Source organism: Notechis scutatus, chromosome 2 (assembly GCF_049901735.1).
Source record: "Notechis scutatus isolate UNSWTSFEM ecotype Mainland chromosome 2, rNotScu1.2, whole genome shotgun sequence".
NCBI classification, from domain to species: domain Eukaryota; kingdom Metazoa; phylum Chordata; class Lepidosauria; order Squamata; family Elapidae; genus Notechis; species Notechis scutatus.
The window spans coordinates 105,761,399-105,905,577 of NC_142010.1; the positions used below are offsets into that span (position 1 = coordinate 105,761,399).

At 37.9% G+C, this 144,179-nt stretch overlaps 1 protein-coding gene and 1 long non-coding RNA gene across 2 annotated transcripts; one reads left to right on the plus strand and one right to left on the minus strand.

The window, feature by feature from the left end:
* Window positions 1-50,911: 50,911 nt before the first annotated feature.
* LOC148132158 (uncharacterized) lies at window positions 50,912-83,982 on the plus strand. Its single transcript, XR_015747643.1, has 3 exons — window positions 50,912-51,116; window positions 63,514-63,592; window positions 83,871-83,982. It is a non-coding gene; the product is annotated as an uncharacterized LOC148132158 (long non-coding RNA).
* Window positions 76,682-102,646, minus strand: TRIM16 (tripartite motif containing 16). The gene is made up of 6 exons (XM_026667609.2): window positions 101,855-102,646; window positions 91,002-91,097; window positions 83,730-83,963; window positions 82,968-83,139; window positions 82,729-82,824; window positions 76,682-79,368 (listed from the first exon to the last, which is right to left on the minus strand). Exons 1-6 carry the CDS (start codon window positions 102,419-102,421, stop codon window positions 78,752-78,754), a joined length of 1,782 nt encoding a protein of 593 aa, XP_026523394.1. The 5' UTR covers window positions 102,422-102,646; the 3' UTR covers window positions 76,682-78,751.
* Between the last annotated feature and the right edge of the window lie 41,533 nt (window positions 102,647-144,179).

Genomic DNA, 144,179 nt, shown 5'->3' on the forward strand with positions numbered 1-144,179 from the left:
ATTCAAAAGACAAAAAAGGAAAAGGATATATTTCAGTTGGGATAATAAGGAGCCCCAAAGCTTCAACTCTGGCCCATTCATACAAAGAAACCCTAGCCAGATTAGGAAGAGTCTTCCCTGAAAAAATATCTCTTTTCATAAGACTTGACATCCAATTTGTTCCACAATCCTCTTTGCATTTTCTTCCCACCTTAATTGAGGAAAATGGGCACACTTGGTTTTCATCTCTTGGGGGAAAGGATTTTATAGTACATTAGTGTGTCATTTTGTGAGGTTTGGTGGAAAACTCCACACCAACGAATAATGGGAAACATTGCCTGTTTGAAAATTCAGGCTTTCTCTTAAAGGGCATGGAAATGTTTAAGGCTTCTCACAGAAAATAATTTAAAGTTTCAAAACTCTCCCAGCATGGTGGGAAAATGTGACCCATAACCCAAGTGGCCTTACACAAAATAAAATTTAGAATTGCCCAGTATATGTCAATGTTCAGGATAACTTCAATACCCAGCCACATCTTTTAGACAAAGTAGGAAACTTAGGTCCTAAATAGATACCTTGTGTGGAAAAATAGCTTTGAAGTGAAAGAGGGCAAGGATGGCCTGTCCATTTCTTTGTGGCGGGAATTAGCACTCTAACATGCTTCCCCTGACTGCTGTCTTATTAAGCATATTCACCTAGGGATTTCATGAGGGAGAAGGACAAGAAGTGTTTCTGGCTCTCAGTTAAATCCTTTCAAATGAAGAGAGAGAGAGAGAGAGAGAGAGAGAGAGAGAGAGAGAGAGAGAGAGAGAGAGAGAGAGAGAGAGAGAGAGAGAGAGAAGATACTTGACACCTTCCTGTGCATAAGCTATTATTGAACAAATGAGTAGGCATCATCCAGTTTTGTGAATGGGAAGGGAATAGTTACAGCAGATGTCAGGAAAGGAAATTCAACCCAATGGAAATAAGGTGTTTAGAGGCCACTGTGGAGGAGGGAGAGCATCCGGGCAGGAAATGGGATTGTAAGCTTGTGACTGTGAAGTAACACGATGCTTGTGAATCCAGAGATGATACGATTGTAATTTTGCAAAAAGCATAAAGGTGTCAGAATAGTCTGGCATCTTACTGAAGAAAGGGAAAGAGTGTCTGGAGAAATTTTGCTTGATAAGGTATCACTGTGCTTCATTATTTGCACATCTCTAAGATCCAAGAGTCATTTAAAAATACAATGCAAAGACTATGAAACCAGATGAGAGAGAGAGGTGATAGTTAGGTAAGTAGGTAGGTAGGTGGACAGAGGGAGATAGATGATAGATGATAGATAGATAGATAGATAGATAGATAGATAGATAGATAGATAGATAGATAGATAGATATAAAGAGAGAGAGAGAGACAGAGACAGAGAGACAGAGACAGAGAGACAGAGACAGAGAGACAGAGACAGAAACAGAAACAGAGAGAACTTCACAGTCTTTGCATTTTATCATATGTATCTTATTAAATATTTTTAAAATACAAAGAACTAGCTTCCAGTCTTCCTTACACCACTTATAGGTATAATTACAAATGTTTCCACTTGTTCTATGGCTATATCATAAATCTCTTCTTTCTATAAAGTTATCCTATCTAATGCCAAAACCATAAATCTTAGTTCATTTTTTCTGTAAAAGAAATCCATAAGGGATTTGCAGTCAGCTATCAATGTAGACATTGTCTTTTCTCTGATCAAAGGAGTCAACTTAGCCATCTAAGCAAGTTCAATCATTTTCACAAACCATTCCTCCATTGTGGGTAGTCATGAATCTTTCTGCATACAATAATCTTTCTGCAGATATCATGTATACCAACAAAGTTCCATAACTTTTTTCCAACTGCTTGTCCATCATTCCCAAAAGAATACCTAGTCTGAAATATATATTAATCTTTAGAAACCTGTGAATCAAATGTATTAATCCAGAATTTTCTAGCTTTTTTACATTACCAAACATAATAAAATGCCCTTCTTGTTCATTTTTCCTAAGTAAATTTGAAGTGCCTTTATTTATTCTAGACACTTTTTCTGGTGACATAAAGGTATGTCATTTTATTTTAAAAAAAACTTTTGTAATATAATATTATCCACATATTTTTCATTGTTCCATCTGTAGGTTACAATTTTAATATTAATGTTTATCATTTTTTAATGTGAGCCACCCAGAGTTGCTTGAGAGTGAGATGGGCAGCATATACATTTAATAATAATAATTTAATAAGTAAATGAAATAATTATCAAATATTTTAACAAACTATCATTCATTCTTTTACTTGGTCTTCTTCTGTTTCAGATTTCAATAAATATCTATATATTTTAGCAATTACATGTTCACCATTTGTACACAATGTTGAACTCAACATCTCTTGAGGAGAAGGCAGCTTCTAGCCAATTCAAATATTTTAATAAACTTTATCATACATATTTTACTTGGTGGTCTTTTGTTTGAAATTTCAATAAACATTTATGTATTCAAAGGAATCTTTATTGTTTCCTTCTGTGACAGTCCCTATTAGGATTATCTATTAATTGCAGTTGAAGATGCTTCTAGCATAATATCTATCTAAACAATGGATCTATTCTAAATCTCAATTCAAAATGAATTAAATATAGTGTGTGTTGAGTGCATTGCTATATAATATTCATTAAAAGGTAAATTGACTCAACATCTGGTAATTTCATGGAAGGAGTCAAGATATTTTTGGCTATAGTACAGTAGCAATTTGCCACCATCATCTACTGAGAAATGTTTTCTCAGCTCCCTACTCCAGCCTACAGTCCTGGCATCCCATTAACTTTATTATTCATTTAAAAAAAAAACATTCAGAGATTTGTCGTTTTCAACAGTAGCAGAGAAGGGAGCCTTTCTACTGCCTCTTTCATTCCAAATCAAGTCCAAATCATCCACTGTACAGATGCAATTCCAGATCTTCATTTGTGAGATCAATTGTCAACCTAGAAACCCCCAAAGAATAGGGTGAAATGCCTGGTGGAAATATTTAAAGCAGAACAATGATAACTGGGTTGAGCTATGTATATGTGATCATCTTACACACTTTCCAGTCAAGCCTGGAGTGATTGTTCTAACTGAAAGTTTTAACCATTATAACACACTGGCTTTCAAAATAAATACTGTAATCATAATTAGTCAGGATTCAATCTGAGTCTGTCTCCAGGACCAAAGGTTTATGACCGACTTAGATTGAATCCAGCAAAATTATCCTGAGGCACATATGTTTACCTTCATTTACATAATTAGTCATTTCACAACAATCTTACAATGGGTGTGCTTTTGTAACGTTCACTACACCAGAGATATTCCAGATGTTGGGGAATTAAAGTTCCCAGTGTCCCTTAAAATTGACCATAGTGATTGACTGGGATTAAGGACAGTTGTACTATAGCAATATCTGGGGATCACAAATTCTAACCTCATCTCATCCCGGATCTACTTTTTTTCTTAACATTTTAGAATCGCTTGGTTGAGTTGGGTGATTATAGAAATTGAATATATTTTTTTCCTTTATTTTTCTTAAAAGTTGTATCATTTGAAATTTGTGACTTAATGTAATTGCAGGAATCAGTAATGGAGAAATGTGTATCTTCATTTAAATCCATCTGTTTCAGAGGATTTGCTGGAGCACAATGTAGCTTGTGTGTGAGACCAAAGCAAGACAGACATTTCTGGGACTATATTAGGTAGAGCATGTAGTGGTGTGGAATTCATATATTGGAAGGGTACCAAGATTGACATATATTTGAAGTTAATGCATCCCACAGACCTGGCCAAAATATCTTTCTCTGCTGAACAGAATAATGCCAGCTAAAGGTAAAGGGTTCTGAGGGCCTCACTATAGGTGCTTGGAAAAATTCATTTCTTAATTTAAGCAATGACTCTGATTGAAAATCCAGACTATTGGTGAACCCATATCCTCTTCACGGTGGCAAAGACACATTTTTCCATAGACTGAGTATCAAAACTATCCAAAGACAAATGCAGTCTTAATTTCAGTGTTTCTTTTTATGGGGTGTTTAGTATCCTGTAGAAATCATCTGTCTGCTCCAGATGTGGGCAGATTCAGGTGCTTGATCCCTCCAACAGATAATTCTTCCTGCAAGGCCTTCTCTTGCTGGAAATAAGCTTCCAAACAATTAATAATTCAGAAGAAAAGGAGGGGGAAATGTAAGTTTCGTATAAATGGACATTGTACTGAGATGAAATTCTCAACATTGCCCCAAATCCATATTATGCTGGTAAACTGTTAGCATATATGTAAGATACTCATCATCAATGGAAAATGTTAATGTGTGTTATATCAGTTGCAAGTTGAATAGAAGTCTGTAAAAAATAGGCAGGATGTGAATATTTTAAATCACAATACTTGATAAAGAAGGTCTTGCATATTTGCTATCAGCATACCAGACCTTAACCCCATTCTAAATCATTGCTAAAACAGAAATGACAAAGAAACTTCCCAAGGAAGTAAAAATTAAGAGTTTGCTTATCCATAATACATGCTCTCTCTTTTCCACTCTCTCTTTGTCTCTCTTGCAAAAGGGCAACTCAGGTGTAGACCTATTTGAACAAGTCTGTATTCATGTCTCCTAGCAACTAGGTGAAGTTTTCTGTGCTTGCTGTTTGCCTAGTGTAATGTTGTATAATGCATTTAGTTCATGGTTGTAACTTGTTGCTCTTAAAGCGTATTTATTTTCTGACTTGCCCTGAGGACTACATTCAACAATTGTTCTGCTGTTTTGGGCAGAAGAAGGATTGACAAGAAAAATCACAGTATGCAGGTCATAAAGGGGAAGATAGTGATAGACTAAGCTCTGCAAGAGATAAGATGTAACACGTTGTCCTATTCTGACTTTGAAAGCACAAAGATAAATCTTATTCCCCCATTACATTTCACTGGAAGTGGAAATCCATTTCAGCTTCCCTGAACACAGGCAATCACACATTCATTCTGGAGTTGTTTTTGGAAAGGATTTCAGAATCATAATGGATTTCAGGCCAAATATCAGCAGTGTGATATGGTTGCAAAAAAAAGGCAAGCAGTTTTAAGCTGCATCAATTAAAACATTTTTTCCAGAACCCAGAAATTAATATTCTATTTCTTTTACTCCGGTAGGACCCAATTAACACCCAGTTCTGGGCACCACACTAACTAAGAAACATTCAAAGTAGAACAGGTCAAGAAAAGGCAATAAAAAATTATTTCCCATATTTATAAGCCACCCCAATAAACTAGGTTATTAGGCGGTGAGCAGCACAATTTTATATATTGTCAAAATCATAACATCTAAACAAATTATAAGTAAATATGTAAGAGATACAGGACTGAACACTCATTGGAATAACATTAGGTTTAACAAGAAGAGAGGGAACCAGCCTCACTTCTTGTGGTGAGGTATTCCAAAAAGAAGGGACCACACTAAGAATGCCTGTCATCTGATCCATGCCCCACAGACCTCATAAGAGTGGGAGTTCTCCCTTTTCTGTCCCTGTTACAGAGGAGCAGAGACCGACAAAATAGAAAAAGTGTATACATCTGTTTGCAGAGCTTTGTGAGGGAGCTGGAGGCAAACATATGGCAAGGGTCAATGTGAAAGCAAGAAGGGTATAGGTGCTAAACACACATTTGCTTGCTGGACTTGAAAGGAGAAGTTGGAGTCAAAAACATATCTGTGTCTCCTTAAAACAGGCAAACCCACCAAACATAATGCCTCCCGGATACACAATCAAGGATACACTGTGACCCTCACTCAGGGCACTTGTGTTGAGGATTGTCAATTGAAAGTAGAGGAGCAAGTCACAGGAAGAGGGAATGCACAGGGAGGGCAGACGGGGAGAGAGACAAGCAGGAATCATGTCATAAGAAAGGATGATGTGTGGATGTATTTGAAAGGATGATTTTGGAATATTTATGTATACAACAAGTTCATTGAGAGAAGAGGGAGGGAAGTAAACAGAATCAAGGGCTCTATTAGTAAATAATGTACAGAATCTTAGAACTGCTATAGAAAAAAACCAGAGTCATAGGCAGGAATAAGCCAGAGTCAAGAACACCCAGAAACACAAGGCAAGAACAACAGAATAAGAGTACCAATCTACAGGTTGCCGCCATTTTATTGGTTAAGTCTCCCAATGGATAGCAACAACCACAACAACATCTGGAAAGCTGGCTTCAGTCAGGTGATAGTCAACCAACTGAAGCAAGGAAAGATGTATTGATTGCTAAAGAGGCACTCACAGTGACAGAGATATCATTCTGAGGCTGGGAATGGGTGCCTGCCTTACTTCCTAGTACCTATGCTGGTGAGGGCCTCTTCCAGGCTGTTGGGGGAATGGATGTTCTTCAGAGTTCTGCAATCAAGGATGAGGCTCTGAGATATTTCCCTAAAGGCTCAAAGCATTGGCAAGGCATTGCCTATCTTGTTAAGTCGTTACCTGATATAACTGATGCAATACCATGAAGAGCTTTAGAAATATAGCTAGCTCTTGAATTGGAAGCCAGCTAGCAACCAAGGCAGGGACTTCAGGATGGTATATTCCTACAGGATGGATTTGCCCATTATTGCATTTCCAAGCAACTGTAGCTTCCAACTCATCTACAGGGCAATACAGAGCACACTGTGGTAGTCTGTGTACTGATCAGGGCATGAGTTGCTGTCGCGTATGATTGAGATAGGTGCCTAACTGCTACAGCAACTGAAGTTGAGCAATTAGCCTCAGCTAATCAGCCAAGGATAATTGGCATTAGATATTAAATCCTTTGAAAAATATTTGAGAGAACCGGGCACTGAGCAGGGATTTCTAGAACTGATGCTTATATTTAAAAAATGCTACTGTAGTCCTTATGTTTAAAGATTCTGACAGATGGCTAGCAATAACCATCTGTCAAAACTCAGTTCCTCCTCTAGTTCAAATCCACATTAGGTAGAGCAATTGGTGGATTTTTTTTCCCCTCACTGGAAGGAAATCCACCAATCACGGCAACTTAATTTACCCTGTAATAAGCTGTTAAGAAAGTAGAACTCATTGACCTTGTTGTTACCAAGCCAAACAGAGTCCAAATATCTACCAGAGCAAATTACATAGCAATTCTGTATTTATAGACTGGAGGGGAAAACATTAAATGTACTCTCTAGATATACTCTGAATTGCCTTGTGTTCCTAGTTTCATTTCACTGAGGTATTTGTTGTTGTGTGCCCTCACAGCTTTGAAAGGAAATCTGCCTCAACCATCCATTCATTTTTATTTTCTCTTCTCAAAACTGATTCTCATCTCCTTCCATTCATACTGAATAACCCATCCCATCTTCATACTTCATACTGAATGAAGTCACAAAACCAAAACTCTGGGTGGAGTGCTCACTGAACCAGCCAGAGGAGCAGATACTATAGCTAAAAGCAAAGAAGAAGATAAAAGGTGCTTTTATTTCATTGCAAAAAAATTTCATCCTTTGGTGAAGAATTCCATCTGAAAAAACAGCTCTTATTCTTATGATAGCTGACATGCCATACCCTAATTTATGTTAGAAAATTGAATACCCTGGGAGAGATATCTGTGCCAATATGAAGTTCTTCTATTTTTCTATAGAGTATATAAAAAATAAAAAGGAGAATAAAACTGGTGCAGTCAGTAAACAAATACTGTTTGTACAAGGAAAATCCTCTCCCATATGTGAGAGAAGGAGAAATACTATAGCCAACCTGGCCCAGATTTTCATACCTGCAAGTCCACAATTGCAGGCAAACATTCTAGATGTATTAACCAAAGAAAGATAATTAGTATGATACAGTTTTCTACACAAGCTTAGTGTTCTATGCATTAGCATGATATATTATTCCAGGATACCCATATCCAAAATTCAGTAGGAAAAAAAAACCTATTATGCTGTATTCTAAGGATCCCAGCTTTCAATGAGGAAAAAGACTATTCAAGTTCTTGTGGTTTGCAGAAATGTATTTGTAAGTGTGTGAGGTAATTAATGCCAGAGAAAGAATAGTACTCCCCAAAGTCCAGAAAATAACCATTGTTCAGTACTCAGAAAAGGAGGTTTTTTTCAATATTTTTTAAGAACAGACTGATTGTATCTTGGGTCCAGGTTTGTCTAGAAATTGGGAAGTCTTCCCAATCCATCAACTATCCTTTGAAATCCAAACCCAAACCCAAACTTAATGGTGTTAAATTTAACATTTATTTATTAATTAAATTTATATGCCACCCATCTCACTGTCAAGCAACTCTAGGTGGCTTACATCATAAAAGCAGCAAAATGTTGAAATATTAAGACAATTGAACTTTAAAAGTTAACATAAACAAGGTAGGATAGGAACTAATCAGTTTGAATTTGGAATCTTTTGCATACAGGGCAGCAATTCTTCCTCCATGTGTATGAAGCTACAGTATACAAATATTTTTTTTTAATTTGAACAGGATTCATATGCTCAGTTTTCTTAATACTGAAACTGCAATGTATCTTTGCCTGTCTGTTCATCTAATTCTACATCTATTTGCTGACAGAATGTGCATTAAAAAGTTAATATTGAATTGTTTAATTGTCTAATTTTAGAAATTAAGCAGGGCTAATGGAAGAACTTTGTGATTGAGACTGTGTGCAATTAAATCACAGAACCTAACATTTCAGTTAAAAAAACAGAAAACCCGACATTAATAATATAGTATTTTAAATAGTTCACAATAATAGGGAGTTGGGTCCATATCCAATATATTCTTGTTTGTTGTGTAAGCCTGCTATAAGTTTAAAAAATTCCAGTATGACAAAACCTGCCTGGACTATAGATCAAATGTCAAATGTAAGACTCCTTCCTATTTTACTAATATTCTACTGCTCTTTTACATGCTTTGTCTCCCAATAGCTACATAAAAAATAGTAAAAAAAAAAAAAAAAAAAGCATAAAGAGGAGATATAGGTGAGTTATAGAAGGTGACTGCTAATAAACAAAATACTATGTATAATTATGTTTGGCAAGAGATCTATAGCATTATTTATAATGTATCAATAATTTCAATATCCAAATTATGGAGAGCCATTTTCAAATAATTTTGATGAAACAACTGGATCTCGAGCATGATTACCAAAGACAACATAATTTGTTTTAAAAACTGGAAGAATTTTCAAAACTCATGAGGGTTCTAGTTAAAACAAAAAATTCCATGAAAGTAAATTAAATTCAGCTATTCATAGAACACATACAGTACAAATGTCTGGTCCTGTAGAATGTAATTGCAGAAGAAATAGCTGCCTCTTAAGAGAAAACTACAGAATTACTCAAAGTTCTCTACTCCAGGTGTGAAAGGGCTAAGGAAACAGTAAGGAATTTTTGTCCCTTTGAGTAAAAGAAAGAGAGATTGGTTTGATAAACAGCACATTCCTGTTCTCATGCTGAAACTGTGGGTTGGTCTGCAGGCCACCTGTCCATAAGGAGCAACTACCACAACAAAGGTCTAATTATTGAGAGTAATTTGGCAGATTAATCATTCCAGCCACCTGTCTTTGTGCTCTAAAGGGAGGGGGGGTGTTAGACCTAGATATTTTAGAATTAACAGCTGAATAACATGAAACAATAGAAACTCCATTCATTCCTTGCCTATGGCTCCTTGTTCAGGTCTAACTTCTCCAAGAATTGGTAATAGTTGATTTCTATTTCTGTAGTTAGTGGGATGTAATTACATGTCAAGAAAAACAGAATTGATCTGTTAGGTTTACACCAAGGGGCAAAGTGTCTGACTTCTGGCTGCTTTTGTTTTTTGTTTTTAAGACATTCAAGTCTAAAGCTCTAAACATTGCAACACAGATTATCACAGTATCTTCTGAAAGCATTCTGGTGCCCATAGACAGGCTTCTAGCTGCTTTTGATTTTTTAAAGACATCATTAAACTCTAAAGCTATAAACATTGCAACACAGATTATCAGCATATCTTCTGAAAGCAGTCTGGTGCCCATAGACAGAGGAAAGTGAAACGTACCTTATTTTACAGCATACATGACTTTCCCCCTACATTTCCTGAGATATTTAATTTATTTTAATTAACATCAGCATCAGACTTAAGGAAGAGCTCAAAACAAAACTGAATAGAACCTAACAAAAAAACCACAACTTTTAATTATGCAAACCAAGGAATCTAAAATCAAACATATTAATTGAACACAAATCCTGAATTTTTGTTTTGTTTGGTTGTTAAAACCTAGAGCATAGGACAACATTATTATAATTACCTACATCTTTAGGGATAGTCATTTTCAGATCACTTCTATGAATGTCCCTGCACATTTCAAAAGTAAATAAAACAGAGAAAAGTAATTGAAACCTTGAAGTACCACCATGGTTTCCTGTAGATCAGGGCTGTCAAACTCGCAGCCTGCGGGCTGGATGCATCACGTGCTGGCCATACCCCCACCCGGTTTAGCAAAGGGGAAAAAATTCCCGATACATTACGTGATGCTGTCATGACGATGCAAGTTTGACACCCCTGCTGTAGATGATTTCTAAAACTCCCATTTCAAAGGCTACTGGCATTGAAACTGGAAAGTTCAGAATTTGGTGTTCCTTTTTAGAAAGCTTTTGTTAAGTGAATAGGCTTGCTTTACATTCATTCATAGCCTATGAGACTATGCCCAATTAAATTTTGTGGTAAGGTTGTAACATAATTATATGTACTCTTAGCCTTTCCTACCTTGTTTCTAATAGAGCCCCAAAAAGGATAAACTCCAATCACCATTCATTTGAATAGTTAGAATTGCAAAGCCCCTGAGACAACTAAAAATTATTTGGCCAAGCGTGTATTCAAGAAACAATAATTATCAGCCTTGTGAGTTTCTCTGATTTCTTGTTTGTGCATAGTTATAGCAGGGGCACTGTTATGAAAGTAATTTGAGCTCTCCTTTTAATAATACCAAATTTCAAGGAATTTTTTTTTTTTTTCCTTTGACCAAATTCAGGATCTCCATGAAATTATGGAAAATGCAAATCCTTTATCAACAGCTTGCAGTTGTTGACATGCAAGACCCTTTGTATGTAAATAAATCCGAATGCAAGCTTTGGGGGGGGATATAAAAATGCCAAAGCAGCATTTTCTGGCAGATAAACAGCAGCGACATGGTCTTTACCAGGCTCTCAGTAATTGGTTCATGCAGCTCAGAAGACTTCCTTTGATGTGTGCTTCTTTAAATTTAGTTGAGGAAGGAGAAAAGGACCAAGTCTCTATGACAGCAACAATACAAGTCAGCAGTAATCACCTGCCTTTTGACTAAATGATTTCCTTAAATTAGGAATTGACATTAAACACTAGGCCAACAAAGGAGCAAGGCCGGTGCCTTTTTTTTTCAAAAGGATAAAGAAACAGCCTTCATCTGAAGGGGCTGTACATACCAAAAATTGTTGTCAGACTCTGCATTTTGTCAAAAGAAAAAAAGGAAGGAAGGGAGCTAGTGATGAGAATGAAAAGGAAAAAATAAAGAAGTGAGAGAAGTCCTTGATCCCAAGAAATAGTCTTGTCTGCTGGTTCCTAGAGATAAGGAAGCGATATTTCACTGTTTGACGCTAATCATATTTGGGCATATTAAATAAGGATGATCTGGAAGCTTTTTGCAGGAGGCATATTCCAAGTTCAAAGCAGGCACTCGTTACTGTATTTTGAAGAATCCTCTTAACTCAGACTCTTAACTCAGACATATGAGACAAAGAAGAAAAGAAGAAAGACTTTGCAAAGAAGAGAAGGAAAGAGGAAAAAGTTCATTATCCTTGTTTTGTTCTCCCAATATAAGCTTATCAGTGACAGTAATAGTTTCCATTGCTAAAGAACAGTGGGGGTGGGTGGGTGGGAACTCATCCAAAACAAGATTTAGTTATTTTTCTAATGCAGAAATCTTAGAAAGTGCTCTGGTATTTTTTCAAATTATGATACCCTCTCCTTAAAGGACCCAGCAAGTGCAACCTTATTCTGGACAAACACTGTACTTTGGCAGCATGTCAGTCATGCCAAAGGCAAAGGAGGAGTCAAGAAAAAAATAAACTTAATGTCAATTTAATTAAAATGAACAGAAAATAGAATGGAAATTAAAATAATGACAAAGGTGATACAATAGCTCCCTGTGCATTAATTCCCTTCCTGGATTGTTTCCATGCACTTGAGAAAAGACTTGCATGCCCCAAGCTCCACCAGATAATTTTGTCACAGAAAAGGCCTGGAGCATTATGGAAAGCTGAAAAGTCCTGGCTTTTCTAGATGGCCTTTGGGAATTGATTCTAGAGCCATCAATGTCAAAATTCATTTTATTTCATTGATATTTTGTTTTCCTTTTTCCCATTATTATGTTGTTATTCTTGCATTTACTACATGTGTTAAATTTGAAGAAATGGAATTCCATTATTCTGCCAAACAACAAAGTAGACATTTACAACCACAAAAATACCAATATGATACCAGAAAATGAGTTCCACAAGTCAGAAGGTATCCAGTAAAGTGCCTATGATTAAAAAATACAATAAATAACCAGCTGCCAATGAGCCCAAAGGCAAAAAGAATGTTCAGAAATGCTATGTATATCACTGACAATATGAAGAGAAGAAATATCAAGACTGAACATTGTCATTTTTGAGAACCAATGAATTGAAATGGAGTGAAATAGGTTACTTTACCTCGGAGATTTATCAGGTATTCTGTGGACAAGAAAAATCACAGAAGAAATAGACTAGCCATCATTATTAACAAAAAGGTGTCAGTCACTGCTTATAACCCCCCAAATTGTAAAATGATTTCAATTAAAGTCCAAGGCAAGCCAATCAATATTACAGTGATCCAAATCTATGCTCCAACAAAGCTGAACAGCTGAAGAAAATTAAACAGCTTATGACAATTGGTAGCGCTTCATAAACATTCCCCATCTCCTCCACCCCAAAAGATGTTGTACAAATTGGAATAACTGGAAAAATACCAGCTGGAAAAGCTGGAAAATTTGGCTGGGATATAAAAACAAAGCAGGAAGCAGGCTAATATATTTCTGCCAAGAATATCCAATGTTTGTATCAAAAATCTTTTTCCAACAACCAAAAAGACATATCTACACATGGAGACTACCAGATGGACAACACTGAATTGAAATTCATTATATGTCCTATAGGACAAGATGGAGAAGCTCTATTCAGTCAGCAAAAACAAGGTTTGATAGTGACTACAGTTCAAACCATAAACACCTTTGTGCAAAATGTCTATGGAAATTCTGTTATCCAGGTCATGGTTGTCCCAAAGGTGCTTTTTCAAGAGGCAACTGGACTTTCTGTTTTTTTCTTTGAAGATGTTTTGCTTCTCATCCAACTGCTTCAACTCTGACTGGACGGTGGGGAATTTGAAAAGGCACTTTTGGGAGCTTTTGCAAAGTTACAATTCTAACTAAAAAAAAATCATAAAACCAAAAATATACAGTACATTAAACCACCCAGAATCCAATAAGTGGTAAATACTCAACATGTTGTATGTCATTAGTTTGAATGAAGCCCATTATTGTCCCAAATCCAGATTTTCCAAAGTTTTCTGAATTGAACTCTGTGAAGTTGCAGATTTACTACAAGTAATATGAATTATAACAGCAGATTAACTAAGGGAGTCAAAATGTTGAGATGCTGACCATGACTCACCATTGAAGTCCCAGGGATGGGCTTTGGCATCTCATAAAATGTATTGATTCATCCCAATAATGTAGGTGTCTCTAAAGTTGAAAGTGCTGCAATTCCAAATCAAGATGTCAATGTTTTAATTTTAAATCCTGCCAGCAGGTGGCAACTAATAACATTTCTCTTTTAACAAGAAATAAAATCTCATTATAAGCATCCACTAACTGATCGTGAAAAAAAGTAAATTGAAGGGAAAACTGGGGGGGAACCATCACTTAGGGTTGCTATTGACTCTGCAGCTTCTCCCTCTCAGCTAAATCAAGATTATATATTCTTAAGCAAAAAAGGGAAGCAAAAAGTAACCCCAAATAACCCCTCCCTACTCTGTGAAGGAAAAGGAGTGGGGCAGGGAGAAAAGAAGAAGAAAAATCTAGAAATGCATAACTTGGCAATATGTTCAGACAGTAGATAAGGTAGAGAGTAGTTCAGAGGTATCCGCTTTAAATCCTCTTAGGAAGTGCTTTATCTAAGAACTGATTCAGAGAAGGGATTTTTTTTAATGATGGCGATAATGATAAAGGCAGTGTTAACCAATCATTAGTCCAATACTTGAGACTAAAATCATTCATTTGACAGGACAAAAATATTGGGCTTAAGTCTCTTCAGAAATGTATTTAAAATGCTTTGACTTCTCAGATCATTGATGCAAAATATAGCAAGTACGCACATGAAATATTGCAGCTGAGCAGATGTAGCAAAATTCCATGCCTTGGAAAAGCTTCTCCTCTCATTTGTAATCTCCTTAGTAAAATCTGGGTAGATAGATATTTTAATTTTAAGACCCTACTCCAACAGAGATTTGGCTGCTTCCTGTCTAGATCCCACAAAAATCTCTTTTTTTTTGTAGTAAAATGCAGGAACGGAACAATAATATTTTACTTGTAGTTAGCCCCACATAAGAGAACGTTATTCACATTTAATTTCAGTTAAGAAATCAGCAGAGAGAAAAAAATCTCTTTAAAACTCCTCATAATTTCCGTGAAGTGAGTTAGATTAAGACCGTTCTACATGTTAATCATACTCAGATTCTTCATAACTAGCTGAGATTCCAGGAGACAAATGTGGAATTTCAGCTACTAATGAAAAATCTGAGTATGATTATCAAACCACCATGATTAGCATGCAGCTCTCCTGTTTGTAATTTGGTTTTCTAGGTTAGACTTTCTTTTGAACCTCTTTAAGAGTGCTATTTTTCTCTGTGGTCATTGTTTAAAGAGCCATGGTGATACAATGGTTAGAATGCCAGTATTGCAGGGTAATTCTGCTGACTGCCGGCAGTTTGATTCTCACTGGCTCAAGGTTGACTCAGCTTCCATCCTTCTGAGGTTGGTAAAATGAGGAACCAGATTGTTGGGAACAAGATGCTAATATTGTAAACCACTTAAAGAGGGCTGTAAAGCACTGTGAAGTGGTATAGACATCTAAGCGCTCTTGCTGTTAAAGAAAAAGGTAAACTTCTTCATTGGTTTCAAACTTCTTAATTAACAACGGATATTTTAAAAAATTGGCCAGAGTGCCACCCTTGTTTGATACCACAGGTGTGACAACACAACTGATACTGGGGTGGTAGCAGGAACCTTCTCAGTTCTAGTTAACATGTTTACAACTTAATGATCAGTGACTGTGAGATATAATATAAATACAGTAACCTCAATTTAACAATTACAATGGGGAGCAGAATTTCAGTCACTAAGCAATGTGTTGTTAAGCAAATCATCATGGGACTGGGCCCAATTTTATGAATACCCTTACCATGATCATTAAACGAATCACAGCAGTTGTTAAGCAAATTACATTAAGGAAATTACATGGCCATTAAGCAAATCCAGCTTTGCTGGTCAGAAACCAGCTGGGAAGGTCACCAATCATGATCTTGAGATCACAAAACACAACATCTGTTGTAAATGCAAGCTATTTGCCAACTGCCTTAATTGCAATCACAGGACTGCAGGCTAATGGAACAGATGTAACTTCAAGGAGTCATTTTTTTCCCAAGGCTGCCATAACTTTGACTGGACCATAAGTTGAGAACTACCAGTATCCTTACTTTATTGGTTTGATGAAATATTGTGCACAAAGAATGGGATTTTATATACTTTAAAGAGAAAAAAACAATAAGGACAGGAGAGAGAGAAGCCAGTTCATATTGCCATCTCCAGCTTTCAAGTGCACTTCCCCCCACTCTTTGCAGGGTTTTCAAAATATACCCATCTTGGTACATAATTTTTGAACCAATAAATATTTGAAAGCAAATATTAATAGATTCCCTAAGTTGTTTGATCATTTGTACTGAGATGGATTGTGTTTGGGGAAGCTCAGTCCGATTTCATGGTCTACAAATCCAGACTGTTACTTTTTTCATTCCCAATAGTAGGGCAGTCTGCAACTTATTATAGCTCTATGCATTCCAAGCAAACCTAAAACCATAAAAAAGCAAGAGTTTTGAATTAGATTCTGGTTTAATGGTTGTAATTTGGGCCATAGTAGCTATAATGAAAAGTGCCCCTTTTAAATAAGACTAAATGCTGCCTTCTAAAAACCAGTGGCAAAATTCTTGATGCAAGAGTTCTAATTTCAGGCCCAATTCTCATGTAATTTGCCACATGTGTATTAGCTAATGTAGCACTAATATCAACCCAGGGCTCATCTCAAGCAGAAAATGGGACTCAAGTCTTTAAATTTCCATTTGAATTAACCTTTCAATGGGTTGAGAAAAGTTTGAACAAAACCTTATTTTCAAAAAAATGTTCTTTCCTTCTCTTATTTGATTGTTCAGCACTTTGTTTGCTAAACTCCCTACATTTTTATTTTGTTATAGCTTGAAGTCTTCAGTATAAATTGGGTATCTTGCATTGTCTTTGATTGTCTTACAAGCCCACTATAGAATAGAAAATAGTTTTATCAAAGGTCCCACTTACAAGAAACTGGAAGTTTAGAATGGATTAAAGTGGATTATGTATTACATTCTTAATAAAGATTGATAGCAGACACAGGCACGATCTTAACATGTTTTTTCCTCTCTCTCTCCCCATACTGAGCTATTATGCAAAACTTTTATCATCTTGTCTTCCATTACCTTTTCAGAAATTACAATTCTGAGCTACTTGAAATCAGCATTTCTATGTCAATTTTTATTCTTATAATACAACCTGTCCTTTTGCAAGCTATACTTGTTTTCTAACTTTTTATGGAGGAGGCTCTTTAAGAAGCAAAACTAGAACTCAAGATTGCTTCAAGGGAAAGTGAGTGTACCTTATCTTTTAAATGATAAATTGATTTCATCATCATCAAGTAAATGTATATGCTGCCTGATTCCCAGTAATATGCATTGCTCTTCAAGAAGGTGCTATGCAAATGGGATTGCAAGGCAGTAAAGAGTCCAAAAAAAAAAAAAAAAAGAAGTCTAAATGTCAATTTTTGCTATAGGGGATAAAAAATATGGATCTCCAGATTGATAGTATTGCATTTCATGCCCTACTCAGTCACCACCTGAAGCTACTAAACCTGCACAGCTGGTGGAAATTCCAGGTTTAACAGCAAATGATAACTGCTGGTATTGTGATCCCCACTATCCAAAGGAGAACCAGGAAAGGATGATATGCCACATCAGACTTTCCCCTCCTATGCCTTTTATCCAAGCACAGTCATTGCTGTGAAAGAAAGGAGATGACAGGAAGCAAAGCTCAGAAAGATGAAAGAAAGATCCCAGGCAAGGACCAAGGCTCAAGTCATTGCAGCAAAAAACATCTGCAGTTTTGAGTCAGGGAATCTGAATCTTTTTTTCCCCTACAATCCCTGTAGCAAAATGACCATTGTATTCAAGATGAGGAAAATAGCAGAATCAGAGTAGATATTATGATGGAATGAAGAGTAAGAGTTGCCAGGAGGCAGGAGTTTCATTTACAAGAATAAGAGGCAACTCAGATATTATGTGTGAGAGAAAGAGGGTGAAGACAGCCCCTCCCTAACAGTTCATAGAATGTATTGTAGAGGCAGTTAGTAGAGTCCTCAGTCTGGCAAGGTTTTGTTTATATGTGTGAAACAATAAAGAACTTAGCTTGGAAGAATCACCATGTGTAATCCTTCATTTTGGGCCTGACATCAATGTTGCCAGACTATACTGCATCTCCAATATACAGTGCTCTGTGAACTATTAGGGGAGGGTTGTCTTCACCATCTCTCACACATAATATCTGGACTGAGTTGCCTCTTACTCCTCTGAAATACATTCAACATTTTTCCTAGAAATCCACCTTATACTTATACTTTTTTTCTGCTTTTCAACCACAGCTGTGCTGCGCAGAGCAGCTGAAGTTGAAAAAGCAGGAAATGCTTATACATTCTATCAGCAATGTGGGATTGGCACTGTCAAGTATGGGGAAAGCAGAAAATCCAGGCAGTTCAAATAAATATAAAGAATTATTGCAAGCTTAAACTCTTTACAAGAATCTGAACTACTAATGGTCATAGCACATTGGCAAATTGAACGTAGATAAGAGACAATGGAATTCAAGGTAGGCTGGTCGTAGATCTCTTGTGAGTGCAAAGGGATTCGAGACCAATGATGCATTTGACCACTCCCTTGTGTTCAGCCTGGTCATCTCCTACAGGCAAGAGGATATTAATTTAACAGGCCAATAAGAATGTGCCTTGAGATCAGGGGTGGGATGCTACTGGTTCTGCCTGGTTCTATAGAACCGGTAGCTCTGAAGAGTAGCAGACACCAAACTGGTTCTGTGTTTGCTGCTGTTTGGCTCACCCGCCCGCCTGGGCTCTTGTCCTTTATTTGTCCTCTTGTCCTTTATTTCCTGCTTTTTCAACTTCAGCTGCTCTGCGCAGCACCGCTGAGGTTGAAAAGCAGGAAAAAAGAGGCCTTTCAAATGCTGTGCACCTGCATGCAGTGCTTTTTAGCTGTTCGGGTGGCACAGCTTAAGGCTTTTTTACACGCATGCACACGCAAAACATAGTCACCAAACCAGTAGTAACACTGGTTGAATCCCACCCCTACTTGAGATTGTCTTATTCAGAATATTTCTAGTTTAGAAAACACTGCATTTTCCTGCCATACTATGGCTCTGAGAGAATTAAGTCTGGGGCTCTAATCAGTAGATGGGAGTAGGTGAGCCAAATTCCTGGAAGATCTTATTTTAAATAGTCTTTCTGCCTTTTTAATTTAAAAGTTATTTGATGCAGTGAAGAGAAGCATTGTGCCATATCTCCATTTTTCCTTTCTTCTTCCTAGCGTTTAGACAGATACAATTGGGAGTATGTAATTTATTTTGTTCCTTTACAGTATGTTACCTAATTACAAAGTTTTCAGAGAGGCCCAAGAAGACACAAAAACAAATATAATTTCCTGTTCCTGGATGCAAGTTTTTTATAATTCTCATTCCCAGTACAATTTTTTACTAGCAAATTACCATATTTTGTGACTAAGAACTTCACAGTAGATTAATTAACAATATGGGTTTTTTTTAATTAAAAACCCAAGTTAATGTCCTAATTCCCTGAAGAAGCCTTCTGGGCATTCTGTAATTTTTCTTTCATCTGAAAAACTGTATCTGTAACCTATGTATACACACACACACACACACACACACACACACACACACACACACCAAAACTTAATCAGCTACCTATGATTTAAAACTAAGAAACTCAGTTCTTTATAACTACAAAGATTAACAGTAAGTTTGAATTTTCAAATAGTTCAAAGAAAGGTTTCAGAATTTTACCTTATCAAGATACACGCAGAAACTATGAGATTTTTAAACCGTAAAATTGTTGAAGAGGGACCAAGCCAAAGTTAACAAATACTACAGATACCTGTTTGGAAGACTACTTCTAATAGCAATAGCACTTAGACTTATATACCATTTCACAGTGCTTTACAGCCCTCTTTAAGCAGTTTACAGAGTCAGCATATTGCCGCCAACAATCTGGGCCCTCATTTTACCAACCTCAGAAGGATGGAAGGATGGGTCAACCTTGGGGCTGGTCAGGATCAAACTTCCAAATTGCAGGCAGCCAACAGTCAACAGAAGTAGCCTGCAGTACTGCATTCTAACCACTGTGCCACCATGACTCTTTAATATCAGTTTTAAAGCAATAGCACTAGTTTTAAAAGGCACTTTGTTTATGCTGAGAAATACTTGGGAAACTAATCCATAGATTACATGATTTGGCTTAACATAAGAATATTTGGTTTCTAAATTATCATTCATCGTCTCATTTTCTCTTAAAAATCAGCCAAATAGAGACTGTTCACTAAATCATAGTTAAACTTATAAAGAGGCTCAATTTTACTCTTTAATTTACTGTAATCATTAAAACCGCTTTGCTAGCCAAAAGCACAAAGTATATTTGTCTTTGTCCAACCTCTTTTGCCTGTCAGTTTTGTTTGGGTATGACTGATTGATATTCACATATTACAATCTGTAAAAACAATATAAGTGCTTATGTTCTGGCACTATTTCTGAATCATATCTCATTGCAATGACTATCTCCTTCATTTTGAACCATTATCCCACTTTGCTGGCTATAAGCTCTAAGCAAAATATCATACCTACCATGATGTTACAATCCAGTCATTCAAGTAAACAGAACCAGGACAACCAGCAACATCTGGGAAAGGGAGAAAGTCAGCAAGCAGAAGGGAAGGAAAATGTTGTCACCCTGTCTAAAGAGGACAGAACTGTCCCTGGTTTGCACTTATATCATGGTGCTTTCTAGATGTCTGGACTTCTATTCTCAGACATTTTTCAGCCAGCCTGCCATTCTCTAGAATCCCAAGGATTGAAATGCACACAACTAGAGGATATCCAAGTTGGGGAAGGGTGCATGCACGTTGTATGAACCCAGTCATTGGGGTTTATTAACCAATTCCAGTGTAGTGTAACATATATATTGAGACATGGTGCTTGGGAAATGATTATATAACAGCAGAATTACATTCTCAGCCAGGTAAGCTTTCCAGTCCATTTCAGGCTGAGTAAAAAAAAAAACAACAACAGGATGCATCAGTAATAGAAGCGAGGAGGAAAGTTTATTAATCAGTTTATTAATAGATGAGAAATACAATTTATTGTAAAGAAGAGATGTAAGGGCAGTAATATAGAAAGAGTAAGAAGGATGCATCATAATGTATAGCAAATGAAACCCATGGCTCCAAATCCTGAGTTGGGAACACTTAATCAAGAAATAGAACAAAACTAGAAGTATTTATGGAGAACTTAAAAGGAACGTCTGTTTGCCTCGGCTTACATGTCATGGTCTAGAGATACACTGCTCAACTATCTGTTGGTTTCTAACTTGAGTCTAATAATAGTTTTAATACAGATGATTCCCTCATTATTTATATTGTGTTTAATTGAAATGGGTGCTAGTCAACATTGTATAAGGCTCCTTCTTGTAATCTCTGCAGCAATGCTGACATTGTACATTTCTCTCTACCATCACTATCACCCCGATTCCTGAAAAACATTAATCAGAGAACTGGACAGAGCACAACACTTGTCTTCATTTTCCCCAATGTTGACCTGCTCCTGCTCTACATTTTTAATTAACCTTGGAACAGCAAAGAAGGGTATTTTCTCCAAATTTAAATCATATTTTATGAGAAAGATGACAAGCTAATTAAGTGAATTCTTAAGACACCTCTTTGTGAGATGAGGCTAAGGTTGGCTTCTTCTTCAATGTGCAGTGATCAACTGATTAAAAAATAATTACTACTTTGCCAAGGACAAGAACATGAAGTTAATTAAAAGAATGAGGTGTAACCTTAATGAAGCTCAATAGATTGTATTTTGTAGTAAAACCCTTGCTTGAAAACTTACATTCAAATTGTGTCATTCTGAATACATGTTTAGGAACTACACGCACACAAGCAATGTCACTCATTACTTTCTCCTGTGATCAAAGAAGGGCGGGTTATGAACATTTTGGCATGTATGTAGGGCTGTTATTATTCACAAGAACTTCACTGAAATACAAATTGGCAGAAACACAGTATTCATATTTATGTGTTGCACTACATTCAAATTTTAATTAGAACTGTCTCCATTCTTTTGACCTTTTCAACTTTTGTCCTACAACTATTTTTGCTGTCACCTCCTGTTTAGATTTGCAATTCCCATAATATCTAAATTGCATAAAATAATTGAAATTGAACCATCGTCCAGTGGGGTCAGTAGAATTATTACACCATTTCAACAAGTAAGTTTGGTGTTATAACTGGATTCACATGTTGCACTAAGCCTTAAATCATGGTTAACCAACCACACAGTGACTTCACACAATGCAATATGTGAAAACCAAAAAATCCACATGATTTTGAATGAAGCCATTCTTTATAATCTTGCTACCTAGTTTAATAGAAGAATCTGAATACCATTTGGTTTCTTATCCAGCACTGTTAAATCAAACTTTGAGGGTTGATTAATGTAAGTGATCAAGAGTGACAGATAAGAATGATTTGCTTGCTTGCTTTGATAAAAATGTTGCTTTTTCCTAATTTTTCACAAGCAAGGCAGAAAAAAAAAACTAAACTAAGTCAACTTATGAGCACAATTGTGATCAGAACCTCCATTGCTAAGCAGAGTGGATGTTAAGTAAATAATACCTAATTTTACCATCTATTTTATGGTAGTTAAGCAAATCACCCCAGTCATTATTCAAATTGGAACTCTCCTATTGATTTTACTTATTGGAAGTTGGCTGAGAAGGTTGCAAATGTTGATCATGTGACCTGGGGTTGCTGCGACCATCATAAATATATACCAGTTGCAAAGCATCAAAATTTTGATCATGTGACCTTGAAGAGGTTGCAACAGTCAAAAGTATGAGAAACAGTAATAAGTGAAGTGACTTCAAAAGTTGTTAAATAAAAGGTTGTAAGTTGAAGACTACCTATAAACTCTGAATATAAGAGATAAACCAAATGATAGCATCTAAGCTATCACCAGAAATCTCACTAACAAAGCCTTTTGGTTTGCAGCTGTAATAAGAAAGCCATTGTAAGGCTCAACCTTGCTCAGAAAGTATAGAGGCAAGAAGGAATACAACTATTTCTGTCTTTCAGATTTAGTCCTTGTTGTGACTGGATTTCAAGTGTGTTCAACTCAAAGAACATTCTCCTCCCAGCAAGTATCAAACCCAAAGGAATAATCAAAGATTCCCCTCCTTTGCAATGATTGAGGCTAAAGGACAGTTGATGGGACCTGGGGAGTAGGCAGGGCTTTATGTAGGCTCCATCATATAGCTCTACCTTTGTTTATAGGGAGACAATAGGGAGATCAGACAGACTTCTAGCTGGAGTGGGGTCTGCAGCACTTGTCAGGCTGTCTAATCAGTTGACATCACAATGGGGAAGAATATCTTTTGACTCATTGTGGAATCTATTAGTTTATGATCACTGAGACTAAGATCATTCTGACAGGTCTGGGCAACAGCATGGATGAGACAGGCCAAACTTGTTCTCCTGCTAAAAGCAGCTCCTGATATTTCTCTGGCAGCATCCCTATTCCACTAAGCTTTTCCAGCCTTATCTGTAATGACACATTGAGAAGCTGTCCTCTCTCTGCTGGGCATAAGATCCAATCATTTCTGAGCATCTCTTCGTCATACATCAATGCATATAGCACCACACATGACCAGGTCCATCCATATCACAGTGTTCTAAATCCTGACTTCGGAATGGCAGAAATTTATTGTGATGCAGATTGTTTTAGGGTGAAGATGTCTTGCTTTTCTTTGTTAGGAAAACATAAGATCATACATCACTGCAAAAATAACTTTTAAAATAGAAAGATGCTACTAGATTGCTACTTCAGATTTTAAAATGACATAACTAGGGTTAGTTTTGCAAAAACTCTTACTCGGATGTTAAGATTTGCACAGTGAAATTCACAAATAATACATTTTTAGTCTGTTTTTGACAGTGTCATGATTACTAGCCCAGAATGTATCAAACTAGTGTTAATTTAACTGACAGATGATCGCAAACTGCCATAATATAATTCCCAAAACAGGAAATGTCATTGAACTTGCTAGATGGGGAATCTAACATGCCATGTTCATAAACATTCATTTCTGTACATCCTTTTTTTAATAAATTCCTTTCTAGGACATATATTCAACAGCCATTAAAATATTTTTTAGAGTACTTGTTGTTCACAGCCTGTTTTCAGGCCATGCCATTAGTATTTAAAATGAAAGGATGATGACATTTTGTGTACCCATGTGGGTTTTGATTTCAAGCTCTTGAAATACAACTCACACCAATGTATTCCTTTTGTTTTCTAGTCAATGTTGAATTCTTATCTAGTGAATTATTATGGATAGGACCTCCTTCATTTTAGACGGTGGGAAACATTTGATGGTGTAAAGGGACAGTCAGAGATTAATGCAGTCTGAAATAGGAACAGCTCAATGGACTGGCTAGCAGCCTCTGGCTTTAGCCAATAAGATTCAAATATACCAGAGGTAGTATTCAGCAGGGTCTGACCAGTTCTTGAGTACCAGTAGTGGAAATTTTGAGTAGTTTGGAGAACCAGAAAATACCACCTCTGATTGGAGATTTTACAGTATCCTTCCTTCCCTTGCCATGCCCACCAAGCCACATCCACAGAACCGGTAATAAAAAAATTGAATCCCACCACTGACGTTTACTCATCTGAAACAGATTCTTCTACAGATGTGCAGAAGATCATCATTATCAGAGTTATTAGCTAGACATTTACTAGATGACATATTGAATTGGAACACACCTTCATGGTTGCTTCTTTAACCTGCAAATTGGTATCTTCTTGATCTGATAGAGGTACTGATAGAGTAGCACTGATAATTTTGACAAGTACGTGTCTTCCAACTTTGAAAGATATACAGGTGAAACTCAAAAAATTAGAATATCATGCAAAAGTTCATTTATTTCAGTAATGCAACTTAAAAGGTGAAACAAATATATGACCTAGTCTCATTACATGCAAAGCAAGATAGTTCAAGCCATGATGTGTCATCATTGTGATGATTATGGCTTACAGCTCATGGAAAGCCCAAATCCACAATCTCAGAAAATTAGAATATTACATGTAATCAATAAAACAAGGATTGTACATAGAACAATATCGGACCTCTGAAAAGTATAAGCAGGCATATATACTCAGTACTTGGTTTGGGCCCCTTTTGCAGCAATTACTGCCTCAATGCAGCGTGGCATGGAAGCTATCAGCCTGTGGCACTGCTGAGGTGTTATGGAAGACCAGGATGCTTTGATAGTGGCCTTCAGTTCTTCTGCATTGTTCGGTCTCATGTCTCTCATCTTTCTCTTGGCAATGCCCCATAGATTCTCTATGGGGTTCAGGTCAAGCGAGTTTGCTGGCCAATCAAGCACAGTAATCCCACAGTCATTGAACCAGGTTTTGGTGTTTTTGGCAGTGTGGGCAGGTGCCAAGTCCTGTTGGAAAATGAAGTCAGCATCCCCATAAAGCTCGTCTGTGGAAGGAAGCATGAAGTGCTCCAAAATCTCCTGGTATACAGCTGTGTTGACCCTGGACTAATGAAGCACAATGGACCAACACCAGCAGATGACTTGACTCCCCAAATCAACACAGACTGTGGAAACTTCACACTGGACCTCAAGCATGCCTCCCCATTCTTCCTCCAGACCCTGGGTCCTTGGTTTCCAAATGAGATGGAAAAGTTGCTCTCATCAAAAAAGAGGACTCATCAGAAAATAGCAACAGACCAATTCTGTTTTTCTTTAGCCTAGGTAAGACACTTCTGACATTGTTTGTTGTTCAGGAGCGGCTTGACAAGAGGAATACGACATTTGAAGCTCATGTCCAGGATCCGTCTGTGTGTTGTGGCTCTTGATGCACTGACTCCAGCCTCAGTCCACTCCTTGTGAAAGTCCCCAACACTTCTGAATGGCCTTTTCCTAACAATCCTCTCTAGGCTGTGGTCGTCCCTGCTGCTTGTGCACCTTTTTCTTCCATGTTTTTCCCTTCCATATAACTTTCTATTAATGTGCTTTGATACAGCACATTACATTGATACAGCACATTGGGAACATCCAACTTCCTTTGCAATTACCTTTTATGGAGGGTGTCAATGATGGTTTTCTGCACAACTGTCAAGTCAGCAGTCTTTCCCATGATTGTGATTCCTACTGAACCTGACTGAGAGACCATTTAAAGGCTCAGGAACCCTTTGCAGGTGTTATGGCTTAATTGGCTGATTAGAGTGGGACACTTTGAGCTTAGAATATGGAACCTTTTCACAATATTCTAATTTTCTGAGATTGTGGATTTGGCGTTTTCATGAGCTGTAAGGCATAATCATCTCAATTATGACATCACAGCTTGACCTATCTTGCTTTGCATGTAATGAGTCTATCTCATATATTAGGTTCACCTTTTAAGTTGCATTACTGAAATAAATGAACTTTTGCACAATATTCTAATTTTTTGAGTTTCACCTGTAACTGTAGCTTCTCTACTTTCATCAGTATGCTGTTTAATTGCACATTTTGCTCAAACATTCCATTATTGCAAAGTGAGATTTTGATGTGGGATGTTCAGCTAAGCAATGTAGTTCTGATTTACCAGCCCAAAATAGCAATGGCTGATGAAATCCCAGCAGAGCAGCAAAGAATATTCCTATAACTTCTTAAAAATCAAACAGTTCCTACAGCAGGTTAGCACTTTCTACCATGGCAATTTGAAGAACATTTTTCAGTGACTGTATAAATCTCTCAAACTGCCTATTGGCCTGTGGCCAGGGAGGGATGATGCATTGATGCATGAAACCAAAATAACTGGCAAACCGAGCATGTACTTGACTCTGAAAAGACCAATCAATGTCACTTTTGAAAGTAGCCAATATAGCTTATGCATAGAAAATTTGCTTTATCTTTGAAATCACTGCCTTGGCATATACAGTGATGAATGTTTCTACTGCAGGTTACCAAGGGTAATCATCAATTACAAGTTAAAAGAAAGAAAGAAGGAAAGCCTGTTGTTAGCCAAAGCATAAAAATATACACTGATTTCAATCCATAGTGCTGATGGGAGAGGTAAAACACAAAGTGGAAGGGACATGTGAGTCTTCCATTTGGCATAGTGAACGAGCCTTGTCCCACCATTCAACAAGTATATTTATATCCAGACACCACACATTTTCTCACAGGAGCACTTCAGTCTCTACCTCTCCTTAGGTGGTCTTTATGAGTCAAATCAATAGCTCCTTGCCGGAAAGTTTAGGACTAGCTAAATGAGTATCATGAAGGAAGACATTTGCTATGGACAGCAGCCAGAGAAAAAACATTGGTTATGCTTCAAGAGTCATGTGGGCAGTATTGTTCGAAGGTTCATTTCCGATTAGCGGAAATGATTGTTATGATTGCCTGAAAGCATACATTCTGTTGTGTAGCAGTCTGTATCTCAGAAACAGATAAAGCTTTGGGAATTGTATGGAACCAAACAAAATTACCTTCTCCTCAACAAAATTTAAAGTGTGAATCTGAAATTAAATTAGAAACTGGACGCCTGAAGAAATAATCTGTTGAATTATTTGTGCTTCAACAGTAAAGTCATTTCCTTGCAATTTGAGTATACAGCATTCAATGAGAAGAGAGGTTGAAAAGATGACTTATAGAACATTGACACAATCAGTTACTATCATAAAGAAAGAGTTGTACATGTACAAGTGGAAGAAGAAACACATTCAGAATACTGTAAAAGCTGTTTAAATGTACTTTGATCTACAAATGAAAGAGCTTTGTCAACATATGCAATGGTGTAAACTGTACTATATGGTGAGATCTACAGGAGGACTATACCAAGCCCAACATATAACTGGTATCCATCATGAATTCAATTTGTTGTTTTTAAAGAAAATACAACATGACAGTATCATAGGTAGGAGCAACCCACAGTTCTTTAAACATAGTTTCATGGGCATCCAGCACTCCCAAGAAGATACCTTTTTGTGCAATTCCTGAAATAATGAGACAAACTTTCAAACTGAGGTATTAAAAAGTCACTTTGGTTCGCCAATCCTAGCAGATTATAGATTTCAGTGTGAGTATCAATTTCCTTACACAGTTATATATGCATCTTGCACAGATCATCTGAGAATGCATAGGCAAAGGACCCAAAAGCAATTTGTTAAATTCACTCTTGTTCTGAGAGTGTTAGTTAGATTAGTATCCCTCAGGCACTGAAAAAGTTCTGCATGGTAAGGATTAGGCTTGCATTTAATAGCATTAAACACCAAAATGCCATCACTAACATTAAGGACTTCTTGTAATTGAGCAGGTACCTCACAAATTACATTCCAGAATATTTCAGCAGACAACAAAGTTCCAAAAAAGAGGTTTTTGTAGCAGTAAAATCCAACATCTGTGGAAAAAAATATTAATGGAATTGCTGCTGGGATCCACATTAAGACCAAGTCTGGAGAAGAATTTGACACAATCTAGGCAGTAATAATGTAAGGTCCAATGTATTTTTCATGAGTAATAGCTATACTAGGAAGTGTCATATCCATACAGATATAAATTTGATCTGATTTATTCAGTTTATAGATGAAAACCATGATGGTGGCTTCAGAATGCTGTCTATGAACAGTTATGAATTTTTCTTTTCCTTTTTTTAACTATAATTTCATTAAAGATTTCTTAAGAAAGAAGATTAAAAACTAATGTAAAGTAAGAAAAAAAGAAAGAAAAGAAATCAAAAAGAAGGGTAAAGTGCAAGAACGGAAGAAAAGTTAAGAATAAAGATCTTCCTTAATGAAGGGGGTTTTCAGTCAGCAATGAATGTAAATATTGTATTTTCTCTGATCAAAGAAGAAATATGGCCATCTCAGCAAGTTCCATCATCTTCACTAACTATTCTTCCATTCCATCTTTATGTATGTAATGATTTTGCTGCAGTTGTCATGTACGTAAACAAATTTATATCATTTTTTTCCAACTTTGTCTATCAATCCCAAAAGAAAATCCTTTGGTCTTAATTGTATATTAATCTTTAAGATCCTCTGAATCAGTGTATGTATTTGAATGCAGAATTTTTCTAGTTTCAAACACTAACAAACATGATGATGTCCGTTCTTTTAACATTTCCAACATAAATTTAAAATGCCTTTATACAGACTCAGGTTACAACTTTTTCTATCAAATGAATACTGTTCCAACACTGAGGTTTTTAAGAAGAGATTGGACATTTGTCTGAAATAGTCTAGGATTTCCTGCCTGAGGGAGGGTTGGACTAGAAGACCCTCAAAGTCCCTTCCAACTCTGTTACTCTGTCATAGATTTTCTTGCTCTAACCTGGTGAGCAGAAGTCAGACAAATTGTCAATTTTTGTTTAAAATGTAGAGTGTGGAATATAGAACATCAAGTGTGGGAAAATCAAGAGGATACTCATAATTCCCTAAATCCATGATGGTGAACCTATGGCACGTGTGCCAGAAGTGGCATGCAGAGCCACTTCTGCTGGCATGCAAGAGGTCGCCCAGAAGACTCCCACTGCACGTGTGAGCCCACCGCCCACCTGCCAGCTGATTGTTGGATATCTGACAGTCATGCACAGGGGGCGGGGGGCTGCATGGGAGATGTGCGCGCATGCACAGAGATGCACAGTGTAGGTGGGGGGTCTTGCGTGCATGAGCAGAGATGCATGATGTACAGGGGGATCGCACGTGCATGCGCAGAGATGCGTGACGTGCAAGGGGTATGAGGGGGGGTGCACACATTGCCTTCTGGGTGCTGGCACGTGCGTACAATTTTCGGAATGGAAGCCAAAAAAGGTTAGCCACCACTGCCCTAAATGAATTGGCTGATAAATTCTCCTGTCAGAAAGATAGATATTTATATATCCTAATGCATAAAACATAGTGTTTGCTCAAGACAGCTTAGCATCCATATCTCTAGCTAGGTATGAAAATCCTTATTTAAAGTGAGTTGTATGATTTTACTACTATGGTAATAGAGTAGCTACAGATGTCAAGGTTTCTGTGGCTAAAGAACCCTATATATTCCTCACCAATTGGTCCATCATAATGAGCCATGGTGGCATAGTGGTTAGAAGGCAGTACTGCAGGTTACTTCTGCTGACTGCCAGCTGCCTGCAGTTCAGCAGTTCGATTCTCACAGGCTCAAGGTTGACTCAGCCTTCCATCCTTCTGAGGTTAGTAAAATGAGGACCCAGATTGTTTGGGGCAATATGCTGACTCTGTAAACCATGTTGAGAGTGCTGTAAAACACCGTAAAGCAGTATGACTCTCTAAACCTCTTAGGAGTGCTGTAAAGCAGGGTCTCAACCTTGGCACTTTAAGACTTGGACTTCAACTCCCAGAGTTCCTCAGCCAGCTTTGCTGGCTGAGGAACTCTGGGAGTTGAAGTCCACAAGTCTTAAAGTTGCCAAGGTTGAGACCCTGCTGTAAAGGACTATGAAACAGTATATAAGTCTAAGTGCTATTGCTATAATTGTCTTTAATTTAAGACAATAAAGAAATAATAATACATAAATAATAATTTAATGTATTGTCTTTAATTAATTTAAGTAAAATGAGGTCCCAGATTGTTAGGGGCAAAATGCTGACTCTGTAAACAGTTGAGAAAATGCTGTAAAGCACTATGAAGCAGTATATAAGTCTAAGTGCTGTTGCTATTGTCATTAATTTCTACATATTTTCCTTGCCAATCTTCATCTTCTTCTGTTCATTTTCTGAATTCAGTAGTAGTTGTGAGTATGCATTCAGTTTCTTTTTTAATTATAATTTTATTAAACATTACAATTAAAAAATAAAAAACAATACAAACTTAAAAAAGAAGAAAAAACAAACATGATTAAAAACAGGAAGAAGAAACAATAAAAATATAGTAAAGAAAAAAAGAAAAAGAGGTATATAAAGAAATAACTTCCCCCTTTATCACAAGTATAAGCAATTTTAGTAACTTGTCACCTTCTCTAAAAATACAACAAATGATCTTTTCTTCCCATATCCCATCTCTAATGCATAAATAAAGCCTTAAAGCCTTGTCGTTCAGCAAAAGTCCACTAAAGATTAACAAAGATAACAACAATCAGCATTAAAATGTTCTCCTGGAAGCACACTTTCTTCCTGATCAAACAGCCATTAGATGGGACTCTGCTTCTTGAAAATGAGAATGTGCATGTGATTTTTATAGATTTGTTGAAATGAAATAGTATCTTTGTAGATTAAATTTATTTGGTAGCCTTTTGAGTGAGTAGATTATTAAAATACCCATCTTACTTTATCTCAATTCAGTTAAAGGATTCCAAAATTCACAAATTAGCACATTGCAGATGAACATATGGATATTATTTCCTTTATTCAAAGAACCAGAAGCCTTTGAAGTTTTGGACTGGCGTTCCTGAAATTTTCCTTGGGTTTGGGAGTGAGCAATCATTTTTCTCTCTATTCTTACTCTATGAAATGAAGCCGCCCTCCATTTATCTTCCAGCTTCATATCTCAGTAACAGGCCAAGGACCATCTCAACTCTTTAAAACTCTGGTGTGGTTGTTAAAGTATAAATTATAGAGAAAACCAATTAAAACTTTTATTGAGTTAAGTTTTAATATGAGGTCAAATACCATCCAAAGTAGCTGGGAGATGTGTTTGTGTTTTAAAGTAACATTTTTGTAAAGCAACAATATTGATGAAGCTGCAGTCAAAATGAGAAAGCTTCTGCAACCACTTTATATCACAAGGAGGCAATTGATATTACTGTACAATTCTGAACCAATACAGCTAGGTGAATGTGATTTTCATTATCTTATTAAACTGGAGTTGTCATGACACAGACCATGCTATCAACAGATGTCTAGCTGCTGCAACAGCAGCTCAGTTGCTCCTGCCACTTCCCTTCTAATGAAGGTGAATTACCTCTGCTGACAAAGGCCATGCAATACCAAGCAGGAAACACTCCCTGGACCTTCAGCTTGTTCCTAATGGGCTCAGCTTTCAAAGGGGATGCAACCTCAGCAAAGCATTGCTACAGAATGGTTTCCAGATGGTTAATATGCACCTTTCTCTTTCTCCTCTGCAGTGGCATGAAGAATATAAAACAGGCAGGCAAGCAGGTAAGTCTAGTCCAGTGTTTCCCAACTGAGCAACTTTGAGATGTACAAACTTCAATTCCCAGAATTCTTAGCAACAATCCTATTGGCTGCAGAATACTGGGAATTAAAGACCACACATTGGGAAACATTGGCATAGTCCAAGGAAGGAGAAGAATACATCTCATAAGCAAATCAGGAGCATTCTACAGTTTTGATACTCCAGCACTGACTTGCCCAGAATGCTTTCAGGTGTTTATTATCATTCTTATTAGAATCAGAAGGAAGATAGTTTCACTTTGTTTGTGAGAAATAATTCTTGCCAACTAGGATTGATAGAAAAGGCTGCATCTCCTACACAGACTTGCCTGGGAGTAAGTCCCCCAAAATTCAGCAGGATGAACAGACACATTTAGGATTACACTGCTAGGAGCTTAAGATTAGAACTAAATTTACTGATCCAAAATGTCTTGTGTTATATAGACTGAAAGGCTTTGTTGGTCTGCCAGTAAAATAATTTGAAAGACATTGTCTTTCTAAAGTGGAAGAATCACCCTAAAATGTCTCCCTATCTCTAATATAGGTAGTCTTCAACATACAACCGCAATTGAGCCCAAAATTTCTGTTGTTAAGTGAGACATTTGGTAAGTGACTTTTGCCCCATTTTATAACCTTTCTTGACACAGTTGTTAAATGAATCATTGCTGTTAAGTCGGGTAGCACAACCACCGGTTTGGTGATCACGCACTTTGCTGCGCACACGTGTCCTAAAACTACAGTAAAACCCCTGAGCCTCTCAGCTGATTAGCAGGGCAATCCGCTCTGCTGTGCCGAACAGCTGAGAGGATAAAAAGGACCTAGGAGCACGGGCAGGTGAGAGGCCCCAACTGAAGATCCTCAGAGCGAGCAAGACCAAACCGATTCTATGACAGCTATTCTTCGGAGCTACCAGTACACCCAAACTGGTCCAAACCATAGCATCTCACCCCTGGGTTAAGTTAATACCCTGGTTGTTGTTCCCATTGACTATCCCAAGTTAGTACCCCTGGCTTCCCCGTTGATTTTGCTTGTTAAAAGGTCACAAAAGGTGACCCCAGGGCACAGCAATAGTCATAAATATGAACCAGTTGCCAAGCTTCTGAATTTTGATCACACAACCATGGGGATGCTGCAAATATTGTAACTGTGAAAAATGGTCACTTTTTCCATTGCTGTTGTAACTTTGAACGATCACCAAATGAACAATAAGTTGAGCACTACTTATACTTCTATGATCTGTGGTTTATAGAGTGAACATAGCATGCTCACAAGCAGTTCTGGGTTCCAAAGCAAAGAAACTCAAATTGGTTATTCCTGTCAGAATGAAATATAAAGCTGAGAGAAAACAATTGATGGGCAGATGAAATTATTCAGGTCAAAGAAAGTGTACACAAAGCTTTCTTATTCCATCATACTACCTATCTCCACAATTTTAGGAAGACCTGGAAACTTTGTGGGAAGGGCATCAATGATAGGAGAGAGATATATAATTTCAGTTCCCCCCCCCCCACTCCATTTCTCTTTTTCTTTATATCTCACCACATCATTTCCCAGCTTCTGTCAGCTTCCTTGGTTCTGCTCCACAACTCCTCCAGCCTGATTCTTGCTTTTTCCCAATCCCAATATATGCAGTCCATGTGACATTTTAGGAGGCCAGCACCATCACCAGCATCTCAAAGATAGGAGGAAAACACATGGATATTGCTATGAGATAGACTCCTTAATCATTCCATTATTCATTCACTTCCAACTTTTGTAGTCTGCAGGGCATCATTTTTGCTAGGATTGCCTTCTTCTTTAAATTCTTGTCAGCTAATTATTGATAGTAACTTGCCACCTTGATTTTTGTTGGCCTCATTTTTTATTCCCTACCAATTTTCCAAGCTTCAGGATCTTCTTTAATGATTCTTGCCTTCACATTAAGTGTCTAAAGATTAAAGGTTTACTTCATTATTTCTATGAACAGTTTGTTTCATTCTAGTACTGAATAATCTAGTACTGAATGATCTAGTACTGAATAATTAGTTCATATGGTCAAGGATATTCTCAACATTTTTCTCCAGCACTATTTTTATTTTTCTACATTCATCCTTTCTGATGGCCTAGCTTGTGCAACATATATTACAACTGGGAAAGCCATGGCCTTAGCAATAAATACCCTGACTCTCAGTTTGATTATGACATGGGTTAGAAACAAAGTAATGCACATATATTAGAGTGTTCATCTGCAAATATGCAGATGCTTTAGGCTGAAAGCCTGAATGTGGGGGACAAAGTCTCACCTTACAGTTTAAAAGGCAAATCACTTCACTGGATTATCCACTAAGGCTTGTGAGGAGAAAGGAACTTACAGAGGAATGCAGTGACATTAGTTATGCTTGCCAAGGGAGCTAAAAAAGAAAAGTGTCCATGCGGCTCACTTTAATGTGTTTCTTAATGCAAGGATTTTTTAAAATGTGAAGAAGGAACTTGCTCTGAATTCTCTATCACATCTTGAGAATCACAGGCTGCTTTGGTCACAGTGTTGTGTATCTGACCTTTATACTTTTGTCTAGATCCATTTCAGTCTTTCTCCCAAGTAGCAGACATCTTTTAATGTATAGCTACAGTCCTAATCCCTGTGAATTCTTGAGCCTAGGAAGGTAAAATCTGATACTACTACTACTAAGCTTTTTCTCTGCTTATATACCTCAGATGGATAAGGTTGTAACTCCAATCAACATGATCAACAGAGCTGTAGTGCGAGACATCCTGTCAACTCCTTAGGTGATTCCCTTCCCATAGCTATCCTGTTTTTATCCTCCCTGGAACACATCATTTCATCTAGATTATATCTTACATTTCTAAGTGTTTTAAGTTTGGCAACTCTTCAATATCCCAAATTCTCCCCCTTGCTTTAGAGCAATTCTTCTTTTAGTCAACTCAGCTCTTGCAGTTCATGATTCAATTGGCATTCATAATTTTATAGGACAGTTGGGGTTTAGCTGAATCAGTTGCAATAGAGTATATTCTAGCACAGTTCCTTTTTTAAAAATTAAATATATTGTATTACATTTAGTCCAGTCATTTCTTCTTTCTATAGCTTCAAGTTTGTTTTATTAGGCAGAAAAATGGAATGTGTGTATGTGTGTATAAAAGGTAAAACTAAAGGTTCTCTTGCACATACGTGCTCATTGTTTCCAGCTCTAGGGGGCAGTGCTCATCTCCGTTACAAAGCCAAAGAGCCAGTACTGTCCGAATACGTTTCCATGGTCATGTGGCCAGCATGACTAAATGCCAAAGGCTCACGGATTGCTGTTACTTTCCCACCAAGTGGTCCCTATTTTTCTACTTGCATTTTTACATGCTTTTGAACTGCTAGGTTGGCGGAAGCTGGGACAAGTAATGGGAGCTCACTCCGTTATGCAACACTAGGGATTTGAACCACCGAACTGCCGACCTTTCTGATTGACAAGCTCAGCATCTTACTCATATATGCATAATATGTATATATTATTACATGTACCTGCATCCCATTTATTCTAGCATCTTTGTATCCTACATTCTACTTGCACTCCATCTTTAAATTTTACTTCATATTTTGTTCCAATAAGTATCAGTCATGCTAAAATGCATGTATATCTTTGAAAGCATTTCTTCCTAATTGAATGCATACCCTTTCCTTGTTGTTCCCTGCTGTGATTTTCTGTCACACCCTGGAAGTTGCTATCAAGATTTCAGTGGCATTCATTTAGCAGCCACTATCAAAGTCTCATGTTCTGGTAGCTGAATTATTTGCTACATAAATCTGTCAACAATTTGCAGAAGCTTCAAGTAGCATCCCTTATTAATACATGTTGCACACTTTATACTATCCCTGCTCATCAATGGACAAGAAAGGACAAATTGTGAATTAAAAGCTCTTGTTGCTTTTTGGGCATTTTATTTATTTATTTTATTTTATTTGTCAATCGCTTACAAGATAATAGGTATAAGTATAAACATGAGTAAGAATACAGGAAATAGGTACAAATAAATGGGGACAATAGGACAGGGACGGTAGGCACGATGGTGCACTTATGCATGCCCCTTACAGATCTCTTAGAATGGGGTGAGGTCAATAGTGGATAGTTTGAGGTTAAAGGAGTGTGGGTTTGAGGATGTAACAACAGAGTCAGGAAATGCATTCCACTCTCTTGCTGAAGTCGTACTTTCTGCAATCAAGTATGGAGCGGTTAACATTGAGTTTGTATCTGTTGTGTGCTCTTGTATTGTTGTGGTTGAAGCTGAAGTAGTCATTGACTGGTAGGATATTGTAGCAGTTGAAGCTGAAGCTTGTATTGTTGCGGTTGAAGCTGAAGTAGTCATTGACTGGTAGGATATTGTAGCAGATAATTTTGTGTACAACGCTTAAGTCCAACCATTGTTTACTTATACAGTGATACTTTTGCTATATAGCATTGTCACTGAATGGAGTGATCTGATCCTCAGAGTAATTTTTCAGGTTAGAGTTAAACAGATCTAAATAGTGGCAATGCTCTTTTTGAATTTTCAAAATAACCTACAATGAAAAAAAATGTCTGAAGTTAGAGCATAAGTTTACCAACTGCTTTAGTCTCCTGATGCAAAATTAATGTAGACATCTTTTCAAGTACAAAAAATAAAATAAACATGGATGAGTAGAATGATAGTGTAAAAAATGCTACATTATTTGATTCAATATAAGGCAAATTATTGTGTCTAAGTCCAAAAGCTAGGATAAGAATATTAACCATTGGCAATTTTCAATGAACAGATCCTCTGGCATTCCTGGACTGGCCAAGTTTGACATGAAGTCTACCTTATGGGATTTTTTCACCCCAGAAGTTTGGTCTTTCCAGAAAACATTACTTTAGAGCAGAGGTGTCAAACTCACAGCCTGTGGGCCAGATGCATCACGTGATGGCCACCCCCACCCCCAACTTAACAAAGGGGGGAAAGTGCACATAATGACAACGTAAAGATGCGATTTTGACACCCCTGATGTAAAGAGAGCTTTTCTCCTTGAAGGCTCAATTGTTATTGTTGTTAAATTGGGATTATCTGTTTTTAACATTTATAAGATTTATTATTTGTATTTTACATTGTTTTATTTTAGCTGCATCAGAAACTACTAATAGGTGATATTTGTTGTTTGGTTACTTGTTTGTTTAAGGACAGAAATAAGTAAATATAATCTGCCCTGCTGTTTGTTGGTAGCATTTGAAACTCAAGGATAAACTCCATCACCTTCAGACCTAACATATCTTTCTCTCTCATCTGGAGGAAAGGCCAGATTGTGTCATGATATAATATAAATATGACTGATTTAATGATAATAATCATTTTTTAAAAAAATCTTCCTATTTTTATAGGAAGCATAGCATTTTGAAAGAATATTCTTTTTTAAAAATAAATTATATTGAGGCAGAACTGGTTTCTATTAAACCTTTTTGAGTATGTACCTATATTCAATTTCAAAATGTAGTACTCCCTGATCTACAAATATTTATTTCATATATTTCATTTATATATTGCCAACTTTAAATGATTTATATCCGTTTACACTCATAAAAGAAGATCAAAACAAAATAATTCAATAAAATCACCACATCAGTACAAATAATAACAAAACACACTAAATAATATGATGAATGATAGGCCAAATCATATGGCAATATGTTCCAACTGAGCTCAGTATGTTAATGCCAACAGGATAATCCTATGAAACTACCCATAAACACCCCTTTCAGTACTTGCCTAAATCTAGTCATGGCAGCATGTAAGGACATAGGAAACAATGGGAGTTACATTTGGAGGGTCCTTGGTGCTCTCTGGGCTCGGGTTGTTTTCTTGCTGGTATTTCATTACCAAATTAGATAACACTGTCAGTGTTGATGATGTTACCTAGTTTGGTAACAAAATCTCTACAACAAAACAATCAAGCTCAGAGAGCACCAAGGACCCCCATTTCACTTTTGAGCTATAAATATTTTTTTCTATCAGAGTTACATTTGCTACACTATTGAGTGGTCTTGGGAGCAGGATTCTATCCCTGACTGAAGAGAAGGTCTATCATGCTAGATGCTAGAGTCTTGTTTGTCTTATACGAGCAAGAAAAATGGCAAGAATTCATGTTGGGGAAATTAAACTCTATCTAGTTCTATCCAGAAACATACCCATCGCATCCAGCGACTAACTTCCAATTTTCAGGCTACTAGATCTAACAATGGAGAAAAAGAAATGGGGGTCTTTGGTGCTTTCTGAGCTTGGTGATCTTTGAGATTACCACTGATGATGTTACCTAGTTTAGGTAATGAAACATCTGCAAGAAAACAATCAAACTCAGAGAGCATCAAGGACCCTTCTTATCAACCCTGAGCTACAAATATTGTACTTTATTGGAAAAGAAATGAATTTTTAAGAGGTCAAACTTTTAGTGGATCTGTTCTTTTGTCATGTTCAACTCAGTAAGTATTACTGACAAGTTTCATAAGACATTAAAACTGACTCCAGAGATGTTAAGAATAAAACAAAATAGTTCACTTCTGAGATTATAGAGACATATATTCTGTTTGAGAGTTTTTAGAAATATATATTTAATTCAGACTTAGGATTGGTGGTTCTTGCAGAAGTGAACACAAGTTTGTAGCCAGGAGTTACTAACTCAGCTAAATGTAAGCATTTTAAGACCTACTGGTGAGAATTTTAAGGAATTTCAATTTATGCTTTCAGGTTTTATGTTTTGCCATTCAGATTTTCAATTTATGTCTTCAGATTTTCCCATTTAGGTTTCTAGCCTCTTATCTTTTGTTATGTATGTTGAATTGATTATTTGAGATGGTGGGGTTGTTTGCTTGTTCATTTGAAATTCAGTAAGAATTACATACACTAAATGTACTTTGTTAGATGGACACCCTCATGAAGTCTTTAAGCAGGATTTTATCTCTCTCTTTTCTTTTTCTTTTTTTGTATTTTTCAGAGCCATCTGGAGAGCAGGAGAAAATAAAAATATCAAGATGAAGGGTGCACCCATACAAAGTGCCACTCTTTTTTAACATGTGTCCTTGTCAAACTTCTTCTTTTCAGTTGAGTCACTGAAAATAGATTTGAAATGATAGAGGTCCCTGCTCTTCCAACCAATTTATACTGCATCCTCACCTCATGTGCTGTCCTTGCTGCTCATCTCATTCATATATTAAAAAAACAAACCATGGAGATACATCAGGTGTAGACTTTAACGCTGCACCCTAAACGAATGCAACATCACTCATTTAAAACCAACTGTACCAAGTCATTCCGTTCCTTGACCATAAACAGAGACTCAATCTTCCATAAAAGGGTCTGACATTTAAGGATTTTTGTATCCAGTCTTTTATTTCCCTTATCCTGTCCCCATCTAATTGATTTTGGATGGCTAGTGCAGCTGTGGCAATGCATAAAAGAAATGCAGAAGAAAATAAAATGCATATACCTCACTTTTTATGTGAAAATTTGCTGTTCCAACCCGTACTTCTGATCCCATTGGAGACGCTTTGATTTTATTTTTCCTGGCAAAGTAAGAAAGGAAGCTACTGTAAAAACCACTAAAAACCTCCCTCTCCCAGAGCATTGGCACCATTAAGCAGAGGATCTGCAGCTTTTTGTGCTGCCTGAAGACATTTTTCGAGTGATGGGAATGTTACTAATTCCCTGGTCAAAGAGTTATAAAGTCAATGTGTTCCTTTACTGACACCCAGTGGTAAATATAGAGAAGAAAAGCAAATGTTTATCTGTCTTTTCTTTTGGAATCAAGCAACCTTTTCATCCACTTAGAAAAACACATTAGATGATTAATTGCTGGTTAATATTTTTTGGATTGAATGAGCACAGTAAGTCTTGTATTCAGTATGATATCTACAGTATGCCTTCTTAGTATATTATGGCATTTTGTTTTGTTTTGTTTTGCCATTTTAAAGCTACCCAAAAGTGGTGGAAATGATGAGGTCATGAGGATAAATAGCTCACAAGTAAGTTGACTTAATGCATTGCAGGAGTTTCAACTTAGAAATGAACATAACAGCAGGAAGACACCCTCTTACGGCTGTTGCATTTATAAGCCAGTATTAAAACCAAAGTAATTTGGAGTGTTTCTTTTAAAAAAAAATCTCATTCAATTTGTTAATTTGTGCTTTGGAAACCCTACTCTGCAGTCTACCTCCATTTTCTATAACTGTGTCTCCTCCATCATATGTGTTATATAGTTTTTAAAACTATAAACTATGTTTCATGGAGTCCTACATTCAAATTTTAAACAGATTTGTATGTTATGTTTGCATAACAAAATTACTATAATACTTAACAATGTATGTTTTCAGCATACAAGATATGTTTGGCAATATTTCCAGTATTTATTTATTTATAAATATGTATGGTGACTCTGGGCAAAATGAGACAAATAATTTCAACTGAGTTCTGGAGAGACTGGTGTCTTATTTCTTGGAGTCCTGCAGCCTTAATCATCTTGTCTTCCCAAAGCTATGACTTTCACACAGATCAAAATTTGCTGATTTCAGTGGGACTCCCTCTTTGGTAGGTGTGGGATTGTTGTTTGGGCAACTGACCACAAGCTGGATCTGCTCACTACATTTGTTTGTCATGGATGGGCTACTTTGTGGTTCCATGTAACATGTGAACATAGCTTGGGCATTGTTTTAAACATGATGATATTGACCCCATTCTCTCAGTTAATAATAATTCTATTTCTTGCTGGGTTGTTGGACATGTCTTCTGTTTTGCTCAGGAAAATACCTCACATTGTCTTGAATATTGTAACAATTCATCTCTATCAGCATCTGCAAGTTCTTGCTGGTTTCATAAAAATGATGAAGGCAGTGTCACAATGCAAGTACAGAAAGGTACTTGTATGATGATGCCATGACAGGAGTTTCATCATACTGAACTCTCTCCTTCCCAGGTCCCAAAAGGTCCCAACTCTGGCTCATAGACTTAGTGATATTTCTCTACACAGTTTCAAATGTAGACACACCATAATCGCTTGGAGATGTTTTAATAACCTTGTTGTGGTTACCTTAAATGCATCACTATGCAAATGAAATCACTGGGTACTCCGACACTGGAGGTTTTTAAGAAGAGACTGGACAACCATTTTGTCTGAAATTTATAGGGTTTCCTGCCTTGAGCAGGGGGTTCGATTAGAAGATTAGGATCCCTTCCAATTTTGTTATTTTCTAGGATTTCTAACTACAACAAATTTGGATTCATGTGAATGGCTTTCTGTGATAGAATAGCCCATGTTACCAAACCCCAAAAGTTTTTGGTGCAAAATAAAATGGAGGACCTGGGAATTGAAGCCTGGCTTCTTTCCAGCAACTCTACTTCCGCTCAACCCAAACTGTACTGATCAATTACTTGATGCATTTATCTGACATTATTGTACTATAAACTTTTGCACTTGATATTAGCTCCCAACTCATCATCACCATCCAAGCTAGATGTTTCTGGTGAGAAAGAAATTGGTTAGAGAATTGGTCCTCTGGCTCTCACTAACTTGTAGATGGTTCTACCATTCTACTACAAGGCTAGCAGGACTGTCTCCTATTCTTTCTGATCAATTCCTTGCTATGTAAGGAAAGTATTTCTGACCACACTTCTTCCTGAACATATGAAAGAGGTTATCGAAGCATTTCCTAAAAATACCTTCTTCTTCTTTAAAGAATTGCACAGGCATTGCATTTTAGCAAGGCCCTTATTCTCCTTTGAAAGGAAGAATTTAATTACTGCTCCAAATTCTTTCTGCAGGAACAGCCACATAATACAGTTTAACACCACCATTTTCAAACATTGCAGAACATTATTATGTTTGCTGACATTTTTCTAAGGAATACTCAAAGAATACTCAAAGTATAGTATTTTTAGTGCATACAGATACTGCCTTTCAAGGATTTGCAGTCTCCAAGATGGCATTTATTCCTCTTAAATTCTTTAAATTCTCAGATGGATATGAGTATTTGGTGGGAACCTGTTCATGTAATAATAAACTGTGTGGTTTGAATCCTGCTTCCTTTTGCAGCCATACTTTTTTCTATTACATGAAACATGTTTCAGGGTTAAAACAGCTAAGAGAGGGATGGGGAGAAATAGCATTCAGTTTATAGTACAATCATTTTTTCTCTTTGCAGCTCCTTATCAATCTAGAGCATTGGAAAAACCCATTTTTACCCTTACATTGACAAATACATTTCATTTCACAAAGGCTTCTGAACATCAAATGGAGATAATTAAAGCAAGATGATCTCAAGTAGGGAAGAATGAAATTCAGTTACCATTTTCAAAGTGATTCATTAAACCTCCCGCTGGATGCAAATGTTTATTTCAAGGAGAGAAAGAAGCAAATGCTTATCAAATTCAAATGCTTCTCTTGTGTCTTATTTTGAATGCTACATTCAAAAGGACAATATTTGAATCCTGTGCCAGCTGATTAGCCTATGTAGTGTAGGTCATTCATTTTTCTTTAGCCGTCCTTTCAGAAGTTAATATCAGATGCCAGGTTAACATTGTTAGCCAAGCACAAATTCCTTGATAGTTTGATAAATTACCAACGTGTTGCTGTTGCTGTTGTGTTTCCTTGCACAAAAATAATAATTCACACTACATGTTTTACATTCTTTTTAAAAAAGAGTCTAATATTGTATACTTCAAGTTTACCCAGAAAAATTTGATGCTTAGTTGGTTTTGGATTGTCTTTGAGATTTTGAACACACACAGCAGTGCTCTTTAAATATTATCCTTCCTCTGTGGGTTCTGCTTTTCCCTGATCAGTGCTTTTCCTCTTGAAGAAAAGCAGATAAGTACCACAATGAACTTTATTAATTGCAAAAATGATGCTAGTTTGTGCATTTGTTGCTTTTGTTTGGAATCATTTTTTTTTTTTTTCTTAATACTGGTTCCTGGCTCCTTTTTCTGGTTAGTTCTAAAATCTGAATGGATTCACTTTTCTAACAATACTCCCTAAAATCTGCCTAAGATCAGGGAGTGAATTATAGAAAAATTCCACAATCAGTGTGTGCAAAGTGGGGCAATACTTTCATGGTCCCAACATATGGGGTTTAGCCATGGAGTCTGTCACCATCCAAGGCAAGTTGGACTGACATCAAAAAGCAATTCATATGTCAGTAGGACAATATTTGAGAATTGAGGCTATTTATATTGTGAATGTTTACTTCCTTTCATGCACAGAGAGAGGGAGATCAAAGTATAATTCAGCATTTGAAATTATTATATGGACTGACAGTTTTCATTCAAGGCAGTGGAATTGGCTTGTTAAAGTATAATCCCATGAGTTACTGCACTATTTGAGATTTCCTCACATATTCCCATTTACCAGGCCATTGTCCTCAATGGACCACAACGATTGGAGCAAGAAGTTTCATATACAGAGAAAGCAGTGTATATAGAGTGGTAGGGCTCCTTGTGGCTATAGATCTCTCAGAGGTTTAAACAGATCCTAGGTGTTGCCACTGTAAAGGGACTATGTGATTTTAATCCAATATTTAGAGCAGGGATGTCAAACTGGCAGCCTGCAGACTAGATGCGTCATGTGCAGGCCACATCCACCCCAGCTCTGCAAAGGCAAAAAAAAAAAAAAAAGTCATGATATGTCACAATACGTCATGTGACATGATCGAGTTTAACACCCATAATTTAGAGGGTTGGAAACTGACCTTAAAAGTGACACAAGGAAGGACTGAAATATGCTATGATCAAGACAAGACATAAGGGTAGTACAGGGAAAAAAGACACTCCAAACAAACTAATCAAAAATATGGGGAAAGATAGGAGTCTTGACCTTTTATTCATTCAAGGTTCCATCTTGACTTCTCAATTCTCTCCACTTTAAATTTTTCAGTGGCATCTAGCCTCATGTACAAAAAACAAAATGTTCTATTCGTTGAACAAAAAAGTAACTGTGCAACCAAGAGTACATTGTACACACTTCCCACCCACCCCCACAAATACCCCAGTTGTAAACAGTAGGATCTATCTCACATATTGTAGAAGGCATTAAAAAATCCTATCGGGTTTCCCAAGAACCCAGTGTAAACAAAAGACTAAGAATGGTAGTCAGTAAATCTTTGAATGAAGTCATCTTCCAATAGCTCTTGGCCAACCCCTAAGATATCTTAGCACTTGAGCAACAATCTGTTTATTCTAGTACTTCGTTATTAGTTGTGGAGATCTTTGATTCTTCTGAAATAAAAAGGAACATTTCTGTTCTGTTTTAGAATGGAAGAAATAATAAAAAGCTTCATAACTTGGGCAGGCCATCATCAGCAGGGTTGGATATATTTTGTTAAGGAGTAGAGTGGTGTCCAGATGTGAGAACACAACATATTATACCATCAATGTCTACAATGGCTGTTTGTTCAACTTTTCACATTTTCGTTTGGGCTTACCATAATGTAATTTGCAACTGCTGAATTGACAAAAACTCCAAGTCCAGGGAGTAAGACCTCTAAGATTTTGTGCCAAGTCGGAAAAGGTGGTTAGTAGGGATGGTTAACAGGTGCTTTTATTGCTAATTGAGTCTGTAACTTATTAGGCCTTTCGACTTTATGCAGATCCTGAGAAATGGTTCATTGTTATTTATTGAAGAGGCAGGAAATTTGACACTAACTGGAATGAATCCAACGTTGTAAGCATTTAGCAAGGTTGCAGTAAAAATAAAAGTAAAGTTTTAAAAGGAAATAGCTGCTACAGGTCTGATTTCAGGAAATTGTTTTTGTCATGGGGGTGCACAAAATATGAGCCAAGAAATGGGCTGTTCTTCAGCATGCTATGAAGTTTTGCTTCATTGATTTATTGAGTCACTACTATAGAGATCAACGTCCCTCTGTAAATATATACTAATATGAACTAAGTAGCCACTATATGGAAGATGTAATTAGACCTTTAGTTTACTTAAAAAGATGTTGAGACCCTAGAAAGAGGCAAAGAAAAGCAACAAAGATTATAAGGGAGGTAAACCATATGATGAATAATTGAAGAAGAAAAGAACTGATACGATAGCAGTCTTCTACTACTAAGGGGCTGTCACAGAGAAGAGTTCAACCTATTCTCCAAAGCACCTGAGGGCAGGACAAGTAGCGATGGGTAGAAGATCATTAAAGAGAGATCCAATCTAGGAGAAATTGTCAAGGAGAAATTTTCTGACAGTGAGAACAATTAATCAATGGAATGTCTTACTTTTCAAGGTTGTGAGTCTTCCATTACTGGATGTTTTCAAGGAAAGACTGGACAGCCATTGGTCTAGAATGAGGGAAAAAAACATAATCTGAATAGAGAGTCCATAAACCAATATCACACAATAACTTGAAAAGTACCAAGGGACTTGGTCATTAAATAACAAAACAAAACAGGAGTCAAGAACAGGAATTCATGATTCACAAAGCCATATGCCAAAGTTCTTTCTAGCAATGGAAGGCAGTCCTGAGCAGTTTAAATCCTCTCCCCATTGATTGTGCACAGATGAGGCTTCCCTGCTCAGTGGTTGCCAGTAATGAGGTACTGGGCTTGCTTGTAGAGTCAGTATCTGTCCACTTGCTCATGAGGCACATATTTTGCCAGGATGCAGGATTCTCAGAGTGGGGAAATTTCCCCTGCTTCTTGGAGCCTGTCTCTGAGGCCCTGGCAGACACATGAGTCCTGGTTTATAATGATTCACAATTCTTTTAATAGTCAGTTAGGGTACAATCAGGCTATTCAAGATGAAGGTGGCCCATCAACCTTACAGCAAATAGTCCTGCTGTTTGCCTCACAAAATAGGAAAAAATGGTATTAATAGGCTGAGCATTACAAACCCCTAAAACAAGGTGTGATGACCTGGGGCACAGCACAGAGAGCTGGCAGTTCAGACTGCCCCTTTATTGATCCAAATTTCCCCAAACGCTCCCATATTTCTGGCAAGTCCTAAAGCAAAGTGATGAAAAACACACACATATACCTCAAGCAGCCTCTGGCTGCAAACAGTCCAGCCCAACACTGTGAAAACAATGGCTACACAGCAACAAATCCAGCAGGGCAAGTTGAAGAGTCCAGAAAGAAAGGGAGCATGGCAAGTAACCCATAAATGTAGAAAGAGTTCAAGGAATCCAGGAAAGTTCAAACATCGGCACTCAACACTCCAGGAATTCAGTGTTTCTTCCCAACAAAGACCCCTCCCCACAGTGTCTCCTTAAGTCTTGTGAAGAGGGATGGGGCACTCTCCTCTTGAGCAGCAGACTCAGTCTGCACTCTTCTTGCCTTATCTCAACTCTCTATGCTCACGGATCCTTGCTCATCGCATGAGCTCTGTCTCTCATGTTCATTGATTAGCCGCTCTTGGTCATCCAGCACCTGTTCCTCCCTGCCTACAAACCATCCTAATCCTGAAAAGCCCTGGCCTGACTGGCCCCGCTCCTCCCCATTTTCCTCTAAAGCCAACAAAACTGCCCCCTCGATCTCTCTTGGCTTCAGTTCCAGCTCATTTTCCCCCGCAGATTCAGGCTCCAACAGGGGCATGACACAAGGACAGGCAAGTACCAGGGTTTACTTCACTTGTTTAACAAAATACAATAATGGACAGCCAAACGGACAGTCACTAGTATTTAAAAAGGCTTATTTCTGACCACAAATTTATTTCTTTTCCCAGCTCTAATTTCATAGACTTTCCATATTAGAATAAAGGAGGGGAAAAATACCGCTTAAGGAAGAGAACTTTTATTATTGCTGTGGTGAAGTCATTGTAAATTAAAAAAACACATTATTGGCCTACTTTATTGTGAATCCCCTAAAGGTCAAATCAATAAAGTCCGTGAATCTTTTAACCTTTTCTAACCTAGGATTATTCACAAATAATAGTGGAGTCAAACTCAACATTCCCCTCTGGTTAGATTTACTAAGAGATACATTTGTCCAAAGATTAAGTGTTCCATTATTAAATGTCCTATGAATAATATAGGTGTTCAAATCAGCAAACATCAAATTTAAATTTGTGATTCATTTTGAGGAGTAAGTCTGTTTGATTCAAATGTCTAACTCAATTGATTAGAATTGATCTGTTCAATTTGATACAATTTTGGTGTGTGTGTGTGTGTGTGTGTATGAATGGCACTTGCACTCATATATATACCAAAGTCCATAAAAAAATTAAAAATCCTAATCTACTCAAAGGCACCTTGATTAAATTCAACACAGTGAATCAATTTGGCAATCTGATTAAAAAGGTGATTCTATTTAATCAACTTCATATCTAAATTTCAAATCAATTTTATACAACTCTAATTAATATGGTTGGATTATCTTCTTTCTAATTTCTTGGATATTGAATTGTAATTTTAATCTAAACAGGCTATCCAAAGATATATACAGAAACCATTTACATTTTTTCAGATCAGTCCTAGTTTGTATAATGCCACTTTAATTACAAGAAAAAGAACAAAACCATTTTGATGCTTCAACAAAATTTCTAACTAGGAACAATAAAAAGGGAGACTATTCAGTTTAGATAACGATAGATTTGTCTTCAGATTGTAAACCATTTGACCTAATGGTAAAATCATCATTCACTGATCACCCAACCTGCACTTCAAGATTTCTGAAAGGTCATCCTAATGTCCTGCTTAAAAGAGACCATGATCTCATTTAAAGAGGAAACAAAAATGACATCAAGATAGATCCCCTTTCCTCCTTATACAAATGATTGGCCTGCACCAAGTCTTTAGAAATTTAAAGTAAGTTCTGTCCAATCATGAAAGTGGCTTGTCATCTTAGGCTGAATCAATCTGTATAGATCTTTCTAGAGAAGTTCAGCTGCCCTAGGAATAGAAAATAAAAGTGGTTTTAGTTGTATGACATTTGTTGGGTTATAAATGCTTTATTAAAGAACAGAAGAAACAAACATGCAATCTTCTCAGCAAGACTGGAGCTCATTTTCATTCCGAATCATGCTACAATAACAGCAGAATGGATTACATTCAGACAAATATGGAACTGGTTAGAATATTTCGAGTTTTGGACCCAGCCAATACAGTGAAAGACATAGTCTCTTCAACAGCTCTAATTGAATATTGAATGTAATTAAAACCTCTCACTATAACAATGACTTTTGGTAGCCTATCACTTCAACCCTAAAAGTCCTCCAGAACAATTCTGCCTACCAAAAAGCTACTACAGATGGCACCAATCTCACCTTCCAAGGGAAGCTGTTCCTAAAAACTGCCACCATCAATATGAAACACTACTTCCTGGCCATAGTCTGCTTCATTCTCAAAAATAAATTACTATTTAAAAAATTCTCTTGGAATAAGCATCTCTGATAACTCAATTATAGTTGGAGAAGGCAGTCTTGAAGTACATAGTTACCAAGTCATAAAGAGCTTTATAGGTTAAAATGCTCTATTTTCCTTCCCCAAAGCTATAGTCCTAATCTAGATTAGGAAATCTTTAAAAGTAGAGGAGAATCACAAAACCAGGGTTAAAGATGTATTTAATCTTACTACTAGTTTGACATCAAGATTACTTTTTGTCAGAAATAGTCAAAAACCCTAGTTTTACTTCCAAAAACTGAGGGCAACACTTTTAAAAGCTATTTTGGCTGATTAACATAATATTCATGTTCAATCTATAAAAAATAAAATTGTCCATGTGGATGATGACCAAGATAAATGGATCTCACATGTTACTCTCTCTGCCCTTCTTTCTTACATGTATTCTGAGCAGAAAATAACTTCTTTCCTAGGATTGCAATGTTCATTCCATTCATGTGTTTCAAATCCAGGGTTACATTTTAAATGCACATCTAAATCAGCTTTCTCAACTTGGAACCAGATGTGAAAAAAATTCCAGATGTATTAGTCTCCTCTGGAATGTTCCACCAGATTTCCAAACCATACTGAAGGGAATCTTAGACATTGCACATATGGAAGGCACCTGGTCAGGAAAGAATAATCTAAATATACAATAATCTAAATATATCATCCTTGTTTTTATAGGACATAAATTATGTCCCAAGTTTCATCTCTTCACCACTAGCTTTCTAGAATGACAAATAGTTATTGGTTTTTAAAAATTTGTGGATATTGATTGTGTATATATTATGATGCTGAATTCCTCAACAAAAATTATAATCTATATGGATTTTTAGTGAAAACATGAATACAAGTAAAATTAATAAATAAAAGCATCATTTCTAGCTATGTGCATTTTCTGTCAAGTAATCTGGTTACTAAAAATAATATAAGAGGCAAACATGAATTAGGAAGGTCACTATCCAACTATGATTGTGTTACCCTATTAATTATATGAATATTCTCCAATGAAATAACCAGGATTGTCTTAAACTTCTAAATATAAGTTTTTAAAAAATAATTGATAACAAAACTTGCAGAATGGGTATACTTTTTTTCCACACTACTAAAACAACAATCAGATTAAATACACACATCTTTGATTAGGATTTTTTTTTCTGTTGAAAAAATATTTGTGGGAATAGCACATTGTAGAACCATCTAAAGTGATTTGATGTACAATACTACTACCCTCCAAAAAGACCTTGACTATGTATCAGAATGGTCAATCAAATGGCAACTTGAACTCTCAACAAATAAATGCTCTGTCTTACATATTGGCAGAAAAAAATCAGAAAATAAGATACAAGCTAAATAGTCAAGGATCTATTGGATCTTGTTGAGGATCCAAACTTTGTCAAGGACCTTGGAGTACTCATCTCAAATGATCTAAGTGCTGGAGCCCACTGTAACTACATAGCCAAAAAGGCATTAAGAGTTGTTAATCTAATCCTACATAGCTTCTTCTCTGGTAATATCACACTACTAACTACAGCATACAAAACATTTGCTAGACCTATACTTGAATACAGCTTATCAGTCTGGAACCCATATCATGTATCTGATATTAACAAAATTGAAAAAGTCCAGAAATATTTCACAAGAAGAGTTCTCCACTACTCTACTCATTGCAGAATACCTTATGCCACTAGACTTGAAACTCTAGACCTAGAAAACCTAGAACTAGGTTTGATCTAAATATAGTATATAAAATCATACATTGCAATGTCCAACCTGCAAATGAATACTTCAGCTTCAATCATAACAATACAAGAGCACACAATAGATACAAAGTCAAGGTTAACCACACCAAACTTGACTGCAGAAAATATGACTTCAGCAACAAAGTGGCCAATGTTTGGAATATTCTACCTGACTCTGTGGTTTCTTCCCCAAACCCCAAAAACTTTAACCTTAGACTGTCTACTATTGACTTCACCCCCTTCCTAAGAGGCCTGTAGGGGGCGTGCATAAACGCACCAATCATGCCTACTATCCCTATTGGGTCCTATTGGGTTTTTTAATTTTTCTTATAAGTATCTATCTCATGTATTCAAAACTATATTTATTCTTATACCTGTATCTTGTAAGCGATTGACAAATCAAATCAAATGTAAATGTAACAATTATTATGATTGGTAGGAAAAGGAATGGCAAAAACTGGGGGCAGAGTTAAAAGAGGGATTAGCTTAGAATCTCTCAGTAGTCACAAGCAGTTAAAGTCCAAGCCCTCCCTTGAATTCCATGAATCTTTATCTAACTCCAAGCAGGTACCAGCCTATTAATTGAGAGATTCCTGTGCATAGGTTTAACAATTGGATCTTCATGTGTGGACCTTCACATTTTTATATCTAAATGGGTTGGCTTCAATTATGTTGTGTCTTTTTTCAGCTTATAATTTTTTTTACATTGGTTTTAATTGATTTTAATCTCAACTGGCAGATTGAGTGGTCAAATAAATAAATAAATAAATAAATAAATAAATAAATAAACAAACTCCATCTGAATCTCTTTGTGAAGACTAAACTCCTACAAGGCACTGCCCCTTTATAACTGTGTTAAAGCATTTTTCATTTACTCCAATTGCCAGCGCATTATTTGTTGAATTAAGAGATATTTTTTGTCATCAGTTTTGCTCAGAGAAGGTAGTAGTTTCTTTTTATTAACTTATATATGTGCACACTGAGAGAGACAGAGACAGAGACAGAGGGAAAGAAAGAGAAATTTACTTTGCACCATTCCAGAATTGCAGGACAGAATTGAGACTTTAAGAAGATCATTATCACTATTAATGAGTAACTAGTACTGCAAGCTACTTCTGCAGCCAGCTGCCTACAATTTGGCAGTTCAAATCCCACCAAGCTCAAGGTTGACTCAGCCTTCCATCCTTCCAAGGTAGGTAAAATGAGGACCCAAATTGTTGAGGGCAATATGCTGACTCTGTAAACCACTTAGAGAGGCTGTAAAGCACTATAAAACAGTATATAAGTCTAAATTCTATTGCTATTAATGTAACTAGGGGTCAGCTTTGCGTCATGGAGTTCATTATCTCATTCAGAATTATTGAAATATTAGATGAATTATACTTTGTAACTGAGCCAAATTTCTATATAGAAGGAAGTAAAAGGTAAAATAATTATGAGATACATCCTGATGTGATGCAGTAAAAAATTAAGTGCCTTGTCCACTCTGTTTCATTGTGTGTTACTTTTTAAAGTTTAGAAATCGATGAATTTAAAATGTGTGTGATTTAAAGGTATTGAAACATGGAATAGACTTAATAAAAGAGAGCACCCAAACCATTTTGCTACATGTGTGGGAATGCCGTGGTTCAGCTACCCTTGACAGCTGTCATGGGATATGGGAAACTTTTGGAAAAGAAATGTTAAAGAGGAGCCTGGTGCTGTCTGTAAATGAAGAGTTTGCTCTTGATTTCAAAAACTGGAAATTCTTGAAACGTACTACGTTATGAGGACATCAGATTGGGAATTTATTCATTATCCATATTTGCCTGCCTTCCTGTCAGTTACTCTTACCAATAGCATACAAGCAACTGATTGACAGCATAGTATTGTAATACCATTCTAGATCTTCATGATCTTGATTGGATGGAGATTGTTTTTATAGCACATCTTATAAAGCAGAAACAAGAACGAGCAGAGAAATACTGATATGAGGAGAAGCAGTAGGAATATTGTGAACAAGATTTGTGGAAGATTAACTTGGAGAGACGATTTCTACCACACCAAAATGAACAGTATCTACACCTAACCTAAAACTGTAAAACTGATCTGAATACTGCTTTGCATCACAATTCAGTATGGAATGTCTAATTCACATACCCTTGTGGAAGCTTCATCATCAGCTTGGATTTCTGCATCACAGACTATCGGCAGCAATTATTTTCCATCATTTTATTTATTTGTTTGTTTGTTTGTAAAATTTATAGGCCTCCCATGTTACTTTACTTTACAATTTTTCCACTATGGCCTTGCGTTAGGTCACAGCACATTTTAACATCTTCAGAATGCAGCTAAGGACCTCAGAGCCAATACAAAAGTGGTATGCACTTCATTAAAGAGGTGTCTTTGGATGACGACGTGCAAATATTTATAAATCCTAACCAACACATATATCTATTTCATATCTTGGATAGATGAGATCAGTCATGGAGTGAAAACAATTTTACTCTGGGTGGCTGTAGGAATTGGCCTCTGAGCTTCTTGCCCACTCAAGCTAGGTATACATCACACGCATTGCCATGTTGTACTTTGACATATTCCATTGTACAAATGGGATGTCAGCGAGTGCTGGGCAGGTCTAAAAGAGAGGTGGGGTGAACATTACTAATGAAGTGTGAACTCCCTCAGAAAGTCTTCCACTGGTTTCTGAAGCTTTCTGATAATTAGGTGAGATATGCTGGCATGAAATTCTTCTATCAGTAAAGCCAAGGAAATGTAAATATTTATAACCCTCCTTTGGTGGCTGCTTATTTGTTGTCCTGGAAGATGTCAAAACTTTGGAAGAGCCACACAGAAATTATGTTGGGGATAGGATTTACATGAAAGAGAGATATTCAGCTACCTCAGCTCTTTCCTGACCTTGTATCATAAGCAGCACCCTGTGAATCCACATACCATACAAATTTAATGAAGTGCCATTCAAATTTCCCTTGCTTCCTTGCTGGAGAACAGTAGAGGAAGCTTCAGGGATCTTTCTGACCTCTTCAGTTAATCCATTATAAATCAACTGGTTGACAGGAAGTGTAAGGTGTTAAGAGCCAGGATTAAATAAAAAATAATATTCACATAGCATATCTGTCCCTTCTAGGCACACCTCTTCTATCCAGCAGAACTCTCCTCTTCCATTACCTTCTTTGATGAGAGGGTACCTTTGTTGATGTTACAACTGACTACAGTTTATTGATTAGCTGTTTAATGGTAACATATTTATAGACCGCTTCATCAAAATGCTGGTTATAAGAATCCCAAAAAGTCATATAAAGCATAAAAGATACTGCCTCCAAACTTCCACAACTCCACAGTCAATGACTCTTTAAAAGCTGTTTAGCCAAACCAAAAAAGATACCTTGCAAACAACTTAATAACACTAGTAACACACAAAAGCTTCCAAGAACTATTTTCAAAGCCAATTCAAAAACTAATGTGTTAGGGACAAACCAAATGTTATAAAACAAGCCACTCCACAATGCCAGGGCCCTCAGTAACAATGATTCCATATGGGTCCTTTCTTTTTAACTTTTAATAAATTGGGGATCTAGACAGTGGCGGGATTCAAAAAAAATTACTACCGGTTCTGTGGGCGTGGCTTGGTAGGCATGGCAGGGGAAGGTTACTGTAAAATCTCCAGTCAGAAGTGGTATTTGCCGGTTCTCTGAACTACTCAAAATTCCCTCTACTGGTTCTCCAGAACTGGTCAGAACCTGCTGAATACCACCTCTGGATCTAGACCAGCCCTCCTTAGGAAAACTTCTCAAGATTTGCTGAAACTGGTTAGAAGCATGCAGGGGTGGGATCCGACTGGTGTAACTACCAGTTTGGTCATTTTACATTTGAAAACTTTTCATTCTGACCCTTTTGTAATCTGCAGTGAAATACATGAGAAAATTCCATTCACAATGAATATGAAACTAGAGATAGGGATAGGGTTGGATCTGTTTGGAGTCAGGGTTGAAAAATGGTGTTAGGGTTAGAATCTTGGAGGTTATCAAAGGAGAGAAAACAGGACAGCTTTATGTTTGGAATCTTAGGTGGGCCACAGTGAAATATATGGCAAAATCTCATTGACAATTAAAATGAAACTAGAGTTAGGGCTAAGGTTCCGTCTGTTTGGAGTTCAGGGCTGAAAAATGGTGTTAGCCTAAGATTCATGGAGGTTCTCAAAGGAAAGACAACATGACAACTCTTCATTTGGACTCTTGTGAGCCACAGTGAAATACATGGGAAAATCCCATTGACAATGAAAATGAAACTAGGGTTAGGGTTAGGTCTCCTTGGAGTCAGGCCTGAAAAACAGTATTAGTGTGTGATCAGATGTACAGCTGAATTTTGCTTCATCATGACATAGCTATATCAGGTGGAAAAGAACTAGTCCAAGCAGATACCAATCAAAAATCGAACAGTGTAAAATGCTTGTAGTAAATTGATTGAATATACTATGAAAATATGATCCAGTATAGGATATTGGTTTGTGCTGGACCATATGAGGTGAAATTCAGGTTCCATTCTTTCCTTGGGCTTGGAAGTTTCCTGAATGACTTTATATTAGTCAGCATCTCTCAGTTCTAGGTGGAAAATTAATAAAACATCTGTCTACCATCTATCTGGCTGATGGTCCATAATCTTCAGTGAAGAGATACTCATACACGCTTGACAAACTAAATAAATAAAATAAAATAAATAAATAAGAGGCTGTTACGGCCAATTCCTGTCTCACTTAAAGCAGCCAAATCACTTTTACATAAATTTATCAGCATGCATGCAACATTGTGTAAACTAAATTCCCAGCAAAACAGTTTGCTGAGCAGCCCTGAACAAAGGCAGAACTATAGGTCATAGTTCTTTGGCCCACCTACATTTCAAAAAAAAAAAAAAAACAAGACAAAGAAAAGGCAGGCATAGTGTACATTACAGCATGGCAATGAAATGTTTTTTATAAACCCACATGGATGACCTTATTATTTTTCTCTTTCTACAAGGTTGGCTAACTATACCATTTCTGAGATATGGTCAGTTAATATACACACTATGTTTCACTTGGGTCACAGATTCCAGATTTGAGTCTTTCCAGTGTCACCACTCTGGGTCAATTTATCTTGCTGTGAACATTTCCTTACAAGGTTACTTTAAACAGACCACTTATATTGGTAGTGAATGCAACCAGTGGTGGGATTCAAAAAAATTTACTACCGGTTCTGTGGGCATGGCTTGGTAGGCATGGCAGGGGAAGGATACTGCAAAATCTATCTTCCCTCCCCACTCCTGGGGGAAGGTTACTGCAAAATCCCATTCCCTCCCCACCCCACTAACTTGCTTTCTGGCTCCGTTCTCCTGTGCAGGGCAACAAAAGAAGACCCAGCCAATCAGCTGGGTCTCAGGAGGCAGAAAATAGATGGGGGTGGGGCCAGTCAGAGGTGGTATTTGCTGGTTCTCCAAACTACTCAAATTTCTCACTACTGGTTCTCCAGAAATGGCCAGAATCTGCTGAATACCACCTCTGAATGCAACTCACATGTGTATAGAGGGTACCATAAGATCTTCATCCTGAAATGGTTTGATTCAAGATGATGATATTGATGTTGATGACAATGATAATGATTTTTCACATACATACATACTTTCATAAGGACCTCTTACTGGAAAGGCAGAGCGTATTTAAGGATAAGACTTATTGCATCTTCTTATATTGGAATAGGTGTGTTCAGATAATACAATAATAAAACATTGATATTTCACAGTGAAAATGTCATTTAAAATGAACAAAACAAATGAATACAGATAACTTTTTGCATATATGATTACTTTTAATTGCTAAAATGCATTCATTTTTGAAACTGCAGTAAAATTATTGTCTATCTGCAATACACACTGGCTTTTGAAGCCAATCTACTTTTCAAAAATGTCATTTCATTATGTTTGTGAAAGCTTTACAAATGAAGTGGAAGGGTCAACTTTTTCCAGAAATATTGTTCTTTTTATTCTCCAGGCTTTGTATCCCTGAGAAAAAACACAGAGGCTTCAGCCATTTTGGCAATTCCTCTTTATATTATTGGGACATCCTCCACAACAGTGGGGCCTGTGACTGTCATAATGAAAGTCTAAAATGGCAGCTATAGTTAAACAAGAAAAGACTTGGCTGTGAGCCAGATGGGCTGAGCAGTAATGACAACAATATATGGGTGCTGCAGTCATCCTTGAAAGTTCAAGCTTCAGCAGCGTGATTCAGCTCACAAGCCCATAAGACCTGCAAAGCTTGAATTTAAGCTTTCATACCCATGTGGTTTCCCTTTTCTGTTATTTCTTGTCATTTGCCCAGTTTTCATAAATCCATATCTTTATACTAATCAATGACTCAGCTGAAAAATCTTCTTATGCTTGTTTATCAGTTCATAACTATTTGTCTCCTTTTTTGTTAAAAGTTTTTTGTTAAATGCTAATGTTAAAGGAAGGCATTGGGCTTTGGGACCAGCAAGGACATTCTCAATTTTGAGAGTCAATTATAAACATGGTAAACATGTAAGTATTTCCCAGAAGGCAAACTGACTTGACTAAAATAAATAGGTGTTCTCCAAAAAGAAAGACCTGGGAGAAAGAAAGAAATCCTAGAACCAATGGTTCTAAGGTGGAGATGTCAACCAATTCAAGAGCCAGCACTTGGCATCAAGTCCAAAAAGAGCCTATGAAGTCTATGGAAAGATAGGAAAGGCCATGAAGAAAGAATGACCATTTTAAACTGCTGTCATAAGGAATGATGTCATAAAGAAACTGCATCCTCATATGGGCAGGGAACCACCAGCATGGCTTCACTCAAGTTTACAATAAAGATTCTTCTTAACTACAGAGTAGCATGCATTTGAGAAGGTTCTGACTAATAGCCAAGTTAAGTGTGTGAAGTCCCAGGGGTGAATTTTACTCTTGGCTCCTGGTCTGGAAAGCCTGGCAAGAGAAGAGTCAGCTGTGCTTTCTTTACCAAAGTTAGCTGGTCAATGACCCCATTCCTTTGTCACGTTCAATCAAATTCCAAATCTGACTCTCATTTCTCCAGTGATTTTGCAGTCTGTTGTTGTTGTCTCCCCAGGAACATAGAATAACAGAGTTGGAAGGGGCCTTGGAGGTCATCTAGTCTAACCCTCTGCTCAAGCAGGAGAGTCTATTCCAAATATTAGCCTCTACCTAGGCTCGAACTCACCGCCTCCTGATTGTGAGGCGAGAGCTCCACCTCTAGGCCACTGCACTGACCTAAAAATGCCATTTGAAAGTGAGTAAATGTCTCACTCTTCCTTCTTAAAATACCTTCATTCTCCCTGACACATGTCTGAATCCAAAAAAACCAAACTGAAAAGTATATAGTATATATACTTTATAAGTATATAGTATATATACTTTATAAGTATATAGTATATATACTTTATAAGTATATAGTATATATACTTTATAAGTATATAGTATATATACTTTATAAGTATGTATGTATATATATATATGTATGTATTTATGTAAGTTGGTTTATGTGCTTCAGTGTACACATGCACACATTAACAAAACTCCCATCCTTAAATAAAAGTACCTATCTGAAAAAAGTGACTTGTGGTCGTTTGTCACACTTGCAATCATTGCAGCAGCCTCATGATCATGTGATCAAAATTAAAATACTTGGCAACTAACTCATATTTACGATTGTCACGGTGTCCAGGAGTCGTATGATTCCCTTTCATTACAAGCAAATTCAATGGGGAAGCCAGATTCACTTTAAAAAACATGTTACTAACTTAACTGTTGTGAGTCACTCAACAAGAAAGGTCATAAAATGGAGCAAAACTAATTTAACAGATGTTTCACTTAGCAACAGAAATTTTGGGCCCAATCATAATCATAAGTCAAGGACAACCTGTAGTCCTCACTCCACAGAGTGAGGCTAACAGGTATGGTCAGCACATTAAAAATTGGTGAAGCTTCTACTGCAGCATTGTGGATACCATCTTGACTGTTTTGGCCATACCTTGTCAACACCCCTGATCCTTACAATTCCCCCCACCTCCATGCACACACACACAAAATATCCCCTAGGGATTCTTTTTCACTCTTTCTGAGTGCCTGGGTACATCAGTCAACTCTTTGATGTGTTACACATATTAGTGTCCCAGGTGAAAAACAGGGGGAGGGGGGATAGGTAGGACAAGCAGCATGGCCATGGTTCTTCCAAGGTATATTTTGTTTTTTTTTGTACAAGAAGTTTGAGAAGGCATGCTTTTTCAGTTAATCTGCTTTGTTGTGAGGTTTTGTTTTCTTTGAACATTTTAGCCAGGTGAGCATTTTGCCTGAGTGCATTTGTTTCCTGCAGGTGGATTTTTGGGTTGGCTGGGTGTGTTCTTTCTCTGCATTTTTTTGGATATCCCCGGTTTCTCTTTGTGAAGTTAGCATTTTGCTTTTCTTTGTGGGAGTAAACACTCAAAGTGTATCACTCTAATCAGCTAATTAAGCCATAACACCTGCAAAGGGTTCCTGAGCCTTTAAATGGTCTCTCAGTCTGGTTCAGTAGGAATCACAATCATGGGAAAGACCGTTAACCTGACAGTTGTGCAGAAAACCATCATTGACACCCTCCATAAGGAGGGAAAGCTTCAAAAGGTAATTGCAAACGAAGTTGGATGTTCCCAAAGTGCTGTATCAAAGCACATTAATAAAAAGTTATGTGGAAGGGAAAAGCGTGGAAGAAAAAGGTGCACAAGCAGCAGGAATGACTCAGCCTGGAGAGGATTGTCAGGAAAAGGCCATTCAAAAGTGTTGGGGACTTTCACAAGGAGTGGACTGAGGCTGGAGTCAGTGCATCAAGAACCACCACACACAGATGGATCCTGGACATGGGCTTCAAATGTCGTATTCCTCTTGTCAAGCCACTCCTGAACAACAAACAATGTCAGAAGCGTCTTACCTGGGCTAAAGAAAAACAGAACTGGTCTGTTGCTCAGTGGTCCAAACTCCTCTTTTATGATGAGAGCAACTTTTGCATCTCATTTGGAAACCAAGGACCCAGAGTCTGGAGGAAGAATGGAGAGACACACACTGCAAGATCCTTGAAGTCCAGTGGAAGTTTCCACAGTCTGTGTTGAATTGGGGAGCCATGCCATCTGCTGGTGTTGGTCCACTGTGCTTCATTAAGTCAACGCAGCCGTCTACCAGGAGATTTTGGTGCACTTCATGCTTCCTTCCACAGACAATGCTGGCTTCATTTTCCAGCAGAACTTGGCACCTGCCCACACTGCCAAAAGCACAAAAACCTGGTTCAATGACCGTGAGATTACTGTGCTTGATTGGCCAGCAAACTCGCCTGACCTGAACACCATAGAGAATCTATGGGGCATTGCCAAGAGAAAGATGAGAGACATGAGACCGAACAATGCAGAAGAGCTGAAGGCCACTATTATTATTTTTTGAACAAATTTTATTAATTTTTAAAGACATACAAAACATAAATACACAAAAACACAAAACATAAAAGCATAAAAAATCTCTCTTCTGAAAGTTGCTTAGTCCCGGGTTAAAGCTCTTGGTACAGACACAAATTCAAATTCATATTCATTTTACATACCATTCCATATCTTATTAGCATTTTTAATTTTCTATATAACTTCACCTCTCTTTTAAATTTTCTCAATTTTATTTTATTTATCTCCTCTCGATTCAAATCATAATATTTATTATTCTTTGTCTGTTCTATTTCCAGCTATCCATTTATCTTTCTTCTTTGAAGAAAACTTCTCCTGTACACTAATTGGAGTATGATGCCTTTATCTCTTTCCCCTATATTTATAATACTTAATATAGAATACATAGCTTACATTGGGATTCTGTCTGGTACGTTCTAAAATTATACAGTATTATCAAAACCAATACAAATCTATTCATTAATATTGATATTCATTTATATCTTAAACATTTAGCACATTACTTTTCAGTTAAATCACATACTTTTATGAGAGCACCTATTTTCCATAGTTATTCCACCCCCACATCACATATTATAGATCATTATTTCATTACGATGTTCCCCCTCTCCTACTTCAAATCTCTCATTTCACAAAAAGTTTCACTAGGCTAACATAGTCTAATCATTAATATTAACAATCATTTATATCTTAAACATTTTACCCATTTCAGTTAAATATAATGCCTTTGTGGGAACACTTATGCTTTCCAAAATTATTCCCCCCCACCCCCACATCACATATCTTAAATCATTGTTTCATTGAAGTACTCCCCTTTTCTTAACAAAAATTTCACTAAATTATACTAAATATTTTATCACATTTTAAATTGCATATTATTTCCAATTTTCTATGGTTATTTCTAAGTACAAATGTAGAGATACAATCTTATGTACCTTTCTAGAATCCCTTTTTCAATAAAATTTATCCATTATCTCTAAAAAACTTTTGCTTCTTTGCATCTTGCTCCCCACCATTAAGGCTTCTCATCCCTTCCTTTCTCCCTTGCTTCTTCTTCTCCTTGTCCTCTTTACCCCCTTGTCTCTCCACCCCACTTTTATTCTGCTTTCCTCCTTCCTGTTGTTTCCTAACATAATATCCCCTTTTCACCTTATTCTTCTCTTTTTGGATTGTTTTTCCAGGTCTTAAAGTCTTCTTCTCCTTTTTCTCTTTCTTTTTTCCTTCCCTGACCAAAGTCACTTGTTCATCAAAGATGGCTTCTTCTTTGTCCCAGTCATCCTGTTGCTCATTCAGCTTTACATAAGTACAAACTGCCATTTCTAAAAATTGAAAAAGAGTGCCAAGGACATCTTTCCCTTCTTGCTTTTCTTTTTCATATTTTTGGTATACAAGTTTCAGTCCATCCACTATTGATGCCATTGTATAGAGAAAAAGTTTTTCCAAACAACCACCCAAGTGCTTTTAATCAGAAATAATTCTCAGAAGTTCCAACATCACCAAACAATCCAAACAAGCTGTTTCTTTTAAATACTTTCTCCTTCTTCACTTTCGCTTTCTGGGGTTAAAGTTTAGTCACAAAGTTCCCTTTAAAATATATCTTTTAGAAGTCATATTGATGTTTAGTAACTCTTTAGAATTCTAGGCAATCTTCTCCTTATTTTCAAATTTTGCTCCAATTTTTTTCCCTCTCCCTTCCCACTCACAGCCAAAAAGATTTTTTTTCCCTTTAAATGTTCAGAAATCCTTATCCCTTCAGCATTCAATTACCTCCAATGCAGATTTTTGGATTTCTCTTATGATTCCTCCGCTGTCACGTTAGGAAGGAGAGTGAAACAAAAAAAAAACTTTCCCTTTTAGGATATTCGCCGCTTGTAATTCTCTCTGGAAACAATGTATCCTTAGCAGCCTTCAAGATTCCAGGGCACTTTCTCTTGCCTTGTCCCGGTCGAAAGCCACTTTCATAATTCTTCCAACTTTCTCCCTCCTGCACCAGCTTGTCCGGCTGCAGGTTTCTTCGTGGTGGCCATTGCTGACCGCCGCTCCTCCGCCTTGGGAAAAGGGGTTCTGCCGGCTGGGGAGGGGGTCTGTGACACCCCCAAGCCCCTGTCCGGATCCCCCTATCTTCAGCTGCCTCTACGGGGCAGCTATATCCCCCAGATCCAAACGGATCGGGGGAACCTTGGCGGCGAACGCAGCAGGGATCACGCAGTATCGTGAATCCCTGCCACTGCCGAAACCTTGCAAACCGGAAGTCTGAAGGCCACTATTGAAGCATCCTGGTCTTCCATAACACCTCAGCAGTGCCACATGCTGATAGCTTCCATGCCAGGCCGCATTGAGGCAGTAATTGCTGCAAAAGGGGCCCAAACCAAGTACTGAGTACATATGCATGCTTATACTTTTCAGAGGTCCGATATTGTTCTATGTACAATCCTTGTTTTATTGATTGCATGTAATATTCTAATTTTCTGAGATTGTGGATTTGGGGTTTTCATGAGCTGTAAGCCATAATCATCACAATTATGACAAATCATGGCTTGAACTATCTTGCTTTGCATGTAATGAGTCTATCTCATACATTAGTTTCAGCTTTTAAGTTGCATTACTGAAATAAATGAACTTTTGCACAATATTCTAATTTTTCGAGTTTCACCTGTAATCCAAAATCCTTACTTTAGACATAATGATTGCTTTGTTGAAACAAGCTGGAATTTGCAAGCTAACTATTAACAGTGTTTTCTAGTTGTGATTTGTTGCCAAAAGTATACTGTGATTTTAACTCAGATATGGGTTTGAATATTCAAATAAATCCCTAATCCTGGTTTGACAGTACAAGCAAAACTGTTACTTCTCTCATTTGCTACACATATTCATCAAAGGCAGCTTTCATGAGAATTAAATTGGATGAAACCAAATGTTCACTAAACTAAAATTCAGCTTCCTATGATGGCCAATCAATTATTGTTTAAAATTAGATCCAATAGTACACTGCCAATGGTATTCAAAAAGACATTATTCCTTTTAATCTCTTGTGCTCCACTGATCATTGTCTAAAACACATTTGCATTTTCTCCATTTTTCTGCTTGCTTTTTTAATGAAATTTTGGCATGTGGGAAAACAAGGTAGCCTACACTTCTCAGAAGGATTCAGAGATGGCAAAAATATGTTTCTGAGTAACTGTAAAAGGAGAAAAGTCTGAAGAGGTATAATTCATTGCTTGACATTCATTATTTTTTGAGGGAAATGAATTGTGCAGTCAAAAGATGTTTAAACAAATACTGTCAAAGGAAGTAAAAAGATTGTTCAGGTTACCATTAACTGGTGATTTACAAGATAACGTAGTCATCAGTTTCAGATAAATTCAGATAATAAGGCAAGTGTGCCTTAGTAACAGAGATGTTAATTTGATGGTGACTCTATTCAGGTCTAACTTGGGAAATATTTTCCAAAAGAATAGTTATCTTGAAGGCAAAGAGCTTTCAGAGTAGGCATCCAATTAAAGACAAGGGAGATTCCATGTTTCATCATTTCAAATACTGGAATAGTCACAATATGTTCATGGATTCAGGGTAAGATCCCTAATGACATTTTTCTAAGCTGTCCAGTGGATACAGTTATTGTTAAAGTGATAGTGTTTGAAATGATAATAGCACACTCCACTAATTTGTTTCTGGTATTCCATTTGGCCTTGTTTGGACTTGCTACAGCTGTGTGAAAAAGTCCTACATAGTTTACTGTTTATGACATTTTTTGGATAGGCCATTGATTTTATGATATTTTATGCTAACTGCTATGCAAATATTGTTATATTTAAATAAACACTGGTGGTTTTTAAGTAAAAAGCATAAGCTTTTTGCAATTTGGTGCTGTTTGGATGGGGATTGTGAATTTTCTTGCATGCTTATAATGACTATGAAAACAGATTAACTGATACATATCCAGTGGCATACGTGTTGCAATTACTAAGGCCGATGCTAGTGTTTTGTTAACATTTTTATTGTTTGAGCCCTGAAAAGGACCGTTTAGGTCCTTTTGGTTACTAATATGAAATTGGCCAGCCCTTATTGCTTATCACCAGCAACCTTCCCTTTTTTTTCCCCTCATAGTTCTTCATGGCAGTCTATGTGTTGGTATTGGAGACAGATAGAGACCAATGCAAATTATATCTGGAGCTCATATCCACAGGTAAGAAACCATCCCTGAGATATGGGGAGGGGAAATCACCTTCCTTAATCTTATCTTCTCCCATATTTACTTGTTCCCTCTTTTTTTTTTTTTAATTTCCTGATCCCATGCTTTCCGATAGCCTCAGACAGTAGCACCGTGAAGCTGTGAGGACATTTTCAAGCCCTTGCACTGCAAAGCTGATATCTGTGGGTGGGCAGAACTGTCAGTCCAGAGATGTTGATGGTGTGTTGCAGATGTAGTGCAGAAAGCAAGTTGTCACCCTCCTCCATGGTTTGTACAAAGCTATATATTTAATGCATGTTCTTTCTTATCTCTGGTTTTCAGCACCACATATTGTAAGCATTCAGTCTGCCTGTATTTCATCCATCACCAGAAACCCTAGTGGCAGACCCAGTCTACTTCTTATTATTTATCAGCTGTAATGCAGTATCCAAAGCATGGCCTTCTCCCAAACAGATCAGTGGAGGGGTGGGGTTTGTCTGCAGAGTAAATGCATGTTGAATGTGTATGAATTGTACTTCCTTGGTACTGAAGGATCTGGCTTGCAAAATGGGCACAGTGCAATTTTGAAAGCAGTGTTCAAGACTTATTATCATGTGTAACACCATACGTTGCCTGTTCTGCTGCTACTTCAGGAAAATGTCAGTGTGCAAAATGGAAACCCTTCCAAGCATGAAAACTTATTTATTTGAAAAATGAATTAAACCCTACAAACCCCAATTTAAAAGAGAAGGCCCCCTTTTTTTCAGGAGCAATGACGTCTTATGACTAAGGGGACCATTAAACAGTTTGGTCTGAAAATGGATCTCTAATACTGTGGTCTGTAGTTAAAATGAATATTAAAGTAGGGAAAAATTAACCCTCTTGCATTTTTCTCTTTCTTTCTTTTTTGTTCCTCAAGCATCTGACTCTTTATTCCTTATTTATTTAATTGGATAAAAGGATCAAAACATCCTATATAGAGGATAATGGAAGTCTATGATTCTTCCATCCTTTGCACCTTCCAATAAAGCAGAATCTCTATGGGCATGTTGACATTCCCAAATGCTATATTGGGAAGCTAAACTCTAAACTATAAGCAATTTGTGAGCAAATACTTCTGTTTTGGTTAGTAGGTCTATGAAACCTCCTTCTTGCTTTGACAGAAGAAAATCATTTCAAGGTCCATCAAAAGATTCTGATAATTCATAAAACTGACCTCATGTTCAGAAATATTCAGACAGAATACCATCCTTGCACATTGACCTCTGACTCAGAGAATAAACCTCAATCTTGTTGGAAGAAATGTCCATCTGAGTTCAGTTCCAGGTGGGGGAAAAGACACTGGATGCAAAGGCACAATAGGCCTATCCTTCACATCATCATTGTAAGAAAAGAGCTGTGTTAGTTCTTAGTAGCCAAAAAAGGAATCAGATAGCATAACTCATAGCTCAACCTACTTAAATAACTTAAGCTACTGCTCATACTGTACAACGGCACTGCATTTTCTTGGACACTGGATTGCAAGCCCTACTTGAACAGGGATAGCCACTCAGCTGGAAGCAGATTCTCACAAGCAGTGAGAAACAACAGAATAATGATGTTACCATGAGACTCAGACCCAGATATTAGTTTGCCTTCACCGTGTACAGTACATCAATAGTATCATCATAGGCCCCAACAAATAGACACACAGGTTTAGAGGCATCTCCACATGTACTTCCTCTAATGCAATATATGTCATCTTCTATCAGCAGTGCCCTTCTGGATTCTATGCAGAACAAACTTTGTACAAAATGGACGTGAGTTTAATATCAGGAATCCTGAACAAGGTTAAAGTAATATCAGGACACTTTCATCTCCCTAAACATTCTATTACAGATCTCAAACTAACCCATTCGGAGAAAAAAAAAAACTTTAGGAGGACAATTGAGCAAAAGATTCCTGAACTCATATGCATCCAAAAGTTTCAGGTCTCAGCAAATACAGTGGCTTTTTAAAACATTACAGTCGTATTTGTTAAGATATGTAACCTGCCTCACATGCAATCCACATCACCTTGCCTCTTCCCCCTCCTTCTCCCTTCCACCTAACCACAATTTAAATCCTACATCAGTTTAGCCACTCCATGTTATGGCTCATAAAAACTCTTGCCTTTTAATAGGGTCTTAGTTTAAACCAGACTTTTTTCTATTTTTGCATTATCAATTACTTTTCGATTTCAGATTTATTAATGAATGGAATATCAATTGCAATTTCAGATCTAAAATCTAACTGTGGTTAAGGAATGCATATCTTATTAGTTGATGGCAACATATTTCTGTTTATGAACAGCGTCATGTTGATTATCCCAGATATGTAAGATTTTGAAAAAAATCCCTTCACACCTTGATCTTTCCCCTAAAGCATAACACCAACAGTGGAGCTCACAGGACCAAAAGCAGAATTTTTTCAGATGTATCAGATTCAAGGTAGTATGTCTTTTTCAGCATATTGGATCTCAGTGTCCTTCTGCACTTGTACCTACCCACAGGACAAAATATTTCTTAGCAATCTCATTTCTCTGTTGGGTCTCCAGGTATTGCTTTCATCTCATCTCCTACCAAAGAGTTGATCATGTCTTAAGACAGTCCTGGTGATACCATTTTTGATGTAGTAATTTCATCTTTAATCTAACACTCTTCAAAAGTAGCCTCAAGGTATATATAATCAACTAGCTCTATACCCATGCTTCGCTACGAAACTATGTGATTGGGCTTAGTTTTGGGGGAGGAAAATAAGGGGGAAAAATCTGCCTCTGCCTACCAGCATCCATTGGTATTCATCTGGCTAGCGTCCTGTCAGTGTGTGAGAATGGAGGGCTATTTGGAAACTGAAACAGTATTTGCTATGTGAGAAAGAAGGAGACAGCAAGGAGCCTGGGTATGGCTTAGCTCAACTGTTCTATATTAAAGCTGCTTTGCTGCTGTGAAACTAAAACTGAAACTGAAACTCCTCTCCTCTGCTTGTGCTTTGCATTTGGAACAGATTTCTTTTCAGGTGAGGAGGGGAGTAGAACTCCTTAGCATCAGAGCATGTAATAATAATATATGAAATACTAATGCTCTGATGGTCATTTCAAAAAATCCTTTCCTAGTGAGCACCTAGAAGCCAAGAGAAACATGCATGCCAAATTTCAAGTTTTTAGGCTTTACGGTTCTGGAGATTTTCTGATGATGCTTGAGTGGTGTTTTGCTTTTATATGTATACATATAGATTACCTTGGGGTGGATGGGTGGGGATGGATTGATAGTAACTTGGAAGAGGGACAAGAAAGGAAAGAGGGGATTCACCCTGAGGTCAGCAGATTTTGTGCCACTATTATTTTCGACTGACTCGGGGATAGGTGAGGAGCCAGAATAAATATTCACAATCTGAGATCAAACAACCTGAGGTCAAATGACAGAGCTCACATTTCACAGCAAAATATCACAAAATTCTCAGGGGTTTAGGTTGCTGGCCAAAGTTGACACCTCTCCACTTGCTAAAAGTGAACATCAAACCAAAAGACTTGTGTTTTTCAATTTTGCTATGCAGTAATATGTGCATGTATATGTACTCTGTGGCATTGTTGTCTTTGATTCTGAATGTTAACCAAATTTTAAAAATATGGTTTGTATTTATTGCTCTAAGGTTTTATAATGCATTTTAATTATATGACTATAAATTGCCTAGAGTTACATTGGTGAAATAAGTGGCATAGAAGTTTAATAATAAATATTTTTTAAAAAATTAAAAATTCCAAAAATCTCCCCCAGCTAATTAATATATCATGTGGTTGAGCCTCTTGCTACATTAGGAAAGCCTTTCTTTCATTTTCTTTTCAACAAAAGGCACATTTTGGTACATGTGTAGTGTAGTGCGATTAGTCATACATAAATACACTTTCTAATTGTGACTGGGGCAATCAACCAGAGGAAGCAACTGATGAGCTGATCGAGATTCCAGTGATAGTCACAGGGAGGGAACATAATGCAGAAAGCCTGGAAGGCAGATTCATTTAGGGACCTACAACATGAAACAAGAATATGAATGGAAATATTTTTAAATCAACTGAAGGAAAGGATAGACACTGGGGAGGGAGCAAAGTTAATTGTAAGCAGTCTGTCTATACTAGGGGTGTCAAACTCACATCGTCACCAGTGGTGGGATTCAAAAATCTTTACTACTGGTTCTGTGGGTGTGGCTTGGTGGGTGTGGGTTGGTGGGCGTGGCTTGGTGGGCGTGGCTTGGTGGGCGTAGCAGGGTAAGGTTACTGCAAAATCCTATTCCCTCCCCACCCCACTAACCTGCTTTTCAGCTCCATTCTCCTATACAGGGAAACAAAAGAAGACCCATTCAACTCTTATTTAAACTTCAATTTATGCCTTTAAAATTATAACATTCAATATAGTACATAACTTCCAATCGAATTCTGCTTGGTATATTCTTAAAATACACACTAAGTTTATATATATATATATATATATATATATATATGTATGTATGTATGGATGGATGGATGGATGGATGGATGGATGGATGGATGGATGGATGGATGGATGGATGGATGGATAGTATTCAGCTTTGTTCGGGTATTTTCCCACGTCATTATAGTTGTGCATTTAAAGTTGTAGCAACATTTCGGCAGAATCTCATCTGCCATCATCAGGCTTCTGTATTGTGTTTGTCTGTGAGTCAGACTTTCACAATGGCTGTTTAATTTGAAACAGCTGTTGAATTTTCACCCATTATCTCTAAATAGGCTTATACTTTCAATCTTTATACATTTTCCCTGTTTCTCTATATCTTGTTCTGTCTTTTAGAACTTCTTTTCCTTTCCTTCTTCCCCCTCTTCTTCTCCCTCCCGTCTCTCTACTTCTAATTCTCTCTTCTGTAATCCTCTCTTCTGCTGCTTCCTAATATTGTAATTATTTTTCAAACTATTCTTTTTTTGTTGTTGTTTTTTGAAATCTTAAACTTTTCACTCTCTTTCCCCCCTTTCCTTTTTTCCCCCCACATAAAATTACTTGATCATTAAAGATGGCTTCTTCTTTGTCCCAACCTTCTTGTTCTACAAGCGTTTCTTGTTGTTTCTCATAGTTCCAGATCTCCATTTCTAAAAATTGAAATACGAAGCCAAAAGAACCTCTTCTTTCTTCTGCATCTTCTTTCTGTTTTTTAAGTTCCATTTTCAGTTCTTCTAAAAGTGATGCCATTTTAAGTACTTTTAAACAACCACCCGATTGATTTTAGTCATTTAAATCCAATAGCCAAAAATCCAAAAATCACCATGTAATCCAAATAATCCAAAGCTGTTTCTTCTTGCTTCTTTTTTCCACTTTCTCTTCCTGGGGTTCTATTATTTTGTTACAAAGTTTCAGTTAGAATGTATCTTTTAGGAATCTTGTTAAGGTTTCACTATAAGTTCCTTTTAGTTCCAGGCAGTCTCCTCCATTTTTCCAGATCCCACCCTTTTATTCTTTCCTTTTCTCTCCTTTCCTGCTTTTAAAGATTTTTGAGTATCCAAAAGTTTTTATTATCCCTTTGACATTTTATTTTCAGCTTAAATGCCTATTGATGTCAAAGTGGATTTTTGTCAATTTCTTACTTAAATCTCTTAGCTGTCAGTATAAGGAAGGGAAGAAAAAAAAAGCCAAATCCTTTCCCTTCCCTCTCTCCTTCACTACTTCAAAGTCTTCTTTGGGAACAATGTTATTTTTTATAGTTCAAATTCCAGGGTACCTTATGTTGCTGCTTTTTCAGTTCAACCCAGTCAACCAAAACTTTCTCTTCTTATCTTCCTCCTGCACATTCTTCTCCGGTCGAGTTCTTCTTTGAGGTGGCCATTTCTGACCATCACTGCAACCGCCTTCAGGAAAGGGAATAATGGCCAGCTGAGGAGGAGAGGTGTGGCTCTTCTCGACCCTGCTGGCAGTCTCCCCCCTCTTCACCACCTCTACGGGATGGCTTAGCCCCAAATCCAGCTGGCTCAGGGCACTCCAGCTGGCTCAGAGCACGGATTGAAACCACACATGATCGCGGATTTCGGTCTGTCGCCAAAGAAGCTCAAACCTGAAGTCCAATAGGATGCTTTCCTAAAGGTCACTTGTGCACAGTCCTGATTGGAACAATGTCCATGGAATACCATGTCTACCCAAAAAAAACCTTAAATTTAAAGGTTTTCCCAATCCAGTCATGACAGATTCAAGATAGTGGAGCTCATCTCTGATACTCAGCCATGGGAGCCTGTATTATCTGAGAGATATTTCTGTCACCCTGTGGCCAATATTAAAATACAGAATACTGCAACCTTCTCACCAAAGTGATACTTATTTATCTACTTTATTTGCATGTTTTCGAACTGCTATAGGTTGATAGGAGTGAGTAACCGGAGTTAACTTGACACTCAGGTCTTGAACCCAAGTTGTTGATTTTTCAGCTGACAAACTCATTGTCTTAACCACTGAAGCATTGTGCCCCTCCAAGAAAAAACTATGTGAGCCCAATTTAAGTACCAGGATTACAGAGCAAGTTAGGACTGGGGGTTAAGGTATCAGGTTGAGAAACAAGAGATGATGAATTCTAGTTCCATTTTAGGCATGAAAGCCAGCTGGGCGATTTTAGGCCAGTCACATTCTCTGAGCCCAACACATCTGACAAGGTTGTCATTGTGGGGAAAATTGGAGGAGGGAAAGAGTATTAGGTATGTTTGCTGCCTTGAGATATTTATATAAATAATAAAGGCAGGATAAAAAAAGAGCAGAAACTTGAACCTTAATTAAAATAGGGAGCTAGTAACAAGCTTGCTTATATTGAAAAAAATACATTTAAGGTCCAGGTTTATTATTCAGGTTTTCACATTATATATACCAATAGACATGTAAAGAAACAAACCCACCATATCATCCAATAATACACTCCAAACCACAAACCACTAACAGCATCCACTAATTTCTCTAGGGATCTTCTAGGTTCATGCTGCTAATGGTATGGAAACAGAGTGGGTGGGATCAAGATCCAGTATGGAAATAAGGAGAAATTAGGCTCTTGGGAAGATTTCATCTTATCTAAGCAAAGCACAAAATCCGCCTCCAAGGTTATTTTGTTGCTTCTGCAATAAAAAGCCATTTCAATTAAATTGGTAAATTGGGATGGTAAATGTCACTTTAAATTAAATAACCTAGTTTACCAATGATGAAAATTATTCAGGACAAAACTCCTAACTGGGACAAGTTGCTCTTTAGAGCAGAGCAAAGCTTTGGTTGATAGGATAAAAAGCAGCTGTCTTCATAAAAGCTAATAAAATACTCTGGGGATAATTAAAATTTTAATTAAAAATGTAAAATCCAAATAGCATTTTATGACAGCAAGGAAACTTGTTTTGACATCCAGAATTGCTGCCTAAGCTGGATATCCCTTACATTTTCTCCAGGCTATTGAGAAGCTGGCATGTTCTGCTCGAAACCTTCTTCCACTCCATCCAAAAATGTCAGTTCTTAGTGAGTTTTAAAGGGTAATGGGGGCATTTGCTTTAAAGCTACATTCAAATTATTAACCAAGTGTGACAGCGGGCTTGTTTGCATGCCAATTTTTGCAGGTTGTTTCCCCTAAATATATAGAAAAGAAATAAATCACCTTGAAGGAGTATAGTATGGTCAGGCTAATGCATATACCGGGAGCAAAAGTAGACATGTATTCTATTTAAGCCAATGCTGGGTGCCTGGGATTGGCATGTTGCCATGACAGGAATTAAAGCTGCTGAATAGTCAAATAAGCTTGTGTTACATTTCCCTAATAGTTTGTCCCTATGTGACAAAACTTGCCTCTCTCATAAGCAAAATTGCCCTTTGCCACTTTCAAGGTTTTTTTCCCCCTCCAAAGTCCCCACTCAAAGAAAGATGGGTAACAGGGCCCTCGCTTGCTGAACCCTTAAACTATCCGTCATCTGTGGCATTTTGAAAGGTATGCCTAGATAGATGGGCTTCAACCAGTTTAAGAAGCCTAGTGAATCTGCCACTGAGCTCTTCAAAATTGCCTTCTTGGTAGCCCAGTTAGAACAGAGAAAGAGACAGAAAACAGCAACCAAATAGAAATTTGAAAAAAACTGACTCTTCTGATTCGTACACTTATTCTTCAAAGCTGTAACTAGTACCTCAGAGGTAACTTCCAGTGATACCAATGGAAGCAATCACTTAAAGTGGACTTAGATATTTGACAAGTTCCTATGAGGGAAGAATGACTCAAATCTGCCGTCAAGCATCTCTAAACAGTTAAATTTCTACAGCAGGGGTATCCAACCTTGGCAACTTTAAGACTTGTGGACTTCAACTCCCAGAATTCCCCAGCCAGCATGAGGAATTCTGAGAATTGAAGTCTACAAGTCTTCAATTGCCAGGGTAGGGCATCCCTGTTCTACACTCTATTTTACCAAACTCTATCTGGATTCTTGGACCTTGCAATCCAAACATTCATCTGGCAAGTCTCATAAGGAGAGGAGTTCACATTTTCCAAACTGCTAGGGAGCATCCCAGATTCTGGATGGATTTAATAGTTTCTGCTGTTCATGTAAGGTGGAGGCACACACTTCTTAATTAGCTAATGAAGGAAAAGTGATCCTGACACACTGTGTGATATAAGGGGAGGGAACATGGTCCAGGGATTTGTAGTAGAATGGCTTGAAGAATAAAAAGCACAGCCTTATCATGTTAAGGCACTATCATTTGTTTACATTTTTGTATTAACTGAATGGCTTACATAACTGAGAATAGAATAGAATAGAATAGAATAGAATAGAATAGAATAGAATAGAATAGAATAGAATAGAATAGAATAGAATAGAATAGAATAGAATTCTTTATTGGCCAAGTGTGATTGGACACACAAGGAATTTGTCTTGGTACAAATGCTCTCAGTGTACATAAAAAGAAAAGACACATTCGTCAAGAATCATAAGGTACAACACTTAAGGATAGTCATAGGGTACAATAAGCAATCAAATCATACTAGGAAACAGTCAATAAAAATTGTTAGGATACAAGCAACAAAGTTACAGTCATACAGTCATAAATGGGAGAGGATGGGTGATAGGAACGATGAGAAGATTAATAGTAATAGTAATAGTAATGCAGTCTTTGTAAATAGTTGGACAATGTTGAGGGAATGATTTGTTTAGCAGAGTGATGGCATTCAGGAAAAAAATGTCCTTGTGTTTAATTGTTCTGGTGTGCAGTGCTCCATAGCAGGGGTCGCCAACCTTTTGGACCTCAGGGACCACCAAACTAATAATTTTAGATCCCAGGGACCACTAACTGGTTCTGTGGGCATGGCCTAATTTGTGGGTTTGGCTTGGTGGTCATGTGACTGGCTGGGCATGGCTTGTATGTAAATATTATAAATATTTATATAAATATTGAATTTTTTTTATTAAAAAAGAGCAACTTTTATCCAAAATCAGGCAAAGCAGGCAGGCAGATTGAGTTGGTCACAGAATCACAGATTCATTCAGAGATCTATCTATCTGCCATCAGCTAGCTCAGTCTGTTACATAAAATTTGCTCGCAAGCAAACTCACAAAATTAACTCACAACACACCATGCATGTAAATATTGAATTTTTTATTTTAAAAAAGCAATTTTTATTGAAAATCAGGCAAAGCAGGCAGATTGAGTTGCTCACAGAATCATTCAATGATCTACCTGTCTGTCTGTCTGTCTATCTGTCTGTCTGTCTATCTGTCTGTCTATCTATCTATCTATCTATCTATCTATCTATCTATCTATCTATCTATCTAACTATCTATCTATCTATCTATCTGCCATCCAACCATTTCCTGCTTCCTAGCTAATCTAAATCTCCTGGTACAGCAGAATAGATGATGGTCGGAAAAAGGAAAAATAGCAACTTAGCAGGCAAGTTTACCGGGTAAGGTGTGAGTCGGCAGGGGTGTCCCGGGGGCCATGTGGGCTGAGCAGCCTTGTGTTTCTGCACAGCCTGGATTAATTGCTTTGGGGGTGCTCTGGGGTGAGATTTCTCTGCAGCTCACCAAAATTTTCTCGCGGCCCACCGGTTGCCGACTGCTGCTCCATAGCATCATTTTGAGGGTACGAGTTGAAACAGTTTATATCCAGAATGTGAGGGGTCTGAAATATTTTCACAGTCCTCTTTTTGACTTGTGTAGTACACAGGTTCTTTGATTGAAGGCAGGTTGGTAGTAATCGTTTTTTCTGCAGTCCTAATTACTCTCTGAAGTCTGTGTCTGTCTTGTTGGGTTGCAGAACCAAGCCAGACAGTTATAGAGGTGCAAATGATAGACTCAATAATTCCTCTGTAGAACTGTATCAGCAGTTCCTTGGGCAGTTTGAGCTTTCTGAGTTGGCGCAGAAAGAACATTCTTTGTTGTGTGTTTTTTATGATGTTTTTGATGTTAGGTGTCCATTTTAGGTCTTGTGATATGGTAGAACCTAGAAATTTGAAGGTCTCTACTGTTGTTACTGTGTTGTCTAGTATTGTAAGAGGTGGTAGTATGGGAGCTATCACAATCACTACAATATTTGGCCACAGCAATGTGGTTATAAACTAATGGATTCTGGGTAGCATAAAACAACCATATAAACAATTTTAAAAGCATTCAAGAGTACAAAAATGTAATATTATAAAAGATGTGAGAGAAAATCAGATTATAAACAGACAGATCTAATCAAATTACTATTCCTTTGCAGTCCCCATGCCTGGTGACACAACTAAGCTTGAAGGGATTTCTGGAAACTCAGGAGATATGAGGCTAACCTCACTTGAGGATGAGTGATGTTCCACAGGGCAGGTGCCACAGCAGAAAAGGTTCATTTCCTGGGTCCTGTCCTATGTAACTTCTTCATAGATGGGACCTGCAATTTACCTCATCTGCAAGACCTATGGGAAGTGCACTTACAATCAGGAAGAGGAAGTCACTCAAGTAACCTAGCTCCATGTCATGAAGTACTTCAAGGATTAAAATAGCACCCTGAATTGGAGCCAGAATAACCTCAGCTCTCTCTGAAGTCACCTAGAAGAGTTGGTCTCCTGAGTCCTACCTCCCTGTAATAGATAGTGACACCCGAGAAGTCTATGGTAATCAGTGTAGGAGTTCTCTCAACTCTAGATCACTTGCCATTGTTCAAACAGGAAAACCAGATCAGGTGTGAGCCATTGTCCCATGTCAGGCTCTGGATAAACTGAGATAGGCCCTGAACTCCTAAACGGTCATTGTAGCCATCAACTCCTGAACGGTCTCTGACTTTAACATCAGAGAAAGCAGACTGGAGTCTTCCAGAACCATATGTCTGGAAACTCTACCACAGGCCAAGCCGCAGACTCCAGCAGCTCAGGCAGGGAGGTTGCTACACAGCAGGGAAGCTGGTGTAGCAGCAAAAATTCCAACTGCTCCTTAGAGCTGAACAGGGTCTCACATCTGGCAACCTGTGAAGCAGTGTCCCTCAAAGCTTTAAGAAACTTCAGTTTGACAGTCGACAAATGTTCACCCCTACCCTGGACTCTTGCCTGAAACCAATTTAATTTAAAACCATTTTACAGTAGAATAACCACTTAAGATGAAATGTACCCAAGGGACTCAATTGATTGGAGGTGGACATTGGAGAACCACATATTGGATAACTGTGCAGAAAAATAAAAATATCCACTACAGTGCTTTTGAAGTTCCATAACCTTTTAAATATATAACAAAATGCAATCTAATCAATCAAAGTGGGAACCTAAATGGAATTTAGAACAGGGTTTTAGCTTTTAGGGCTTTCAGAAGGGGCCTGGAAGCCACTGCTGCTTTTCTGAAACAGCTATTTCCTCTCAAACTAGCACCTGGATTTTGACCCAATTAATATTTCCAGAGGCATTCAAAGAAAACATCACAAAATATGGGCAGATGTAGCCTAGTTCAATTATAAACTGAGATTGGTGTTCTTACAGCCACACTTGATCTATCCTAAAATAGATGCAGTTTCTGAAAAGGTTGCCCCCTAAGCATTCTGGGCTCAAGAGAAATCCAGGTGCCCTTTTCTGGTATAAGCCAGATATTTTAAAAAGGGAGGTGTCAATCCATACCATATCATTTGAATTCCAGTTCTTTTCTTGAGCAAGAATATTTAGAATAAACTTGAAAAAGTACATGCCTGGAAAAAAAAGTGATCCATTCAAAAGCATTAAGATACATTTGAACATACATAATTTGCGTTCTAAGGCACTGAAATACAAATTTCTCTCATTTATGTTTGCCATTAAAGCAAGCGTATCACATTATTATGGCACAACACTGCCCCCTTGTGGGAAAGAACTGAGTTATTAGGCCTTCCTAAATCTTCCTAAAATGCTACTTTGGCTGAAAAAGAATGAGCTAATGGTAAAATTATATTTATTTATGATCAGTTTTCAATTCATTTAGCAATATATTAAACAAATATCTTCTGAGCATTTATAAAAATGTTAGTTTGAACCCAACTTTTTGATTATTCTTTATTGGAGGGTTTACTGAGGTCATTTGTTTTTTATCACTTTTTAAACACATTCTTCATTGTTACTCCTTATCAACAATCCTGCCAACACAAATGTACCCATTACAAGACTATCTTGGAAATGAATAACTGCATTTATAAAAGCTAATCAGTTCACCAATCCGAAACTTTGCAGAATCTGATTAAGTCGGAATAGAAACAAATAGTAATTGAAACCAAACATTCTGACTTAAGAGATTTTTTAAAATAGAGAGTGTCAACTTCTCGTTCCAACATTAAGAGACCCCTTAAAATATCTGAAATGGTAATATGGAATTACAATTACATATCAGTAACAGATTTCTATAACCAGACAAAATAGATATTCTAAATAGAACCTCCTTTATGGTCTCTAGATTGATTGTACATCTTTGCAGCATGTACACATCAAAATGTCATCTGATTATTGGAGAATTTAACTGTGCTCCCAATATCAGGCAATTTTCTTCTGGCACCTCCTCAAAGCTTGTGTCATAGCTGTAGACATTTAGATAGATCTACCTGTGATAACCCAGAATGTCCCACAAATGTAACAAACACCAAAACATAAATAAATGTTCTTTAATGCCTTCAACTTGGCTTCACTGTTCAATTGTTCACAGTTGGAGATTAAACTCTTTCCAAATTAACATTCCAAACAAAAGAAATACAGTCCAAACTCCAAGAGCAGATAACGAAGCAATAAAAAACCAAAAACAAACTGTTCCACGACAGACCAGGATAATTAATTACAAACTTCAAGAAGATAACCAGGTATAGTCCATTGGAAGAACGCCAACCAAAATAAACCTCATCCAGGAATAAAACACTCTTTTTTTCCAGCGTTTGCATGCAGATCCAAACTCTTATGTAGTTCTCACACGTGCATCCCATGAAGAGGATCAAGGCCCTCTCCATCAGAGTAGACCATGTCTTTCCCTTATCCTCTCCTCCCTGAGTGCTCTAGGATGGATAGGGGATGGGCCTGGGTCCTCCTCTGCCTGCTCAGCCGGCTCTGCCCTTCCCCAGGCTCCTCCACAACCTCTGGAGCCACCCTTCCACTCCCTGTTGGCTATTCCTCCTCTCCCTCAGAGTCAGTCTCCACCAGGGGCATGACACTACCATAGACGTATGTTCCAGAATCGTGAACCCTAATTGTTGCAAACATCATATGTGTCACAATACTGATTGGCAATGCTAGAAGTTTCAGGCTCATACAGCAAGATAGCATGAAGACAGATAATATGTGGGGCTTTATAAACAATCATGAAAGATCAAGCACCCAATATCAGAATAACAAAACTCATCTGAGCTAGTGTGCCTAGAGACATCATTGAGATTAATTCCGTAAACATTCAAGGAAAACTTAATTCCTTAAACTTCCAAGGAGAAGTTGTTTATTGCTGGTATGGTAGGCATTGTTAATTTTCATAGGCAGTTGTAATTCTCATTGACTAGTTCAGATAATAAAAGAGCTAGTTTTATGGATGGACTGTACTGTTAACTGTTCCTTAAATATGCACATTGAATCCTCTCTCTTTCACTGTAGGTACAATATGGGATATAATATACTTGTGTATCCACTGAGATACAATATGCTTATTGAGCAGAGGAAACATAAACACAAAACAGATTCAAAGAAGTGGTTTCTGATCTTCTTTACAGTAGTTATAAGTACAATTATAAATTTATTTCATATACTATTGACCCTCTTCTTTCCATAACTTATCCCATCTAATCATAAAAGATTTCCAATCCATAATAAATATAGATAACTATCTTTTCTTTGATCAAAGACATTAATTTAGCAATCTCAGCCATCTTCTATCATCTTTACCAAATATTTCTCCATTGTAGCTCATGCTGATTCTTTTTTATCTTTATGCATTCAATTATTTCCCTACAGTCAAAAGTGATTTGAGGACACCAATTGTTCTAAAATCTGATATGATCAATACATGTGACTTGTACTTTCTATAGCATAGGCCCGTGATGGTGAACTTATGGCACATGTGCCAGAGGTGGCACGCAAAGCCATCTCTCTGGGCACATGAGCCATCGCCTCAGATCAGCTCTGCCACACATGCTCACCTCCTGCCGCCAGCTGGTCTTTGGATTTCTGCCGCGCATGCACCGGGGTGGGGCAGCTGTGGGACCTCATGTGCACCTGTGCAGGGATTGCATGTGTTGCATTTCAGGGATGCACACACATGCACATGCTTTGGGCACTTGATGCTGAAAAGGTTAGCCATCACTGGCATAGGCAGTAGAGGGGGATTGGGCAAAGAGTGACTGTATATATAGATATATTTTCCTTATTCTTTCAATACATAGCAGTGGTATGCTAACAGCCATTTAGTTCTTATTTTGAATGCACCTGTTAGCAGTTTACAATCAGAAAGCAGTTGATTTTTCAAATAAGTATTTTCAATACTTTCACTTGAAAACAGGAGAATCTTTATAATTTACTGTTTTCTCCCCTAGAGGTAATATTCATAGAGGTAATAAGCAACCTGAAGTATAAAAAACACAATTTTTCAATAGGATTCTTCTACAAAGAGTCCATAACTACGTAGATTGTATAACAAAGACAATGAATGACTCAGTTCTGAGTTAACAGTTTCTACTGTACATTGCTTTAGACATGTGTCTCTAAACTACTGGAAGCCAATTCTCCTGTGGAAGGAAGAGAAGCTTCTGGATTCTGCTCAGCTTCTTCTCGCAACCTAACAATCTGAATGCTGTTTTCCTTCTTTGATAGCCAGAAGGCCGGATATAAAGGCTCATTAAACTTGCATTCAAAAGTATGCAAGAGAGTCATTGAGTCAGTAGCGATGCCATAAAAGGAGAGTGTCTCTCTGGGGTAATCTAGATAGACCCCTATTCTGCTGAATTCCTGAGATTTCAAAGGTGTCTCCACATCAACATGCCAAGCTGAGAAATCCTTGCCGTTCCATTTAATACACCAGGAGAAGTTATTCCCTGAGATGCAACTGTTGCTCTCTGAACCTTTCCTGTCAATGCTCTTATTTGTCATGCCAATGTAAATACCAGCTCCAAATATCTCCACTTCAAAGTAATAACGACCCATATATAAGCTTTGATTGGACAAGACTTGGCGCCAGTGTGCAAATCTTTCTGGATGATCTGGGTACGGGTGCTCCCAGGGCGTGGTGTTGGAGATCTTGTGATTGTCATCCAAAAGTCTCAAATAGCAATGAGCAGTAACTGGGTCAAATGTTAACAGGCAAGCATCTGCACAAAAAATAGATACATTATTTTAAAAGCTAGACATAATTAATTGAGCACTAAATATGATAGAATACTGCACCTAAAAGGCCTCATTAGACTTTATAACAGGAGTAAGGCCAGGATATATTTTGTCTACAATGTATAGAACTTGTAAGAATCTTTTTTTTAACCTTTGTCAGACAATATTTAGGTTGCTGGTTAAAAATATTAAAATACACATGTAGATTTTTCCACTGTTCTCATTCATGTATTGGAAAGAGATGGAGACTTAGAGAATATTTTGGCTTGATATGTAAAATCACTATGGTTTTTGCATACTTGCTTGGAATAAATAAATTGCTTACTTAAGTAATAGCTCCCTATATATTCCAGTACTAGAAAAAGCAATGTTCAATAACTAATACTGGATTAATGTCAGATCAAATATTTTTTAAAACATTTTTTAAAAACATTCTTGACATAATTTTGTTAACCATTTTAGAAAGCAAAAGAAAATGTTTTTTCCTCCAAAACATTTTCCTAGGATTTTTGTTCTAATACTGATTCTAACAAATGCATGCATAAAATGAACCGTCTGGCTCCCCTGAGCCATACATTGAGGAAAATTCAATATTGTCCTAGTAGAATAGAATTGTAGTAGAAGAATGGGAGTTTTTCTTCCTCTATTCCCTGTGGTTCTCCACAGTCTCTCAAACTCTCTTCTGAAGAACTGTGAGAATTCACAAAACCTGTTGTGGAACAGGTTCTGAGGCTGCTAGAAAAAGAATGAATTGTTCCTTTCCTGTTTTTAGCAAAATCTAAACAGCATATAATTACATTTCATCCACAGATTATGCCAGAATGCATAACATACAGTTGAAACCAGATACTTTTCTTTTGGCATTAATAGACAATCTTTAAAATCTGAATCACTGAGTGTATTTGAATCTAGAATTATCTAGCTTATTTACACATCATCCAAGTATTACAAAATGTCATTCTTGTTGTCATTTGAAGTTACTCTATATATTCTAGATCAGGGGTCACCAACCTTTTGGACCTCAGGGACCACCAAACTAATAATTTTAGATCCCAGGGACCACTAACTGGTTCTGTGGGTGTGGACTAATTTATGGGTGTGGCTTGGTGGTCATGTGACTGGCTGGGCATGACTTGGATGTAAATATTATAAATATTTATATAAATATTGAATTTTTTTTTTATTAAAAAAGAGCAACTTTTACTCAAAATCAGGCAAAGCAGGCAGGCAGATTGAGTTGCTCACAGAATCACAGATTCATTCAGAGATCTATCTATCTATCTATCTATCTATCTATCTATCTATCTATCTATCTATCTATCTATCTATCTAAAGCTAGCTCAGTCTGTCACATAAAATTTGCTCGCAAGCAAACTCACAAAATTAATTCACAACACATCATGCATGTAAATATTGATTTTTTTTATTTTTAAAAAAGAGCAACTTTTACCCAAAATCAGGCAAAGCAGGCAGATTGGGTTGCTCACAGAATCATTCAATGATCTACCTGTCTGTCTGTCTGTCTGTCTGCCTATCTATCTATCTATCTATCTATCTATCTATCTATCTATCTATCTATCTATCTATCTGCCATCGGCTAGCTCAGTCTCTCAAATTTGCTTGCCGTGAGTCTACACTGAATTTGCTTGCAAGCAAACCTTCAGTCCTAAGGGAGGTTCGGCTGTACTTAAAAGCAGAGCTGAAGATCTAAAGACTAGCTGGAAAGCAAGAAATCCAACCATTTTCTGCTTCCTAGCTAATCTAAACCTCCCGGCACAGAGAACAGATGATGGTCGGAAAAAGGAAAAATAGAAATTTAGCAGGCAAGTTTACTGAGTAAGGGGTGAGTGGGTGGGGAGGGTTCCCGCGGGCCACGTGGACACTTGTGTTTCTGCAAAGCCTGGATTAATTGCTTTGGGGGGGGTGATCTTTGCGTGAGATTTCTCTGCAGCCCACCAAAATTTTCTCACGGCCCACCAGTGGGCTGTGGCTCACCGGTTGGTGACCGCTGTTCTAGATAACCAATGAAAAATCATTATGTAAAAATTTCTCTTTAAAGATTTCCATTCTTTCACCCACATATTTTCCCATTGTTCTCTCTGTATATTATAACCAAATATAGCCCATTTTATCATATATTCTTTCACTTGTTCTTATGTTCCAAATTTCAATATACATTTATATATTTTAACAATTATTTATGTTTATAATATAGTACATATTTTATAATATAAAAATACATATAACAATTAATGTTTATATATCCCCTTTATCTTACATCCACTCCTTGTTATGTTTTTTGCTAAGTTGTTATTTTTTTCCTTTTTAGTCCAGAAAGAATGTTGACTCATCAGATGGAATTCTCTTATCCTGCCAGTTAGAAAATTTCTCTTTAGCTGTATATTGTTTATATCTAAAACTATTTAAGAAAGTAAGCCTTGTGTGAACCTTGTGTCTATATAGACTGCATCATAGCAGAGAACTTGATTGGAATCCTTTGACTCTCAACCATTCAACTCATGAGTCAAGCACAAAAAATCTCAGTTCCTGCAGTCTACTTGCAAGAAGAGTACAAGTAGGCAATCTCATATCTCCTTTATCCAGAAAGGCAGCACCTGCCAGAATTCACTACTGCATTGCTGATCCTATTTCTTCAGGGATATATAGTCTGCCACAGATCCTCAAATGGAAGCCCCATTAATACATGAAATATCAAGGATAAGTATATCCTCAAACTAGCCATCAGGGTGAAGAAACATAGACCGTTCCTGAACATTTTTAATCACCAAGCAAAATTTTAACTGAATCTTGTCTACATATCCATGTATCAGTTAGGGTAGTCCTTCAAGGCTATCTTCAATACTCACTTCAATAACTGGATATATACTAGCAAGGAAAGGCTGTAGGGAAGCCTTGGAAGAAACTGTGTCAAGATTTCAGAGGTTACGGCTGCTTTAACTCTTTGGGGAGGAATGTTTTGTTTGCATCAATATATTTTGAGAAATATTCCTTTCAAATGCTTCACCCAGTCTTATTAACTTGTGTTTACTGCTTATTATAATGATTATGTTTGATATATCAATGTGAGGTAACATAACAATAAATGATAGCAGTAAATAAAACAAAAAAGGGAATTGATCAGAAAGAATCAGTGGCTGCTCTTATAAAAACTATATATTATGTTCAGTGTTCAGTGTGCCCCTGAATTTCCTGAGCAGACATAATTGTACATATCTCCTATTTGTTAGTTTCCCACAAACATCTTCAAATAAGTCAATGTTGTTGATCTGAATTTCTTTCTTAATTCTTTCAAATTTTGCACCAAAAATTGGCCGATAACTTACACTTTAAGAAGTCATTCCTACTTTGAGGTTCTGGAGCTGACAGCCGATGTTTGGATGGAACAATTGCAGCCACTGTTGTTTTTATCCCAGCATCTTCTATATAGATAGAAGGAAGGAAAGAATTTTTTGGTATGACTAAGAATTAATTAATTGTCAGGATCAGAACTGTTGATAAGTGAGCAGCTTTAAAATTAATCGAAATGAATAAACATGTAAATTAAAGATGGAAGGGTACTCACCATCATTGGCAAACCCCTGCAATTTTTCTTTATAGGAACTTTGTAGTAATTGTAAAAGCTGTTCAGTGGATTCAGAGATCACCTTTCTGATTCCTGATAATTTGTCTCTCAGGCCAATATACACACTGGGCAATGTATCATCTCCCTGGTGCTTCTTGAATTCACAGTATTCCTAAATATGCACAACGATATAGAAGAGATAAGAACATTCCTTGGACAGTGGCTGGGCGGAAGAATCCTGTGCATTGTGTTATCATTATGTAAACCCCGCCTTCACATTTGCAATTCAACATCAAATGAAAATATTCAAATCAAGATGTTTGGTTCATGACATCACAGCATCTTGTATCACTCTTCTACTCTCCTACCCACACCTTGCAGAATACTATTAAGCTGAACTGTGGAAATTTTTTAAAAAATCAGAAGATTTATTGCTCACTCAAATACACACTAGTATTCTCTACTTTCTCTTAAGACTGTACAACTGACATTAGCCAGTTATAGATTCAGACCAGCAGCAGCTGTGTTTTATGTGAACACCAATAACAGATCATATTGATACAATATGGTTAGTGAAAAGGCAAAAAATATGAATTAATCCAAAACAACCTTTCCAAATGATATACAAATCAGATGCATTGGGTTTCAGCTCCCATAACTTTCAGTGACAGAACTTTAATGGTTGAAACCCAAAATATTCAAGGAAGGCAAACGGTTGTTGGAGGCTGATCTAAACATTTTTACTATCATCGTTTAAGGTACCTTTAGGAAGATAATATCACTAGTGTGAGTGGCCATCTTCTCCAATCTTTTCTTCCATTCCTCCATTGTCACTTGTTGGCTCTGAAGGTGGATCTTTATTCCATTTGCATGATTCACTGCAGCACGTTCTTTCTCCTCCAGAAAAGTGAGCACAATGGCATGGGTTGCCTTGACAGCTTGGAGCAGCTCCTCAAACTTCTCTTCCACCAAGAGTTTTACTTCAGATACTGAATTCTGCAAGAACAGAAGCCACCATTGTTGCAAGCCTTAAAGCTGATCTGTTTGACATTTTATATTGACCGTGCAGTAAACCATACAGCTGTACCTATAACCATGCAGTCCTTCCTATCATGTTCCACTCAAAATGTTATTTAAATGCGTAAGATATTCTGACAGGGAAAAAATGAGTCACATTCAAGAATAAATTATTCTATGTATAACAGCATCTATTTCCCAAGTATTAACTTACTATTATGCATGCCATCATTACAGTATGTTTAACAGTCTATAATGATATAGAATATAGAATATGAGTTGAAACAGTTTATGTCTGGGATGTGAGGGGTCTGTAAATATTTTCACAGCCCTCTTTTTGACTCCTGCAGTATACAGGTCCTTGATTGAAGGCAGGTTGGTAGTAATTGTTTTTTCTGCAGTCCTAATTATCTTCTGAAGTCTGTGTCTGTCCTGTTGGATTGCAGAACCAAACCAGACAGTTATAGAGGTGCAGATGATAGACTCAATAATTCCTCTGTAGAACTGTATCAGCAGCTCCTTGGGCAGTTTGAGCTTTCTGAGTTGGCGCAGAAAGAACATTCTTTGTTATGCTTTTTTGATGACGTTTTTGGCTTAGCAGATAAAAGAATTTAGCCATTATCTACAGCCTTTAAAAGTGTTTTGTTGCTTCTAAGGTTTCGTAAAAGTCTTGATTCGCTTTTGTTCACACAGGGGAGAGAACCTTTCTTTGGCATGTAGAATTAAAATCACACAATTCATTTTGGGATTTGGTACGATCTAACACATGTCCCCAGTATATTGCATGGATGTCTCTCTGGCTGAATGTGTAAATTAATATTTTAAAATCCTTCAAATACTTCCAAATAGCCAGAGGCTTAAATGCTTGAAGTTCTTTCCAGAAGTTTCTAATGAATTCATTGGCCACTCTTAAATTAGCTTAACAAGAAATAGTCCAAAGGGAGTCTATGTAATAAAAGTAAGAATGACTAGATGAAAACTTCAAATGGTTTAACAATCCCCCTTCCAAAAAAAAATCTACCCAAAGTTTATATTCATTATTTTTATTACCCATTTAAAGGTTTGGGGAATTGCTAATCTTTAAGAATTAATTCAGATAATTCAGACAGTATGTTTAATCAGTTTGAATGCTTATCTTTAAATAGATTTGGCTTTCTTTGTTAGAAACTCTAAAAATGTTTCTTTGTTACAACTCTAAAAATGTCTGCATAGAAATAAGAGAATTATTGAAATGAAGGAACTGAAATGAAGAAAGTCCTTGAATTGACTATTCTCAACCAGCCAAGAGCTATATTTTGCACACATGGTCCTTGTTAGGGATAACATTGTTTACCTAACTTAGTTTGGGTAAAATAATATATATAAACTATGTTAGTGAGTTTAAGTGTATGTATCACTTTAAACTGTAAACCAAGTTTTTGAGTGCAGTTGTAAAATCACCATAAGAGGGAGCAAGAGAGCTCACTGTTTGCTTGGCTTTTACTGGAATGCTGACAATGAAGGATTGATGGTGATAAACTGCGTGTTTGCTGAGAAGAAAGGAGGTTTGATTTTTCTTCATATCTCTGACTGCAAAAGAGATATATCACTGGACTGATTGATTGTAAGTTTACTGACCTCTTTTTCGACACGGGACTTTGCAAACTGATTAACCCCGGATGGACTGAACTTAGTGTATGATATATGGACTGTTTTGACTATGCTATAACTCTTGCTGGAATAAAAACTATTTAACTTGCACAGTGTATCTGTCTTACTGAGTGTAAGCTACTACAACGTTTTGTCTCACATATCTGCCTGTCTGCTAGACTGCCGTTGCACGTTCTGCTAGGGTGTATATCCCTAACACTGGTTATGGGCCCAGGTGCACAGTCAGACTAACCAGGATATAATAGGCTTGTGAGTGAGAGTTTGTGTAGTTACACAATACTGTAAACAGACAGCTGTGTTTTATTAATTATAGTTTAATATCCAGATAAAGATGGCACAAGTCAATTTACAAAGTTTGTCTCTAATATCCAAACTGGATGGAACAAACTATGTTTCATGGTCTATGAAATGCAGCCTACTTCTATGAAGAGAAGGTTTGTGGAATATAATACAAAACCCACCAGAAGTAGATGCATGGGATCCGGAGGATGAGAATGATGCCCAGAAAATACAAGAATATAAAGTGAAGAATGAGCAAGCTCTCTGTATAATAGGACTGACTCTCTCTGACCAACAGCTTGTACATATTCATGGAGAAGAAACAGCTGCGAAATGTTGGGAGAATTTAAAGAAGATTTATGTTTGAGACAGTGTAGGAGCACATATAAATCCTACACGAAAAGTGTTCAGAACACATCTTCAAAAGAATGGAGACATGCTAAATCATATAAACTCAATGAAGAGAATTTTTCAAGAACTGCATGAAAAAGAACTTATCTTCACAGAGCTACATCAAGTTTATATCATTTTGTCTTCGTTAGATCAGAGCTACGATGACTACGTAACTTCACTTGAAGTGCTGCCAAAAGATAACCTTACATTAACTGACATTACTGGCAGATTAATTGAAGAAGCCAGGAGAAGGCTTGAAAGGGATCAACTCAGAAGGGAACAACCACAATGTGAAGAAGAAAAAATATCTTCGTCAGCGTATACAATTAGAAAATGTTTTAATTGTGGAGGAAAAAGACATTTGGCTAGATTCTGCAAGAAAGCAAAAAGCCAAAAAGCCAGCCAGAATGCTAAAATGCATCAAAGGGATAAGAAATGCATAGAGTTAGCCATGTATAGCAACGAAACTGTGAATAGTAATTTATGGGTGGTAGATAGTGGAGCATCGCACTGCATAACGAAAGATAAGAAAAGATTTGTTAAGATGTCCACAAGTTCATAGCAGATATCGTTAGCTAATGGATGGAAACTTAAGGCTAAAGGTGAAGGTATAGCATATTGTTCTTGCATAAAAGAAAATGTAAAAATGTTATATGTACCACAGCTTAAGTTTAATTTGCTTTCGGTTAGAGTTTTGGTTAAACTAGGTTATGTAATTACCTTTAGAGGAGACAATTGCATAATTGAAAAAGAAGGTAAAAAAGTTACTGCAACTTTAAAAGGTGAATTGTATGTGTTAAATGATAATTTAGAGGTGGCTAACACAGTTTATAATAATGTTAAACCTCATAATGAGTGCATACATTTGTTACACAGACGTTTGGGGCATATAAATTTTAAAATGCTTAAACAAACGGTAGGACTATCTAAAGGTATAAAACTGAAGCCTTGCAGTAAGTATTTGCACTGCAATTTATGTAGTCAAGAGAAAAGCAAGGTGATAGCAGCAAATAGAGTTAATGGATTTAAAACCAAAGAGCCTCTAGAGGTAGTATTTGCTGATATTATAGGTCCTAAAAAACCAAGTGTGGGAGGTGCTCGTTACATACTAAGTATAATGGACCATTATACCAGATATGGTTTCTGTTATCTAATGAAAAGCAAAACGGAAACATATCAAAATTTCTTTAATTGGCTTAAATTCGCTGAAAGAAAAACTAAAAGGAAATTAGTTACTCTTATCACTGATAATGGTACGGAATTTATAAACAATAAATTCCAAAATAAACTGAAGATGGCAGGTGTTGAACATGAAAAGTCTGCACCATATAGGCCACAATATAATGCCTTTATTGAGAGACGAGGCCAAACATTACAAGCAATGGCTCGTAGTATGCTGTCAGATTCAGGATTACCTGAAACTTTGTGGGGAGAAGCAATAATGTGTGGTAATCATATATTGAATAATGTTGTTAATTCAACAACAGGTGAATTACCATTCACACGGTGGCATGGCAGAAAACCTGACCTAAGCTACATGCACACATTTGGAGCACCAGCATGGGTGCATATCCCTACACAACTGAGAAAGAAAGGGCAACATAGGGCTAAAAGGTTATTTTTTGTAGGTTATGAATCTAATCACAAATCATACAGATTCTGGGAAAAAGGTACATCTAGAGTTTACTGTAGTGCTAGTGCACAATTCCTAGAACATGTAGGATGGGAAAAACTGGAGCAAGATTCAAATAAGGAAGTAATTATAGAAACCTACAAAAGAACAGAAAAAATCAGTAATAAGAAGAGTACAATTAAAGAGGAAGTACATGAAGAGCATATAGGACCAGAACAGGAAGAAATAGATAATCAGGAACAGGTAGAACATGAAAGTCCACCTGTAAGCCCTGTAATACCTAGACGTTCTACACGTGAAACCAGACCACCTGACAGGTACCAAGCAAGTGTAGTTTGCCAAGTTAGTAAAGTTCCAACTAGTGTTGAAGAACTTAGGATGTATCCTGCAAAGGATCAGGAGAATTGGCAAAAGGCAATGGAAAAGGAATTAAATTCATTAAAGGAAATGAAAGTTTATGAAAATGCCAAATTACCTCCAGGTGAAAAGTCCATTGGCTGCAAATGGATATTTAAGTTAAAAACTGGTAAAAATGGGACTGTTACCCATAAGGCTAGATTGGTAGCTCAAGGATTTAATCAAACTGCATGTGATTATGATGAAGTATTTGCACCAAATTTAAAGGCAACAACCTTGAGAGCAGCTTTAGTGTGGGCAGCTAAGAAAAAGTATATAATAAATCATTTAGATGTAGAACCTGCCTATCTGCATGCACCATTGCAGCACACTATATATTTAAGAAAAACAGTAGGTATTAAGGATAATAAAACTAATAATGACTGTTGGAAACTGAAAAAGAGTCTCTATGGATTGAAACAATCTGGTTATGAATGGAACCAATATATTGTAAAAGAGTTAAACAATATAGGGTTTAAAGCAGGTTTAGTTGATCCATGTTTATTCAAGAGAGAGACAAATGGCATAGTATCATTATTATTGTTGTTTACAGATGATATTGCTTTAATAACGAAGACTAATGATGAAGCTACTGAGATAATATCATTATTAAGTAAGAGGATAAAATTAAAGCATTTAGGAGAAATAAGACAGTATTTAGGATTGACAATAAACAAAACCAATAGTGGATTTAAGATATCACAAGAAGGTAAAATATACCAATTGCTAAAAATGTATAAAATGGAACTTTGTAAACCGGCAAAAACTCCAATGAGTCAGGAATTTTGTCGTACTGATGCTCAAAGTTCAAAATTTGATAAGACTATTTATCAGTCATTAATAGGTAGTTTATCATATATAAGTAATTGGTCAAGGCCAGATATTGCATATGGCGTTAATCAATTGGCGAGATTTAATGCTGAACCAAATGAACATCACTGGCAAGCGCTAAAGCGAATATTAAAGTATCTTAAAAAGACAATGCACTATGCATTGTATTTAGAGCCAAAAGATGATTTGATTTTAAGTGCATATGCTGATGCAAGTTTTGCAACAGATATAAAAACTATGAAATCAACTTCTGGTATGGCTATACTATTAGGTAAAACACTGATTGGTTGGAGGTCAATTAGACAGCAACATATAAGTATGTCCACAATGGAAGCAGAATTTTCATGTTTATCTTTATTATGTACTGATTTAATTCTGTATAAACAGTTGTTGTTAGATATGGGAGTAACTGTTAAAGATGCCATTGTAATTTATGAAGACAATCAAGCAGCCATAAGGTTGGCTACAAATATTGCTGTAAAGACTAGATCTAAGCACACTGACCCTAGATATTTGAATGTTAGACAATCTGTAAAAAATGGTCTGATAAGATTGGTCTATTGCATAACTGAAGAAAATTTTGCAGATGGATTTACAAAAGCCCAAGGTTCAGTAAAGCGCAAGGAAAATTGTGAAAACTATGGGTTGAAATTGTAAATAGATATATATATTATTATATAACCCAAAAGGGGAGAATGTTAGGGATAACATTGTTTACCTAACTTAGTTTGGGTAAAATAATATATATAAACTATGTTAGTGAGTTTAAGTGTATGTATCACTTTAAACTGTAAACCAAGTTTTTGAATGCGGTTGTAAAATCACCATAAGAGGGAGCAAGAGAGCTCACTGTTTGCTTGGCTTTTACTGGAATGCTGACAATGAAGGATTGATGGTGATAAACTGCGTGTTTGCTGAGAAGAAGAAAGGAGGTTTGATTTTTCTTCATATCTCTGACTGCAAAAGAGATATATCACTGGACTGATTGATTGTAAGTTTACTGACCTCTTTTTCGACACTGGACTTTGCAAACTGATTAACCCCGGATGGACTGAACTTAGTGTATGATATATGGACTGTTTTGACTATGCTTTAACTCTTGCTGGAATAAAAACTATTTAACTTGCACAGTGTATCTGTCTTACTGAGTGTAAGCTACTACAACGTTTTGTCTCACATATCTGCCTGTCTGCTAGACTGCCGTTGCACGTTCTGCTAGGGTGTATATCCCTAACAGTCCTGGTGTTCTCAACACTAATATAGTAACTTAAAAATTCCTGTTTTCTTTTTACAGTGTTCAAGAAATAACTGAGTAGTGCTTAAATATATATTTTTCTATAAGGAAATATGCAAATAATGGCCCATCCTCATCAGATTTTCTAGGGAAGACAACAGAGGTCTTTGAAGACCACCAGCTCTGATGTCTGATCCAAGGCTGTCACCTAAACCTGAATGCAAGCACTGTAATTTCCAAGAATGCCTTGGAGAGTATCATGCCCAGCTCAAGAATGACTTGGAACAATCCAGCTAAAGTTATTTCTTTATTTGCTTGCACCATATAGACAGAATTTTGCAAGACTAAACCTATACCACTCTAACCCTAATGGATATTCCCTGGAAGATTCTAGGGAATGACTATCCTAAATCTCTGGTGCAGCAACTATAAGCTTCAAACTAGTTCACATCCAACCTATTTGTGGGGAAACCACCTGTCTGCAAGCATATATTTTGCCAAGCAATGAATATATGGAAGACTTTTTAAAGCACACAAGTCATTTCTATCATTGCCAACAGCTGAATTCTAATCAACAGAGATGCTCTGTTTTAGTTCTTACCACTATAGACTCTGAGTTCTTCTCCAATTTAACAATTGCATTTTCAGCTGACTTCAATTTCCAATCATATTCTTCTTGATGATGAAGAAGTTCACACTGTTGACAGATAAACCAAGTATTACACATGGAGAGAAGTCATATAACAGCTGTTGAAATTTGTGAATGAGTTCATTTTTGTTCATAAACATTCAGACTGAAAACTGCTTCTGTATGGAGCCAGACAAGTTAGGTAAAGTGATGAGTGACAAACAAACCCTTGATTAGACAAGATTGGGGTGTGGTTGGTCTATAAGAAAAGTAATCCATTTTAGTCATTCTGAATGAGATTGTACTTCCTTAAAAACGGTCCAGAATCCAGTAGAATTGAGGTGGGGTATAAATGAATTCAATTAGAATTAATTTGATGCAATCCAAAACTTACAATTTGATAATACTTCCTGATCAAGCCTTGGTACCGGATTATCCTATTTAATGAACATATTATTGCAACCATATTATTTGATCAATACCATGAAGCATTTATAAAAATTAAAGGATTGTCATCCAAACCAGCAACTAGACACAGGAAGTAACATATGTGGGTGACTTAAATCTAAACCATCAACAGTAGGTGGAAAAATAAGCCGCTACAAGCAATTTTATATTAAAACAATTTATTTCCCTTGCAAGCAAGTATGATAGCTGATGTTTTTTTAATAGTACATTTTCATTGTGCAACTGCATTCGTCACTACTTGCTGCATTACAAAATGTTCTATGGCTGCTAAAAAAAGTACCTGGTATAAATTACAGCTTTGCTTCTTCAATAGAGAGTAAAAATGACTTTTAAGTACACATGTAGATGTACCACAAAATCATAAAGTCATTGGTACTTTCTGATATCTCTATCCAGACAAATTAATGGCATAAACTAGAAAGTGAGTTCTGTAAACTCTTGCCTTAAAGCTGGGATTTGAAACACAGTTAGACATTCCAATGGTCCAACAGAAATGAGTAATAATGTCCAAAGTAAACTATGAAAAATATCCAAGCAGTAATTAGAGTCTGGGAGAGGATTAAAAGGAGGGGATGAAACAGAGAATGAGCACAAGAATGAGAATGAGCACTTTATTCTTTTCTCTCTTTTTTTGCCTTTTAATTGTTTTTTCTCAATTCCTTTAAGTATAAGTGTGCATATTTTTTTTTCTTTTTGCCTTTTTTGCTTGTACATTTTACTTAAATGAATAAAAGAGACATTTTTTAAAAAATCCAACATTTCAACAGATTTTCAGATCATATTCTTTTAAATAAGAAACAGTATTGCAGAACAAGCATAATGATTTATGTTGTTGGCGATGCAGTGAATCGAATGCTTGATTTTGTTCCATTTTGTTCCAATGCTTGATATTGTTCCATTTCAGGAAGAAGCAATTACATGTATTAACTCAATCTTGAGATTTATCTCGAGAAGTGACTTTTGGACAGAGAAAATGAACACATAATCAAAAGATGTATTGTTTGATGCTGGAAACATAAACATATGGCTCCAACTATTTAGTGGCTTGCAGAATTCATTAACAAACATCAACCATGAATGTAATGAATCACAGTTTCTATTTATTACATCTTGTGTCCTTTTCCAGGTTTTTTTCTCTTTTTATAATTTTGTGTACTTTTGTTTTTGTTATTTTAAATTTATCTAATTAAAAAAAAGATTTCTCTGTGCAATATACTCAGACCAAACCATATAGAAAACTCTGAAGTAATGATTGCGTTGAACAAAATTGTTTTAAATCCTTTAAAAGCTTAAGACACCCAACCTCTTAAACTCCCCAAAATTCAACTTTAAAAAAATATCTGGAGAATGTCACAGACATATCTACTACCATTATTGCAAGCCAGTTAAAAAATAAACTGGTTAATTGTTCATTTATTTAGAAGGTAATGTCTATATCACATTAAATATCACATTTCGATTCTTACTATGTTACAGAGCACCTGATTATGACACCGAACATGTAAACAAGCTAAATACACTACTAACATGGGCAGCATCCTGCCCATACCCTTTTATCTTTCTTGGTGATTTCAATCTACCTCACATTAACTGGACTCTAAACGAATGTAAAACTGAACCCATACATGCAACCTTCTACAATGCTGTTACAAATCTGGGACTGGAACAACTAGTAACCAACAACACTAGACTAAACAACTGCCTCGATCTCATCTTCTGCAATAGTTTGAATTTAATTTACAGAATACAAACTAAAGAACCCTTTTCCAGCAGTGACCACAATATGATTGACTTTTGTCTCAACATACACCCACACAAAAATCACCACAATGACGTAATCCCCAATTATAACTTCAAAAAAGGCAACTATGATCTTATAGACTACGATCTCTCATCCCTTGATTGGCAATCTCTATTCACTGGATGCAATACTGTTGAAGACCATTACAACATATTTTTACTTGAAGTCAAAAGAGTCATCAAACTATATGTACCAACAACTCCCAAAACAAACAAACAAAAACAGATTACCCATAACAATAAGGAAACTTCAATCCAAAAAGAGATTACTCTGGCGGAAAAACAAATCTCAAATTTCAAAAGCCGATACAAAAATTTATGCCACCAGATAAAGACTGAATGCACTAATTATCACATTAAACAAGAGGAAAACCTTCTATGCACCAATTCCACCCACGCTTTTTACAATTTTGTAAACAACAAACTAAAAGACTCAAGGTCCATCCCACCCCTGATAGGACCTAATGGTAAAGACTGCAACAACGACACCATTAAAGCCAACATCTTTAACACGTTCTTCGGCTCAGTATTTGTAAACAGTAATGGATCATGCCCAGTATTTCCTAGCCGAAACCACAGATAACTACAATGATCTAATACATATCGATTTTACAGAAGACAATGTTGAAAAAGCACTACGCAATCTAAAACCATCTCTATCTATTGGACCGGATGGAATATGTGCCTACTTCTTCAAAAAGCTATCCACTGCCGGGAACTTCTGGTTTGTCGGCTTCGCGAGTGGCAGGGATTCGCGATACAGCGCGATCCCTGTTGCGCTAGCCGCTTTTGGTGCTCCGATCCAGACGGGTTCGGAGCTAAGGCTACCCTGCAGAGGTAGCTGAAGATAGGGGGATCCGGAGAGGGGTTTGGGGGTGTTGCAGACCCCCTCCCCGGCCAGCAGAACCCCCTTTTCCCAAGACGGTGCAGCGGCGGTCTGTAATGGCCGCCACAAAGAAGCCGGCAGCCGGGTAAGAATGCGCAGGAGGAAGAGGAGAAAGCCATTGAGAGTGAAAGTTTTCTTGGTTGACCCAGGACTCTAAGACACATTTAATACAATTCCTGGAAATTATGGCTTTCTGAATGATTCTTTCCACAAGAGAAAATAAGCGGCAATTTTGAGGTGCTGAAAGGAAAGTTTACTCTCCTTCCCTACGGAATTAATAAGTGGATATTGAGAAGCCTGTCTTTTTCAGCTAAAAACTAACTTTATGTGATAAGTGGGAAGGGAGAGGACAGAAAATATATTCATATGTTAAGAGTTTGTTGGAGGAGATGCCTTAAGGATTTGAAGACTGGAATATAATTTTAATAAGACTTTAAGATACAGATTTGGACTTTCTTTTTTTGATTGATACTACCCCAGGAAGAGAAAGTGAGAACTTTGTCTTGACTTGGATTGATTGAGGACTTTGGGATTGTTCTATTTTTTTTTATTATTATTATTTTTTAAATATCTTGGTTGGTGCAGGAAGAAAGAGGGGGGGGAAAGAAAAGAAAAGATTTACAATGGCTTTTTGTGTTGAGGAGCTGAGAAAAGAATATGAGCAAGCAAAAACAGATGGTAAAGATGGTGTGAAAGAAGCCTTCCTTTTTTTAGAAATGGCGCTTGTTAACTATCAACAAACACTACAACAGATGGAGGCAGCAGAAGACGAAGATGAAGACGAAGAAGAAGAAGAAGAAGAAGAAGCCATCTTTAATGAAATTCAACATTTAACTAAGAAAGAAGGAAGGAAGGAAGAAAGGAAAATGAAGGACTTAAGACTTAAAAAAATACTTAAGAAAGAGAAAAATAAGGTGCAAAATCAATATAATGATAGTGAACAAAAGAAAAAAGGAACACAACAGAGAAGGGAAACCAGCAAGGCAAAGGCAGAGACTAGGAGAAGGGGGGTAGGAAGGTCTGGTGGGGGGAGAAAGAAAGAAAGGTGGAGAAAAGCCACAAAGTTTTGAAATTAGATGGGAAAAGAGGATTTTTTTTAGGGACAAAGGGTAAAGTACAATTTCTTTAAAAAAGTTTCTGCAAGGTACATAAGATGGTATTGTAGCATTTGTATTAGAAATAGAAAATTAGAACGGTTTAAGAGTTGATAAGAGATTAAAATGTTGAAATGTTTAGAAATGATTGATTTTAAAATTTAACAAAATATTAAAGGGAATGTTTAGAATACTGAGTTTTAATTAAAGAGTTTAATATGTTTATGGTATTGATGTTATTATAAAATTATTATAGTAGCATTTGTTTTTGGAAAAGGCAATGGGAATATTATAAGATTTAATATTTAGATCTACTATTTAACTATGTATTTAATCATTTTGGATTTATTATTATTATTATTTTTATTAAAAAACAAAAAAATTAAGAAGATAGAATGTGCCAAGCAGAATCAGATTGGGTATTAGGTGTTATTTTAAATGTTAATCTAATTAATTTAGGGGGAAGATAGAAAGGCATCATACTCTCATTAGTGATTTCAGGAGAAATTCTTTTTTTTTTATTATAAGGAATGAGACAGGGGGATAATAAAGAATGGACAAAAGATACAAATATAATGACTCAAATTAAGATGGATTAAATAAGATAGAACTAAGAAGATTGAAATGTGTGGAGAAGCTAATATAGAAGATATAGAATGGTAAATAAAATAGGTAATGATATGTAAGATAAGCATGAATATAATTGAAGTTCATGTAGAGAGAGGTACCTGGGGCCAAGTTACTTTCCTAAAAGATTTTTTATATGTTTGTGTGTTGTGTGTTTATGTTTTTGGGAGAATTAATAGAACCTTGCAGAAATATAGAATGACAATAATGGTAACCAAGTCAGAAAGAAATAGATGAAATAATAATAGCGAAATTGAATAAGATTGAATAAGAGTAAAGAGAAGTAAAGAGAAATTGGATAAGAGGTATTTGTATGCTCATATGGAAATGGTTTAAAATAGAATTATATTGTATAAAATAAGGTTTTATTTGACTTGTAAAATTTATAATGGAAAAAGGTTCAAGTATGTAATGGTCAATGATGATTTGTTTGTCTTTAAAATTAATAAAATTTGTTTGTTTTTTTTAAAAAAAATGCTATCCACTGCCATAGCCAAACCTCTAAGCATAATCTTTGAAAAATCTTTCAGGACCAGCTCCTTGCCTAACCTAAGGTCACAAGCCACGGTCATCCCCATCTTCAAAAAGGGAGACCCCAGCCTAGTTGAAAATTATAGACCAATCTCCTTATGCTGCGTCACCTGTAAAGTCATGGAATCAATTATTAACCAATCCATTATCCTCCACTTAGAGACAAACAACCTACTCTCCAATAAACAATTTGGTTTCAGAAAAAAACTATCCTGTAATCTGCAACTCTTACACTGCAAAAACATATGGACGACACAACTTGATCAGGGCAAAACAATAGATGCAATCTACATAGACTTCTGTAAAGCCTTTGATTCAGTGGTACACGACAAACTACTCCTAAAAATAAAATCCTATGGTATCTCTGGACAACTGCATAACTGGATAGAAGCATTCCTGGCAAACAGACAACAAATGGTCAAAATTGGGAGTGTCCTATCAAATTCTGTATCTGTCAATAGTGGTGTCCCCCAAGGCAATGTTCTAGGACCAACTCTCTTCATACTCTACATAAATGACCTCTGTGATCATATTAAGAGCAACTGCGTTCTTTTCGCTGATGATGTAAAGCTGTTCAATACCACAGACAATACTGCTACCCTTCAAAAAGATCTTGACTATGTATCAGAATGGTCAAACAAATGGCAACTTCAAATCTCAACAAATAAATGCTCTGTCTTACATATTGGCAAAAAAAATCAGAAAATAAAATACAAGCTGAATAGTCAAGATCTTGTTGATGATCCAAACTCTGTAAAGCAGGGGTCCCCAACCACTGGGCTGCGGACCGGTACTGGTCCGTGGAACATTTCCTACCGGGCCGCTGGTTTGCTGGGCGCCGCCATCTTGCTTGACGAGAAAGTGCTTCCAGGTGAGCTTTTCCGGTTGGAAAGCGGCGTTTGGGTCCTGAAGGAATCCTTGCGCCTTAGTTTCATCGAACGGGGGGCTTCGAACGAAACTAAGGTGCGAGGATTCTTTCAGCACCCAAGGCAAGGCGAGCCGAGTGACTGTCCTGAAGCTGTCCCGAAGTGAAGCCCATCGACAAAGGTACAAAGGAGGAGTTGAAGGTGGCGGGGAGAAGCGGGGGACGGCTGGCTGGCCGGTCGCTCGGCTCACCTTGCCTTGTCATGAGTGCTGATGCCGGTACCGGGCCGCGGATCATTTTGTGATGCCGGTACCGGGCCGTGGCACAAAAAGGTTGGGGGCCACTGCTGTAAAGGACCTTGGAATACTCATCTCTATTGATCTAAGTGCTAGAGCCCACTGTAACTACATAGCCAAAAAGGCATTAAGAGTTGTTAACCTAATCCTACGTAGCTTTTTCTCTGGTAATATCACACTACTAACTAGAGCATACAAAACATTTGCTAGACCAATACTCGAATACTGGAACCCACATTACATATTTGATATTAGCACAGTTGAGAAAGTCCAGAAATATTTCACAAGAAGAGTTCTCCACTCCTCTACTCGTTGTAGAATACCTTATGCCACCAGACTTGAAATTCTAGAACTAGAAAACCTTGAATTACGCCGTCTTCGGTCTGATCTAAGTATGGTATATAAAATCATACATTGCAATGTCCTACCTGTAAATGAATACTTCAGCTTCAACCATAACAACACAAGCGCACACAATAGATAGAAACTCAAGGTTAACCGCACCAAACTTGATTGCAGGAAATACGACTTCAGCAACAGAGTGGTCAATGTCTGGAATACTCTACCTGATTCTGTAGTTTCTTCCCCAAACCCCCAAAACTTTAACCTTAGACTGTCTACTATTGACCTCGCCCCTTTCCTAAGAGGTCTGTAGGGGGCGTGCATAAGCGCACCAATCGTGCCTACCATCCCTGTCCTGTTTCTTTTATTTTTCTTATATGTACCCATTTCATGTATTCATAACTATGTATATACTTATTATCTTGTAAACAATTGACAAATCAAATTAAATAAATAAATAAATATATTTTCTCTAATACTTTGCAGTCTCTTCATGTCTATTCCTCCCATTTTTTTCTTCCAGTTGATTTCACTATGATCCACTCAGTCTAATATGTTAAGTATGAGTAACTGTTCCTTTCCAGTTGCACAAAAGACACTCCTAAGAAGAATAGTACGTTGAAGGTCTTACTGATCATTATTCTGTGGCATCTTATAACCAACACAATGCAATGAAGCTACATTTTAGCTCTCTTAATTTTTTACATTTGGAACAGACTACACTTTTAAATAAGTATAATCAAAATGAAACAAAGTTCTGTCCCAAACAGGATTGAGATATTGTGAAAAGGGATTCCAATTTCCTGGCAGGTTTTACTCCCTCGAGGTAAAAAACAGCAAACAAGAGTGATTAAGGCATAAAGTAGACGAACAACAGTGAATATCACGCAACTCTGTTTAGTATGAAATAACTGGTACTAGTAATTTTATCCTGCAGAACAGGAAAATTAACAGAAAAAGTAGTAAAAAGTTTATACCAACAAAAGGTATTTATTTATGACAGCTATAAATGCCTGATTTCTCCATCTAAGATATGATTCATAACCATTTGGAACTGTTTTCATATTATTTATGCTTCAGGCACGAAATGTTTCACTATGGAAACTTGGCCATAAAAAGGAACACCCTATAGGAGAAGGAGACATGCTACCTGCTTGTTTGTTCAAAACTGAATTCAAGTTCAAACAAACATAGGGAAAAAAAACACCTTAGAGAAAAGTTATTTGAAACTATTGGCAAGACAGTGAAGAAATGTGTTCTCTGTTTGCTTTTGCAATGATGCAGAGATGCAAAGGTTTGTTAAGAAAAACATGCACTCAGTTGAAATGTATAGCCAGATGAGGGGGAAAAACATTTATTGAATGGCCTTTCAAAATGAGCTGAACTTCTCTAAGTTTGGAAACTAAGCAGGACCAGGAATCTCAGGTAGGGAAAAATGAACCATGTGAACAGCTATGACAAACCATTCCCATATCACTGCCAGGAAAATTGCACAATTGTGAAGTCACCAAGAGCTGTGCTCAATTTTGAGGACATTTTAGCTTCTCTGTACAAAAGAAGCATTTATAATGATGGGGCAAGAACCACCACATATGGATATAATTCCAGTGTTCTCCAACAGGAAATAAAATTGGCTGTAACCTTTGGTATTAGTCCCAAGAAGTATCATAAAATAGTTGAATTCCTCCACTGTGCCTGAGAATCAGTCAAATGCCTTAGTCAATAGGAAGTACCGTATTTGCCGGCGTATAAGACGACTGGGCGTATAAGACGACCCCCCAACATTTCCACTCAAAATATAGAGTTTGTTATATACTCGCCGTATAAGACTACCCCCTCTTCCGCACACCTTCCACATACCAAATAAAAGGTAAAAGAACATCAGATTTGATTTCAACATGTTAATTTATATTCAAATGCTTATGACATGCAGGAAAACTCACAAGGCTGTGAAAGTATGCCAAATAATAGAACATAAGTAATTTTCCGATTCAGAGCAGGTTATAGTTCATAGTTTTATAAAATGTGTGTGTGTGCCTAAATTTCAAATTACCCATTTACCATGACTTGTCATGGACAGGCAACTTTATTAAAAGAATTCTATTTCAGCTAAGCCGGAAAGACACAAATAGGGCCTGCAGAAGCATAATTTTCACTCTGATATTAATTGTGGCAATGTTGCATTTTAAACTAGCCATGATTAATTATATCCAAATTTTCACACCCACACTCCCCTTCCTTTAGCTTTCTGAAAACCCCACATTTGCAGATCCCATTTTAGCAATGCATCTAAGATTTGACTTGCCAGCCACTATCATTAAATTATGCTTGCTAAAATATGAACTGAAATATGAACTGAAATATGAACTACCCTGCAAAGCTGCCCATAATGAAGATAAGTTGATCTTGATGTCAATCCTCCTCAGCCTTTCACTTGTCTTTTACTTGATACCGCTGCCAAACCTGCTTTTCCATCGATACCAGAGTAAAAAGGTGACATTGCTCCCCGCAGCAAGAGAAGACAATGTGGGATGTGAGAAAGAGGAGAAATCGCAGTGAAATTAAGGAAATTAGGCGTTTGTGTTTTTTTTCCTTTCCCCCTTCGGGACTGGATCTAGAAAGTTGTCGTTTTAACATGATCGCTCCCCTTCTTCTCTTCCCACCCCCAACCTCTGTTTCGTCTTTAAAGAGAAAAAGACACCCATTCTGCTTTATTGTATCTGACATAGTGGGCTTTAGTTCAGCAGCTGATGTCACTCAACAGGCAAGTCCTTTCGGAAAACGCCAGGCCCTGCCTGGTCTTACCCAACGCTGCTTGCCAGGGATCTGGCAGGAAAGAAGGAGTTCCAGATCCTTTTTCTTTCTAGCCTCTCCACCTGCCTTTCCCGAGTCCATCCAAGGACGCGCCTGAAAACCAGGTTGATTCTGGGTAACGTCTAAGCCCCAGAGGCGGGGTCCGATCAGTCCCTTCGCCCAGCTCCACAAAAGGTGAAATCGCCAGCGAAGCAAAACAAACGGAAGGAAGAAACCGAGCAAGCCGGGTCAAGAGCTGCGCTACCTCTAGCTGAGCCTTAGCGGTAGTAGGGACCCACATCCCACCTCCGCCCCACCTCAGCGAGAGGGAGCCGGCCGGATTGCGGGGCGTAATCCCTCCCTGGCAGAGCTACGGGTAACCCGACGCTCAAGGCTACAACTGAATGCAAAGTCCCCGCTCTGAGATCTGCAGCTAATTTACGAGGAACCCTTTGCAATTCGCCAGCGCCTGCTATGACCTCAAGGAGAGGGAGAAGCGAGCCTCCTCACCAACAAGGCGAAGAATATACCCGTATTTGCCGGCGTATAAGACGACCCCCCCACTTGGAGGCATGTTTTTCAGGGCAAAAAAGTCGTCTTATACGCCGGCAAATACGGTAACCAAAATTCAGGTGTTTCATAAGTAGTCTGAATATACCAGATGTCATGCTTGGCATGACAGTCAGTTTCTCATAGAAAGTAGGAAGTCCTTTTGCTCATCAGGATTTCTCCCTATTGAAAACCCTCAATTCACTAGGAAGCTTTTATTTCATAATACCCCACTTGCAAATTTATGAAATCCCAGTATAACACAATTCTCTTATGTTCATTTAGGAACAAGCCTAAGTGCATGGTAATGGAATAAGCCACAGAGGTAGGATTTATACATAAAGCTGCATAAAATGCATAAATCAGTACTTAGATTCACATGTTCTGCTAAGCCACAGCCCAAGAAACAATAGGAAAATCCATTGTGACCTAGTCCCTAATATTCATGCAAATGACCTTACAAAAGGCTAGGTGTGAAAATAGGAACTCTCTGGCCTCTTATTTCCAAGCACTGAACAAGCTGTGACAATTCTCCTACACATCATATTAACAATAAACTTATATGCAATAATTACCTCTTTTTCTTTCCTGGCTACCGCACAGATTACAGCTTGATGGTTTTGATGTGCATCAGAAAGACACTCCTCACAGATACAGATTAGGTCACTGTGGCAGAACCAGCTGAGATGCCTTTTGTGGGTCTTGCAGCTCTGTATGTCAATGTCCTTTAGTGGATCCATAAGGTTATGGCTCTTTAGTTTGACATTCTCCAGGTGAGGCCTCAAGTGATTCTGGCAGTAATTTACCATGCAGGTCAAGCAGGATTTTACTGCCTGCACCTTCTCTGTTAGGCAGAAATCACAAAGCACTTCTTCATTCTTCTGCTTCTCTTCTGGGTGACTTTCTGTCAAGATACTGGGTGAGTGATCATTTGAAGATTCATTTTCAGACAGGTGGTCTCCCCAGCTTGGTTCACTGTGACATGGATCTTTGCTTTCAAGTTCCATACGAGGAGTTCCTTCATTGTTCAATTCTCCACTCCCACATTTTTCTTCCCAGATTGGTGAGCCATTTACTACAGGATCCGGAACTTCCAGGACTTCAAATAGCTCTTCAGGACAACTTGAATCGGAGGCCGCCATTATTTGTCTACTATTTCCTGAACAGAACCACCCCTGCAATACTAACAATAGCTCTAGCTTTCTAAGGTGCTTGCTGTGTAACCGCAGCTTAGGAAGAAATGAAGAAAAAAAAACCAGTCATACCTGAATGTTCCTGAGCAACTGTGTGCTTTAGGAGATTAACTCTTTCTTTCCATCTCCTAGAATGCATGGTCTGAAATTACGCAACAGGGGATCAGGTGATGTAAGCAACTGGCATATATTCAACCTCTTTCCTGTATGTGTTATTAACCAGCCAAATCTTGCTTTTATGTATCTGTGTTGTGACATATATCCAGGAAATGTATGAATCATGTAGAATGTGAATGTGAATGTGAGTGTGTGTGTGTGTGTGTGTGTGTGTGTGTGTGTGTGTTCTCAACATAATTTCATGTTGAGCTATCTTGATATATTTGTTTTTTCTCATGAATTTTTTAGAAAACAGTAGCAACCTCTGGGATCATCATAAGAACAGACTGAGGTTTCATCATTACCTATTTCCATAATTGCCATAACTTGTGCTTAGAAAATATTGTTCCTACTATATGTGTGTGTGTGTGTGTGTGTGTGTGTGTGTCTGATAGACTTACAATCTAATACCCATGTTCTCAAAGGAAAGAAGGATGAAAGAAGAATCAGGAAATATATTCATATCCATTTTTCATCAGTTGAACAAAACTAAATAGTATGTTTAATACTGCAGTGACTTAATGACAAATAATTGGATTAAGGATTTAATTAGTTCAAATTATTTCTACTCCATGGGACTTAAAATGTATTACTAGTGGGAGCTCTTTCTGCTATATATTGGGCCGAAAGATTGTAGTTTTATCAAGTGTACATCATAAACATGTTTTGACACATAGCAGATCTCTCACCTTGACAGCTGAATTGTCCAACTATCGTGGCACTTCCACATGGAAAGGAGGAAGACTTTGGCATGGCAATTATCAAAATAGGATGGACAACTTTTGGAGCAACACTGGGCCCTCAGCCTGTTCATATGATGAGCCGCAGAGGTTGCTGGCACTCCAATTTGTTTTCATTCTTATTCTTTCCATTTCCATTCTTGTGTTCCTTCGATTTCCATTCTTGTTTTTCTTCTTGCCAATCAGAGAGTCACCTTATAGGGGAGATAGATGGCATAAGAATTTATGTAATAAATAAGTATTTATTTCTAGGAATTATATACTCCTAGAAATTACACTTTGTAGGAATGATAGCTGCTTGAAATTATTATCATGATGGCTACACAGTCAGCTACATGTTTAGACTGGATTTAGCAGTTTTATCAATTAATCAAGTCTGTTGTATATAGACATTTGCATACTCGTAATACTACGTTCCGATTGGACAATCACTACCACCTAGTGATTGGTGGTTAACAACGGAATATGATTGGCCGCCTAAACGGCGGGAGGTTTAAAATGATACCATTGGTTGCGAGCCGCGAGCAGCCGCTATAAAAGAGGCTGCCGCTGCTCGAGTTTAGTTGAAGTTACTGACAGTTAAATAAAGAGCTGAACTCAACTCCGGTCTAGAGTCTATCTTGTTCTGGCGATAGAACACTGGCGACGAGGATGGGATTGAGAGGACAAAGACCGTAAGACCATGGCGAAGAGAGCCAAGAAGTCAAAGAAATGGCCGGAAATAATTCACCACCCACACCATTCAACCCAGCCGAAGAAGACTGGGAATCATATATCGACAGGTTCCTGATGTTCCTAGAGAGTAATGAACTACAAGGAATCACGGACCAAAGGAAGAGAACTGTATTCCTGACGCATTGCGGACCTACCATTTTTAAGATGGCCAAAGCATTGGCAAAACTGCATGATGTAAAACAGATGGCATGGCCGGACCTGAATCGGATGCTGAGAGCCCATTACGCGCCTGTTGTTTCCAATCTTATTTGAAGACACGAATTTTATAAACGGGATCAACGAGAAGGCAAAAGTATCAGGGATTTCATAGCAGCACTAAGGGACATTGGAGGAGCATGCGCATTTCTCAACATGGACGAAGCCATGAGAGACCGCGTAGTTCTCAGATTGAGAGACACTACCCTCCAGAGCAAACTACTAAATCGACCCAACATCACAGTAAATGAGGCCATCGCTGAGGCAACCGCAGCTGAGGCAGTGAAAAAATCTGCAGCAAAAATGAAGCAAATAAATACGGCCAACAGCCCAAGCCAGAGCAGAGAAAAGAAAGCGGAAGGTACCCAGAAACACACTACCGCAACCACCCACCATGAAGACATCGAGTCATCAACCGACTCTGAGGACGAAGACAAAGAGGTACATAGGCTCCAGTCAGAACGGAACCGGCGAGAAAAAAGAGGAAGGAAACCTGATTTTCAGTGTGCCGGATGCGGAGGAAATCACCCGCGTTCTGAGTGCCATTTTTTGGACGCCATCTGCAGTCACTGCGAAAAACGGGGGCACATTGCAAGGGTCTGCCGAAACAAAAAGAGCTATAGTTCTAAACGATGAGGCAGCACCCCCCCAGAACTAAGGAGAAGCAAACCGGAAGTTGTTGGAGCTGGGAAAATAGAAGTCAGTGGCTCAACGAGAAGGAAGAAACACACCAGACAATTATCATTGGGAATGCCAGAGCAACTGATGCTAAGAAGGTTCGAATAAACATCAAAATAGAGGGAGAGCCATGTGAAATGGAAGTGGACTCCGGCTCATATCTGTCAATGGTATCATGGAACACAATAAAAAGCTTGATACCAGACATATGACGAAAAGAACTCGAAGAGCAAAGCCTGACTTTAAAAGACTACCAAGGAAACAAGATTCCGGTAGTTGGACTGGGACATTTCAAGGTAAAATTCAAGAAACATACTGAAATTCTTCCATTGACCATCGTTGACCGAGACCGCCCCAGCCTGCTTGGTTTAGAATGGTTCGCACCTTTGGGGATTGAAGTGACAGGAATCAACAGCGTCACCGAGACAGGCTAGGAAGAAAGCCTGATGAAGGAGTTCCAGGACGTATTCGACGGGACGCTAGAAGGCAACAATAGCGGAACCACTGCATAGACTACTCAATAAAAAAGCCATCTGGAAATAGGGCCGACAAGAAGAAGCTGCATTCCAAAGAATTAAGGACTTAATAACATCCAAATCTGTATTAATCCAATACAGCGACACGCTACCACTGACTGTCACCTCTGACGCTTCACCATTCGACATAGGCACAATACTTAGCCACACACTACCTGATGGCAGAGTGGCACCAATCGCCTTTTATTCCAAAACGCTGTCAAAAGCTGAAAGAAACTACAGCCAACTGGACAGAGAAGACTTGGCTGCTATCTCGGGGGTAAAACATTTTCACGAATACCTTTATGGTAGGACATTTTCCTTAATTACCGACCACAAGCCACTGTTAGGAATCCTGGCAGGAGACAGGGCCACCCCCAACATCCTGTCTCCAAGGATGACAAGATGGTTGGAATTTCTGGCAGCCTACAATTACAAGCTCGTTTATCAACCAGGAAAAGCCATACCCCACACCGATGCACTGAGCCACTCACCCCTACCAGACCACAACAATGACCCAGCTCCCACCACACGCACCCTGCAAATTGAAACAATATCGAACCTGCCCATCAGCGCATCGGACATCGCAAGGGAAACCGCAAAAGACGCACTAATGGCCTGACTCCTGAACTGGGTGGGGAGGGGCTGGCCGAAAAATGACAAAAACGAGACTTTTAAACCATTCAGAACCCAGCAAACTGAGCTGTCAATTGAAAAAGGATGTATATTGTGGGGGGATAGGGTTGTTGTTCCAAGAAAATTACAAGAGGACATGCTGAACATGTTACATGAGGGACACCCGGGCATGGTAAAAATGAAGTCTCTGGCCAGAAGCTACATCTGGTGGCCAAGAATAGACAAAAACATTGAAACCTGGGTAAAAACATGTAATAAATGCCAGTCGTCCAGACCTACCCCCCCTTTTGCACCGGTCCTTGACTGGGAGACACCCAGAGGCCCCTGGTCAAGGATAGACTTCACATAGACTTCGCCGGACCCGCAAAGGGATATACATTTTTAATCATCGCCGATGCCTACTCGAACTGGTTGGAGGTCAGCATCATGAGTTCAACAACGACTGAAGCCGTCACTAAACAAATAAAGAAACTCTTCACCACTCATGGATTACCAGACGTGTTAGTCTCGGACAATGGCCCACAGATCACAGCTTTGGCTTTTGAACAATTCCTCGCAGAACAAGGCATACAACATGCCCTGACAGCACCACCTCATCCGGCGGCAAACGGACGGGTGGAACGCATGGTTCGATACACAAAAGAAGCATTAGGAAAACTTGAAGGGGGCAACATGCAAGACAAAATAAATACAATGCTCACAATTCAACATATAACGCCGTGCACATCAACAAACAAGAGTCCAGTTGAACTTTTAATGGGCAGAAAATTGCGAACATATTTGGACAGACTACACCCCACCTACAACCCTGAGAAGCCACCAGACTCCTCCAGTAAGTACCACACGTTTATACCAGGCGACCTAGTATACGCGAAAAATCTTACTGGAGAACCATTGTGGTTACTGGCCACGATAACACAAATAATAGGCCCCCGGTCGTACCGATTGGAAACGACAGACGGCAGAACCTGGAAAAGGCACATAGACCAACTACGATCTCGATACCTCGAACGCAACACCGACACACCCCAAAACATAGAGCAAACTCATACAAAACAGCCAATAAATAATAATAAAACCAGAGAGGGGGGGACCCTTAAATAATAAAGAAAAGGAAGACCCTCCTTTAACACAATAAAAAACAGGCCACCAACCAGCAACAGAAAGCCCAAGAACAAATAAAAACTACTTACCAACAGGCGAATGCGAAAGAAGGGAGCTGGAGGAGAACCAGAGAAGAAGCAGCCGAGCCGACTCTACCTGCCCGAGTATGCCAGAAGGGAGCGACAGCGCCCGCTCAACCAACCTAACAAAGCACGGCGGGAGCGGCATGGCTGGCTCACCCTTCCAGGAGGTTCCTGAGAGAAGGACAGGAGAAACATCGATCCTGTCCGAACCAATTGAAGACAGCACAGAGACTGAGCTGCGCAGGTCTAGTAGGACCCACAAAAGCCCCGCCTATTTGCGTGACTACGTCACATAAGGTTGGACCGTACCAAGAGGGGAGGGGTGTTGTATATAGACATTTGCATACTCGTAATACTATGTTCCGATTGGACAATCACTACCACCTAGCGATTGGTGGTTAACAACGGAATATGATTGGCCGCCTAAACAGCGGGAGGTTTAAAATGATACCATTGGTTGCGAGCCGTGAGCAGCCACTATAAAAAAGACTGCCGCGGCTCGAGTTTAGTTGAGGTTACTGACAGTTAAATAAAGAGCTGAACTCAACTCCGGTCTCGAGTCTATCTTGTTCTGGCGATAGAACAAAGTCCTTCCCAAGAACCTGGCATAGGCAGGTTCTTTGATGGTGTTAAAGCTATAATAACAGAATGTAAGCTGCTCCAAGTAAAGCTACATCTTGCAAATGACTGATAGTGATTTTTATCAATGCCAGTGATGTTCAAGAGGTGCTACAGATACCTTGGGATTGCATCCAAGATGCTTTCTATATGAATTTTAAAATCCAAGAGCTTTTTAGCTTCTTCATTTTCTATTATTTTGCTTATTTTGTGATCCCACCAGTTCTTGCTTGAAGGCAATTGGTATTTCTGGCAGGTATTCCAATGTACTGTTGTTGCCTCTTTGTCACAGGATTGTTTGTAGTTAATCTGTGCAATCTTCTTTCATCAGCTAACTAGGTCCTCTACTGTTTCTTCAGCTTATTTACAGAGATGCCATTTGTTGCTTGTTGCTATCTTCTCAATTTTTGTTTTGTATGCATTTGTTCTAAAGGGTTCGCCTTTTGATGTTATTACTATAAGGCATCTTGATTCCTTAATTTTCACTAATTTTCCCCTGTTAATGATAAAAGTGGCACATTTGTCCAATCCAAACTCCATTGTGATATTCTGGCTGTATATAAGGACAATGTTCAGCAACAATTCTATTTCAGACAGTGTTGTTCTAAACAGCTTCCAGTTGTCCATATAAAGGAGATGGGATAGACTGGCGGATGTTTTGATGTTTGATAGCCATGACCCAACTTGTTCAAGAAATATGTTCAAAATCAAGAGATATCAATACAAAGGTAAATACTAATGGTGATAGTGAGTTTCCTTGAAAGATTCTTCTCTTGATATTAATCTCTCTTAGTGTATCACTATTGACCAGCAACTGGTCTTCCATTGTTCTGATCTTTCTACAAAGCTTCTGATGTTTTTATTGACTCCTATTATTTCTAGGCACTTAATTATCCAGTCAAATGCCTCCTTGTAATCATTCCAAACTAAATTCAAATTGGTCTTTCCCCTGCAGGTTTTCAAAATCATCTTGTCAATTAGGAGATAATCTTTTCTGCCTCTGCAAAGTCCAGGAAAAGTGTAGCAGCCATCTTAAAAAAACAAAAAAAGAAACCCTTTTACTATACAATAGACAACAGTGTTTAGCTATGTCATGGTTTTCATTCAGTAACTAAGAGTAAATATAAGGACCAAAATACAGCACTCAGTTGTATCTGTGAGCAGTTGAAATTCATGGGCTTCAGCACAGTTGGCTCTGCACTGGGTTGTGGCCACTATACCCAGCCTATCACCGAATTTTTCATTTGAAAACTGTAAAGTACAAAATTTATGTTATTTATATATATGGAAATGCTTATTGATCATGGCTTTCAAGTGGAAAGAAAATGAAATACGGATTGCTAAGTACATTTTCTGAAACCACAATGGACTGAATATATATATATATATATATATATATATATATATATATATATATATATATATATATATATATATACACACACACATACACACACACACACACACACACACACACACACACACACATATATATATATATATATATATATATATATATATATATATATATATATATATATATATATATATATGGATCTTTGGTTATTCGGGTTTTCTCCTGCGTAAGATTGGAAGTATCTAGGCAACGTTTCGATGAAGTCTCATTCATCATCTTCAGGCTTCTGTCTTCAGCTCTGTGCTTCTCAGAGTGATGTGAGCTTGCAGCTGCTTCTTCCATTTAACTGCTAGTGGGGGTGTGACTTGATTGGGTGGGAGCTTGGCTGTGTTCTGATTGGGTGGGGGTGTGTTCTCATTGGTTGGGGGTTTGGCTGTGTTCTGATTGGTTGGCCATGTTCTGATTGGCTGGAGGTGTGTTCTGTTCAGGTGGGGGCTTGGTTGTGCTCAGGTTGTTCTTAGTTACTGGGGGATTTGAGCTGGTGAGCTGTGATCTTGCACAGATCAATTCCGTAGCTGAGACACTCATCTCCAGAACAAAATGCTTAGCTGATGAACAACACCTAAAAACTGAACTAAACACTCTCACCAACGTACTAACAGCCAATGGATTCCAAAAAAAGGAGATTACCCACCTAATCCAAAAAGAAACCCCAACCAAAATCCAAGACAGAGAACAAGAGAACGGCAAAGCCCTCCTCCCATATATAAAAGGCACTACAGACAAAATCAGCAAGATCCTCCAAAAACGCAACATTAAAACAGCATTCTGCACAAACAGAAAAATATCCACCATCTTAAGAAACCCTAAAGACAAAATCGAGTTAGAAAACCAAGGAGTATACGAAATCCCTTGCACCGCCTGCCCCACCACATACATTGGACAAACTAACAGATGAATGAGTGCACGCGTTGAAGAACATAAGAACTCAATCAAAAAAGAAAAACCGACCTCTTCCCTGGTCCAACACCTCAAAGCCACAGGACATGAGATTGGCTTTAAAAATACCAGAACTATCGCCAAAACTGAACACTTCAACAACAGAATAATCAGAGAAGCCATAGAGATAGAAAAACGCCCACACAGCATGAATAAAAGAGATGACACCTCCCGCTTACCAGCCATTTGGAAACCCGCCCTCATGAACAGACGAGTACCTAACATGATGAATGACACCAGACCCACACCCACACCCACGAGGGCCACACAAGATGCCACCACCACACTTCCATGTAAAAAGCAGACTCACACCCACACAGAAGATGAGACACGACCACAGACCAGAAGCCGCACTGCAGCTGCATCACTACCCACTTCCAACCCCTCTGAGCCATACATGAAGCGGACTGACCCCCACCATGAAGATGCAGCACGACCATGAACTCGAAGCCAAACCCCACCTGAACAGAACACACCTCCAGCCAATCAGAACATGGCCAACCCCCCAACCAATCAGAACACAGCCAAACCCCCAACCAATGAGAACACACCCCCACCCAATCAGAACACAGCCAAGCCCCCACCCAATCAAGTCACACCCCCACTAGCAGTTAAAAGGAAGAAGCAGCTGCAAGCTCACATCACTCTGAGAAGCACAGAGCTGAAGACAGAAGCCTGAAGATGATGAATGAGACTTCATCGAAACGTTGCCTAGATACTTCCAATCTTACGTGGGAAAAAACCCGAATAACCAAAGATCCACATACAAATACCCGCGAGAACCTCAGAATATATATATATATATATATATATATATATATATATATATATATATATATATATATATATATATATATATATATATATATATACCCACACACACACACACACACATACATACATACATACATACATATGGTATTCAGCTTTGTTCGGGTATTTTCCCACGTCATTATAGTTGTGCTTTTAAAGTTTTAGCAACGTTTCGGCAGAATCTCATCTGCCATCATCAGGCTTCTGTATTGTGTTCGTCTGTGAGTCAGACTTTCACAGCCGTTTCAGTTTTAAATTTGGGGCTAGCCTACTGCTGTGCCAGAATGGTTTTTTCTTCATCCTGATTGGTTGGGAGTCTTGGTCTGTGTTTATTGGTCTTGGAATTTGCTGTGTTCTGCTTGATTGGTGTTTCTAATATCTTCTGTCTGTTTTGTGGCTTTTTTTGTATTGATTGGCTGGCAACATTGTGTTCCTGTATTGGAGGCTTTTAGTGCTGCTTGGCTCCGAGTAAATGGATCGCTATCATTTATTAGGAAGCTAGGTTTCATCTGGGTGCCTGGTTGGGGTGTGTTTGAGCTGGAGGTATCAGGGGGGATCTGTTTGTGCCCAGGTGTTTGCCTGGCTTGTGGTGTGGAGATTTTTTTGTTTGTGAGTGCAGGCTTCCAAATAATTGACAGTCTGGTGGAATCATCTTTTCTATTCATGCTTTCAGGTCTTTTTTTCAATCTCAATGGCTTCTCTGATAATTCTGTGGCTGGGGTTTTCTATAGTGGCTAGGGTTTTGGTGCCATTGAACTCGATGCTATGACCTGTGGCTTTCATGTGTTGGACTAGTAGGCTAGCCCCAAATTTAAAACTGAAACGGCTGTGAAAGTCTGACTCACAGACGAACACAATACAGAAGCCTGATGATGGCAGATGAGATTCTGCCGAAACGTTGCTACAACTTTAAAAGCACAACTATAATGATGTGGGAAAATACCCGAACAAAGCTGAATACCATACATATAAATACCCGCAAAAACTTAAGAAAACACACACACACACATTCAAATCCATACTTCTCCCCTCATCCTAGTACTGTAATAATAATAGCTTTCCTTTCACTTTATAAACCATCCACTTCAGAAAGCAGAAATCTTATGCTAATAACAATAAAAAAAATATGGAAAGGTTTAGATGTTCTTAAAGAAAGCCATCCTTCCAACTTCCATTTCCTTCTAGATATAATAACTCCTCAGTTTAGCACACTTCAGGTACAGGAGGCAAAATGTTTTTCCAGATAGTATGTTGAAATAATTATTACAGTTATCTGGGGAAATTAAGTAAAGGAATTAAGCTAAAGAAAAAGAAGAAAGCCAGTGAGTTTCCATAATAAATAAACAAACAAACAAACAAGATCTTGATCATTTACCCACAATTTTCAAAGAGAAAATTAGCAATTACTTTGCAATCCTGAACCTCATTGATAGGGAACTGTAGAATGAACTCAAAGAAGCTGTTAAGGGTAAAATGAGAAAAGGGATTGCCAAAAATGAAGAAACAGAAGAAAGCAAACTGGATGTCAGAACAAATCGTGAAAATTGACAAAAAGAGAGAAGAGGCCAAAGCCAAGAAAGACAAAGATCTCAGAAAGGAACTTAACAATGATTTTCAGAGAGCTGTTAGAAAAGCCAAGAAGTAGTATTATAATAACATCTGTAAGCCTTTGAAGATGGAAACAGACATGGAAAAGCAAGGAAAGTCTTCCAAAAGATCTCTGAACAAAAAAATTACATTCCAATGTTGAATTGGTATGTGAAAGGATACCAATAGATAGATAGTAACTGATTCAAAGCAAATAAAATAAATATGGAAGGAGTATACTGAAATATTGTACAGCAGAGATGTCAACGTACAAAATATCTTTGAATATTGCCTGCTTACAAAATTTCTAACACTAGTACAGGGTTCTGCAACCTTAAACACTCAAAGAGCCATTTTAACTTGTTTCTTACAGAAAAGAAAACAACGGGGGCCTGAAAACCTGGGTGGGCATGGCCAATTCAACGTCACTCCTACCCAGTCACATGACACACACCCCGCCACACCTACCTGGGTTTTGTAATGCCCAAATGTTTTCTGTGGGAAATGGGTTCCTCTCTTCCTCCCTCCCTCCCTCCTTCTCATTTCTGTTTTTTTTGTGTTTTACCTTCTCAGGCCAGGCGAGGAGTGACTGGGAGGGGAGGGCGAAGGATGGGGCCAGCCAGTGGTGGGATTACCCAACAGGGAGCCACAGCAGAGGGCCCAAAGAGCCACATGCTGCTCCAGAGCCATGGGTTGCTGATACCACACTAGTAGGAAGGTTATATTAGATAAGTAGTGTGGTCCTTACCAACTTGGAAGGCTATAGGAACTGATAGAATATTCACATAAATATGGCAAGAAGCAGAAGAAAATCTGGAGAATGACACAGTGGCCAAAAGATTGGAAGAGGTCAATCTACATTCCAATACCGAAAAAGTCAACTTTTGTAAAATATCCTTAATTTTACAAGCTAACATGCTTAATGTAGATTTGAGTCCTATATAGAAAAAGAGGTTCCAGTTGTTCAAGGTGGCATTAAAAAAAGGCTGAGGAACATGAAACATTGTTGCTAATGTGCACTGGATAATTAAGAAAGCCAAGGAATATATTTAAAAAGAAGTTTATATGTACTTCATTGATTATAGAAAAATGTTTAATTGTGTCAATCATTTGAAATATGATTTGAAATATGCTTAGTAAATTAGGAATCCCAGAATATTTCATTGTTCTCATGGGGTAAGATATATATGCAGGCCAGGAAGCCTCTGTGTAGACACAACATGATGAAACAGACTGGCTCCAGGCTGACAAAGATGTGAGCCAAGATCTTTCCTCTTATTTATTCAACTTATATTCTGAATTAGGAAATGTTAGATTGGAAGAGGATGAGCACAGTTTTAAAATTGGAGGAAGAAACATTAATTACCTGTGCTATGTTGTTGATACTACTCAGATACCTGAAAATGCAAAGCAGGTGCAAACTCTAGTAATGAAAGTCAAGTTTGCTTTTAAGTTAATTTGCCTACCACGTATATTTCTCTATATAACTGTTGTATATAAACCACTGTTAAATGTCTAATTCTCTGTGTGCTATGTTTTGCTCCTGGGTTGTCTCATAATAGCAGTCATGCTGCAAACACTCTGACACACTGTATGGAAATAAAAACAGAATTTTGAAGAAGCAGAATACAGTGTGATGAAGCAGAAGAGTATTGATGTATTTGGTATTGAAGACTCCTGAGAACCCATGGACAGCCAAGAAAATAAATGATTTATTGAACAAATCAGTCTCGTGTCTTGAGGCACAAATACATGGGCTCAAATTATCCTACACATTAGTTGAAGACTTAGCTCTCTGGAAGAGACTCTAAAACTGAGAAAGGTAGAAGGAGGAGGAGGAGGAGGAGGAGGAGGAGGAGGAGGAGGAGGAGGAGGAGGAGGAGGAGGAGGAGGAGGAGGAGGAGGAGGAGGGAGGACCAGCTGCAAGGTAGATGAACCTAATTACAATGTCAAAAGCTGGTTTCATAAATGCTTGTTGTCAACTTCCAAAAGGAAAGAATAAAAAGAGACAACCTTAACAGACATTTAGATTTAACAGACATTCCTTCCCAAAAGTTCCATGATATCATGACAATGTTCATGTTATAGGAGTACATATGGTTCAGATATAAGCCAAACACTAAATGAAATTCAAGAAATTTGAAGTAACTCTGAAATAAGGTACTAGTGGTAACAGTGATATTACCTATAAGGAGGATGACAATGATGATAACAGTATGGAAATTTTTTAGTCCCTGAACTATTTTACACTTTCTCATGTTTCACACATTTCCTGGATTATCTATTACCCCAAATGCACTTTTATTACCTTGTCCTGCAAATTCTTCCTTTTGATTATCCTGCCGTTCCACAAAAGTGTATTCTAAAATTCCTTGCCACAAATACCTCAGGTTCTCTTTATTGCTTTTTCACAAATTCTGAGGTGTACATTTGGTTATATTTCTTCTCTTGGCAATCTTCCCCATCCATCTCATGCACAGATACTTGCCCTCAAGCCTGAATTTCTATAATTTTTTGTTACTCTTATTTTGAAATCTACTCTAAATCTGCTATTGGGTATATTTCTTTCATCCCCAAATCTGCAAAATGACCACTATAAACACTTATTTATTGATCCCACTATGATTTGTTTCTTCTTTACTTTCTCTACACTAGATTTTCATATTACCGTATTTTTCACTCCACAAGACGCACTTTTTTCTCCCCCGAAGTGGGTGGAAACGGTGCCGGTCCTTTGGTAAATAGCAGCCAGACCACGGCAGTGGGGTCCTTTTTACAGTGCTGAACCCCTCCTCTTCTGTCTGTTTTCTGCAATGCAGGAGTCAATAGGCAGAGTTGGCACATGAGAGGACACCTATATCTCAGGCTCTGCCTGATTTTTTTTTCTTGTTTTCCTCCTCTAAACCTAGGTGCGTCTTATGGTACGATGCATCTTATAGAGCGAAAAATATGGTAATCTAGTAATATAAACTCACAGAGAAACCCCATAATGCATATTCATGCTGTATTTTCCAACCATGTTTTATGTGGGCTGGCACTTGTCTTCCCCAAAAGACTAGCTATAATTTAATTGTTTTCAGATTTGTTCTTGCTAAGTATGATTACATCTCTGTTTGCTTGAAACTGATATATTTACTTTGGGGTGTGACAGGTACTTCTGCCTCCAGAACTCTACTTTAGTAGAATAAAAAGGTACACTCTTAACATTATTTCCTACTTAATGGATGGATTATATTATTGACTTTAAAGATCTGTGTTGTCTATTAACATTTGCTCAGTATCTCTTTTTTATTTTAATTTCCTAGATATATTATTTTCATCCCCTAGTAACAAACTAGAGGCCTACATGTAGAAAGCACCAAGCCCCACTTTGTGGTTTCCAGAATCCTCCCATATAATCCTACTGAAATTCACTAAGAAATAATTGATTATCTTTTTTTTCCAGTACAGTATTGTCTAGTCCCGTTATGGCGATCCTATGGCACACGTGCCACAGGTGGCATGCAGAGCCATTTGTGCCAGCACGCAGCTGCGGGCACTTACCTCACTGCGCATGTGTGCGCCTCACAGCTGATTTTTGGCTGGTTTGAGGTCTTTTTTGGCCTCCCAAAGGCTTGAGGAAGGCTTCTTCAGGCTTCTACAAGCTTTGTAGGCTGAAATCTAGCCCCGTTTCATCACGTCCAGTATTTTCGGTAAAACAGGAAGTGATGAAACGGGGCTAGATTTTGGCCTGCACAGCCTCAAGCCTTTGGAAGGGCGAAAATCAGCTGTGAGGCACAGTGCAGGTTAAGGGGGCTGTGGGGGGGTGAGGGGTGGAGTGGGATTGTGTGCGCATGTGTAAGGGGTGGGGGTGGGGCACACATTGCCTTCTGGCTGCTGGCACACGAACACAACCGTGCAAGCACGTGGACAATTTTTGGCACAGGAACCCAAAAAGATTAGCCACCACTGCTCTAGTCTCTTAAAAGAGAACTAATGGTCAAGGGATAAACTACATCTCATCTTCAAGTGTCAAGATTCAGTCTATTTTAGTTGGAAATCCAAATGTACAGTACAATGGGAAGGGGGAGAATCAAACCTGAAAAAAGGATTATTTTTATTTACCAAATTTATATCCCATTTTTTATCATTCAAGCATTCTATGTAGTTTATAGTATATTCAAAAATACATTTAATATAGATGTTTTAGAATTTATGAAGCCCACCCCGAAAAACAAATTGCACTTATGTTTTTAGACGCAGAGAAGGCCTTCAATAATTTAAATTGGCAATTTTTAATCCAAAAAAGTTATAATATGAATTTAGGCACCAAATTTGAAAATATTATAACAACCATTTATGATACACAACAGGCTAATATTATAATAAATGGGGAATATACCCGCCCAATAAAAATAGAAAAAGGAATCAGACAGGGCTGCCCACTCTCACCCCTGTTCTTCATATTATCACTAGAAGCATTATTAACACGAACTAGACAGAACCCAGACATAAAAGGATTAAAGGTTAAGAAAGAAGAATATAAGTTGCAAGCGTTTGTGGATGATATGTTTTTTTTCATTGAAGAACCAATAGAAAGAGGACAAAAATTGATGAATGAATTAGAACAGTTTGGAGCAGTAGCAGGACTAAAAATTAATAGGAAGAAAACAAAATTAATGACCAAAAATTTAACAGAAAAACAGAAATTAGAACTAGAAGTTATGGGAATACAAGTGATAAAGAAAGTTAAATACTTAGGAATATGATTGACAGCACATTGTAAGACACTTAAGGAAAATAATTATGATAAATTGATTCAACAGGTAAAGAAGGATTTGGAAACATGGGGCAAGCTGCAACTTTCATTATTAGGCAGGATCGCTGCTATTAAAATGAATATTCTTCCAAAATTCCTCTATATATTTCAGATGATCCCAATCAAAGTACACAATTTTTTTTTTTTGAAGAACTTAATAAAATAACTGTAAAATTCATCTGGCAAGGGAAAAAACCTAGAATAAACTTAAAAGGCAATGCAGGATATGAAGAGCAGGGGAGGGCTGGCACTTCCAAATTGGGAGTTGTATTATAGTGCAGCCTCTTTAGTATGGTTGAAGGAATGGGTGAATTTAACTAATAAGAGAATATTATTCTGAGAAGGCCATGATTTGCAGAGGGGGTGCATGCTTTTTTTTTATGGGATGTTGGGAAAACTAGCCAGAAATATTTTCACAGACACCTAATCAGAGATTCATTATTGACTAATTGGAAGAAAATACGGAAAAAACACTATTTAAAAATACCAATTTGGATCTCAACAATGGAGGCGATGATTCACCCAAATCATCTGGATATTACTAAAATGATTAAATATAAGGACCTATTGGATACGTAAGGAAATATGAAATCATGGCAAGAACTTCAAGATCGGGGATTAAAAATTGATCAGTGGGCATATCTTCCAATTCAAAGTAGATATAAACAGGACAAGAAAGAATTTGGAATTAACAATAAACTCCAGCAATTAGATAAAATTTTATTAGGATCAGGCAAAAAAACAACAACAGAATTTTATAATTATTTATTAGAAGTAGAATTAGAAGAAGAAATTGTAAAAGGGAATATGATAGTCTGGAGTAGGATTATAGGACGTAGTATCACCATAACAGAATGGGAAACGGTCTGGGGTAGAAATAATAAAATTACAAAATCGGTAGCATACAAAGAAAATGCCTATAAAATGTTTTATAGATGGCACCTTCCTCCTTCGAGATTAGCGAAGATGCACCCCAATATGAGTCCGAATTGCTGGAAATGCAAAAAAAAAAAAAAAAAAAAGAGGGAACTTTCTTCCATATGTGGTGGTCCTGTACAGAAGCTCAAAAATATTGGCAGAAAATTAGAAATTGGCTGGAAGAAATGACAAGAGAACAGATCGAATTCAAACCAGAGTCCTTTCTATTAGGGATCTTTGATAAACAAATACCAAAAAAAGTGAAATATATAATAATACATATTTTGACAGTGGCCAGATTGGCTTTTGCACAATGTTGGAAACAGCCTCATGTTCCATCAGAGGAGATGATTATTCAAAAAATTTCAAGTTGTGCAGAAATGGACAAATTAACCTTGGCATTAAAAAATAAAGACACTTCAATATACTACAACAGCTGGAACTGCTGGTACAAATGGATAGACCAAAGATAGATTTCACACTAAAAGGCAAAAGAGGATAGGATAGAACCATAGTAGTGATATACAGATATATGTAAGGATTAAGTGTGTATATGGCATAAAATAAGGATAAAAAGGGGGTCTCACAAACTGTTGAAGATGAAAATGTTTTTAATTGTTTTCTATCTTTTTCTTTCTATTTTCTTCTTCCTTTCTTCTTTTCTTTTTCTCTCTTACATTTATGTATGTGTTGTTGGTCTGTTTTAATTGTAAAATCAATAAAATTTATTTTTTAAAAAATACATTTAATATAACCATAAAATTAATACAATTAAAATAAAATAAAACATTAAAGTCACCACTAAAATTTTGTCCATTAAAAGTTCAGGGAGAAACACTTTTTTTGCCATTCTATTGTCTGGGAGTTATACTTTACAGCAGAAGGCCCTTTCCTCTGTGTTTCATAGCTGAGTTTCCAATATCAGAGTGATCTTCAAGGGGTCCCTTCCGCTGATCAGGTTCAGGGTGGGAAATATGGTTCCTCTGTTAGTTAGGTCTTAAGTCATTTAGGACTTCAAAGGTCAAAAAAAATTATTTCAAATTTATCTGGACCATTATTCTATTTGTAACTTTATAAAAAAAAAAATATTCAACCCCCTGCCATTTATTTCAAAAGATATTTTCCTTAATTTCATAAGTTTGTAGTTAACATTTTCTTTCATCAATGATTGAAGGCATACTCACCCGTGTTTTCAGATTTTGGATCCGAATGTTTCTAATAGCAAAAAACTAGTTAATAAGCAATTTCCAAATGTGATTAGAAAAGTAATTATTAAACTTAATCCTTTCAAAGGTTCCAACCACTGTTTGAGCAAGATTCCCTAATCTTCCAATCAGTGGTGGGATTCAAAAAAATTTTTACTACCGGTTCTGTGGGCGTGGCTTGGTGGGTGTGGTGTGGCTTGGTGGGTGTGGCTTGGTGGGCATGGCAGGGGAAGGATACTGTAAAATCTCCATTTCCATCCCACTCCAGGGAAAGGTTACTGCAAAATCCCCATTCCCTCCCATCTATGTGGTGAAATAAGGGTTGTATGATAAAGATCGGTTGTCATATAAAGGAATGAATGAAGATGAGATAGCAAACCAATATATGGAAGAAGAGTAAATATCTGGAAAATATCTAGAAGTCCTGAAAAGTTGCAGTTGAGTGTCATTCATGAGAAGCCAGATTGAAAGAGAAAAGAAAATTGAAAGAACAAAAGGCAATGTATGAATCAGTATATCGATAGAACGGAAGCAATGATGATTTGCAAAAACAGAAAAGTCTGGAGAAATGTAATGAATAATATTAATGTCATTTCTTACTCCAAAAGGTGGCTATCTATATATGAGCCTCAATTTATGCTGAAAATTTCTATCACAGATTACATTTTTAGTGTTCTTTGAAAGCAAACCACTAGATGTCACTTGAAGGCCAAGAAAAGAATATCGTTTCCATCCTACATTGTTTTAATCAGATCCCTGGAAGAAGGGAACAACAAGGATAATAATCAAAAGAAAAGTTTTTAAGACTCTTTCCACGTAGTTTTGTGTGTGTGTGTGTGTGTGTGTGTGTGTGTGTGTGTGTGTGTGTGTGACTGCACAAGCATTCCCTCTTTCTATCCTATTACTGCACGCACATCAAGTATTAAGTGTTATGCAGGGGCGGGGGGGGGGAGGTGGAATCTTGCATTTTTAAACAATTCTCAGACCATTCAAATTCAAGAGAATCTAAGAGATTTTCACGGATGATGATGGTGAAAGGTGGACATTATTGTCTTGTCTCTTGTTGTTCAAGTTCTCTGCTCTGTGCTCTGCAAGGAAGACATCTGAGAAAACTCCTGTTGTTGGGCTTTTTCAGAGTAGGAAGAGTTTTACAACCAGAAAGCCTTCAAATTGACAGGAAGATCCGTGCTTAGCACAAAAGCGCAGCAGCATTTGCATCTTCCAGCAGTCCAACAGATCCAAAAACACCCTAAAGAAATCTTCAAGTATTCAGAGCATAAAGGAGTCTCTTTCACAGAGAAAGAAAACTCAAGCAACTGCAAAATAAATTTTAACACGGCATTAAAAAATAGGTCTGTTTTCTCTACTGTATGTTACTGTCCAGCTTTATTAATGGCATGACTTTTTCCCCCTTGTTGCATTGATGATATCCACTACCTATATTGCTGTCTCAGTGTTGAGAAGACTTCCTGTATATAGGTAGTCCTCAACTTACAACAGTTCGTTTAGTGACCGAAGTTACAAGGGCACTGAAAAACGTGACTTAAGACCATTTTTCACACTTACAACCGTTGCAGCATCCCCACGGTCAGTTAAATCAAAATGTAGATGTTTGGCAACTGACTCATATCTACGACGGTTGCAGTGTCCCTTTTGCAACCTTCCCACAAGCAAAATCAATGGAAAGGCCAGATTCACTTAACAACTGTGGCAAGAAAAGTCATAAAATGGGGCAAAACTCTCATTAACAACGGTCTCTCAGAGCAACAGAAATTTTGGGCTCCATTGAGGTCAGAGGTTGAGGACTACCTGTAATTCAACTAGTTAATCTAACATATCTTGTTGGGGTGCTCAGACCATAAGAAGAAAACCACCCTTTACTTTTTAAATCGCCCCTTCCGACTGCTGATTTTAAAATGCTATGTAGGAGGACATAATATAATCAAATATGGGACAGCCAGGTGAATTTCACTGATAGCCCCACTTCTTCCCTCCCCAAATAATAATTCTGGCACTTTTGTTCAAGCAGCATTTGGCATCTCCAGGTGTGTTTCTGCAAACTCAGAAAGGAAAAGTGGTGAAATTGTAACTGTAAGCAATAAATAAATTACAACTTTTTATTTACTTGTTCCTTCCACTTCTTGGTTGAGTAGTCATGTATCCCCAAAGCTTCAGGCAAATGACTTTTGTACTCCGGCAGATATTTTTCTTTCTTTCTGATTAACAATCTTCAATGGAATGAATTCTCAGCTAGGTCACAGCTGAGGCATTTATCACAAGTTTTTATTTTTTATTTCTTTCTCTCCTGCCTGTTTGGTTTCTGTTTTCCTTTCTTTTCTTCCCCAGATAAAATTGTCTCCTGAACAAACTGACCTTTCGGGACACAGCTCAAAAGCTCAAACAGGATCAACAGGAAAAGCCACCCCCAATGCCCCCCCCCCCACTCCCACCCCAATCCCTGTCTCCGTTGACATAGTTTCGGTCTAGTTCTTGATGTCAAAGAAGTTATTCACCTCACCATCAATTTGCAAGCCTCGTGTGAGGGGCGGAAGGGGGGGTGGCGGCAAAGCTGAGGGTCTGCAGGAAGGAGTGCTTCAGTCTTGGAGGCCTTCATGTAAAACAAGCCTTCTCTGTGTTTTTCCTGAGAGTATGTACACATCCTGTCAGATGATATCCATGCCTGCCGAGCTGTGCAAAAAGGTGCCAGGAAAAGGCAGAGCTATCCAGTAGCAAAGCCCCCTTTTTTCACTGAGATGAAAAAGACTGAAGGTATTTATGCTCCGCCACCAAAAACTCAGGGGCAACCTGAGTTTCTGCCGTACGGGTCACAAACCAATTGCAAGAAAAATATTTGGTTATGTTCACCAATGACAGTCTGGTTATTAGCTAATATCACATATATAAACATCCCTCCCCCCCCCCCAAAAAAAAAATCCTAGTCGCTTACTTCAGGTGTTTTCTGCCTTTGCCATTAATTTAGGATCATTTGTGGGGCGTAGCCAGCGAAATTCTCTTCTCATGCTAAGATCCTTCCTAGTGGTCAGGAAGAATAGCCAGAGGTGCATTAGACATTACATACAGCCTGAAAATAATGCTGTAGTCAATGGCTGCATTGAGTTTTGACGTTGTACCTGTACTCATACACATAGCATCATTCAAGTCTTTGAAGCACATTTGACCAGGTTTGAGGCCTGAAGAGACATCCATCTATTGTCTTTTCACTCTTTGAGCCCCTAAAAAGTTAGGAAGGCAGCAATGTAAAGATGAAGGAACAAATGAGAGTCTTATAGCCAATTATGGCTATGGATCATGGTCACTCAAGGAAGATCACAATAAAAATGAAACCTCAACTGCTAAAACCTGAACTAAAACCTTTCAAAACCGTTCATTACGTCAAACTGAAAAACTCTACCTGAATGAAAGAGATCTTGTCTCTTTTTCTGGAAGTGGAAAGAGAAGAAAACTGTGCACTGCTTCCAGGAGTTCCCATTCTGCAGCTTGGCAGAAAGATAGAGGACTGATTCCAATGTGCCTAGCAAATGGATCTTGGGAAAGAGGGCATCTGAAACTGATATTTCCCTGCTAAACTTAGTGTTCAAACCAAAGGCATCTGTAGCATTCAACTTTAACGAGAAGCACAAAAGATGAGCTTGTGAAACGCTCTAAACTTCAGTTTCTTTTAGCTTCCAGACAGAGAGAACATTGGATATTATGGGCAAATGGTTTATTTTATGTGCAAATAAAATGGTTAGGTAACCAGCATATACGCCACTCCTCTAATAGATCTGATGCATTTGCTCATATTAATCTGCATGTAGAAACCTCAGGAGTGCCTTCAACTGCCCTCTCTGCTTTTGTTTACTTACCCCAACTCCTTAATTTATTGGTGCACGCAAATACATACCAATATCTCTCTGGATTTAGATGAGAATGATCTCCAAACATTGATGTTGAAAATGATTTACAGATTTTTGCAAAAAACTTCGTTTGGGAAAGAGAAGGTGACCAGCAGCAATGGATGAACTTAGTTACAACGGTGATGTATGTTCATTGGGAAGAATTAAAGAAAAGAGAATATTTGTAGGTCAGAGTTGAAATGAAGGAGGTCCTTGGTGCTCTCTGAGCTTGGTTGTTTTCTTGCAGGTGTTTTATTACCCAAACTAGGAAACAACATCAGTACTCATTCATAATGTTACTTACTTTAGGTAATGAAACATCTGCAAGAAAAAACCAAGCTCAGAGAGCACCATGGACTCCTCAGACCTTAAAGAACAGTTTAAGTATAGATCAATATTGAGAAAACCAATCTATGTGGTTGTTAGGAGCTGAAAATGATTTTATGGCACCTAATCAAGTCTACCCAATTTAGTAATTTTGGGAAATAGAGAAAGAAAAGATAGGAAGTGTTCATAATAAATGGTTTGCATAAATATGCTTTGCTTTTAATTTAACTATCATAAGGATACAATTCTTCAATGTTTTAAAACATTTCCTTACTTCCTGGCTCAATTCTTTGCCCATCAGAATGGAAGAAGTGGTCCATTAGCTAAAACAGATTAAGTAATTTGCTGTGGCCACAGCCACTTTCTGCAGCTCTCACACCTGCTCTCACCTGTTAGCTAAATTCAGCATTTTCCCATCATTCTCTTAGAAGTCATGACCATGTACAGATGACAATAAAAAGCTATTGCTACTCCTTAACCTGTAATATAAAATGTTCGTTCTTCTGCCAAACCTAATTTCATCTCCAGTCCTAGGGCTATCATATTTGGGTGCCAAGCTTCAGACAACCACTACATGGCAGATCTCGTGACCATCCATATTTTAGAAATCCAGATACAGTAATCCTAAGCTATATTGTAGATATGGCAGTGTAGCAGGGTCCAAACATGGTGCACCAGGGGTATCAGCATATGACAGTGAGACAAGAGAATGGCCTATACCAATAATAGCATATTGGGAAGTCATGGGAGAAGTCCATAAGGCAGAGCATAATGTTGTTATTCAGTCACTAAGTCATGTTCACTCTTTGTGACCCCATGGACTACAACAGGCCAGGCTCCCTTTTCTCCACTGTCTCCCTGAGTCTGCCCAAACTCATGCCTACAGCATTGATGACACCATCTCATCATCTTATCCTCTGCCATCCCTTTCTCCTTTTACCTTTAGTCTTTCCCAACATCAGGATCTTTTCCAATGAGTCTTCTCTTCTCATTTGGTGGCCAAAGTATTTAAGTTTCAGTTTCAGTATCTGTCCTTCCAAAGGACAGTCAGGGTTAATTTCCATTAGGATTGATTTGATCTCCTTAGACCATAAGGAGTCAAAAAACCATATTTCTTCCTACAGAACTTACATTCATACTTTGCATATTTGGGAGCAGTAATTAAGACAGTATTTCCCATTCTGATATGTTTTCATTTGTGAGGTTCTTGAATTTTAAACGTTTGGCTATGCTTTCTCAGCCTTTCCAACCTCTAGGGAAAGGGCTGAAAAGATCCGAATTGTTGGTTTCTTGGGTTCATTACTAGATTAGGTAACCTGGTAATGAAGCATCTGCAGGAAAACAACAACATTCAGAGAACACGAAACATCCAAGCATACCCCTGGGCTACATATTTGCTCTACTGTAAGTTGTAAATATTGTGTTTAAAATAGTACAGCTATTGTAGTGCAGCTTGTGGAACAATGTCAATTCAGAATATAGAGATGGTACTCCTTCAGCTGGAATTCTACTCCTGATGAGTACAATGCAATTTGCCATTTGCATGGCTTCATTATGATGGTAGTTTACCATTGTTTTTTCTCAGAATGTTTTTTTTCTCCACATTTTCAAATGTCTAGCTCACAGCCCTAGTCTTCCCTCTGGTATTATCCAGGATGAAAACTACTTGACTTTTTTGAGACCAGCCAAGATTTCTTAAATGCTTCCACCTGCTATGACTGCAGCATGAGAGCTGACTGTTTAGAAAAGCTGGTCAAAATGTTCCACATGTACTCCAGATCTATTTAAAAAGTAGAACAAAGAAAGCAATTGTACCACAATGTTCAACTAAAGCACCTCTTCTGATCTGTATTTGGCCATAAAGCAGAACAGGTTATCTTAATCTAAGGGTTTTTAGCTTAACCTTCCACCTTGGAATGTTATAAGAGCAACAACAACCACACACAAAAAAAAATCTGGATGAGAAAGAAGCTCACTCTCCCAGCCAAAACTGTTGTACAGATGAGTGGAATTAAAAAAAAAGCCAATCTTAGAAAGCCCAGCCATGCCAGAAAAAAGCATTTCTATGCCTGAGAAACATGGCCACAACCCCTGAGAAAGACAGCTTTGTTTCTCTCCCAGAGTTTTGCCTCTCCATTTGATCAGATGTTGGTCCTGTTTGGAAATCCACTGTCTCCCCTTCTCTCCACTCACCTGAAACCAGATCTATCACCACCCATCAGCAAGCCAATTCCACACATCTCTCCTCATTGCCTCATTACTGTCAGCAGCCTATGTGCATAGTCAATCTCCGTTTGCCCCACCTCGCCCTGAAGCCTAAAGGCAGGAAGACAAATTACGCCCAGAAGGAAAGGGAAAAAGAGATTGCCTTTCCTGCTAAGCAGGTTTGGGTGGAGTGGGTGAGTAAGCATGTGTCTCTCTTCTTAAATTCCATATGCAAGCAGCAAAGGCCTAAAGATGACACCTGTAAAGAAAAAGAGATAATTCTTTGCAAAAACAGAGAGCCATATAGGCAAAGAGCTATTTCTTTGTAGTAAAAGCATAAAGAGAGTCAACCTCTGTAGTATCAGAATAGCCTGAATACTATAGGCAGTTTCTCTTCATTGCTTCAGGAAAGTACACCAGTTCTTATCTATGAATACCTTTTGCGAGATGTTCTTTCCCTCTTGACTGATTTGCTGCTCTTGAGGAATTCAACAGGGGTGACATTTGTCTGCATCAGCAAATTCAAAAATGACCCAAGGAGAGGGAAGCTGAGGCTTAGAAAACTGTTCCATAGAAAAGGAGAGAGATTTATTAAAGACAAATTTCTAGCAGCAACTACTTGGACCTTTTACCTAGGCCAGTCCTGCTAAGGCAGGGTGTCAAACTCGCAGCCCGCAGGCCAGATGCGTCACACACTAGCCCACCCCAGTTTAGCAAAGAGAAAAAAGTAGCAATACATCCAGTGTTGTGATTCAATCAATGTAACAACCGGTTCGGCATTTAGAAAGGACCATTTTTAGCTATAATATTGCCTTCTGCTGTAGCCCTGGTGAGTAAAACAGCTGGTGCATGGCAAACCGCTCTGCAGCTCAAATCAACTGTGCTCAAAACACAAGGAAATAAAGCACAGGAAAAGGGCAGGGGCAAGTGGGCAGGGCCGGATCACCAGAACTACCAGTTTGCCTGAACCGGTCTGAACCAGTAGAATACCTCCCCTGGATACGTCAAGTGACGATGTGAAATCACAAGTTTGACACCCGTGTACTAAGAGAAGTTACCTATTTCAGGTGACCAAAGAAGATTGTGGAAGGCTGTTCCTCAATTTCTGGAATAGGAATTGGTGTTTTATTGGAACTTATTAAACGTTATTAAAACTTTGGTCTTGGATGACATGGAGTGAGACAATTGAGGTCTGTTTTAGAATACAGCCAAGAAGAGTATTGAGGATAAAACATTAACACATGAAGGGATTGCATGCATGACCAATGTTCATGCATTTTCATTGGTCTTGAAGACTTGATGTTATCTTCAGATTGGTGGCACCATGCCAGAAAGCAAGGAGAACAATCTATCCCTTGCTTGTGAGCAACCCAGACCATCTGATTAGCCACTATAAGAAGGTTGGCTGATTGAAATAGCCCTTAGTGTAACCCAGCAGGATTATGATGTTTAGTCCCATGTGCTGAACACACAAGGTACTAAATCTTTGTGAAGAAACAGGAGCACAGAGCCTCCAGAACATATCCAAACCATGGATTTAAGGGCAGATCTGAAATTAATGTAAACTTAGGGAAGTACTAGATTCCAGGGATGCTTGTGAGAAGATATCTCAAGGGCTACAATAAGCCTCAAATGTTAGGGGATTATAAAAGAAGTAACTTTAAATTTGAAGAAAGCATCAACCTGCCTACTTCTACACTGTATGTTTAACTGTTCACTTAACAGCTGATACAAAAAAAAAGAGTACAGACCTCTGTATTCAGGAATGAATATATGCTGCCTCCCAGGATAGCATTGCTGAAACTTATTGAAAGAGACGGCAGGAAGAACAGAAAGAAAGAGACTACATAAGGAACCAGGAAATAGCCTATTTTTAATCTTCCTTTTGTAAGGCACGTGGATTTAAGTCAACTGTTGCCTATCAGCATTACTCTTTGCTCTTGGTTTGTAATGTGAGGATTAAAAAGATGAATTTTCTTTACAAGATTGTTATAAAGTAACAGAATGATACCTTCTAATGTATTAAGTTATAAGGTTCACCAATTCCACTTAGCAGAACCATTGGGAAAAATGGAAGACACAGTCTAAAGTACATGGAGGTCTTATTGGGGAAACTTATTTTTAGGACCATTGATGCATTTCTTTCTTAACAGCCAAAAGGGCCACCTTGGTGTAGAGGTTAAGATGCTGAGATAGACGACCATGAGTTCTAGTTTTGCTATCAAAGCCAACTGGGTGATCTTGGGACAGTCACTTTCTCTCAGCTCTAAGCAGAAGACAATGGCAAATTACTTCCAAATATCTTGCCAAGAAAAGTACAGGGATTAGTCCAGGAAGTCATCAGGACTTGAATATACACACAAACACACACACAAAATCACAAAAGCCCAATATAAGTATTGTTAAAGTGTTATTATGTGTGGGTAAAATTACAACATTAGTAACCCTTCTGCTTTGTGATGTGATTGATTGCAGTCAGACCAAGGCTTGTAAATTTATTTTCCTTTACAACAGCAGTAAATTAAGCAGGTAGATTGTTTAACAAAGTCATGAAATGAAATACAGCCTATTCTCAAAAGCAGAAGTAGTAGAAGGATTGTCACTTCCTTATCCTCCCTAGCTATAGTGCTATTTGTTCTAGTACAAATCTTAGGTATAGTAGAATGTCCAAAAGCTATCAACTCTCTGTCCTTATGGTAAAGTATATGATAAAAAATAAATGTTTATTCATTCTGCTTTGGGAAAATATTAAATGGAGATCTGCAAAGATTTAAGATTAAGCAACAATGAGTTGTAAATTTATTTCAAAACTAGTTTTCATGAAAATTCCTGCTCATTCTAATTAAACAACATTAAAGATATCTTTAAGAGTTAGTATTTCTCCCATTCTTGATCATCAGAAGCCATGGCTCCATTTTTCCAATTCTAGAGCAGTGTTTCTCAACCTTGGCAACAGATATGCAGACTCAGCTCCCAGCGTTCCCTTGAAATATGTACACAGGTGAGAAACACCTTTCAAGATTCAAGATGGTCTCATCATCTTCATTAAATTAATACAAGGTAGGAACATCTACTTTCAGAGTCATGGATCTTGCAAAATAAGTTATTCATGGCTTGGCCACAATGATGATATAGCAAAAGTGAGAACTATTTATCAACTTGCCTTCTCCTGGATATAAATTGCAACTGTAATTAATCAGGGTATCAAAGACATTGAGCTATTCAAAAATCCCCATGATAGCATAGATGGGGGAGCATCTGAAGAGACAGAGTGAATGGGGGGAAGTGCAAAAAGAAAGAACAGAAAATGTATTGGGGAGGATGATACCCTTAATTCAGATTATTTATAAGATAGAGAGCTCCTTGAGGTGAAACAGTTAGAAGTGAAAAAGTTGCAGAGAGCTTCTTCTAATAATGAACTACTAATTAGGCCATTGTCCAACTTTAGATTCCATAAACAGTAAAGAATTCAAACTCAGGCATCCTGAAAAATAGAATTCTTTGGGAGAAATGAACCATTTCTTCTCAGAAGAAGGAACACTTCAAAATAATCTTGAGTGATTGAGGTTTAGTGGAGCCTTCAGAACTAAGACTTTAAAATGTTCTATTCCAGGCTCTTTCTGGGAATGTCTGAATGTCAGTATTTTGTGTCCTGGTTTTGCCCAGCCAGCTATTATTATTATATTATACCATATGCTTGACATTGGATATGGACATTGTTTCTGTTAATTAGATGCAGCTTCATATTAAGATATTCAATAATTGCATGCTGGAGCATGAAGCACTTGAAGAGCAGGAAAGTTGGGAATGTGGGGGTTTCCAACTTTAATCACTTACTGGCTGAATTATCTCAGAATTAAAGAAGGAATTCAGAACTGCAATTTGTGGGTTTATTAAATCCCATGAAATTAATGAAAATCCTAATACATTGTTCATAAGACACTTTACACTTGTTCTTAGCCGAGGCCAAGAAGCAGTTTGGCTTAGTTTTGTTTATTCATAAGATGAAACAGCTTAAAGAAAGGAGATATGATAGCAGCCTAGAGAAACATGAAGAGATGTCTCAGGAAAGAAAGAGTAGATCTATTCTCCTGAGCACTTGAGGGATGACAAGGACCACTGGGTGGAAGCTATACAGTGACTTGATCTCAGGTGGGATTTGAGAGCAATTGCAGCTTACCTCCTGAAGTTGTGAGTCTTTGTGACTGGAAGCCTGCAAGAAAAGACTAAAGTGCTATTTGTCCTGAATGATATGAGGTTTCCTATACTGGAGAAGGGGTTGGACTAGAACTTCCAACTTTGTAATCTATGCTTCTTGGTCATAGAAGCATACTGTCATTCAAGTCAAGGCCACTTCAGCTTCATACCTTCAACTTATTGGTTTAAATTCTTACTATGTTTATACACGTCCTTATTTATCTTAACATGAAGAAGGCTTAAGTTCCCAAGAAATTTATAAATTGTTGGGCTTTGTGTTAGTCATGCAGCATAAGTAGATATTTGAAACAATGTCGTGGCCATAAATATCTGCATTATTTTTAATGTGCATTATTATATTATCAAAAGCATTAAATTCTCAATTTAACAATGAGGACGATGAGTGGAAAATTTATTGTAGTTTTTAAAATATAATATTCTTCCTGCTTAGTTCCACCTCTATGGTTGTTAAAGATACAACTGCAGAATATTAGAAAATATTTAGAAGAGAAAGTAGCTAAAACATTTTAAGTGTTGAATGTTGCTTAAAAGTCTTAAGAGCTATAACTTTGTGATGTCAATAGGCACATTGTTCTGAAGCTTTTAGGAACAGCCTGCCTCCTAAACTGTACGTGTGCAATTACTGGAAGTTTTCAAGAAAAAAATTAGATCACCTTTTGTCCAGAATGATCTGAGGATTTCTGCACTGGACTGTGAGTTGGACTGGAAAGTCCCTCCAAACTCTAGGAAATGAGAACTATGGCCATCTTGGAAAATAGAGTAAAGGCATGGGATGAAGACAAGAATAGTGTTACTTTTGTGAAGTTGCAATCTAAGTCCTGTGCATTTTGGGTCATAAAACACATAGTAACATCGACCCAGAAAACTGGTCAGATTCCATGTGACACTAAAAGAATGATTTGTCTTCCACTTTTTTATAATCGCACAAGAAAATTCTAGATAATCCTAGGAATAAGTCAGTTTGGTCTAATGACTAAAACATCTGGTTAGAAACTAGGAGACTATGAGTTCTAATTCTGCCTTAGGCATGAAAACCAGCTGGTTAACTCTTTGGCCCAAGACATCTCACAGGGATTTGTTGTGGGGAAAATAAGAGGAAGAAGGCATATTGTGTATGTTCATCGCCTTGAGTTTTCATAGAAATGTTAAAGATATAAATTAAATAAAAATTTCAGTGAACCTTATTCTGAGCTAATAGGATTAAATCCTTTATGCTTTGTACTGCCAAATACTCCTTAATATATTGCATTTTCCTTTCTTCCATAGAGCTGACTGTTTCCCATGGGAACAGCTGTGGTTTTGTTTATTTAAAATGCAATAAAGGTGTAAAATAAAATTGGCAATAAATAAAGATCTACTTCTTCATTCGTACAACCATGTGAAAATCAGAAAAGAGCCAGAACTTCATTTTGTCATCTCACTATACTTTCAGTCAAAACATGTAATCTTAATGCAATTAAAAGCATTTCTCCTTTCCCCAGGTGAATCAAAAATGTTCTCAGAGAACTTTTCCATTTTTCAAGCCCTACGTTTTGCCTTCTTATAATACATATTGTCTTTGATTTGGTTGTATATGTGATAATAAAGGTCACTTTGAGAATTGTTCTCTGTGAAGCAATAGTAATCTTATTTGCAGCCAAGGGCTACTGTTAGGGTTTGGGAATTAACCCCTAGAAGAGTATTGCAGCAGTAGTCAAGCCAGGCAGCCAAACGAGAGCGGAAGGGCCCCAGAGTATACACACACTGAACACAAACACTGTTTGTAGTTTAAATAGTTTTTAATCCAGTTAGAGTTTAAGCATTTTCATTCAGTCCATTAAGTCATTCACAGTATTTCCATCCAGTAAGACTCACTAGTATAGTCCAAGTTAAGAGTCCTTGCAATATCTTTATCAGCCGATAAAGATATCTTCTCCTCCTCCGGTTTCACTCTCCAGAGAAACAAACGCTGGATATTCAGTAGAATTACGCAGTAAATCAGCAAACAGTAGCAAACAATAACAGTTCAGTCACAGGCACTCACAGTCAGTAATCACAGTTAGTCGCAGCAGCACACAGTTACAGTAACACACAGTAAGTCGCAGCAGCACACAGTTACAGCCAGCACACAGTTACAGTCAGCTTTCCAGCTTCTAATGCTTCCTTATATTGTAACTTCTAACCGCACCCTTAATCGGCTAATTGCCTGCTGCATTGTGCTTAAAGTGATAAGCACTTAAACCATGATATCTAAGTTTTATATATTTATTCACCCAAACCATATTTGGTATCAATGTTATACCTAACAGCTACACTTCATCTGCCCAATCACCATCACCAGGTTGCCAAGAAGGAACTGTTTTTTTGTGGGTTTTTTGCCTTTTTAGGGGATTAGGGATGCTTTTATATGTGCATTAAGCCTACTTGAAGCTTAACAAATCCTAATATCTTTCAGCCAAATACTGTACGGTATATGGAAAACAGGCCACAATTTTCAGTGTTTTGCCATCAAAATTCAACAACAGTTTGCAATCACTACAGAGAACCATCAAAATATGTAGCATTATAGCTTACCCACTGCTGCTATAAAGCAACTAATAAATTTAATTAATATATTAAAAGTTTAAAGAATGCTATAAAAGGAAAAGAAAGTTGAAGAAAGAAAAATGTATAGGCAGCTGTAGCTTTTTATAGCTAGGAGCCTAATAATTCAGTTGAATTCAAAATAGCTGGTGCATAAATGAAACTCAGGCTACATAGATACAACATGCTCTCTCAAGTTATCTTTAAAAACTCACAGTTGCATTCACACAACATGCTAATCTTCATTGGTTTTATTCTACTTCAGGTTTTCTTTTCTTTTTCTTTTTTTGCTGGCTGAGTGAGTTGTGAGAATCCTATTCTCTAGCTTAGTTTATGATTCAATGTATTGTCTACATCCCAAAATGGGATAATTGGTAGCCGAGTGTATTATCGGTTTGTTAGATTTCTATCCCACTATTCTCCCAGTAACTCAAAATGACTTATACAGAACTGAAACTGGAATAGTAGTGTGGTTGCCCCCAAGTCCTAGTCCAGTATCTTAAATCACAACAGTGTTTTATGAGCTAAATCACAGCATCCCCAGAACTGGCCTCATCACTCAAGATATTAAGACAATAGACAGAGTAAAGCCTGATCTGCCTCTTCTGCAAAACCCATTATTATATATTTCTTTGCTCTATTATTTAAAAAAATATCCTGCTTTGGCAGGCTGAACAGCACAGTGATTAATATGATCATCTAACCATCATATCAATTTTCCCCTCCAGTCTAACATCCATCATTCTGGGTCATGGAAAAATCTGAAAGGTGGTTAGAGCCAGACATCATTGAAAAATTGTTGTTCCACACCTCCAGAACAGAATAACCCTGCCATGAATCAATGATGGAAAACTGGACCTAGAAGACAATCTATTGTTCAGCTTCCAGCCTGTATAATTCCTATTGTATATTAAATGTATGACAGCCAGTTTGGAATAATGTTTAAAGCATCAGCCTTAAAACCAGGAGACCATTAATTCTAGTTTTGTCTTAGACACAAAACTAGCTGGGTGACCTTGGCCCAGTAACATTCTCTCAACCCTAGGAAGAAAGCAATGACAAACTACTTCTGAAAAACCTTTCCAAAAATCCAACTACCCTGTAGGGACTTGTCCCGTCAGTCCCTGAGAATTAAATATGATCGAATGGACGGGAAGAAAATAAATACATGCATAAGATCAGTGGTGGGATTCAAAACATTTTACTACCGGTTCTGTGGGCGTGGCTTGGTGGGCATGGTGTGGCTTGGTGGGCATGGCTTGGCAGGTGTGGCAGGGGAAGGTTACTGCAACATCCCATTCCCACCCCACCCCACTAACCTGCTTTCCAGCTCCGTTCTCCTGTGCAGGGCAACAAAAGAAGCCCCAGCCGATCAGCTGGGACTCAGGAGACAAAGAATAGATGGGGGTGGGCCAATCAGAGGTGGTATTTGCCAGTTCTTCGAACTACTCAAAATTTCCACTACCAGTTCTCCAGAACTGGTCAGAACCTGCTGAATAACACCGCTGCATAAGTTCATAATCAATTAAAAATCATTCTGGAGAATCTGTTCCACGTATGTCATACCCTGTGGTTGTCTTTCTTCCTTGCGGACAGAAACTACTTTTAGGAACCATTCAGGTGCCCATGGGAAGTGAGATAAGAGAGTGATCACTGACTATGTATAGCAATAGCACATAGACTTATATACCACTTTACAGTCCTCTCTAAGCGGTTTACAGAGTCAGCATATTGCCCCAACAATCTGGGTCTTCATTTTACCCACCTCAGAAGGCTGGAAGCCTGACTCAACCTTGAGCCTACTGAGATTTGAACTGCCAAATTGCAGGCAGCTGGAAGTCAGCAGAAGTAGCCTGCAGTACTGCACTCTAACCAATGTGCCACCTTGGCTAGTAATGATCTTTAATAACAGGTCTTTAGGGAGTGCTGCTTTATTTTCTAGAAGCAGTCATTAATAGCCCAGTTTCTATTATTTTATCTAGGGAAATATAATTTCATATATTTCCCTAGATAAATATAATTTCATTAATTTGTTTCTGTATTTAAACAATAAACTTATTAACTTAGTTGATACAGAATAATCAGCATGGTTCATTTAAGCAGTAAGGATCTGGACCCTCTGTTATATGGAAAAATATATTTTCCCTATTTTTTGAAAAATGTATTTACCATATATTTTCACCCGATCATGGATTTACTGTCTCATATTTGTTTTATCACCAATACAGTCTTCTGTGCTTCCAGGTATTCTATAGAATGAACATACTTAGCTACTACAGCTAAAAGCATGACTGAATGTTCAACATTGTTATGTTATAATAACTTCTTAATATGATTTATGACTCTAATTTAATCCTGCAGCCTGTGGGAGAAAAAAAATTATCAGGAGTTCAGCTTATGCTGATGTTGAGAAACTGTGAACAACTGGAATCATATAAGCTGCGTGACAATTGATTCATGCATGTGCAACCAGCTGACTCTTTTGCAAGCATGCAAGTGCCATAATAATTTAGCACATGGCCTAGCTGTCTAAAGTAAATAGTTGTGTATATAAGAATTCACTTCAGATTCCAATAAACTTTCATCTGGTTATTGAACCACCTTCAATTGACTGGATCAACCCTAGAAAAAAAGTAAATGTGAACTGAGGTGATGAGAAATGGGGTAAGGGAGGAATAAAGTGGATCATAGAAAGCCACCTGAACAATTTGTCTTCTATAAATTGGAATTTTATAACAAGCCATAAGTACTCACAACATGGGTTTAACATATCAAAGTCATATGGCAATTAGACTAATATTAATCAGGGCTTACATACCATTATTTCTTTCATATTCCTCAGTCAATAAAACCATCACTTACAATCTACCTACTTACAAGATGTTGGCTAATACTTGCCAACTATTGCTTGAAGAATACCTTATGACCACAATTGAACCCAAAATTTCCATTGCTAAGCAAGACACTTGCTAAGTGGGTTTTGCCCCATTTTACAACCTTTCCTATCACAGTCCTTAAATTAATTACTGCAGTTGTAAAATTAATAATACGTTTATTAAGGGAATCCGGCTTCCCCATTGACTTTGCTTGTCAGAAGGTTGCAAAAGGTGATCACATGATCTTGGGATACAGCAACGGTCATAAATATGAGCCAGTTACCAAGCATCTGATTTTTGATCATGTTTTGATCACAGTGAGGATGCTGCAACAATCATAAAGGTAAAAAAAGTCATAAATCAATTTTCTCAGTGCTGTTGTAACTTTGAATGGTCACTAAACCAATGGTTGTAACTTGAAGACTACCTGTAATATTCTTCCCAACAGGCCCATGTCATATGGGTTTTCTAGTAATATTTAGTCTAGGTAGAAGCAGATCACACTTCTGAAGTTTTACTCTCTTTAGTATTTCTCCAAAATTGCTATCTTCCTTGAGCTGTGAAGAAACCAAAGTGGCAATAAGTGAACTAAGGACTTAGCACTCCAGTAAGAACTAGGCTCACAAACAAAGGAAATTAGAGATGAATGTGACTATATTCTTTTAATAAATGATTCACCAATTTTACATTACTGTTCAGATCATTAAGTATCTTTATCTGTCTGGCCTGCAGTTATAACAATATTTCTTCTTCTACTACTTCTTTTACAGTACAGTTAAACTGATATTGAATTTCTAATTCATTCTAGACATATACTTCAACAACTTTTACAGCATTATATTTATGGACTGTATTATATCATTGAAATAACTTATGGCAGCATTATAATTTTACTTTTATTGCTGTAGATTTCTCTCATTTTATGCTGGTCTTTGACAGAAATAAAGATTGTTATGTCATATAATTTCATTCCAAACTGCAATGATGTATCTATTTGTAAGATATACTCATTTAAAGCTTTTTTCACAACCTCTGGTGATCACAGAAAAAGAAGTGCAAGATCTATTTCACAGACAAAAGCCAGGAAAAGCACCAAGGCCAGACAAGATAACTCCTTCTTGCTTAAAAGTCTGTGCTGACCAATTGGCCCCCATCTTCACCTGAATCTTCAATAGATCACCAAAGATGTGCTATGTTCCTTCTTGCTTCAAATGCTCTATTATCATCCCAGTGCCAAAGAAGCCCTCTATCAAGGAACTGAATGACTACAGACCAGTTGCTCTAACAACTGTATTTATGAAAATCTTTGAAAGGCTAGTGCAAGGATCCACTGTTAGATCCCATGCAGTTTGCATACCTAGCAAATAGATCGACAGATGATGCTGTTAATATGGTTCTGCATTACATCCTACAACACCTTGAATCTCCAAATACCTACGCAAGTGTCCTCTTTGTAGACTTCAGTTCAGCATTCAATACCATCATTTCAGACATTCTTCTAACTAAATTAAACCAACTAGTGGTTCCTGAACACACTTGTAAGTGGATTATAAGCTTTCTAACAGACAGGAAGCAGCAGGTGAAGCTAGGCAGAATCACATCCAATACCTGTACAATCAGCACAGGGGCTGTGTGCATTCTCCACTTTTCTTCTCCTTATATACCAATGACTGCATCTCAAACGATCCATCTGTTAAAATACTGAAGTTTACAGATGACACAACAGTGATTGGTCTCATTCCAGACAATGATGAATCCACATACAGACAGGAAGTTGTACAACTTGCCTCGTAATGTAACCAGAACAATCTGGAACTGAGCACACTCAAAACCGTAGAAATGGTGGTAGACTTTAGAAGAAACCCTCCCATCCTACCACCTCTTACAATACTAGACGACACAGTATCAACTCCAGAAACCTTCAAATTTCTAGGTTCTATTCTATCACATGACCTAAAATGGATACCTAACATCAAAAACATCATCAAAAAAGCACAACAAAGAATGTTCTTTTTGTGCCAACTCAGAAAGCTCAAACCGCCAAAGGAGCTGCTGATACAGTTCTACAGAGGAATTATTGAGTCTATCATCTGCACCTCTTTAACTGTTTGGTTTGGTTCTGCAACCCAACAGGACAGACACAGACTTTAGAGGATAATTAGGACTGCAGAAAAAACAATTACTACCAACCTGCCTTCAATCAAAGACGTGCATAAGTCAAAAAGAGGGCTGTGAAAATATTGACAGACCCCTTACATCCTGGACATAAACTGTTTCAACTCCTTCCCTCAAAACGATGCTATAGAGCACTGCACTACCAGAACAGCTAGACACAAGGACAGTTTTTTTCCTGAAAGCCATCACTCTGCTAAACAAATAATTCCCTCAACACTGTTCAACTATTTACAAAGTCTGCACTACTATTACTATTAATCTTCTCATCATTCTTTACCACCCATGCCCTCCCACTTGTGACTGTATGACTGTAACTTTGTCACTTGTATTCTTACGATTTATATTGATTGTTTCCTAGTATGATTTGATGGCTTATTGTACCCTATGACTATCATTAAGTGTTGTACCTTATGATTCTTGACAAATTCCTTGTGTGTCCAATCATACTTGGCCAATAAAGAATTCTATCTATCTATCTATCTATCTATCTATCTATCTATCTATCTATCTATCTATCTATCTATCTATCTATCCATCCATCCATCATCCATCTATCTATCTATCTATCTATCTATCTTTTTTGTGCATCAGTGAAAGAAACCCAAGGCCTAGTCACACAAGTTCATGTCACCCAGGAGGAGGGGTCCATATACTTTTCTCTACAGAAAAGAACTAACTTTGTGAAAATTCCTTAAAAATCATACAATGATTCTATTTGACCTTTCTCTTGTGCAAAGGACTATATAAAGGGGACATGCATAAGTGCACCAGCATCCCTATCTTTACTGTCCCCATTTATCTGTATTTAGTTCCTTCGTTCATATTTATGTTCATACCTACACTTGTTATCTTGTACATGTTTGACAAACAAACAAATAAATAAACAAATGTAATATAATATATAATATAATATATAAAAGGAACTGGGCAAGCCTAGTTTAGTGAAGAGAAGGACCAGGGAAGACATGACAGCACTGTTCCAATATTTGAGGGGCTGCTACAGGTAGGAAGGGGTCAAGCTATTTTCCAAAGCACTTGAAGGCCAGACGGAATAATGGATGGAAACTGATCAAGGAGAGATTCAACCTAGAAATAAGGAGAAATTTTCTGACAGTGAAAACAATCAACCAATGGAACAATTTGTCTTCGGAAGTTGTGGGAACTTCATCACTGGAGGCTTTCAAGAAGAGATTGGACTGCCATTTGTCAGAAATGGTGTAGGGTTTCCTGCTTGGACAGAGGGTTGGACTTGATGACCTACAAGGTTTCTTCCAACTCTGTTAATCTATTAGCTAAGCTGACAATAAAAAGGAGACAAGCCATCCTAAAGCAATTGAGTTCTCACAATGTCTGATTCTGCCTTAACCTTATTCATGGATATGTCAGCTTTGGAAGCCATATTTTACTTAGAAGCTTCCACGCTGCCACATCTTAGTGCCTGGGAATTTGGGAGGGGGGATTTCATATAGAGGTAGAAGTTTAGACATAACAACATTCTTCTCATAAAGTCAAGGAAAGTTACCCTGCGCCTGGAAAGAAGTGGTTGGAGGAATGTCTCCAGTTGGGATGATGGATGATTGGATCATGTGATGGATTGATGGGTGCAGGGGATGGGTTTTGATTTTTAATTATGCAAGGAAAACCCAGAACTCTCAGATTCGGGTTTTCCCAGATGTGCCAATATGACAGTTGTAATAAAATGGAACTTTAAGAAAATGCTTGTCTCAGAGTTTATTGGTTTGGCGTTTATTAGTTGGAATGCTGATAGCATAAATCATCCACAGACTTGGCATTTGAAAGTGAATTCAGGCATAATAAAGCATGCAAATTGATTATTAATAGCACACAAAAATTAAAAATCAGATAATTGACCATTTGCTTGCTTATCTCTTAAAGGTCCCAAAATGCTAAGGATAACTTGGACAGAAACATTGGCTGCTTTACTGCAGTAAATAGCAGGTGGGTATTTTGCTCACTACAGAGTTCCATGTTCCAATCATATTTTCTCACTGATTTCTTTGGTCATATTGATTTTCCTGGCATTCCAAATGGATGGAGAGGACAGGATTTTGTGTTCCTTTGGCAGCATGGCCCAAGCAGCCTGGGAAAATAAAATCAAGAGACAAAGCTGGCAATAACAAACATTTTGAAAACAAACAGGAAAATTACCAAAAAGGCTCACAAACCATATTACTGATGGAAATTGAGCATACTAGATACATGAACACATGCAGTCAATTAAAGGGTATCATATCCTATCATTAGTTTCATGTTCTGCTTATATGAACCTGTACATTCAGTATCATGTCATGGATGATGTGAAGTTCATAAATAACTTCTAAATGTTATAAGGGACATAATAGGCAAAGCTGCATACCATGTATCTCCAGGCCTTCTCTTTATTATAATATGGACTATAACAAAGCATGTGATGTGGTGTAGTGTTTCATCTCCCCAGCCTGTTAGCCATTCATCCATGGATGGAGTAGGGGAAAAAAGCTCAAAGCAATGTCACAGAAAGCATTTATACATCTGGGAACAAGTGTTCATATCTAGGCTCTGTTTGATCGCGGGAAACAGAGACTGGAGACCAGTGTGACTTTTCAGCTCTTTATTTCAAAGTATAGATCTGTACAAGATCTTGGAGCCACGGCAGCCCTTTTTATCGGGGTTTCCCGCGGCTCGTACCCAATGACAGTTCTTTGAATCTCCCGCGATCGGCTGTGCCAATCATGGGCGATTCTAGCGAACCAATGGTAACTGGGCATTTGAACCAATCATCGTACCGTGTCTGTTGACCAATCAGAAAAGGGTATTCCAAGTATGCTAATATGTAACACCCCTCCCCTCTTGGTCCAGTCCAACCTACGTAACGTAGTCCCGTAAGTAGGCAGGGCTCTTCGTGTTCCTACTGGACCTGCGCAGCTCAGTTGTGTTGTTGCCTTCGGCGGGTTCGGACGGGATCGCTGTTTCTCAGGTCCTCCTTGGTGGAACCTCCTGGAAGGGTGAGTCAGGCCTGCTGCTGCTGCTCCCACCCGGTCTACCTGGGTCGGCCCAGTCGGCGGCTCTGCCGCTCCCGCCTGGTCTTTCCGGGCTGGTAGAGCTGGCTTGGCTGTTTCTTCCAGGAGAGGTCTCATGTTGGTAATCTTCTGTCGGTTCCCTTCTGCCGAAGTCGTCTGCCGGTAAGTAGTGTTGGTTTATTTTGGGGCCTATTGGTGTTGGTGGGGGGTGTTCCGTTTGTCGTTGTATTATCAGAGGGTTTTCTCCTCCCTTTTGGTTAATGTTTGGGGATTCTCCCCCCCCCTCTGTTTTTTTTTTATTATACTCTATTTGGTGTGGTTTTTGTGTGTGTGGTGTTTCCGTGTTGTCGGTGTTTCTTTCGGCTGTTCTCGACCTCAGTTGGTCGATGTGCCTTTTCCAGTTTCTTCCATCTTCCGTTTCCAGCTGGTACGAATGGGGGCCCGTTACCTGGGTTATTCTGGCTGGTATCCAGAGTGGGTCCCCCGTAAAATTCTTTGCATATACTAAATCCCCTGGTGTAAATATGCGGTATTTACTGGAAGAATCTGGCGGTTTTTCGGAGTTGTATGTTGGGTGCAATCTGTCTAATTGTGATTGTAGTTTCCTGCCCATCAGGAGTTCTGCTGGGCTTTTGTTTGTTGATGTGCTGGGTGTTATGTGTTATATTGTCAGCATTTTATTTATTTTGTCTTGTATGTCTCCCATGTCCATTTTATCTAATGTGTCTTTGGTGTACCTAACCATGTGTTCTGCCCTACCATTCGCCACCGTTTGAGCGGGCGCTGTTAAGGCATGCCGTATGCCTTGTTCAGCTAGGAATTTTCGAATGACACGCTGTGAATTGGCCCATTGTCTGAAACTAGCAAGTCCGTAATCCATGGGTTGCAAAGAGTTTTGTTAATTGTTTGATGATGGCCTCTGTTGTTGTGGATTGCATGACGCTGACCTCCAGCCAATTGGAGTAAGCGTCGACTGTTATTAAAAATGTATGTCCCTTTGTAGGTCCCGCAAAATCTATATGGACTCGCCCCTAGGTGTCTCCCACTCGAGGGAAGGAGCGGAAGGGGGGTTAGGTCTGGATTTCTGGCATTTGCCGCATGTTGCCACCCATGTCTCAATGTCTTTGTCCATCCCTGGCCAGCAGACATAACTCCTGGCCAGGGATTTCATTTTGATGATACCCGGGTGTCCTTCATGTAGCATGCCCAGCACTTTTGTTTGTATTTTTCCCGGAATGACAACTCTGTCCCCCCACAGTATGCATCCCTTTAGAATTGACAGTTCGGTTTGTCGGTTGCGGAAAGGTTTAAACGTCTCACCGCCCTCAGTTTCCGGCCACCCTCTTCCTACCCAATTTTAAACCCACGCTAATTGTCTGTCTTTTGTGGTCTCTTTTGCAATGTCCAACGCAGTCATGGGTAGGTTGGGTAATGTCTCTATTTGTAGTATGGACGTGGTGGGTGCCGGGTCATCTTCCAGGTCAGGGAGGGGGGAGCGGCTCAGGGCGTCAGCATGTGAAATGCTTTTCCCTGGCCAGTGGATTAATTGGTAGTTATAGGCGGCAAGGAACTCGGACCACCTTGTCATCCGTGGTGACAATATGTTTGGGGTGGCCTTGTTCCCTGCCAGTATTTCCAGGAGTGGTTTGTGATCAGTGATGAGGGAGAAAGTCCTACCGTACAGGTATTCATGGAACCGCTTTACTCCGGTGATCGCTGCTAGCGCCTCCCTGTCCAGTTGGCTGTAGTTCCTCTCTGCCCTGGACAATGTCTTGGAGTAGAATGCGATTGGCGCTTCTCTCCCGTCCGGTAGTGTGTGGCTCAGGATGGCTCCGACGCCGAATGGAGATGCGTCGCAGGTCACGGTCAGCGGTAGGGTTTCACTGTATTGTATAAGGACCGATTCCGATGTCAGCAGGTCTTTTACTCTTTGAAATGCTGTTTCTTCCCACTTCCCCCAGGACCAGGTGGCAGTCTTGTCTAACAGTCTATGTAGAGGCTCCGCCGTTGTTGCCTTCTGTGGCAAGAAAACATTATAAAAGTTAATAAGTCATAGGAATGCCTGTAGTTCAGTTTTGTTCTGTGGCCTGGAGGCTTCTTTGATGGCTTTAATTTTTTTCTCGGTGGGGTGGATCCCCTTCTTGTCAATTAAGTACCCCAGGAATTCCACTTTCTCGGTGCATAGCTGGCACTTTTCTTTTTTTACCTTGAGTCCTGCCTCTTTAAATTTTTGCAGGACTTTTCTGAGGCGACTTTCCAATTGGCTTTTGTCTTTGGCAGAGACCAGCATGTCATCGAAATAGGGCACCACCCCTTTTATTCCTTGTAACAACCGTTTCATCAAACTCTGGAACATTCCTGGGGCCACACTGACTCCGAATTGGAGCCTTTTGCAATGGAATGCCCCCCCTGTGGGTCACAATGGTTTGTGCCTCGGCTGTTTCGGGGTTGACTGGCAGTTGCTGGTATGCCTGCGCCAGATCGAGCTTTGCGAAGATCTTTCCTCCCCCCAATGAGTGCAGAAGGTGCTGTACCACTGGCACAGGGAATGCACTCTGCTGTAATGCGTGGTTGAGGGTGGCCTTATAGTCTCCGCAGATTCTCACGGACCCGTCTGGCTTGATTGGGGTTACTATTGGGGTTTCCCACCGTGCATGGTCTATTTGTTCCAGGACCCCTTGTGCGATGAGCTTGTCCAATTGCTCATCAATCTTTGGTTTGAGCGCGAAAGGGACCCGCCTAGGCTTTAGACGGATCAGGGCTATGTTGGGGTTCAAATTAAATGAAATAGGGGACCCATGGTATTTGCCTAACTTCCTGTCGAATACTTCCTGGAAGTCCCACATTAGGTTCTCCTCGCAGTCCGTCCCAGTGACGCAGTGGATGCCTGTCACTTCAATCCCCAACGGCGCGAACCATTCAAGCCCCAGCAGGCTTGGGCAGTCTCTATCCATGATGGTTAGAGGGAGTATTTCTGCGTGCCCTTTAAAAGTTATGTGAAAGTGTCCGATTCCGACTACGGGGATCCTGTTCCCCTGGTAGTCCTTGAGGGTCAGTCTCTGATTTTGTAGCTCCTGTCTGCGTATGCTGGGTACTAGATGCTTTATGGTGTTCCAGGATACCATAGATAGGTAGGATCTGGAATCCACCTCCATGTTACACTGCTGGCCCTCAATGCCGACCTGAACGTGTACCTTGTGGGCATCAGTTGCGCTCGAGTGCCCGATGGTGACCGTCTGGTGGGTTTCTTCCCTCCGGCGGTTTTCGCTGAGCCGCTTGCTTCTGCCTTCG

What these genes read in the sequence shown, in the direction of transcription:
- TRIM16 (XM_026667609.2), bottom strand. Translation starts at nt 102,421, where the DNA reads ATGGCGGCCTCCGATTCAAGTTGTCCTGAAGAGCTATTTGAAGTCCTG. An exon ending in TAGCCAGGAAAGAAAAAGAG is followed by an intron (nt 91,098 to 101,854) that starts GTAATTATTGCA and finishes ATCTGTCAACAG; the next exon opens with TGTGAACTTCTTCATCATCA. An exon ending in TAGGAATGACTTCTTAAAGT is followed by an intron (nt 79,369 to 82,728) that starts GTAAGTTATCGG and finishes TTTTTTGTGCAG; the next exon opens with ATGCTTGCCTGTTAACATTT.